Source organism: Sorex fumeus, unplaced genomic scaffold (assembly GCF_029834395.1).
Source record: "Sorex fumeus unplaced genomic scaffold, SorFum_2.1 ptg000095l, whole genome shotgun sequence".
In the NCBI taxonomy this organism is placed as follows: domain Eukaryota; kingdom Metazoa; phylum Chordata; class Mammalia; order Eulipotyphla; family Soricidae; genus Sorex; species Sorex fumeus.
In genome coordinates, this window is record NW_026606152.1 from 3,199,808 (window position 1) to 3,333,011 (window position 133,204).

General features: G+C 54.0%; 2 protein-coding genes across 5 annotated transcripts; both read left to right on the forward strand.

The window, feature by feature from the left end:
* The first annotated feature begins 2,723 nt into the window (after positions 1-2,723).
* On the forward strand, positions 2,724-113,522 carry HTT (huntingtin). Of its 3 annotated transcripts, XM_056132659.1 has the most exons (67): positions 2,724-3,065; positions 24,615-24,698; positions 34,516-34,636; positions 38,965-39,024; positions 39,347-39,426; positions 42,190-42,328; positions 43,836-43,977; positions 44,218-44,396; positions 45,778-45,982; positions 46,559-46,606; positions 49,335-49,415; positions 51,345-51,706; positions 54,339-54,438; positions 54,645-54,763; positions 56,248-56,359; positions 56,528-56,665; positions 57,425-57,583; positions 57,669-57,766; positions 58,775-58,914; positions 59,989-60,052; positions 60,234-60,334; positions 61,918-62,064; positions 64,695-64,815; positions 66,494-66,570; positions 68,012-68,163; positions 68,805-69,007; positions 70,042-70,168; positions 71,293-71,420; positions 72,811-72,921; positions 74,138-74,215; positions 74,378-74,601; positions 76,456-76,534; positions 76,624-76,785; positions 78,187-78,242; positions 79,422-79,570; positions 81,315-81,451; positions 81,853-81,969; positions 82,422-82,544; positions 82,626-82,861; positions 83,530-83,672; positions 86,118-86,325; positions 90,136-90,277; positions 94,791-94,970; positions 95,050-95,226; positions 95,523-95,599; positions 96,499-96,637; positions 97,296-97,418; positions 98,431-98,644; positions 98,914-99,059; positions 99,817-99,994; positions 100,890-100,979; positions 102,880-103,067; positions 103,452-103,578; positions 103,764-103,864; positions 105,304-105,458; positions 105,649-105,788; positions 106,347-106,429; positions 107,138-107,268; positions 107,370-107,499; positions 109,153-109,308; positions 110,384-110,574; positions 110,669-110,783; positions 110,859-111,072; positions 111,216-111,321; positions 111,778-111,940; positions 112,020-112,180; positions 112,775-113,522. In XM_056132659.1, exons 1-67 carry the CDS (start codon positions 2,860-2,862, stop codon positions 112,986-112,988), a joined length of 9,357 nt encoding a protein of 3,118 aa, XP_055988634.1. In that variant the 5' UTR covers positions 2,724-2,859; the 3' UTR covers positions 112,989-113,522. The 3 variants fall into 3 exon arrangements, with proteins under 3 accessions (XP_055988634.1, XP_055988635.1, XP_055988636.1); XM_056132660.1 differs by lacking the exon at positions 46,559-46,606; XM_056132661.1 differs by lacking the exons at positions 46,559-46,606; positions 49,335-49,415.
* Positions 113,523-115,608: 2,086 nt separating this feature from the next.
* On the forward strand, positions 115,609-119,725 carry MSANTD1 (Myb/SANT DNA binding domain containing 1). Of its 2 annotated transcripts, none has more exons than XM_056133012.1 (4): positions 115,609-115,628; positions 117,125-117,389; positions 118,790-119,062; positions 119,449-119,725. In XM_056133012.1, exons 1-4 carry the CDS (start codon positions 115,613-115,615, stop codon positions 119,687-119,689), a joined length of 795 nt encoding a protein of 264 aa, XP_055988987.1. In that variant the 5' UTR covers positions 115,609-115,612; the 3' UTR covers positions 119,690-119,725. The 2 variants fall into 2 exon arrangements, with proteins under 2 accessions (XP_055988987.1, XP_055988988.1); XM_056133013.1 differs by having other exon boundaries at positions 118,859-119,062.
* Positions 119,726-133,204: the final 13,479 nt, after the last annotated feature.

Genomic DNA, 133,204 nt, shown 5'->3' on the forward strand with positions numbered 1-133,204 from the left:
TAGGAGTGACCCCTTTGCAAAGATTCAGGAGTAGTCCTTGAGCACTGCTGGTGTGACCAAACAAAATAATAAGTACAAGGGGGCTGAAGAGGTCCCATGAGTAATGCTGTGGAGCTACTCCTCAAGCACCAGGCTGGTAGTAACCTCTAAGTATTGCTGAATGTACCCAGCTTCCCCCCAAATCACTCCAAAACAAAAATGACATCATGGTCTCCAGATAGCTCATCAGTAGAGCGCCTGACTTGCAAGGGTGAGACCACTGGGGCCTGTGAGTACAATCCCTGGCACAACACCAACCACCACAGATAAAGTGTGCAAGTACTGCCAACATACATACTACCACAGAACGACAGAAACAACAGCTACACTGAAGGGAAGGGGGAAATGTGTGTGTGTGTGTGTGTGTGTGTGTGTGTGTGTGTGTGTGTGTGTGTGTATGGAAGGGGGAAATGGCTGGGACATGGATATATGGATACAGAGTATAGCAAGGAAGGCACTTGCCTTGCATAGGCTAACTTGAGTTTGATCCCCAGCAATATGTACAGTCCCCTGAGTTCAGCCAGGAGTGATCCCTAAGCACAGAACCAGAACTTAGCCCTAAGCACCTCCAGGGGTACCCACAAAACAAAGTGTTTATTTATTTATAATATTATTATTATTATTGCTTTTTGGGTCACACCGAGCAATGCTCAGGGGTTATTCCTGGCTTTGCACTCAGGAATTACTCCTGGCGGTGCTTGGGGGACCATATGGGATGCCGGGGATCAAACCCGGGTTTGCCATGTGCAAGGCAAATGCCCTACCCGCTGTGCTATCGCTCTGGCCCCAAAACAAAGTGTTTTAAAGTACCTCATTAGGACTGAAAATGTGGCTTAAGTCGTAGAGCACATAGCTGGCATGTATGAGACCCTGTTTGATCATTGGCACCACATGCCATAGCTGCCAGTTCAGCAGTGCTGGGTATGGTTCGAGTGACCTGGGAGCATTAGTCAGAGTGATACATATATATATATATATATATATATATATATATATATATATATATGGGGCTGGAGCAATAGCACAGCGGTAGGGCATTTGCTTTGTGCGCAGCCAGCCCGGCCGAGCCGGGTTCAATTCCTCCACCCCTCTCGGAGAGCCTGGCAAGCTACTGAGAGTATCTCGCCCGCACGGCAAAGCCTGGCAAGCTACCCGTGAAGTATTCGATATGCCAAACACAGTAACAAGTCTCACAATGGAGACGTTCCTGGACCTACTCAAGCAAATCGATGAACAATGGGAGGACAGTGCTACAGTGCTCTCTCTCTCTCTCTCTCTTTTTCTCTCTCTCTCTATATATATATCTCCAGGGCCAGAGGGATGGTACCGTGGGTAAGGCACTTGGCTTGCATGCAACTGACCAAGTTTGATCTGTGGTACCACATATGGTTCCCCAGGTACAACTAGGAGTAATACTGAGCACTACCAAGGTGTGGCTCAACCCCCTCCTCCCCAGTTACATAAAAATTTAGTCGTTGTAAAGCTTAATCTTAGGAAATTCAGTAATTAAATGAACCATCCAGTAAACCCTAAGGGAGATGTTAAAGATCATCTTTCATAGATCATCTTTCATAGAATTTGGCCCTTGACCAAATTCAACACCCATTTTTTTTTAAACAATAAGGGCTTTTAAACTTTTTTGTTTTGGGGACCACATCTGGCAGTGCTCAGGGCTTCTCCTCCTTTTGTGTATTAGCTGGGGAGTCACTGCATCTGGCTCTGTGCTTGGAGGGACCCTGCAGACGCAGAGGTGGAGGGGTCACCTCTTTTTCCCAATTGCATCTGTCCCTCTGAACAGGCGACTGCGAAACAAGACCGCCGGGAGGCTGGCGGATGCGCCCCTGGTCCGGCTGAGCCGGTCCCCTCCCTGCCCTCAAGGAGCCAGCCACCCTTGACACCTCGGGGGCCTCACTGCAGGGCAAGCTGAGCCACAGCTCCGCCCGGGTGCCCCGAGGCAAACAGCTGCCCTGGCGGAGCACCTGGACCCGAGGCACTCGGAGGGCGCCACTTGCCCGGTTTCCAGGCCTTGGGGCTCAAGCCGGTCCTCTGACAGGCCGTGACCACCACTGCCGCGGAGGACGGGGACGCTTCTGTCCCTGGCGTCTTCCTCCCGGACCTCCTCTCCAGTGGGGCTTCTCCTCGGCGACGCGTTCCTCAGGCACCGTTTTCCCGAGGAGCGCCCCTCCAGGCGTCGCCTCGCCCGCTACGCCCCGCTACGCCCCGCCCACCGCCGCCTGGAAGCCCCCGCCCCTCCGCCAGGCCCCGCCCCGGCGCCGCGCCCCCGCCGCGCCCTCGCCCCGCCTGAACGCCGCCGCCTCAGCCGCCGAGGCGGCTCCGGGAGGCGGCCACTCACGCGGACGACACTGTCTGTCAGTCATTCTCCCGGCCCCGCCCCCTCCGCCAGGCCCCGCCCCAGCGCCCCGCCTGAACGCCGCCGCCTCAGCCGCCGAGGTGGCTCCGGGAGGCGGCCACTCACGCGGACGACACTGTCTGTCAGTCATTCTCCCGGCCCCGCCCCCTCCGCCAGGCCCCGCCCCAGCGCCCCGCCTGAACGCCGCCGCCTCAGCCGCCGAGGTGGCTCCGGGAGGCGGCCACTCACGCGGCGACGTTGTCTGTCAGTCATTCTCCCGGCCCCGCCCCCTCGACTGAGCGTCGCAGGCGCACGGCCGCGGAGGCTGCCGGGACGGGTCCAAGATGGCCGGGTGCCTGCGGTCCGCTCCCGTCAGCGGCCCCGAGTCCCATTCATTGCCCCGTTGCTGAGAGGGGTCGCGCGCCGGTCCGAGGACTCCGGGCGCTGCCCCCGTGGGCCGGGAAGGCGCCATGGCGACCCTGGAAAAGCTGATGAAGGCCTTCGAGTCCCTCAAGTCGTTCCAGCAGCAGCAGCAGCCGCCGCCGCCGCCGTCTCAGCTGCCTCAGCCGCCGCCGCAGGCGCAGCCGCCGCCGCCTCAGCCGCAGCCGCCGCCGCCGCCGCCGCCGCCGCCGCAGCCGCAGGGCCCGGCCGGGGCCGACGAGCCGCTGCACCGACCGTGAGTGCGCGCGGGCCGCCCTGTCCCGTGGGAGGCCGCGGGCCGGCGGTGACATCACGCCGGGCGCGGGGACGGACGGGCGCAGGGGTGTCGGCGGGGCCGCCTCGACTCGGCCGCGGCGTTCCGGACGCAGCCCAGTTTCCGCGCGCGCCCCGAGACTGCGGGGGCAGTGTTGGCTCATGCGAGGACGGAGCTGGCCAGTTAGGTCCCGTCTCAGAGCTCGGGCACCTGTTGCGGCCGAGGGGGCGGGCAGACCCTCCCGTTTGCCTCGTCTCTGCAGCAGGCAGTTCCGAGTCCCGGCTCACCCCGGCACGCCCGCGCCGCTGCCGCCGAGGGCTCTTCCCGCCCGGAATCGATCCAAAACTTTGATCTCTGCCTCTTGCTGCTCTGGCAGAACCCGAGTTGCTTGTGTACAGAGTCAGGGTACCAGGGGCGTTCCTTTCTACAGCCAGCTTTGATAAAGTAGGTCTTTCCTCTTAACTTACTTGAAGGTAACGCGTGAGCCGCTTGTTTGCACCTTATTTCTGTGTGATACATTAACATGTTAACAAAGGCCAGAATTAGAGAAGGGCAAGAATTCCACTTTCTTTTCGTTTCTTTCTTCCTGGTCCGTTTCAGGCAAGTATTATAGTGCATCTTCTTCTTCGCGTGTATCCTTCCCGATAGCATCCAGACCTGTTTTAAGATTTTAGAATTGAAACCGAAGTCTTTCTTTGTTTTTTTCTTGGGGCCACACCTTACTGTGCTCAGGGCATACCCCTGGCCCAATGCTCAAGGATCACTCCTAGTGGGACGGTATGGAGTGCCAGGGATCAAACCTGGCGTCACCGCACACTAGGCAAGTCCCCGACCTGCTATCCTATCTTTCTGGCCCCCCAAAGCAAGTATTTCTGTTTAGTAATTTTGAACGGCTCTCAATGTGTGGAAATCAGCGGAAGTAGCTTAATCATTAGTAGTTTAAATAAAATGCATGGATCTCAGACTTGCTGTTGAGAAGACGGGTATGTATGAATCGAGAGTCACACACTCTGCTCGAAAGTTTGGATGTCAGCTTTTCTGTTCAGATGCTTCAGCAGGAAGACCTGTTCTGCAGAGTAAGGTTGGTCAAAGGCAGGGTAGAAGGGATCTGTTCTATTTCTGTGTCCCTGCTCACTGTTTGTGGAGGTGTAGTGTCACAGCCATGCTTGGGCTTTGCTCGATGCATCTTGGTCCCTGCTTTCAGCACAGATGCATGGTTCTGTCTGGGACTCACGTCATCTCTGCAAGGCTGACTTGCCTGGGAGTGGCAGAATTTGGGAGCGTCCTAATAGTAAATTACAAGGCCCCTGACACTTGTCACAGACACTTTCTCATCCTCCTTCAGATTCCTGTCAGCTTGTTCATTCCTCAGTGCGTATTCCTGAATGTCCCTGCGTGTCAGTCACTTCCGGGTGCGGTGTTAGAGCAGTGAACAGATGAAGTGCTGCCCTTTCGAAGCCTTCGTTGAATATCCAGCAGACACCCCCAGGGCTGGCAACAGCTTGTTGGGTGGTACTGCACACAGGCACGGAGCTGGGACTGCATGTCTGGGCTCTGTGTGGTGTGGTTATGGATGTTCCAGATTGGGTGTCCAGGGAAGGACTTTGAAGAGAGACCAGGAGATAGAGCTGTCAGTGTGGGTGGCCCAGGAGCTCTTGGGCAGGTGAACTGGTCAGAGCCCCCTGCTGGAGGGCTCGTCTGGATGCCTGGCTGGGCATTCTCAGTAGGAGGGGAGCGCCTCACCAGCCCCCCAGGGAATCCTTGTCAGGAAATGAAGACAGGCCTCAGGCAGCTCTGAGAACGGTAGGCACTGGAGGGTCTGGTCCAAGGAGGGCAGAATTGCAGCCTGCTCCATGGACATAGACAGGGCCATGGGCAGGAGCGGAAAGCAGAAGGATCTGTGGAGACCTGTGGAGATCCAGTGCGCAGGAAGGGGGCGCCTGTCCAGATGCTGGCAGTGTGGTGAGAGAACTGACTGAGATTTATGTATTTGCTGATTTTGGACCTCACCCCGTATTGCTTATTCCTGGCTTTGAGCTCAGGGATCACTCTTGGGAGGCCTCTGGGGAACTGTCTAGGGTGCTAGGGAACAACCTCAGGTCAGCTGCACGATTCCTGTACTATCTCTCTGGCCTGTGACTGAATTTGGTTTTTATTTTGGGCCACACCCGGTGCTACTCAGGGCTTATCCCTGGCTTTGTGCTCAGGGAAACCATCTCAGGTGCCAGGGATCTAACCAGGTTGGTCACGGTGCAAGGCAAGCACCCTACGCACTATACTGACTCTTTAGACGCCCCTCCCCCATAGTGAATGAGGAGTTTTGATTTTTTGTGGGGCAGTTTGTTTTTGTTTGGGGAGCCACACTAGACTGTGCTGAGTTATAAAGTAGAACCAACAAGGTTTGCTATCTCTGTCTTAACAGTTTAGGGACACCTGGTACAGGATTCAGTTTTGAGAAATCCAGAAAACAAACCCCGTTGCAGTATCTTAAACAGGTAACAGTGAAAGTAAATGGGTTGTTAAAAATTAGCATTTGAAAAAATTAGTAAGTTTATCCATAACATTTCTTACACTTAGTTCGCAAACCCTTGCTTAGTTATTTGCCTTTTTAGTCTTGAATTGCAACAGTTCTTCAATTATTTGGAGGTAAAGGTAAAGGCCCTCCTGTTGATCATCGATTTGCTCGAGCGGGCCCAGTAACGTCTCCATTGGAGACTTTGTTGTTACTGTGTCTGGCATATTGAATACTCTCGGTAGCTTGCCGGGCTCTCCGAGAGGGGCGGAGGAATCGAACTCGGGTCGGCCATGTTGGCTGTGTGCAAGGCAAATGCCCTACCGCTGTGCTATCGCTCCATGGAATATCTAGCTTATCAGATATGGCTTGTGGTTTCTCTTCCCTTGCTGATGTCCAAACATGCCGGTTTGGTTGCTATACTTTGGTGATTCTGCTTTACTTCATATCTAAGAAACTGTTGCCTGGTTCTCCATCACAAGGATTAATTATTCCTATGTTTTCTTTTCTTTTGTTTTTGGGCAATGCTGGCTGTGCCCAGAATTTACTCCTGACTCAGGGATCACTCCTGGTAGTGCTCGGGAGACCGTATGGGGTGTAAGGGATCGAACCCAGGCCAGCTGTGTGCAAGGCAGAGCTCTATCTTCTCTAGTATTCCACCGGCTCCTCTTATACTTTCTTTTAAGAGTTGTGAAGGATTTCCCCACCTCTTTTTTTCAGGGGTTGTGGGGGACTCTGTATGATACCTGGAATCAAATCTAGGCCTGATGGTTCAATGACCAAGTCTGAAGATGTGGTCCTTCTTAGGCTGGGTAGTGCTAGGGACTACCAGAGCCACTCCTGATGGTGCTGGGGGGATGGGACATCTAGATGAAGCCACAGTCCTACCTCTGTGCTAGCTCCTTGGTCCCTTGGGTTAACTTTTTATATTCTTTTTCTTTTGCCTCTGAAAAATCTAGTTGTCTAGTTCTCCCCAAAGGAATTATCTTGACATCCTGTTGAAATGTAATTGCACATAAATGTGTGGATTCCCCCCCCACCCCCGCTCTCTCCCTCTTTCTCTCTCTCTCTAGCACTCCCCCCTCCCTCTCAGACCATACTCAGCAATGATCAGGGCTTACTCCCAGCTCTGCACTTGGTGTGGAGCTGAGGTGACTATTTGGGGTCCCAGGGATTGAACACTTGTTGGCCTTGTGCAAGACAGATAACCTACCTGTTGTATTATCGTTCCAGCCCCCAAAAGTATGGATTTCTTTATTCCATTCATCTCCGTGTGTATTCTTCATTAGTATCAGACAGTCTTGATCACTGTAGTTTTGTATCTTAATTTTAAATAATCAAATTTGAGGTCTCCAATGTCTTCTCCTTTCCTCTCCTCCCCTCCCTTCCACTCCCCTTCCCTCCCCTCCTCTCCTCCCTTCTCCTGTCCTCTCCTGTCTTCTATACCTGGTGGTACTCGGGGCTTACTCTTAGCTCTGCACTCAGAAATCACTCCTGGTAGGGCTTAGAGGGCCCTATGGGGTTCCAGGGACCAGATCTGGGTTGAACATAGGCAAAGCAGACTTTATCCCTGTATACTATCTTTTTTGCTCCAATTTTTGTCCCTTTTCGGTGTTGTTTGGCTGTCTGGGGCTTCTTGTGTTTCTGTATGAAGCATGAATTCATTATTAGTTCACATTAGTTCACATAGTTGACCCGTCCCATGTGGTCACGTGAGCACTACCAGGAATGATCTCCTAAGTGCAGAGCCAGGAGTAACCCTGAACACTCTAGGTGTGGACCTCCCACTGCCCCCCCCCCAAAAAAAAAAAGAATGTGGCCCCTGAGCTCAGCCAGAGGACACTCCTGAAGACAGATTCAGGAACCATGGGTATGACCAAACGTGATCCAGTCGCACATCCCTGCAGCCGGGAGCACTGCCCAGTGAGGCCCAGGTAATTTCTTTCTCTGCAGGCACTGAGCCACACAGTTTCCTTGGGGCCTCATAGCTTGGCTGGGCTGCCAAAAGTTTCTGGGAGTGATCTCTTGGGTTCCTGAGCAGTTGGTAGGTCTCCTTCCCTCCCCCACATCGGAACCTTCTTAGCTGCAGTCTGACGCAACTAATGGCAGCCTGTAGTTTATCCTGCCCTGGGCTGAAATCTGATGGGATTGTAAAGGGAGCATACACAGGGAGTGGGTGCACTTGGCTCTGCTGCTTCCCTGGCACCCAGAGTGAGCCCTCAGCAGCACACTGAAACCAGAATAAGTAGATGAAAATGGTGGGACCACGGTGGGAAAGCCTTTCAGTTGCTTTTTTATTTTTTTTAATTATTGCTAGTTAAAAAAGTCTTCAAGTTCTATTTTTTGTTTTTGGGCCACATCTGCAATGCTAAGGGGTGTTATTTCTGGCTCTGCGTCCAGGAATTAGTCCTAGTGATGCTCAGAGGACCATAGGGGATGCCAGAGATCAGGCCTGGGGGTGAGATGTACAAGGCAAATGCCCTACCCGCTGTACTATCACTCCAACCCAAAGTTATGTTTAAATAGCATGTATGAAAAACAAAGCTTACTTTTTGTATTTTCAAAGGAAAATACCAGGTTTTGTCTTCCCTGGTTTGTGAACACACACAAGCGTTTAGAGGTGTTCTTTTTGTTTGCTTGTGAGCAGTACTGGGGATCTGTTGCATTTCTCATCACTTAGCACTGTGTGACAAACATTGTTCCAAGCAGCCTATGTCATTCCTGGGGGTGCTGGGAGCACTCTGTGAGTGTCTGTGTTGGCCAGACAAAGGTCCTCCCACTCAACTCTGCGGGCCTCTGTTGGAGTCTCTGCATTCAGGGTCCCACCCCCTTACTCCAGTCCCCAGAGTCAGTTAGCAATACACCAGCACCCTTGGAACAGATGGATCCACATGTATTCTTGTTTTAATAATAAGAAAAAGTGAAACAGTATGAGAATTACAAGGGCATTTAATGGTGTGTTTGGTGGAGTTATTTCAGTGTTGGGCTGTGTTAGAGACAACACTAAGCCTTAGGTCTGGGGGCAGCAGAAAGGGCTCAGTGGCCCGGCACCTGCCTGACACTGCAGGGAACCTCAGTACCACTGGTGCAGCATCTAAAAAAGTATCGTCTGACCATTGTTTTGATAGCATTTGTGAGAAGCATAGAATCTGTTAAACCTTGCCCCGCCCAGTCTCTAAATCAGAATCTACATTTAGCAAGTTCTGCAGAACTTGATTCTATGTAACTTTAGTTTTTAATTTGGGGCTGGTGGGGTCATACCTATATGCTAGTCCAGGAAAATGTTACTCCTGGCGGTGCTCAGGGAACCATAATGTTATGGGTGCTGAGGTGCTGATGGGTGCCAGGGTCAGCCACATGCAAGGCAAGTGCCTTACCTACATCTGTGCACACTTAACAGTGTGAGTCACTCCGCTGCCGACCACAGGCCCTAGCCTGGTGCTCAGAGACACCATCAGCATTTGGTCTTGAAGACTTAGGTTCCCAGCATATGTGCAGGGGCAGCTGAGGCCAGAGAATCCTGGGTCCTTCTGCACTGAGCATTCGTGCAGGTGGAGAGGAAGTTGGAAGATTAGTCAGTAGGGACAAGCCTCTTTGATTGGGGCTCAGGGCCAAGTTGATTGGAGCAGGTGATCTGAAGGGCCCCTTTCAGCAAGGGCCTGCTGCATGTTCTGGGCGCAAGCCTCACAGTGATGACACACGGAGATTAGACACAGGACACAGGATAAGGGAAGGGGACAGCAGGAAGTGCTCTGAGAAATGATCTTGAGCAGAGTTGGGGAGCACATCACGTGACTCCAGGGGCAGAGAGGGCTTGGCAGAGGCCACAAGGCAGGAGTGCTTCCTGGTGTGAGGGATTGTACAGAGCTAGTGTTTAGAGCAATACAAAAGGCAACACAAAAGGCAGAAATAGGAGAGAAGGTCAGAGAGGCAGAAAACACTCAGGAAGCCTTTAGAACCCATAGAAGGCTCTCATATTGTACTCTAGCCAGATGCATGCTGTCGTGTTACAACAAATGGTCCAATTTATGGGTTCGCATGCATATGTGTGTGGTTTGGTGGTTTTGGGGCCACACTGAGCAATGCTCAGTACTTATTCTTGTCTCTGAACTCAGGAATTGAATCCTGGTAGGTCGGATGCAAGGCAAGCACCTTACCCACCGCACTGTCATTCTGACCCAGTGATTTTTTTTTTCTTTTTTGGGGTCATACCTGGCAATGCTCAGGGGTTACTCCTGGTTCTGCACTCAGGAATTACTCCTGGCGGTGCTCAGAGAACCATATGGGATGCTGGGGATCAGACCCGGGTCTGCCGCATGCAAGGCAAATGGCCTACCCACTGTGATTTTTTTTTTCAAGAGCACATTGTTAACATTCAGTTTGGCACAGATGAAACCAGGTCACTCAGTCATTGCTGGTGGGAATATAAAATGATAGATACTCTGGAATACATATTAGCCTTTTGTTTTGTTTTTCTTTCTTTTTTTTTTTTTTTGTAGAACTGAACATATGTTTTGTTACCTTATGAGTCAGTTGTGGCACCCCTAAGCATTTATTCCAGTTAAATGAACATTAGGTTCCTTTTAGCCCCAACTGGAAATTGTTTAGCGGTCCCTCAACAGGTGAATGCTTTAAGCAGTATCAGGGAATTTTCTCCTGGTACCTGGGAGGGAATCATGCTGGGGAAAGCCCCAGTCCCCAGAGGTTCTGTTCGGTGGGCCTCTTTACCTAACCTCATTGAAATGACAGTTTCTGGTGTTGGAGCTGTGGGGAGGGCATTTGCCTCGAATGCAGCTGACCTGGGTTCAATCTCCTGCATCCCATATGGTCCTCAGAGCCCGCCAAGAGAGATGTGAGCGTTGAGCCTAGAGTGTAGCATGGCCAGGTGTGCCCCCCCCCCCCCCCCAAAAAAAAGAGGGGAGTAAAGAAATGAGTTTTAGGAATGGAGATTAGTTGCTGATTGCCAAGATTGGGATACGGTAGTAAATGTCTGGTACCAGACCAGAGTAGCTGGTAGCGTTGAGAAGGTCAGAATCTGGATCTCCTTGGAGGAAAATCAAACAACATTTATAAACTTTGTTTTTGGGGTTTTTGGCCATACCCTGTGGTGCTCAGAGTTTATTCCTGGCTCATGCTACTTACAGCAGTGCTTGGGAGCTGGATAGTATACTGAGTGGAACTCAGGCTTTTGTGCATGCAAGTCCTGTGCTCCACTACTGGAACCACATCTGCAACCCTTCTCCTTCCATCCTTGTTAGCCTTGTATGTTGAGAGAGACTTGATTTCTCTGAGCTGCAGTGTTCGTGACTGTAAGATGGGGATCAGAGCATTAGCAGTATGTGAGGATGGAACCCCGTTTCCCCAATTTTACTGCTGACATTATAGATACTTTTCATGGATTCATGTCACTCAATGTAAGCTATATGAGAACAGTCCCTTTTTTTTTTTTTTTTCAAATAATGTAGGCCGTCTCCCAAAGAGGAATCGAAAGAACTATGCTTGGAGTATCACACTTCACTCAAATGAGAGAAAGAATCCGGAGTTCTGACCTTCGTCGACAGTCAAGAATCAGGGACGCTGTCTCATTTGCCAAGGCGTTGAAAATCAGATGGGCTGGATAGATAATGAGATTTGGAGACGACCACTGGACTAGAGCCACTACCGATTGGATTCCATGGGACGTCAAAAGATCACATGGCCGCCCACCAACAAGATGGTCAGACTTCTTCGTCAAGACCCTGAACGATCGGTTTAGGCTCTTTGTCTTCCTAGAATGAGCAGATGCCATTGGGCTACACTAGCACGTGATGGGGATGAATGGAGACGTTACTGGCGCCCGCTCGAGCAAATCGATGAGTAACAGGATGTCAAGTGATCAAGTGAAATAATGTAGGAGTACTGCTGTTTGTTCAGCCATTGATTAAGCTGATTGAATTGAGCATGAACTCCACATTACTTTTTTATTTCATTGTATCACCCTAAGTCAGAGTTACAAAGCTTTCATGTTTGAGATTCAGCCTATAGTGATGGAAGACCCATCCCTCCACCAGTGCACACTTTCCACCACTGATGGCTCCAGTGTGTCCCCCCCGCCCAATCCTTGTCGTCACCCTGCCTCTATGGCAGACAATCTCCCCAATACTCTCTCTTTAATTTTGGGCATTATGTTTTGCTTGAATTTTCCCACCACTGTTCAAGCCTATGTGCCAGGGGCAGGCGCTAGATTATTTTCCATTTTTAGTATCATGAGAATTTGCTTGGCCATGATTGTAAATGTAAATTTCTAGATTGTAAATGGTTGGGTTCCAGAGACATCTCTGTATGGTACTAATCCATTTTGGGATTTAATTGGGAGTCTCTGGGCCAGGGCTATTGGTACTCTAAGATGGCGCCCAGAGGAAAATTGTGGGCATGACAGTCTTCTGTGTGGGCAGGGACCCAGGGAGGGACAGACCAAGCCCTCTGCCTCATGTGGCCTGGAGATTTAGTCCTAGAACCTGCATACCGAGGGCCTTGCTTGTAGAAGCTCTTGGTCACTGGGATTCCATCTGGAGTAGGTGGGGAGACTGCACCTGCATCTGGGGTGCCCTGGTGATATCGGCCCGGTATGGGGCCCAGAGAGATCTCTGGCACTGTTGTGTCTTCTGGGATCGCTGCTGTGTCTTTGGGCCAGGGCTGTTGGTGAGCGAAGATGGCGCCCGGAGGCAAATTGTGGGTGTGACAGCCAGTCTGCTGGGCAGACAGGGACCTGGGAAGGGCAGCCCAGGTCCTCTGCTGCCATGCGATCCACAGGTTTAGTCCTGGAACCCGCATACCTAGGGCCTTGCTTGTGGAAGCTCTTGTTCACTGGGATTCCATCTGGAGTAGGTGGGGGGGGGGGACTGCACCTGCTCCATCTGGGGTGCCCTGGTGATATTGGCTCAGTATGGGTCCTGGGGAGATCTCTGGCGCTGTGGTGTCTTCCAGGACTTGCCTCTGTGTCTCTGAGCCAGGGCTGTTGGTGCGCTAAGATTCACATTACAAAATTTTCAGCAGATTATAGAGATGGTGAAGTCAGACTGGGTATGGCGGTGATTTTGTATTGTGGAAGCAAGTGGCTGCTGGGGACTCTGCTTGGGTGGGCACAGGCCAGCCTGCTCCCTCCAATTTACTTTGGTCTGTTCAGCTATGCATAGGTCCAAGCTTAACTGCGGCTTTTGATCTCTTTCGAGATTTATTTAGGGGTCTCTGAAGCAAAGCCAGAAGTAGAGCTCACAGGGTGGCCCTGGAGTTGGTTCATGGGGGTGACTGCCAGTGCTTCCATGTGTATTGGGAAGTGGGGGGGGTGTAGCCCATCCCACCTCTGAGAAAGCCATGAGCTTGTATAGCTGAGCCAGAGGTGGTTTGTGGGTGTGGCTCCCACATACCTAACTTTTGGCTGATTAATTTCTTGGTAAACTTGGTCCCAAGTTGTTGGGGTCTGGCTAAAGGAACAGCAGCAATTTTGCGGTATCAGGAAGCCTGATGGCACCATCACGCTTCTGATGCACTCGCCCGGCAGGTACAGGTGTTGGTGGCACCATACCCCCTTTTTTTGTTGTATTTTCTGTTGAATACAAAATATCAAGCTCATCTTCAGTTCTCAATTACGTTCATTGAATTATTGGAACTATAACCTAGTTTTTTAAACAAAATACTTACTAAAATTTTGCTTTTGTTTTTCAAGACAGATTCCCCCCACCCCCGTCAGCTTCATGCTTTAGAAGCTTCTTAATTTCTTTCCTTCTCATAATTATAAAATATCACTTGATCACTTGACATCCCATTACTCATCTATTTGCTTGAGTGGGTGCCAGTAACGTCTCCATTCGTCTCTGTCGCGTGCTAGTGTAGCCCAGTGGTGTCTGCTCATTCCAGGAACATGAAGAGCCTCAAACCAGTCGTTCAGGGTCTTGACAAAGAAATCTGACCATCTCGTAGGTAGGCAGCCACGTGATCTTTTTACATCCCGTGGAATCCAATCGGTAATGGCTCTAGTCCAGTGGTTTTCTCCAAATCTCATTACGTGTCCAGCCCATCTGATTTTCGACACCTTGGCAAACGAGACAGCATCCCTGATTTTTGATCGTCAACAAAGGTCAGAACTCCGGATTCTTTCACTTGAGTGAAGCGTGATACTTCAAGCATAGCTCTTTTGATTTCTCTTTGGGAGACCCGAATAGTGTTCTCATTCTGTTTTCGTAGGGCCCAGTTCTGTGAGGCATATGTTAATGCAGGAAGAACAGTGGAATCGAAGAGATGTGCCCGGCGCCGGAGGTTCTTCATCCTCTTAGCTATTTCTTTGGCTCTCTTGAAGGTGTTCCAAGCCGCTTTCTTCCTCCTGCACAACTCAGGTACCAGGTCATTCATCATCTTGACTTCTCAACCTAGGTACACATAACTGTTGCATTCGGAGATGTTCATTCTGTTGAGAGCGAATGGAACGTCAGGAATGACACCGTTTCTCATAAACATTGTCTTTGTGAGATTCAGCTGGAGTCCTGCCTTTCCACACTCATGGTCGAAGTCAGCCAGCATTTGTGCTGCTTGGCTAAGTGTTTGGTGTTATTAGAACGATGTCATCAGTGAAGTGGAGGTGATGTAGTTGCCAACCGTTTATCTTCACTCCCATTCCTTCCCATCCCAGTCATCGCATGACATTCTTGAGGGTGGCACTGAAGAGTTTCGGTGAAATGGTATCACCCTGCCGAACCCCTCTCTTGACATGGATGATCACTTCCTTGTAGAATGGTGAGATCCTGGTAGTGAATCTGTAATACAGCTCATGGAGGATCCTGATGTATTGAGTTTGAACGCCCTGTTTGGCGAGGGCTTCGATGACAACTTCAGTCTCAACAGAATCAAAGGCCTTCTTTAAATCAATGAATGTTAGATAGAGCGGCATCTTGAACTCCCGAGAAACCTCAATGAGTTTGGTTATTGTGTGGATATGGTCGATTATGCTGAATCCTTTTCGGAACCCGGCTTGCTCACATGGCTATTCTTCATCTAGTGTTCTGCCAGTCCTATTTAGGATGACTTGAATGAGCAGCTTGTAGACGACAGACAACAGGCAGATTGGGCAAGTTGCCAATGTTGTGGATGTCTCCCTTCTTATACAGTAGTACAGTTCTGGTTTTCCATTGGGACAGAACCTTGCATTCAGATAGGTAGCGTGTGAAGAGCCAAGCCAGTGTATTGATGAGTACTGACAGCAGGTTCTTCAGGTGTTCAGGTCTGACCGTGTCTGGGCTGAGTGCTGTTTGCTTCTTTACCAACGAAATGGCGTGTTGGATTTCGGAAGGGAGAACGTTGGGAACAACATATCCATCCTGCGGGATTGGGTGTGTGGGCAAGTGGACATGGTTATCGAAGAGATCCGAGTAGAAGTCATGGATAATCTTCTCCATTGCCCTTCTGGAAGATGTGATAGATCCATCAGGACGTCAGAGGGCACTCATCTTGGTCTTGTAGTTGGCAAAGGACAGGCGGGCATTGTGAATGCTATTCCCAGCTTCTGCCGCATCTGCCACCACTGCTGCTCTTCTCTCTTTGAGATCTTCTTTATCGCTTCTCTGCACTGCTTTGTGAGCTCGGACGTTCGCTTGCAGTTACCTGAGGCTTGCACCAAGCCACGTTGGCAAATGAGCCCAAGAGTTTTCTTTTTTTTTCTTTTTTATTTATTTATTTATTTATTTATTTATTGAATCACCGTGGGAAAGGATACAAAGCTTTCAGGTTTAGGTCTCAGTCATGCAAATATCAAACACATTTCCCTTTACCAATACTTATTTTTTACCATGAAGAACCCCAATAAAACCCCACCCCTCACCCCTCCCAGTCCCTGTGGGGCAGATGAATTCTAGTTAACACTCTATCTGCTTTGATTAGATTCATTGTTTCAATAAAAGATAAGATTCACCACTATTATTTAGAGTTTACCCCCCCCCCAAATCAGACAAACTGAAAAAGCATTGTGAAGTGATTTGCTTTCTACAGCTGGGTTCAAGAATTAAATGTTGGTTTTGGATTTCTGCTATTTTACCTATTGACCCTGGAAGTATTTCTACTGAAAGTCAGATAGTTAAGAAATTGGTTTCTGTGCTCTGGAGTCGTGACCGTGCTGGAGAGCCGCTAGTGGGGGGCAACTGGTGGCCTCGGTAGGGCGTGAAGGGCGGACCGAAACGCCCCCCTTCCCATGAGGTTTTAGTCGCCCCCACTCCCCCGGCTCATACCTGCTGTCCACAAGGCTCCCATGCGGCCGCCATCTTTCTTTCCAGAGAGGAGAAGGCGACTGGGGCAACACCCTTTCCCCTCCGGAGAGACATGATGGCCTGGATTAACGCATAGTCCGTTCACTTTTCTGCTCCAAGCTGCCGGGTTCTGCATTAAGTCCTTGTGCTTCTGGGGCCGTGGCCGTGCTGGAGAGCCGCTCGCCGGGGGGCAACTGGTGACCTCGGTAGGGCGTGAAGGACGGACCGGAACGCCCCCCTTCCCATGAGGTTTTAGTCGCCCCCACACCCCCGGCTCATACCTGCTGTCCACAAGGCTCCCATGTGGCCGCCATCTTTCTTTCCAGAGGGAGGAGGGCGGAAGGGACCAACACCCTTTCCCCTCCGGGCAGACAGATGGCCTGGATTAACGCATAGTCCTTTCACTTTTCTGCTCCAAGCTGCTGGGTTCTGCATTAAGTCCTTGTGCTTCTGGGGCTGTGGCCGTGCTGGAGAGCCGCTCATGGGGGGCAACTGGTGACCTCGGTAGGGCGTGAAGGACGGACTGGAACGCCCCCCTTCCCATGAGGTTTTAGTCACCCCCACACCCCTGGCTCATACCTGCTGTCTACAAGGCTCCCATGTGGCCGCCATCTTTCTTTCCAGAGGGAGGAGGGCGGAAGGGACCAACACCCTTTCCCCTCCGGGCAGACATGATGGCCTGGATTAACGCATAGTCCTTTCACTTTTCTGCTCCAAGCTGCTGGGTTCTGCATTAAGTCCTTGTGCTTCTGGGGCTGTGGCCGTGCTGGAGAGCCACTCATGGGGGGCAACTGGTGACCTCAGTAGGGCGTGAAGGACGGACTGGAACGCCCCCCCCCCTCCCATGAGATTTTAGTCGCCCCCACACCCCCGGCTCATACCTGCTGTCCACAAGGCTCCCATGCGGCCGCCATCCTTCTTTCCAGAGAAGAGAGGGCGAATGGGGCAACACCCTTTCCCCTCCAGCAGACTTGATGGCCTGAATTAACGCATAGTCCGTTCACTTTTCTGCTCCAAGCTGCTGGGTTCTGCATTAAATCCTTGTGTTTCTGGGGCTGTGGCTGTGCTGGAGAGCCGCTCGTGGGGGGCAACTGGTGGCCTCGGTAGGGCGTGAAGGACGGACCGGAACGCCCCCCTTCCCATGAGGTTTTAGTCGCCCCCACACCCCCGGCTCATACCTGCTGTCCACAAGGCCCCCATGCGGCCACCATCCTTCTTTCCAGAGAAGAGAGGGCGAATGGGGCAACACCCTTTCCCCTCTGGGCAGACATGATGGCCTGGATCAACGCATAGCCCGTTCACTTTTCTGCTCCAAGCTGCTGGGTTATGCATTAAGTCCTTGTGTTTCTGGGCTGTGGCCGTGCTCCAAACTTAACTATGATTTTCAGAGAGAAACGTTGGGTGGTTTACTTCCCATGGTTCACTTTGTATATAGAGAGAGTCCTAGTTCCCGCATACTCGAGCTGTGCTTGTAGAGGCTTCTGGTCACCGGGGTTCCATCTGGGGGAGGCGGGATGCAGTACCTACACCATCTGGGACTTCCGGTGATCTCGGCTCTTTTTGGAACCTGTTTTTTTTTTTTCCCCTTCGGGATCTGTGGATCCCGCCCTCCATGTAGTCCTTCTCTTCGGCTGAATGCTTTAAAGATGGCGCTGGGGGGCGGGCTGTGGGCGTGACTTCTGGAATCTGAGGTTACCTGGGAGTTGTAGTCCCGGCAGATTTGAGGAAAAGTCCTAGTTCCCGCATACTCAAACTGTGCTTGTAGAGGCTTCTGGTCACCGGGGTTCCATCTGGGGGAGGCGGGATGCGGTACCTGCCCCATCTGGGACTTCCCGGTGATCTCGGCTCTTTTTGGAACCTGTTTTTTTTTTTTCCTTCGGGATCTGTGGATCCCGCCCTCCATGTAGTCCTTCTCTTCGGCTGAATCCCAAGAGTTTTCGAAGACAGGCGTCTCTTTTTTTTTTTTCAGGAAAGACTTTTTATTTATTTATTTATTTATTGAATCACTGTGGGAAAAGTTAAAAGCTTTCAGGTTTAAGTCTTGGTCATGCAATCATCAAACACATTTCCCTTCACCAGTACTTATTTTTCACCACCAAAAACCCCAATATACGCCCTCCCCCCATCCTCCCAATACCTGTGAGGCAGATGAATTCTAGTTAACACTCTATCTACTTTGATTAGATTCATTGTTTTGACAAAAGATGCACCATTATTATTTAGAGTTTGCACCCCAAAATCAGACCTGCTGAAAAGGCATTGTGAAATAATTTGTTTTCTACAGCTGGTTACAAGAACCAAATGATGCCGCGTAATTTTTGATTTCTGATATTTTACTTATTAAGCCTGGAAGTATTTCTGCCGAGAGTCAGATAATTATAAGATTGGTTTCTGTGTCTCTGGAGCCATGGCGGTGCCAGAGAGCCACTCGTGGGGGGCAATTCGTGACCTCGTGACCTCGGTAGGGCGTGAAGGATGAACTGGGAACGTCCCCCTTCCCGTGAGGTTTCAGTTGCCCCGTCATGACCGGCTCATACCTGGCTGTCCAAAAAGCTCCGAGGCAGGACAGGCGTCTTTTTGTGACTATCTCTCCCTCGGCGTTCCTCACATAGTCATGGAGGTGCTGAACCAGTCGATCATATTCTTCCTCAATGTTGTCAACGACAGCATCTTCCCATGTTGCCGCAATAGTACCAAAGAGCTCCCAGTTGGTGTTCATTCTGGGATTTCTATTCTTAAACTTTGCACCCCTTTCTCCCTGCTCCATGAAGTAGAATTTTGCACGAAGGAGACAGTGGTTTGATCCCGTTTGGAATTTTGGGACAACAGCGACATTGGTCAGGCAAAATCGTTGATTGAATATGATGTGGTCAATTTTGTTGTGGAACCGTCTACCAGAAGACTCCCATGTCCAACGTTACCATGGATGGTCTTGGTCGACATGATGAACTCTCTCACCCTGTTCATTCCATTCTAGGCTATGGGTCCCGATGTGGAGTTCTTTGGCTGATCTTCTGGTCCTATCTTGACATTAAAATCACCAAAAATTATCTTGTAGAATTTGTGGTCTTCTTTATAGAATTTCTCCAGCTCCATGTAGAACTTCTCAGTTTCTCTTTCATCATAATTGGATGTTGGTGCATAGACAACGAAGATAGAAACTGCCGGCAGTGAGCCACATCTATTCAAGTGTAATCGTCCAATTCGGGCATTCAAATGAATCAGTGCTCATCGCCAAGTTCGTGTTGACAAGGACACCGACACCACCGAAGAACAGTTCTTCTCCAGTGTCGAAAACAGCGTGATTTGATTGATGCCTTCTCGTCTCAGTCAGACCAATGATGTTGTACCTGATCTTTCATGCTTGTTCCATCAGGTCCTTGATGGATGCATCCGATGCCAGCATACGTGCATTGAAAGTACAGACAGCCATTTTTGTTCTTCTTCGTTTTGGCAGCCCAGTTCGGCCTTGAGATTTTTTTAGCCTCTCCTTCCTCATCCGTCTTAATGCTGCTGTATTGGTGTCTCTTTCAGGGTCAGGGGAATGAGACCCATTGTATTTACTGGTTTTGGCATATCAAATACACCATGGATAGCTTGCCAGACTCTGTCATATCACGACGACGACCATCCTGTTATTCGTCGATTGCCTCGAGCAGGCCCCAGTAACGTCTCCTTCGTCCTAGCTCTGAGATTTTAAAAGAAGTATCATATTCAAGGCTCTTTCAGAGTTAGGAGAATGAGACCCATCATTGTTACTGGTATTTGGCATATTGGATATGCCACGAGGCTCTGCCATGTCGGCGGGATATTCTCAGTAGCTTGCCAGGCTCTCTGAGAGGGATAGAGGCTTTTAGGGCGGCCTCTAATCGCCCTTACAGGTGTTACCATGGTTCAAATCATATTTGAACCCCATCAAATATGGTAGTGCGGTAATCTTGGAAGATGGGCATTAAGTATCGTATGATGTGTCACCTATAAAATATATCTCATGTATAATATCATGAAAAGTATATAAAATTGTGACTACCATCCAGTCAGGAAGTAGAGTTTGGTATCATCCCAGAAACTCCTCAATTGAGTGTTTCTTCCTGATTAGTCTCCCTGTTCTCTAGCGATGATCTTCAGTGTTGTTTTATATGCCTTAATTGGGTTTGGGTGAGGGGGCACTACTGGCACTGCTTAGGGTTTATCATGGCTCTGTGCTCAGGAATCAGTCTTGGTGGTGCTTCTGGGACCCTGTGATGTTCCAGGGGGATCAAACTGAGGTTGGCTAAGTGTAAGGCAAGCTCCTTGACCCCTGTGCTCTCTCTGACCCCAATTGCCACCATTTCCTACGGTCAGGTTTCCAGCATCTGCTTCCAAGGGGGCTTATAGAGTCGTTGGGTTTCTGGGCCACCCATGTGGTTGAGCAGCTCCCGTGGATTCCTCTTGTGGGTCCTGATTATGGTGTTTTGCCCATTTTCCCCCCATTTGTCTTTGTATTTATACAGTTTAGCTGACATGTCAGTGTCAGCCAGAGATTCTTGTTTCTTTTCTCTTAAGATGTGAGTGGTGGTGAAAACTCATTTGTTACTTAGACATTTGGATGGTGTAGTTTTAAATACCTTGGATCATTATAGTTCTAGTCTGAAATTCTATGGAGGGGTGTGTGTGTGTGTGTGTGTGTGTGTGTGTGTGTTTGTAGGTGACCATTTTCCCATAATTTCCACACCTATTTTTCTGCTTTTCATGTAGAACAAATCTTTGATATATCCATTAATTGGTCATATTAAATTCCATGGGGGAATGCATTGTCACTTTCTGAAACGTGAATTTATGTGTCAGACAGCAGAAGAAAGACGACATTTCAAGCTGGGATTGAGTAGGCAGTGGACCTGCAGGTGTGGCCATGACAGCCAGCCTTCGGCCTGGGGGCTTTTGACTTGAGAGGGAGGTATGAGGGCGCCGAGCTAAGGGCCTGCTGCTCTGTGGGGTTGGAGCCTTGTGCTGGAGCTAGTGGCTTCCTAGATTCACTCATCCTGTTGGCACTGTCATGATTCTCAGTGGGAAATGCTGGGAGGATAAGGATTCCTTTCAAGCTTTCTGTTATTTTTGCTTAAGATCTGTGTGTTATCTGAGAGAGCGTTTGGTCCCCATACTTTAAGGGGAGTTATTCTCCAGTATGAGAACAGAAGGAGACATTTTGGGTAAGATTTCTATTTCATTTGCCTCACGTGGCTGTATTTCTCATGGCTCTACATGCAAGGTCACTCCTGGTGATACTTGGGGAACCATATGAGATGCTGGGGATTGAACCTGGATCGGACATGTGCAGGGTTAAAGCCCTACCCACTGTACTATCTCTCCGGCCCCTACCTGCATTTTTAGTTGATATTTTGGTGTGAGCCTGTATTGCACATGACTTCAGCTATGTTAGAAGTAACAGTGGGCTTAAGAAAAACCACAGGGCCAGGAGGTAGGATGCAGTGAGTTGGACCTGGGGGCTTTGGACTAGAGAGGGAGGTGTGAGGGCGGCCTAACCGCACTAGACCTGGGTTCCATCTCCAGCACCACATGGCCCCCAGGCATCACCAGCTACAGCCATGGAGGCCCCGAGTCCTGCTAGTGTGGCCCTGGTAGTCCTTGGCAAGTGGCATCTCAGGGCCTGATCAGTTGGCCAGTTTCACCTGAAGTTGCCCTGGGCTCCCTGAGCACTGCTTGGAAAAGCCCCCTACGTAATCCCCTTCCCCCAAAGGAAAAAAAATATGGGAGACCAGATCGATAGTATAGAGGAGAGGGTGTTTGCTTTGCCTGTGGCCAACCTGGGTTCAATCTCCCATGTCCCATATGGTCCCCTGAGCACCACTAGGTGTAATTTCCAAGTACAGAGCCAGGAGTAACCCCAGAGCATTACTGAGTGTGACCCAAAGAGGGCAAAAAAAAAAAAAAAAAAGAAAGAAAGAAAATGGAACAAAATCAGAGGATTTTGGTTGGAATAAGGTTTTTAGGGCTGGAGTGATAGTGTTGTGGGAAGGGCATTTTGCCTCAGCCAACCTGGGTTCCATTCCTGGCATTCCATATGGTTCCCCAAGCATTGCCAGGAATAATTACTGAGTGCAGAGCCAGGAGGTAAAAATAACCAATAAATTAAATAAAAACTTTCATGCTTCTCACGGGCTGGAGTGATAGCACAGCAGGTAAGGTGTTTGCCTTGTACGTAGCCATCCCGGGTTCAATTCTGCCGCCCCTCTCAGAGAGCCGGGAAAGCTATCGAGAGTATCTTGCCCTCACGGCAAAACCTGACAAGAAGTCTCACAGTTTGTTGTGAGACGTTACCGGTGCCCGCTCAAGCAAATCGATGAACAACGGGAGGACAGTGCTACAGTGCTACAATGCTTCTCACACAGAATGGGCACTTATTATTTACTCTGTATTTTCTTTTTTTTTTAAATTTAATTTAAAAAAATTTTTTTTTATTTTTTATTAGTGAATCACCGTGAGGTTCAGTTACAGACTTACAAACTTTCGTGCTTGTGTTTCAGTCATACAGTGCTCGAGTACTAATCCCTCCACCGGTACCCATTCTCCACCACCAATGATCCCAATATCCCTCCCCCCCATCCCCCCATCCCAACCCGCCTCTGTGGCAGGGCATTCCCTTTTGTTCTCTCTCTCCTTTTGGGTGTTGTGGTTTGCAGTAGAGGTATTGAGTGGCCATCATGTTCAATCTATAGTCTATTTTCAGCATGCATCTCCCATCCCAAGCGGGTCCTCCAACCACACTTTACTTACTCTGTGTATTTTCACACTGAGACCAGCAGCCACTGCCTGCCTGTACCATTTTATGATTCAGGAGTTTTTTTTGACTTTTGCTTGCTTTTTGAACCACATCTGGCATGCTCAGAGGTTACTCTTGGCTCTGCACTTAGGAATTATTTCTGACGGGCTCAGGGAACCATATGGGATCTCTGGGATCGAACCGGGTCAGCCACAAGGTAGACGTGCACCCTACCCACAGTACTATTGCTCTGGTCTCCCGATTCTGGAACTTTTAACTTTTAACTGAGTGTGGAAAGGACTAAAATTTAAATATAATAGGGTAGATTTCTTTTTCTTCTAAAGGGCCTACATGGATAAAAAGTAATTGTGTCTGAGGGAAGAGGAAAAGCTTAGTCATGTGACTTCTTCACCTATGATGGACTTTGTCCTTGTTTGGATCAAGATTCCTTTAGAAATAGTAAGAACCATTGGCACTCTGCTGTGAGCTTGTGGGTGACTGAGAAATAGAGCTGGGGGAGTGCAGGACATTTCCCAGCGAGTTCCAGAACTAGGGATTGTGCCATTGTTCTTTTTGGGGGGTTGTGGTAGGCGGTACACAGCTAGTGGTTCCTGGACTCGTTCCTGGTGTCCCTGGTGTCCTGATGGTGCTGGGGATTGACCTGGGCACAAGGCAAGCAAGCGCCTTCTTTTTTTCTGGCCCACAGCTGGCGATGCTTAGGAGTCACTCCTGGCTGTGCACTCAGGAATCACTCCCAGCAGTGCTCAGGCGACCATATGGGATGCCAGGGTTTGAACCCAGGTCGGCCGTGTGCAAGCAAATGCCCTACCTGCTGTACTATCTCTCTGGTCCTTTAAAACTATGCTTTTATCTTCTTTTTGTTTTGGGGCTACACCTGGTGATTGCTCAGGGGATACTTCTTAGTGTGACCTCAGGAATCACGCTTGGTGGTGCTGAGGGACCATATGTGGTGCCGAGGATCAAAACCAGCATGCACAGCAAATGCCCTAGCCACTGTACTGTCTCTGTGGCCCTCTACTTTTATTTTATATCTTGGAACTCAGAATAAAGTGATTGCCACTTAGCTTCTGAATTCTGCTTGTGAGACTAAGGAACTTTGGCACTGGTTTGAATATGTTTAGCCTGGAGGTCAGATGCCTAAATAGTTTCCTGTGTTATTTTGGTTAATCTTGTTTGTTAGCAGAGAGACAAAGTTTCCCCTTTTTTAAAAAACATTCGTATTTTTAGTGTATCAGTGGAGGTAAGAATGGCTACCAACCTCTGCTTATGGTGTGCATAGTGCTGCTCCTCCACCACCCCCAGCAGGATGAAGACCCTCCTCCACTGTCCTGCTGTCACGTCCAGGCCACCTTTTCCTCCCCCTCCCAGCCAACCCCCAATTTTTATTTATTTTATTTTTTGGTACTTTTGGTGATGCTCAGGAGTTACTCCTGGCTCTGTGCTTAGGAATTACTCCTGGTGGTGCTTGAGGGACCATATGGGGTGCCGGGGATTGGCTGCATGCAAGACCTTACCACTGTATTATCTCTCCAATGCTCAATTTTTATTTTATTGCTATTATTTTCTCTTAGGGTCTTGGGGTCACACCTGAAGTAGGTGCTTCGGGACTACTCTTGGAAGTACTTGGGGGTCCCTGTGGAGCAGGGGATGGAACCCAAGTCCCTGCATGCTAAGTACATGCGCCAGTGCTCCAGCCCTTTGAGCCACCCCCAGCCTGGGCAAGTCCTCATGTGCCTTTATAAAAGGAAAGGAAGGTGTGTTGACAGCATCACTGAGCTTTTCTTAGCAGCAGTGAGTTTGGGGAGCCCTTGGTTGAGTTGTACTTTGTCTCTCGGGCCTAATGCCATTCAGGCCCCCACACAAAGTGTAAGGGATTATCACAGTAGTGAATGAATGAATGAAGTGCAGAAGAAATGGACTGGACAGTTGAACATGTGTTTACACCTTGTCTTTTTTTTCTCTTTTAGAAAGAAAGAACTCTTGGCCACCAAGAAAGACCGTGTGAATCACTGTCTGACAATCTGTGAAAACATAGTAGCGCAGTCTCTCAGGTAATTTGAATTTTCTAAAGCAGCTTTGAATCTTCTATGAAAAGAATATATTTTCAGTCTCAGTGGGTTACAATATTCTCTGTCCCTTGTCCTAAAACCTTTAGAAAAATCCAAAAGGAAATAGTCATTCCCCCTGCTTATGAAGCAAGGCTGTGCAGAGTAGTATTTCTATGTACATTAGATGAGTGGTATAATAGCACCCCAAGTTGTAGTACCCGAGTTTGATCCCTAGCACCCCCTGTTTGGTCCCCTGAGATCTTCAGGCATGATCCCTGAGCACAGAGCCAGGAGTCAGCCCTGGGCACTGCTGGGTGTGGCCCCCCAAAAAAGAGTAGCATAATAGTCTTAACAGTCTTAACCATGATGGTAACTGCGCAGCAGGTTTTTATTTAATCAGTATTCTTGGTAACTGATTATTTAAAATGATCCTTTGTTTGATATTTGTATATTTCTTGCAGTCATTGATAGGAGACTGTCCTATTGGTCCTGCTGTTTCTCTTCTTCTCTTTTCTTTGTCTTGATTTGGGGCTCCGTCCGGCAATGCTCAGAGCTTACTCTTCGTGGGATCTGGGGACAATATGGTGTGCTAGGGAACCAAAGCTGGATTGATAGCGTGCATGGCAAGCAGCCCTCCCTGCTGTACTATCTTTCCGGCCCTCTTACGCCTTTTTGGCTTTTCCTGGGTAGTTTGCTGGCTCCTAGGAAAGGGCCGCCACTCTCGGGCTGCTACCTGCTCTCTCCGTCTGGGATTAGAGGTCGAGGCGGGAGCCTAGAGCTGACTCCCTTGCAGAACTGGCAGCACTTTCCTTTGTGACTTCTTTGCTAATTGTCTTGTTCGCTTTTCTTTTTTGTGTTATTTTGGGGTGGGGGGGCCCACAGCCAGCTGTGCTCAGGGTTTACTCCTGGTTCAGTGCTGCGGAGTTCGGTGGTAGTGCTGGCAAGCTGGAGTCAGCCCAAAGCAAGTTCTTGTCCACTGTCCTTCTCCGGCCCCTCTGCTTTTGGCAGCTATCTTGTTATTCGCTCTTCCTAGTGCCATGAATGGGAAATAGTTTAGACTTCCTTCTGACAGATGGTCCTGTGATTTCTGGCTTCTGTTGCTCACTGGGTTTGTGACACAGTATTTCTCTCCTTCTCTTTCCCAATGAATAAGGAATTGGCATGTTGCTGCTGGAAGCTGGAGACTGCCTAAAAATCTATTAGAAAAGGCTCTGAGGCTAACAGTCTTGACCTTAATACTGACAGAACCTGGTTATTCATTTACTTTTACTGTCCCCTGCGTTTGTGCTTTAGACTGGCACTGTGACTTCACATACTGTATTTCACTTGAGCTCACGTAACCGTTTGTGAAGTACCAGGACAAGTTTCTGTTTCTGTCTGATTTGTAGACCTGTTGTGGGAGCAGTAGGAAAGAACAAATGAGAGTGTTGGAAATGAAAATATAAAAGTTCCAAGTTAGGTGCTGTTGTAGAACACTGTTAAAAGTGGGAGGAGTTAAGTTCTAGCCCAGCTCCTAAGAAGCTGGCAGGTTCAGCTAAGTTGGACTCATTTGAGCCTCCATTGCCTCATTCCTGAGGTGGAGACCCATTGTAGTGACAAGGGGCCCCCACAGGCATCCAAGGGCAATCTCACGAGCTCCTACCTCTGTGGGTGGCTGTGGGAGCTGCCACCGCTCTGTGGTCACTCCTCTACTCCACCAGCTCCTTCTCAGAGACAGTCTTTTCACCGAGCAGAGAGATCTCTTCAGTGTGAGCGCTTCATGTTTAGACTTACTATGTTTCGTGAAGATTCCCAGTGCAGTTGATGGAGTTGGCTTAGATCCACATACTAGTAAAGGAAGTTGAGGTATTGTAAGATGATTGATTTGTGGTTCAGCTTTCCATTTTAAATCAAAATAATTTCACATTAGTGTATCTCTTCTGTTTTGGGGAGTAATGCTGGTAGTCATTAGATCTCTCTGAGAGGAACATTTGTTCACTTAGCAATTTTATGGGTCCAGAGAAGTCACCCATGGTTTCCTCAGAATAGAGAACAAGTTTGTATTAAGGGACATGTGTGCTTTTGACATGTGTGCTTTTGATGTTCAAACATTCTGCAGCTTCGCAGCCACCACAGAGCGTCTTAGTACTGTCTGCCACTGTCCATACTTGGCAGGAACTTACAGCTATAGAGCTGAAGTAAATCTTTTCTGTGCACATAATGTTTTAGAAAATCTTGGTAGCTGAGATTTGCCTCAACCTCTTTTCTTTGGTTTGTTCCTATAGTTTCTATGACACTGACCTTGAGTCCAGCGGGTCATTTCATTGGCAGCTCATGTGAAGTCTTGTGAGGCTTCCCCTTTATGGTGACTCTTAGCCTCCTTCTGTTCTCTAAGCTACTGGTTTCTAAGACCACCCTTAAAATGTTGACAGCCCTTAACGTCATCTGGAAAAGTTGTCCAAGATGCACAGGTGGCTCTTCCCTGTATCCATGTGCAGCTGCTTCCATCTGCTTGGAGTTGGGGGCTTGATTTTGTTGTTGTTGTTTTTAGTGCTAACAGGGGTTTGAGGAGAGATTAGGCCACACCCAGCAATGCTCAGGGACAGTTCTTGGGTGAGCGCTCAAGGGTCGCTCCCGGGAACCATATGTGGTGCCAGGAATCAAACTGGGGTTGGCCATACGCAAGGCAAGCACCTTATTCCCTGTACTATCTCTTGCTCTTGTTTTCGTTTAAAAATTTATTTTTACTGTAATTTAGGTAACGTGGTTACAACAGTGTTGACATGTGTGCTTTTGATGTTCAAACATTCTGCAGCTTCGCAGCCACCACGGAACGTCCTAGTACTGTCTGCCACTGTCCTTGTGTCACTTCCAGTCTGTCTTTGCCTTTGGATATTTGTTTTTAGCAAGTATTGTTTTGGGAATACCTTGAACCCTCATAGGTAAGAATAACTGCAGAAATTCATAGATTTTCCTAGATTTTGGCTTAAATCAGTTAGAAAATAGAATGGTTTAAGATTTAATTCATTGAGGTATTGCACTGTGGGCTGGAGCAATAGCACAGCGGTAGGGCGTTTGCCTTGCACGCAGCCAACATGGCCGACCCGAGTTCAATTCCTCTGCCCCTCTCGGAGAGCCCGGCAAGCTACCGAGAGTATCTCGCCCGCACGGCAGAGCCTGGCTAGCTCCCCGTGACGTATTCGATATGCCAGACACAGTAACAACAAAGTCTCCAATGGAGACCTTACTGGGCCCGCTCAAGCAAATCGATGAGCAACGGGAGGGCCTTTACCTTTACCTTTACCTTTTATTGCACTGTGGCACTGTCCTCCCGTTGTTCACCGATTTGCTCGAGCGGGCCCAGTAATGTCTCCATTGTGAGACTTGTTACTGTGTTTGGCATATCGAATACATCAACAGGTAGCTTGCCAGGCTTTGCTGTGTGGGCGAGATATTCTCGGTAGCTTGCAGGGCTCTCCAAAAGGGGCGGAGGAATCGAACTCAAGTCAGCCGTGTCGGCCACATTCAAGGCAAATGCCCTGCCCGCTGTGCATGGAGGTATTAGATTATAAAATTCCCTGGAATCAATAACATGAACATGTGCAAGTATGAAGACTCTTACTTTCATGATAGACATATAAACTACTTTCCTTTCTTTTTCATCAAACTTGTTTGAGAAAACAGTTTTCCAGATTATGAAGCTTGAATTCTCCAAATCAATTCATAATTTTTTTTTTCTTTTTGGGTCACACCCGGCGATGCACAGGGGTTACTCCTGGTTCATGCACTCAGGTATTACTCCTGGCAGTGCTCCGGGGAACGATATGGAATGCTGGGAATCGAACCGACCCAGTTGGCCGCGTGCAAGGCAAACGCCCTACCCACTGTGCCATCGCTCCAGCCCCTCAGTTCATAAATTTAACATGATATTCATCATGATTATACTAAAGCTATTTTTGTTTATTCACTTGTTTGCTTTTGGGCCAAACCTGACAGTGCTCTGGGGTAGCTCCTGACTCTGCACTCTGGAATTACTCTTGGCAGTGCTCCAGGGACCATAGGATGCTGGGGATTGAACCCAGGTAGGCAACCCAGGTAGGCATTTTGCAAGGCAAATTCCCTACTCATTATACTCTCCCTCCCAGCCCTAGAGCTATTTTTGAACTGTAAGAATAAGTAATATAAGGGTTGCAAAGAATATCTGAAACCATCAATAATCTGGTAAAAATATGTTAATGGACATTAAAATAGCAGTTAGTTAGTACAGTGGGTAAGGTCCTTACTTTGCAGGCAGCCGATTCAGCTTCAATATCCAACGCCCCACCTGGTCCCTCAGCACTGCCAGGAGTGATTCCTAAGCACAAAATAAATCTGAGCACAACTGAATGTGGCCCCTCCCGCACCCCCAAGATACATGTATATATAGAGCACCAGAGAGCGCGAGCGAGCATTTAGGCATTTAAGGAGATTTAGAAGCCATTGGTAATATGGTAAAAGTACGTTTAAAAGCACACTTAAATACATTAAAATAGCAGTCAGACATTTCAAGTGTACCAGAATAGAAACTGAGTTTATGTGTATGAATTTGTAGTAAAGATGACATTCTGAAGTGAAACGGTGGTTTTCAGTGAATCAACTGACTATTCGGATGCGTGTTTTGTCTGTCTCATAATCACAGTAGGAGTAAGTAGGTTAAATAGCAAAAATGAAATTACTCTTTTATATTTGTTTTTTGTTTGGGGTCCACACCTGGGTGATGCTCAAGGGTTATTCCTGGCAGATGCTGGGGATCGAATTCCAGTCAGCTGTTTACAAGGCAAGTGCCCTACCTGCTGTGCTGCCTCTCTAGCCACCTCCCCCCCAAATGAAATCGTTCTTATGAAAAGAACAGTTCAGTGTTGGACTGAGGGAAAACAAACCATGTGATAGAAAACTAGCTATGACTGTGACATGGTTTGTGTGTCAGCATACACCAAAACCCAGAAGTGAGTGCTGATAGCCTGTAGATCTGCCAGAGTGTGAAGAATCTGCTGGTTTTGTCTATTTTCATTTATTGGTTTTTGGGCCATACATAGTGGTGCTCAGGACCTACACCTGGCTCTGTGCTCAGGGTTCGCTCTTGGCGGAGCTTGGAGGAACAGAATATGGGGTGCTGGGGATTGAATCCGGGTCAGCTGAGCTCATGGCTAGTGTCTTGCCTGCTATACTAGGGCTCCAGCTCAAGATGGCCGTTTCACGGTGACAGGTGTGATATAGCCCAGTGGGCAGGATGTCCTAGAAGCATTTGCTCCCTTGTACTGTGCCTCAGAAAGCACATGAAGTGCTTGAAAAATGGAAGTAGGCTCACCAGCAAGAGCTGGGGATTTCCACTGCCTCCGTCACTCCAAATGTGCACTTAGAAGTCGTCCATAACACTCCCGATCATGTGGCCAGCCTCTCAGGGATACGCCATCACAAGCAGCAAAGACTCACCTCTTAAGTGCTCACTGTTCATTTGCCACAAGGACTCAAAGCTAGGCTACCAGGCACATCCCGGAATGGAAGAGCACTCAAATCCTAGATTATCTCATCTCATGGAATTCCTTGGTCCCTGTCACAGAAAGCAGGTCTGGACGTTTGTATCTGAGAGAAAAACACATCAAAGTGACCCATGGGCAAAGAAGTCAGGATGGAAATTTGGAAGTATTTTGAGTTCGTTAAAAATAAAAATTTCAGAACTTATTGTATTCTGCTATTATACATTAAGGGCCATTTACAGCCTTAAACTCTTACAAGAAAAGAGGAAATCTTGAATTGAGGACCTTAACTTTCACACCAGGAAACTTGCAAAAGAACAGTGCACGAGTCTTAAATGCCTCTTAAGAATGAGCAAAATAGGACTGGAGCCAGAGTGCAGTGACGAGGTTGCTTACCCTGCACGTGACCAACCGGGTTTGATCTCTGGCACCCCGTCTGGTCCCATCAGCCCACCAGGAGTGATCCCTGAGTGTAAAAATCCCACACACGCAGGCCTTGAAGCTTTGTAAACCCCTCTTGGGCTGTGTAGACCCCTCACGTGTGTGGGAATTGCACGTGAAAGAATGTTCGCGGGCTCCCCGGGCATCTTTCTCTCACCGCCCGTGTTTGGTGCTCTCGAGCCGCTTCTCCACCGGGGTGGCTGTTGCCTTGGACAGACGAAGGAAGAACGAGAGCCAAGCTCGTTGCTGATTAGCTGCTGTTTATTCAGTCTCTCCCTGCTCTCTCCAACCCTCTCTCTCTCTCTAACTGCACAATTCTTTCTTCCTGCTCTATCCTCTCCTCTATCTCTCTGCTCTCTCTCCCTTTCTTCTCTCCTTCTCCTTCAATCAATCAATCCCTCAGTCCACCCAACAATCCAACCCAACCTTCAGTTCATTTAACCATCAATCCAACTACCCCTTTCTCCCTGCAGCTGCTCTTTTAATCCTCTCACCACGCCTCCCCAACCACACCTCACCACCCCATGGGAAGCGTGATCAAAAATGTTTTTCCAGACCACCTGCAGCCTACAAGGGCAGAACCGCCCTTAAGGGGTTTCTCCTCTCCTTAGACCTGCAACTTAATTAGCATATTTAATTCTCCTTCCTGGGCTGGAGTGATAGCACAGCGGGTAAGGGCGGTTCCCTTCCATGCAGCCAACATGGTCCACCCGAGTTCGAATCCTCTGCCCCTCTCAGGAATACCGAGAGTATCTCACCTGCACAGCAAAGCCTGGCAAGCTACCCGTGACATATTCTATATGCCAAACACAGTAACGAGTCTCACAGTGTTACTGGGCCCGCTCGAGCAAATCGATGAACAATGGGAGGACAGTGACAATTCTCCTTCCTAATATTTATCATTCTATATGAACACAGTATTGGATACTTTTAGGCTTGTAGGGTGACTCTCCAGGGGACATCTTACCACAGACTCAGACCATAATGCTCAGGCTGGATCAATCATTCCTAATCTCAGCAGGGTCCAAATCTAGTTACTACTTTTGGATCATGACAGAATTTGTTCATGACCAAACTCTTATAGTTAAGCATTAGGGCACTTTGGCCAGTCCCATTTCGATGCCAGGGTAGCTCGTAGCTCACCGCTTGCCATGCATCCAGTTCCTCGTTGGGACCCTGCTTTTGGGGATCTAGGAAGTAAGGGCAACTGAAGCTCAAGTAGAGAGAGTAGATGTCCAGGAGGTATATTATCTGGAGTCAATCAACTCCCAAGCCACAGGCTTGTCTTTTTAACTGTCTTTCTGTATCCATACAAAAAGCAGTTGCTCTGAAATAGCTAACCATGCAGAGGACATTAAGGAGAAGAGAAAATGTTTACAAGTCAAAGTCTGATCAGGAGACAAAGGTAATTGACAGGTTGGAGGGCAGTCAACAAACACAAGTTCCCAGCGGCCAGGGAGGAAGGGCAAACCAACGTTATCCCACACTTGAGCACGACAGACCCAGAAGTAAGTAAGCCCTGAGCATCACTGGGTGTGACCCAAAAACCCAAAAATAATCATAATGATAAGAGTAGAGGTTGGTATAATGAAAGGCTTTCATTTTAAGAAAGTAGAGAAAATCAGACCATAGCCAGGTTCTTTGGAAACATCAGCAGGCCTGGAAAAAAAAAAAAACAGGGATGAAAGAGTAAAGTCAGATTCCTAGGATCTGGCACCCAGGAGTGGCAGCAGTAAGGTGCCTATAGCTAGCACAGGCATAAAGGAGTCTATGGTAACTCCCCACAAAGTATAAAAACTTGGTGAAATGCACAAGTAAACTGTCAGGGTGGATCGCCAGGGCGTATGCTTTGCAGGCACTGACCCTGATTTGAACTCTGGTACCATATGACCCTCTACACTTGCCAGTGTGGCCATACCGTGCCTGTGGATCCTCATGCCAACTGCTGCCCTGGTCGGTCGTTTTTCTCTTGGAGTGGGCTCCAGACTGCTTGGGAGGCCCTCTGAAAGGAAAAGTTAACAAGTATCTGGGAGATCATCTTTCGCAAGAAGAAATATGTGACTCGATTAGCCTCAGGTCAATTTTGTTAAAACTTATTTGGCTTAGTTATCAGAGGTCATTTATTCCTTTTGAGGACTTTAGCATTGCTTATTTACCTATGAGTTTTAGAAAGTTCAAATCCACAAAGAATTTTGATGAAAATATTGTCTGAATTAAGATGTGTCATAAAACACACTAATTTCATAGTGATTACATGTTGAAATAATATTTTGAAGCTGTTGCTTTAAATGAAATCCAGGATTTCTCTGTCGTTTGAGAAGATTGGGACAGCAGAGCTCCTTTTTCCTGCAACCCGTCCTGCTGATGCCCTGATCCCGGCTGGACTGGCCTGAAGCTCTCACGTGTCTCTTGTTTCTGGCTGGTCTATGTCCGTCACTCAGTGTGCTTCTCTTGCTGTTGATAGGGCCAGGACTCCTCGGACACGACTGTGAGTGGGACACTGCAGCTGGTGAATGGCAGCCTTGTTAGGAGTGTGGTGCTCCCTGGTGCAGGGGCGTTGGCTTTGGTTGTGTGGCCACTCAGCTTCTCTCTTTCTCCGCTGAACTGCGCCGCTTGGGTCAGGCTCTCAAATGCACAAATGTACAGGCTCGCTCCTTCAAGCCTGTGTTCTCCCTTGAACACGTATCTTGCTTGTTTGTCTGTTTCGTTGTTTGCTTATTTCCATTCTGGAGAAGCCCATGTTCTCTCTTAAATACGTGTCCCCTCCTTCTCTCCTCTCACGTCTTTCTACCTTGTTGCATAAAAACTACCTTGCCTCACTGGGGAAAGAAAAAAAAAAAACATTATCTACAGATGTTACCGAAACTGCAGTCTCTTTGAGTCTGTGATGGAGAAGACCCCTAGCCTGAGTACCATCAGACTGAATCTAGTGAAATATGGTTCTCCCGGGGAGCATTTTGGACACAAAATTAGAAGTGACTGCTTAGAGGGGCCATACTGATGGGGACTGATGGTTCCGAGGATATTCGGTGGGTGTGTGCGTGTGGCAGGGGGTGCCAGGCAGTGCTGAGGGGACATGCAGTCCTACAGATGGAACTTGGGGCCTCTGCATGCTAGGATATACTGCAGCGTCCTGTCCCTTTTTTAATTTCTTTTTCCCCCAGTTTTTATTGTGGCACCATAATTAACACTGTCAGTGACAACAATTCTGTCTGTGCCCCATGCCCACCACCAGAATGTCAGCTTCCTCCCAGTGACCCAGGTTCCCACCCATTTTTCCCTCCCCAGCTTTGGTTCCAAGAATACTGTAGCTGGAGACGGCTGGCCGGGCTGGGGAGCCAGGTCAAGTGGGAGAGCCCAGGGCCCACCCCTGGCACTGCCTTTCCCAGCCTCTACCCAGCACTCCCAGGTGTGACCCCTGTAAGAAAATAACAAAACCGAAAACTGAAAAATCACATCTGGGCAGAGAGCAGATGGCAGTGTGGGGGCTTAAGTCTCTAAGTCCGATTATTGTTTATTTTCCCCTCCCACTCAGCAGTGCCCAGCGAGTGTCTCCTGGGAGGGCTGTGGGGCGGACCCTTTGTGGTGCTGGGGATTGAGCTGGGCTTGCCTGTGTTCAAGGACAATCTGGTAGGACAGCCCAAGTCACAGGAAGCCTGAGAAGGCAGCGCAGAGCCCCTCTGCCCCACATCGTTGCCCTGAGCATTTGTGTGGGATTTCTTCGCAGCTGTGAACCAACAGTGCAGCGCCATGAGCCTCCACTCCCAGCAGCACCCGATATCTGCTCTAGGACTCACGGATTCTGAACACTTCTGTTCACTTTGTCTTCATGTCTTTTGGGAATCTTCTGTGCTGTGATTTTTTTTTTTTCTCCTTTCACTTAGAAATTCTCCAGAATTCCAGAAACTCCTGGGCATCGCCATGGAGCTTTTCCTGCTGTGCAGTGATGACGCCGAGTCTGATGTGAGGATGGTGGCTGACGAGTGTCTCAACAAGGTCATCAAGGTCAGGCCCTCCCTCCCTGCTCTGTGGCAGCTGTCTAGGACCTCGTTGTGATGATGGGACCGCACTATTGGTGGCAGTGCTTGTTGGAATTCACACGCTCTGCCATGTGCTTTGGGGATCCAAACAGCAGTGCCTCTGGGCTGGCACTGGACATCATGCCCCAAGGCCAGCGGTCCTCATGGGGCAGTCTGGCTCCCAACTCCGGGGATCAGAGAGGAGGAGTAGAGCCCCTGGGGATGTCTGCACGGTTATGCTTGTGCAGGAGTTGAATCAGGAACCCAGCTGTCTGCCCCTGTGCACTGATGGTGTTTGCCCGGTGCTCTCAGGAAGATGTCACCGCAGGCGCCAGCTTTGGTTTGGACATAAGAATCTGAAGGGCAGCAGAACTCTGGAAAGTGGTAGGTGAGAAGGGATCCTCTCTGGTCACCATTTCCTGCCACTAAGACCAGATCAGAGGATGAAGATTTGTTTCTTTTTGTATTTGGACCACTCCCTGGTTCTGTGTTCAGGGATCACTCCTGGCTGTGCTCAAGGATCCTATGTGGTGCGTGGTGCTGGGGCTTGAACCTGGGTTAGGCACTGTGAGGAAAGTGCCCGCCCCGCGCCACTGTACTCCTTCTTTGGCCCCAAGTGGGTGGAGATACAACATGTGCAGCTAGGGGGTATGGTGCCGCCAGCAGGTCAATCTGTACCTGTGAGGCGAGTGCATCAGCAGCCTGATGGCGCCTTCAGACTTCCAGATACCCCAAAATTGCTGCTGTGCCTTTGGCCAGACCCCAAAAACTTGGGGCAAAGTTTACCAAGAAAGTAAACGACCAAAAGTTAGGTATGTGGGAAATACACCCACAAACCACCTCTGGCTTAGCTATATAATTGGAGGCAAGGCCTCTTTGGTTCCTGATTGAACTGCTTAATGGACATGATCCCAGAGACTCAGAAACGAATCTCAGAACCCAGTGACTTTAGGTAGAAATGTGTCTGGTCTCTGCAGTAGGCTACCGGTGCTGGGCCAATCCAGGTGGGAATAGGTTTCGTGCCTTGGCCTGTTCCCCCTGGCGGCCCAGTGGCCGCCATCCGTCTGATGCCACTGGATAGTCACATTTGGGCCCCCAGTGACGAGACACACAGGGCCTCACGGGATGGGGGTGGAGCCGGGCTTGTCCTCCCCACCCCAACGAGACCCCAAGTCATCACCCACGAATAGCCTCTCTGGCTCCTGATCAAGCTGCTTAACGGCCATGATCCCAGAGACTCAGAAACAAATCTCAAAACCCAGTGGCTTTTGGCAGAAATGCATCCGGACTCCACAGTACGTTACTGTCGCCGGGCCACCCCAGGGAGGAAAGGGTGTTGTCCCTCCGCCTGCTCCCTCTTGGCGACTTGGTGGCTGTCATCCTCCAGAGGCCATTGGACAGTCAGGCTTGGGCCCGCAGTGACGAAACTTGTTGGGCCTCACGGGATGGGGGTGGAGTAAGCCGGGCCTGTCCTCCCCACCCCAACGAGACCCCAAGTCATCGCCCACGAACGGCCTCTCTGGCTCCTCAACAAGCTGCTCAATGGCCATGATCCCAGAGACTCAGGAGCAGATCTCGAAACCCAGTGGCTTTTGGCAGAAATTCCTCCAGATTTAAGTGTTAAAATTTCGGAATTTCAAAACCACATGGCCCTACTGCAGCCACGCGACATCATATGTTATTCATAACCAGCAATAGAACACAAATTGTCTATTGTTGCCTTTTCAGCAGATCTGAGTGTTGGGGTAAAATCTCAAATAATGGTGGGTCTGGTGTCAAAATAGTGAATGTGATCAAAGTAGAGAGAGAGTAATGTGGAAATCATCTGCCCCACAGGCAGGGGGAGGGTGTGGGATGGGGGTATACTGGGATTTTTGATGGTGGAGAATGGGCACTGGTGAAGGTACGGCACTGGTGAAGGTACGGGTGTTTCATTGTATGACTGAGACTTAGACCCAAAAGCTTTGTAACTGCTCTCATGGTGATTCAATAAATAAAATTATAAAAAATGGTAAAGGGGCTGGAGTGATAGCACAGCGGTAGGGCGTTCGCCTTACAAGCGGCCAACATGGCCGACCCAAGTTCAATTCCTCCGCCCCTCTCGGAGAGCCCGGCAAGCTACCGAGAGTATTCGATATGCCAAACACAGTAACAACAAAGTCTCCAATGGAGACGTTACTGGGCCCACTCGAGCAAATCAACGATCAACGGGAGGGCCTTTACCTTTACCTTTACCTTATAAAAAATGGGAAAAAAAAAGTAAGGTGGAGTTCATGCACAATTCAATCAGCTAATCAGTGGCTGAATAAATAGCAGTACTCCTACAAAAAAAAAAAAAAAAACAAAACAAAAACCGTGCAGCTAGTCAGCGAGTGGACTCAGGGTGACATGTTTGAGAGCTGGGCGATCCCGGGAAAGGGTCATGGGGACGCAGGGTGGAGGGGGCCAGAAGGACCCCCTGAGTAGGCCGCCCTCCCTGTTGCCCTCTGCTCGCCGTATTTCTGTGCCTTAGGACAGACAGCTCTTTGCTTTGGAAACCTAGCAGCAGTCTCCTGTTGTGGCCTTTTAGTGAGTTGGCCAGAGGTCCGCTGACCTGGTGTCCATCTGCGCAGGGACTCTGCCACAGGGGTTCCAGACCATGCTTGAGGAGGAGTGTGCCCATTTCTTTCTCTGCGGGGTCTTTTTTGTTGGGCCTTTCAAGTTTCTCACTTTGACTCTTGGCCTTGAGTGCCGCCTGAAGCCTAGACCTGCTTGACAGGACACGCACCAGCACCTTAGCCCTCCGTGGGCCAAGTCTGTGGATGAGCCAGGAGCTTCATTGTCATTGCCTGTGACATCAGGCTCTGAAAGGCAAAGCCCTTCTTTGGGGTCTCTCAGGCTCTTTCTCTGAAAAGCAGTTGGTTTATATGGCTTGAGAAAACCTGTATCCAGAAAGTCCTTTGTCCTTGGCAGAGACAGCCCAGGTGCAGGGGACAGAGTGGGTGGGGAGAGCAGGTGGGCTGGGTGCTTTGTTCCCCACTCTCAACTCCCCTTGGCCCACCGAGGACTGTACCTACTTCTCTGGGACATTGTGGAGCACCAGCTGCACCATGAAGGTCGAAGGTGGGCGTGGACATGATGTGGTACCCTCCTGGCCCCTTCCCAAGTGGCAGTGCTCTGGTCTACCCCCCTTCCCTGGGTCTCAGAGATAGGCTTGTGAGCTTGTCGCCAGTCCTGCTGCTGCTTGACTTCTTGGGGAACAGTGTTGTGGCGAGCTTTGCTTTCGTGCCCCCCTACCTGTATACACCCCCAGCCCTGTAGCTGGTCAGCCCTGTTCTTGCCGAGTGTTGGATGAGTTTGCACCTTTTGCCATGGATATGGGTTATTTTCAGGGACTGCTTTCAAGTGTTCTCAGGAGGCCTGAGGATTCTGCTGTTGATCCTCCAGGGCTGCACCTGGGGAGTTGGGGCCCCTGCATTTTGATGGGCAATTGCTGTTTTATTTTGTGTCTGTGTATGAGTTTAGTTCGTACCCAGTGGGGCTTTTCATTGTAATCAGTATCATTATCACCCTGTTGTTCATCGATTTGCTCAAGTGGGCACCAGTAACGTCTCCATTCATCCCTGTCACGTGCCAGTGTAGCCCGATGTTATACTGGGGGCTCTTTCAGGGTCAGGGGAATGAGGACCATCATTGTTACTGTTTTTGGCATATCGAGTATGCCACGGGTAGCTTGCCAGGCTCCGTAGTGCAGGCGGGATACTCTCAGTAGCTTGCCGGGCTCCCTAAGAGGGTTGGAGGCTTTTGGGGCAGCCTCTAATCTCCTTTACAGGTGTTCCCAGTCAGGTATATATGTGGGCAGGATACTCTCAATAGCCTGCTGGGTTCTCTTGAGAGTGAGAACTAGAAAATAAGAGGTCATTGTAATATCTATGACAATCTCTTTTTTTAAAAAAAGTTTTTTTAGGCAGACCTGGTGTGCTTGTGCATAGGGCTGCTTCCTACTACTTTGCTAGGGGTTATTGCTGGTGCTGCTGTGGGGACCTTACGATGCTGGGCATCAGACTGGGCCCCCTGCCTGTAGAGCCTGTGTTCAGCATGTTGCCCACCCTCTCCAGCTCCCCTGTGTAATATGAGACAATAACCCATACAGGGTTTATTCTGTAACTTTCAGTTACAGAAACATCAGTTTCTTCTATCTCAATAAACAAGTTCTTAATATAGTTTATATTTTACTTTAATCCCCAATTGCAATGTTAGTTGCTTCTTTGAACTTTCTGCAGAACTGTGGGTGAAGAGGTGTTCTGTGAGCTAATCTCCGGGCTTTGGTTGTAGGCCCTGATGGACTCCAACCTCCCACGGCTGCAGCTCGAACTCTACAAGGAAATAAAGAAGGTAGGTTTGAGTGCCCGCAGAAACGGGGCTCTTCACAGGTCTCGGCTTCCCTTTCCCGAAAGTGCTGTCAACTGAGGCCTGCCTTGGTTTGCTTTTCTGCACGAGCTTCTTTTCAGTCTTGGATTAGATGAGAATTTTAGGTGATCTTTATTTTTTATAGCTTTATCATTAAGCCCACTAGGCCTTGATGTTGCTAAAAAGCTTACACATTTAAGTGCTTTTCTCTTAAAAACAGAGACAGTGAGCACAGCTTTTGTTTGTGGGCATTTCCTTGGTGACCAGTACTGTTACTGAACTCTAAAATCTACTCATTAACCCTCAGAACGGTGCATCTCGAAGCCTGCGTGCGGCCCTGTGGAGGTTTGCTGAGCTGGCACACCTGGTCCGGCCCCAGAAATGCAGGTGGGTCATACATGAGGGATGGTGAGGGAACACTAGGGATCCTTTGTCTCAGCTAAGATGTCACTGCTTCAGAGGGTTTCCCTGGCCTCTCCTACTGAGGTCACCTGCCTTGTCCTACAGATTGATATGGTACAGTTGATTTTTCCAGCACTTACTCTCAGAAACGTTCTCCCATTAGCATCAGCACAAGGTTTGTTGTCCCTGCTTTCTTCTGCCCCCACTCCCACCCCAAAACACAAACAAGTGCTCTTCACTGCCCCCTGCAGCACCAGGAGTGGTATCTGGACCAGGAACTGCTGAGATGCTCAAGCAGCCGGAGGTTGAGCACTGGCCTCTTTGTGGCTGCTGTGAGAGTCCAGGAGATGCCTTGTCTGTTTCATGGGGATCTTGGGGCCACAGATGGCACAGGGGTGTAGGTACTTGCCTGGCCTGTGGCAGACCCTGGTTTGATCCTTGGCACCTCCTTTGGTCCCACGACACCACCAGGAGTGATCCCTAAGCACAGACCAGGAGTAAGCTCTGAGCATCTTCATTGTTGCTTCCAAAGCAAGTGGGGATCTTAAACCATGGCTAAGGTTTCCATGTGTTGACATTGCTCAATCTCATGATGGAAAAATGAAACCAGGTCTAATTTTTGTCACATCCTTCCCTCTCTCACATTTGCAGCATGTCCCTGAGGACATAGCCAAAGCCCTCACTTATCGGAGACAGTGCTTCATTCCAGAGATGCTCAGAACCTTTTTTATGTGGACCACACCCGTTGGCACTCTGTGGGCGGTGGCTGGCAGCCCTGGGGCTGGGGTCGGGCTGTGCACATGCCAGGCACCTACTGTGCCACTTGGGCTCTCTTCCCTGTTTGACTCTCCATGACTGCACACACAGCTCACTGGAGAGGTTCTTGTTTTTCTTGTTTTGTTTTTGTTTGGGGGCCAGACCTGGTGGTGTTCAAGGCTTATTTCTTCTCTGTACTCAGTAATCTCTCCTGATCGAACCCGGATCAGCCTCGTGCAAATGCCCTCCCTGCTGTCCTGTCGCTCCAGTGTCCAAGATTGCTGCTGTTAAGTGGACTCTCATTAGTTCCGGGTATCTAGCATGGCTCAGTATTTGCGTTTACTGTGACAGGGTTGGGCTGGAGCGATAGCACAGCGGGTAGGGCATTTGGCTTGCACGCAGTCAACACAACCCAGGTTTGATTCCTCTGCCCCTCTCGGAGAGCCCAACAAGCTACCGAGAGTATCTCACCCGCACGGCAAAGCCTGGCAAGCTCCCCATGATGTATTTGATATGCCAAACACAGTAGTAACAAGTCTCACAATTTGTTATGAAACGTTACTAGTGCCCACTCAAGCAAATCGAGAAACAACGGGAGGACTGTGCTACAGTACTACAGTGACAGGGTCACCACACGTCCGTGGACATCCAGGACTTTTATCTGTGTGGGGCTGACTGGGTCAGGCACACCTGATGGCACTCCTAGTCTGCCTCTGGCTGCTTGTTTCTGTGATTCGGGGGCTTGAGCCCAAGTGTCTGTTGCAGAACATCTGCTGCAGCCGGCGAAGCCATGTCCCCAGCCCCAAATCTTTCTATAGTCTTTGTTTTACTGTCCTTATTTTGATTAGTCTGTTGTATTTCTGAAGCAACAGTGTGACCTTAAAAACATGAGCAATGGCATGAAGGGCTGGGGTGTGTACTTTCCACAGGGGCTCCCCAGGTCCCTTCCCCTGCATTCCTGCTGGTCTGATCACTGCTGGCACGGTGTGGTTCCTCCCCACAGAAACACATTACAAAATGCGATTGGAGGCCTGTGATTGAGGCCTGTGATCGATGCTTCCTAAGTGTGAGGAGACTCTATGGGGATCCCAAATCAAAGCCTTCAGTCCCTCCACTGTTTCCCAGAGCCACGCTGCTCAAATCCACGCTCCTTACCCTGGAGCCTGTGCTCCAGCAGTGCTGTCATCTGGTGCCCTCATTGTCTCTGAGGTTCGATCTCCCTCTCTAAGAGGTGAGCCCTTTCCCCTCTCTTTGAGATGAGATGCCACCGTGGCCTCCTCAGCTGCTTGGTTGTCACCTGCTTGCACCTCTGTCAGGCGGCTGAGAGCACCAGTTACACTGCATTGGCATGGGAATGTGCCAACTGGGTTCAGGCCTTGCATAGGGGCAGGTGTACCCCACAGAGGCTTCAAAGGCCTTCATTTCCTTTGAACAAACTATTATAATGCTTTTTTTTTTTTTTTTTTTTTGCTTTTTGGGTCATGCCGGTGATGCTCAGGGGTTACTCCTGGCTTTGCACCCAGGAATCACTCCTGGCGGTGCTCAGGGGACCACATGGGATGCTGGAATTAAACCCAGGTTGGCCCCGTGCAAGGCAACACCCTACCCGCTGTGCTTTCACTCCAGCCCCTATAATGCTCCTTCTTAAAACTACATTTTTTTTAAATTTATTTTTTAAATTATAGTTGAGGTAACACTGTTGCAAATAGTGTTTTATTCTTCCTTCTTTTGTTAAAATTATGTTTTCTTGTCTTATCACTTTCCAGTGTAAAATTTGACTGTTATATTGAAAGTAATTTTTTTCCGGTCTGCTCGGTCCCTTGAGCAGAGGACTGTCCTTTGATCTGTCTCCTGTCCCTTAGTGGAGGCTTGCAGCATGGTTCAGTGCACTGTGCAGGAAACACAGCTTTTCCGTACCAGGTACAAATGAGTCGCTCACGTTGCGCCTTGGTGTTGCTGGAAGAATGACTCCTGTTCCTTTCCCACATGCAGGCCGTACCTGGTCAACCTCTTGCCTTGTCTGACTCACACAAGCAAGAGGCCCGAGGAATCTGTTCAGGAAACCTTGGCTGCCGCCATACCCAAGATCATGGCTTCCTTTGGCAATTTTGCGAACGACAATGAAATTAAGGTACGATTGTTGCCTGAGTCGCACAGTTGTGGTTGGGGAGTTAGGAGCTTTGGTCACACAGTCATTTGGGAACGTTTGTTCTTTCTGGAGGTGATAGTAATACCATATTGCATTATTTTCAGGTATAAAGACTCAGTATTTCTTTGTTTTGCTTTTGGGGCCATGTCTCGCAGTTCTGGCTTGGTACTCAGGGGTCATTCCTGGCAGGGCTTGGGGACCCTGGGGGCTTCTAGGGATCGAGAGCGGGTCTTGTTTGCAGGGCTGTTGCCTTACCTGTGTACTATTGCTCCGGTATGGAGATTCATTATTTCTGTACATTGTGACAGTCACCAGCATGAGTCTCATTACCATCCACCTCCAGACCTACTTACATGTTTTTCCCGTTGTGCTGAAGACCTTGATCCACTTCTTGTTCTGTTGCACTGCATAGTTCATAGGAGAATCTGTGACATTCTTTGGTGGTCCCGCGGGGCCTCCATAGAGCGGGGCTCCCAGTGTACTGCTTTTCCCTGGCCAGCTCTGGGACTGCACGACCAAGTTCAGCTGCTCAGTGTCACCTTGCAGCCACCCGGTTTTTGACTTCTGTTCCCCTGTGCCCCAGCCTCCAACTTGGAGGCTGACTTTATTGTGGGGTGCGGAGCTTGTGGCCCCATCACTCGTTGCCCCCAGCTTTGCCTACCCTTTGCAGTGCTGGAGGTTCCCATGGTGTTACCACCCGGAGCCCGCTCCTCCAGGCTGTCCAGAAACAGAAGACACTGGGAGTGCGTCCTCTCACATGACTTTGTTGCAGGTTTCCAGTCCTCGAGGAAGCGCTGAGTCTTGCTCGGGTTGTCCTGGGTGCCTTTCTCCTCACCGCACTGTAGGTGCTTTTCTTTCCTCAGGTCTTAGTTTCCCTGATGTCACTCTTGGACCCAGTCTTCAGGTGCTGTGGGTGACCCAGCATGTGCGAGTGGAGGCCGTGAGAGGCCCCTTTGCAGTTTTCCATGGGACTGTGCAGGCACAGCGGGGCTTCCTGTGGCACCGTCACTTGGTCTCCCAGGATCTCGGAGGCTGGCGTCATGTGCAGTGACACCGTGAAACTACTCTGATCACAGGTTGTTGAACGGAGCTGGAGTTAGCACCATAGCAAATTTCTGGTCACCAAAATGTGACCAAACTTCTAAGAAAGGCCCCAGACATGTCTCATGTGAAACCATCATTTGTCTTCATTGTTTAGTTCCAACCTGCTGATTCTAGATCCAGGTCAGCTGGCAGGTCAGGGTGAAAGGGCATAGGTGGGAAGCAGGGTGCTCTCTGGGGGAGAGGGAGGATGCAGACTGCTCTGGACAGCTGTGGGCTTGGGGTGGCGCCTGATGAGTTCACCCTCTGCTCAGCCAGGTGCCTCCGTTCAGCTTCGGGAAAGCCTGTTGGCAGCTGTGGCTCTGCAGGGATTTGGCGGGATTTATTTAATGAAGGATGATGGGCTCCCACGCCTCCAGCCTACATGTGTTGAATTTTGCTTCCACAGGTTTTGTTGAAAGCTTTCATCGCGAACCTTCGCGCCAGCTCCCCGACTGTCCGGCGCACCGCAGCTGGCGCCGCCGTGAGCATCTGCCAGCACTCCCGGAGGACACAGTATTTCTACAGCTGGCTGCTCAGCGTGCTCCTGGGTAAGGGGGCCCAGATGTGACCCCTCCCTGAACCTGCCCTCCATGCAGCAGATGGCACAGGGCCCCCACCTGGTCTGGCTGAACCTGCTGCAGGGCGGCAGAGGGGCCATTCCCACGCGTGATCCCCGTCGTGGGCATTCTGATAAGCCCTTCAGGGCTCTGTGGACCAGGCCCAAGGGGGCCGCGCCTGGTGCTCGCGGTGTATTGGCCGCAGATGCTGGGACAGTACTTCTGTTACAGGCTTACTTGTTCCTGTCGAGGACGGACATTCCACACTCCTCATTCTTGGGGTGCTGCTCACACTGAGGTATTTGGTGCCCCTGCTGCAACAGCAGGTCAAGGACACCAGCCTGAAAGGCAGCTTTGGGGTGACACGGAAGGAAATGGAGGTCTCGCCCTCGACAGAGCAGCTTGTCCAGGTAGGAGCCATGGGTGCCTTGCAGGTGGTGGACAGGCAGCTCCTCCCTTGGGGAAAGGTGGCAGGGCTGTCTGGAACCCAGTTGTGTGTCCTACATGTCAGGAACTTGGGCGTAACATGAGAGAAGAGGTTCCCCAAGCGTCCCCCCAGGCCCTGACTGGGGACATTGATGCTCTCTGACCCATTCATCGGTTGTGAGCACCGCCCATGGGTCACCCAGTCTGTTTCCGCGGCAGGTGCTATGCTAACCTAGTGCCGTCTGTCCCTGTGGCATGCGAGGAGGGTTGGCCCTGTGTGATCCCAGTACAAGAACCTGTGTGGCTTCTGCTGTGGGTTGGAACCTGGGACTCTTCCCGGCCCTTGGAGCCCTGAATCCCTCTCAGCACTGCCCGCAGGGTCTGTAGTGGCCTCTGCTGGCTGCCGTGGCCACTCTTTGCTTCTGTGAGGACACGGGTGACGGGTTCTGTGGGAGAGTCGGGGGGCTCACGGAGTGTGAGCAGCAGGACACTGCAGATGAATTTCAGAGCGTGGGAAGCGTGTGGGGCTGGGGATTGGCAGGCTCTGACCCTTGAACTCTCCCCCCGTGAGGAGACTGTGATTACAGACATTGTTTATCTTTCTATTTTCCTTCTGGTACACCAGGGCCTGTGGCAGTCCATGTGGCGTCAATATGTGTGGTGGCCCTAGCGTGTGACCTGTGCCCCGGTTAATTTAATTTTAGGGCTCCAAAGGAAATGAAATGCAGTTTAAAAATTCAGCCTTGGGGGGGGCCAAAGCAATAGTACCCTGTGTAGAGCACTTGCCTTGCACACTGCCAGCCCGGGTTCAACCCCTGACTGGTATATTCCCTTAAGCCCTGCCAGGAGAAAGCCCTGAGCATCTCCAGGTGTGGCCCTCAAACAAAAAATTTAGACTCAACACTAGGCTAAGCACTTAAGACTTAAATAATTACATCATGGTAAGTGGATGTTAGTAGCAAAGTATGCTGGTGCTCCTGGGATGATGGGGTGGGGAGGGGATGGGGTACAGATACCCTGTGAGTAATAGAGTCAGACACTTGCAATGGAGGACTGAGGTGCACCTTTTTTTTTTTTTTAAATTCTGGGCCTCCCACTGCGGGAGGCCCCTACCTCTCTCTGGGGCTACTCCAGGTGCGCTTGGTCCTAATGATGCAGAGCTGCTCCAGTGGGGCCACCCCGGTGGTCACTCGGGCTTCCAAGGGCTGCACCTTCCTTTTCAGGAGTTTTCCTGATGAGGCGAGTCTGGGAATCTAGAAACCACCTGGATCCTGGTTGCACCTGGTTGGGTTGATGAGGGCATTTTTGGAGCGGCTTTAAGGCCCCTCCAGGCATGTGATGGGGCTCTGGGCTCTCTGCCACCAGGTGTACGAGTTGACCCTGCACTACACTCAGCACCAGGACCACAACGTTGTCACCGGGGCGCTAGAGCTCCTGCAGCAGCTCCTGCGCACCCCCCCTCCAGAGCTGCTGCTGGCCCTGACCACAGCCGGTGGTGGGGGGCAGCTGGCGGGTACCAAAGATGAGCCAGGTGGCCGGAGTCGGAGTGGGAGTATCGTGGAGCTGATCGGTGAGCAGTGGGGCCAGGGTGAGGGCGGGAATACAGGGAGGGGGATCAAGTCTTTCTCCCGGGGACCCCAGCCTCTCTCAGTCTCTGCACCCAGGGACATGGCATCACCCCTGAAACTGGACCTGAGGGGGGTCCCAGCTTTCTCTCAGGCACGCTTAGGCTCCCGACTTTGTACACAGCGGGTGCAGTTGCCCAGCAGGCTCCAGCAGGCTGCCCCTCATGCCAGCCCTGGGCAGGTAACTGCCACAGAAGCTGGTCTCCAGTCATTGTCCATCACGGAAATGTGTATTTGATTACGAGTTAACAGATACCCCAAGGTTCTGGTCTTCCTAATTTGGCTTTAAAATATACTTTATTGGAGCTCGTAAACCTCTTTGGATGTTTCAGACCTTAGCTTCAGGACCTGTTTAGGCTGGGGCTCTTGATTTTTTTTCCTAGTGCAGGCTGGTGCCCAGCACTGCCTGTGGAAATAAACCCACTTAGCCTTGAGGATTTTAAACTTAAATTGCACTCTTTGAATTGCTTCTCAATTGTATCAGCTATCGCCTCACTGTCATGTCCTCTATGATTTTACAGCTGGAGGGGGGTCTTCCTGCAGCCCCGTGCTTCCCAGAAAGCAAAAAGGTGATTATCTGAGAAATCCAAGTCTTCCTGTTGAATCTCGCTGCTTTTCCTGTTTCTGTAAAGCAGGGTGGGAACATCTGGCAGGCCGTGAAGGCCCCTGAACCACATTCTCTGGCCCCGGTGCCTGACATCAGCTGCCTCGGCCTCTCTGCCTGTATTGTATGACCTGAGGAGAGCGTTACACAGCAGATGGCCCTTGGCAGATCAGAGGTTCCCCCCCCTCCCCGCCCTGCTCTTCAGCACCTGACTTCAGCAGAGTGATGGTTATCACAGATGTTTTAGCCTGGTAACCAGGCCTGGATTCTGTCCCTAGCACTGCACAGTACCCTGAATATCACAGCAGGGATGATCTCTGAGTGCCACTGGGTGCAACACCCCATTCCCTGACAAAACAGCTTCCTTTGTATCAGAACTGGTTGGCCGTAAATTTCATGTACTTTGAGTCTGGGGCCAGGCGGGCTTGCTTCAGGCTCACTAACCTTCTGTTCCCTTGCTACCCTTCAGTCGGGCGCTCTGCGGAGGGCCTGGAGAGAACTCGAAGCTGGTCAGCTGCACTCTGGCCACAGACACTGCCCACAGGCACTGAGTGTAGAAGGTCACTTAATTTCCAGTGCTCTTCATTACTTGTTTAGTTGATTATTCTTTTCATTTGGACCATTTTCCAACCATACTTGATTTTGTACCTGCCAAAGGTTATGACAATTAATTACTTATATTAAATCAGTGTTTCTGGTTTTGTTACGTATTATGTTACTTGCTTTTTTCCAGCCTTAAAAGATCACTGTCATAGGTAGGGTGCTTGCTTCGCATTTGGCCAGCCCGGATTCAGTCCTTGGCAACCCATATGGTCCCCTGAGCCCCACCAGGAGTGATCCCTGAGTGCAGAGAGAAGTCAGCTTTGAGCACCTCCAGACATAGCCCATTAAAAAAAAAAATTTTTTTTAAGTCACTGTCATTGTGAAGTCTAAAAGGAGCTCTCGTGTGGGTGATGAGTGCCTTGTTACTGCTGGAACTGATTGGCATCTTCATGGAAAGTGCTTGAGTTCAGTCAGGCACGATTTTATAGAACTTGGAATCAGTCTTGTTGAGTCTCACAGCGAGATAGGAACGTGTGGGCCTATGTTGGTCGATGCTTACAGGTTCTTAAGTGTTTTAAGGACTGTTAATATTGACTAGAGAGACTCAGGCTCAGTAAGAAACAAATGGTTACTGAGAAGTGGGAGAGGAACCCCCATATTGAGAGGAACTTAGCACAGGACTAAATCCAAGTTCCCAGGAGTGTCCCTTGCCACCTGCCACCTTGCCCTTCTGTGTAGCTCTGATGTAGGCTGGTGGGGCTGTCACTCCTCAGAAACTTACAGGGGTGTTTTAGAACTCAGTTGACCACTTGCCTCGGGATAGCCAGTTATATTTTGGCCTCCTCTGTGGTGTTCCAAGGCCTGGCACATAATCAATCCTTCCTCAGTTTCAAGGAAATTACAAAATGTTAGAATATGTTACAGTAACGGCTAAATTGGAGCCTCTCTCATCGGTTGACCAGGGGAAACTGAGGTTTCATCTTCTGGGATCCTGGCAGAATTCTGAGATTGCTGGGAAGGCAGAGTTCTGGAAAAGCTGGTGTTTCTGTCCTTCATTGAATTTGGGAGCTCTGCAGGCCTCTGCTAACCTCCTCAGAACCCTGTTCTTGTCCTCCTCTAAGAGCCTGCTCCTAGGGCTGACAGGCACTGCACCATCAGAGACTGCTTCCTGACTGGATTTTGCAGCTCCCACAAACCACTCCTCTTCCTGGGCACCCTGCTCTTCAGCTGTGAGCTGGGTTTGCTTTGTTGACTGGCCCTGCTGTCTATTCCTCCTTGTCTTCCTCCTCCTCCCCCTCCCCTTCCCCTGCCCCCACCCCCCATTTCTTCTGTTTTTTGCCTTTAATGTCACTTCCACATTGATTGATGAAAGTTACCACACCTGTTATATACTGTGAAGAGTGGTGACATTAAAATTAGAAATTGGAAATCCTCAATAAGGATTTTGAGTGTCATTTATCTAAAATGTAAAAATAGCAATTTAGTGAGTACATTTAAATCAGAGTAAGAGTTCTTTTTAAAAAAATCAAAATAACTGGAAAGCTATGAACTATAAAAATATATTTTCAGAATTTTACAAAAGATGAGTTCTCGGGGCTGGAGAGATAGCACAGCGGGCAGGGCATTTGCCTTGCACACGGCCGATCCGGGTTCAATTCCCAGCATCCCATATGTTCCCCTGACAATCACCAGGAGTAACTCCTGAGTGCAGAGCCAGGAGTAACCTCTGTGCATCACCAGGTGTGACCCAAAAAGGAAAAAAAAAAAAAGATGAGCTCTTTTCAAATTCTATCATGCTTGAGTCTTACAGGCAACCAGAGTACCAATAAATTAAAGGGTAATAAAGTAAAAGTGACCTTTGATATAAAAGCTTTATATAGAAATTCTGATACACCATTTGGAAAGAGGGTAATGCAGTTGATTGTAGGCATTTTTTACCATCTTAAAGATTAAATACTCATATAAATTATTTGACATTAACAGTAACCTAGATTAATAAATATTTATCGTTCTAGTTGCTTCTAAGTTGTTTTCCTCAGGGAGTTATTGATTCTAATAGTCCTCTCAGGTAATAGTCCTCTGTGTTAAGCACTCCAGCTCTCATGGGACTCCCGTGACGTGGACTGAGCGCGCTCTTGCCTCTTCCCCAGGGTCGATGCTGTTGGGAGAAGCAGCTGCCTTGGAGGATGACACGGAGCCAAGGTCAGAGGGCAGCAGCCCAGCCTTCACAGGTAGCTCTCAGCCGCGGGTCCCCTCCCTCCTCCACTGCACCTGCACCGGGGTGACCTGAAAGTTGTGGCAAATGCTAGAGAACTCGTCTTCTGTGATGTTTCTTCTGTTTCACTTTTTTTTGGAGGGAGGGGCTCCTAAACAGTGCTCAGAGGGCCTGGTGTGCTGAGGTGACTAGCCACAGTACCTCCCACAGTGCTTGGGAGGAGGTGTTTGTGGGGTTGTGGATTTGACTCAGAGCTTTGACAGGCAAGGCATGGGCCCCAGCCTGTGTGCCATCTCCCGGCTTTTTCCTACTGATCTGAAAGGCCAGTCTTCCATGGTTTGGGTTGCTTTAAAGTTGGACATTTTTGCTTTTATTTTCTTGGGTTTTTTTTCCCCCCACACCAGACAGTGCTCATGGATCATTCCTGCAGTGCTTGGCGATCATGCGGTGCCAGGAGTCAACCTGGGTCCCCTACATGCATTGTGCATTTTGTCTCTTGAACTATCCCTGGCCCTAAAATTAAGTTTATTCTCTCCAAGGATGAGTCATTTTCTTTCTGGGTTGTGGGTGCAAGCATCTTCTGAATAGGATGGGTTTTGAGGGACAGAATGGAATCAAGCTTCAGAGATAATTCACATGGAATCTACACTTGTCTGTAGATAGCTCTCAGATTTGATTCTTCATCTTAGAGAGGATGAGCAGTGATAAAAATACTAATAATTTTATTAAATAAGAGTGTTCCTGAGAGGTATGATCCTGTCCAAAAGTTATTTGTAGATGACCAAACATAAGGGCACAGGATGTGGAAAGGAAAAGTCTAAATAATTTCAGTGGTGGTTAATTATGTAATTTACAACTAGAAAAATTTTCTGAGTAGAAAACGAAAAAGATAAAAACAATTAAAGGGCAAAACTTCTGTTAATATTTATTTAGAGAGGAGGTGACTAGGAAACTAGGTAATGGTCCATGCATAGGACAGTAGGTTGGTAATTTAATTAATTTAATTTTGTTTTGGAGCCATACCAGGGAACACTCAGGGGTTGCTCCTGGCTCTGCACTCAGGGATCACTCCTGGCAGTGCTCAGGGGACCACATGGGATGTCAGGGATCAAACCTGGATCAGCTGAGGCAAGCACCCTACTTGCTGTACTGTCTCTCAGCTTCAAGTAGGTCTGCTTTAGAGGTTTTTTTTTTCTTTTTCTTTTTTATCATTTGTTTTCAGGCCTCACCAGACAGTGCTAGGTTACTCCCATCTCAAGTGTCTCTTTGGCAGTGCTCAGGGGACCGCGTGTGCTGGCACTCATACCAGGCCTTTGCATACCAGGCTTGGACTCAGCCCATTGAACTGTCATCTCTCTGGCCTGTTTTTGTTGTTGTTGGGTTTTTGCGGGGAGGGAATGGGAAGGTTGGCTACAGCTTGTGGTGCTCAGTGTTTAGCCTTGGCCCTGCACTAGGAATCAATCCTAGAGGGGTTGTTATGGGAGACCAGGGGTCGAACCTGGCTTGGCTATGTGAAAGACAAATCCCCTTCCACTGTACTGCCATTCCACCGCTGACTGTGGCCTGCTTTAGGGGTCTTGACCAAAGTCTTGAAGGAGTGACCAGTCCACAGGAGCCTCATACCTGCGTAGACACGGACTTTCATGGCTGCTCCCCTTGGAGCGCAGTGACAGTCCGTGGGCTGCTCCAGGTGAGGCTGGAAGCGATGTGCCTTGGGCCTTCTTTAGCTTCGCAGTCATACCCCACTGAGACAGCGGCGCAGTTGAAAGAACCAGAAATGGCCCTTCTGGTCATGCTGGAAGGACACACCGCTCTCTGCCATTTGAAGTGTCATTCACTCTGCGGTCAGAGCGTTGGTGAGGGTGATTAAGGACTGGGGGTTGCAGATACTTGATTTCCTGGGCCTGCTTTTCTGGCCTTTGAAGGATGGTGTCTCTGTCTTCAGCCTCGGTCAAGGGTGAGATCGGTGGTGAGCTGGCAGCCTCTTCTGGCCTCTCCACGCCGGGCTCGGCCAACTCGACCGCGGACTCGGCGGCACACGACATCATCACCGAGCAGCCCCGATCACAGCACACACTGCAGCCCGACACAGTGGAACTGAGCAGCTGCGACCTAACCAGCGCGGCCACCGACGGGGATGAGGAGGACATCCTGAGCCCCAGCTCCAGCCAGATCAGTGCCGTGCCGTCTGACCCCGCCACGGACCTGAACGATGGCACGCAGGCCTCCTCACCCATCAGCGACAGCTCCCAGACAACCACCGAGGGGCCTGATTCAGCTGTGACCCCTTCAGACAGTTCCGAAATTGTGAGTACAGTTCTGGGGTGTGGAGGGGGCTGGGCCTGTGCTTGTGGGTTCGTCCTCTCTCCTGCCGTGCGCCCACTGGAGTCCTCTCCTGAGTACGCCGGACACATGTTGTGACCCCTGTGAAATGGTGTGCACTTCAGACTGTCAGAGCACTTCAGGCACTCTGCGGGACGTGTTACTGTGGCCGTGGACGTAGTCATGAACACAGATACTCTGCAGCATCTCATAATTCCTCACCTTCCCAAAGCTTGGACTGGGTTTGAGCCTGGGTTTAATTTACCTCGGATTGCAGCACTAGTGAGCAGGAGGCAGTTCAAGGATGGACCTCGCCAGAACATTAGAGAAGGGGCATTGCTAGTCTCACACCCGATTATTAGCTGACCGCTCTGCTGCTGTTGGAGAGCAGGGCTGGGGCTTTTCCACACAAAGGAACTGGAAGCTTTCAAGTACAGCCAGAGGTGACGCCTGCTTTGGGTCCCTTTGAGTTGGTGGCTCCTCTGAGCAGCTCTGAATCCTGTTGAAGGACAGGATGTCACTGGTGTAGGGGGTAGGGTCTTCAGGAGGGTGGGAGTGGGGTGCCAAGCAGATGATTTCTGGACAGTTGTTAGAAACAGGACCAAAGGACTCTGGGAAGTTGTCCCCCATCTTGGGTGTTTGGTAGAGGTCTGTACAGCTGCAGTGTCTGTGGGTGTGACTGGAACCAGCCTGTGTCCATTGACTTGACCCATCCTCCACTCTTCACTCTTGAGCCTCTGAGAGAATGTGGCCCCTACCCCCCTGGGTATTCATGGTTCAGGTCTACTGATAGGGACCCAGGAGCCTCTTTGTAAGGGACCTTCTGTTTCTGACCTGGGTACTGGACACCAGTTTTCTCCTGCCCTTCCTCCGCTGCTGGTTTGTCCTGATAGACAGTCGGGGCCTGGAAGTACCAGGAGCCAGCAGCCCACACTGCTGGGGAAGCACGTGCTGTCACCCAGCTCCAAGTCCCTCAGCCACGTCCCCTACAGGGTGCTCCCCACAGTGCTGTCCTCCTTTCTACTCCAGGTACCTTGTCCAACCATTGATTGGCTGAACTAATAACTGGGCCCCTGCAGGGTTGGAGCAGTAACACAGTAGGGAGGGTGTTTGCCTGGCGTATGACCAACCTGAGTTCACTCCCTGGCATCTCATATGGTCCCCCTGAGCCCTGCCAGACTGATTCCTGAGCAGAGTCAGGAGTAACACCTGAGCACCACAGGGCGTGGCCCCAAAAAAGGAAAAAGAAAGGCAGCTGTAATGGCCCATAGATCATTCTGCAGGCTGGACACAGGATCAATTGCATATCATTTAAGATCACTGCCCATGTGAGCTGAGTTATAGAGCTGGGGTCACCAGATTGCTTCTGTCAAGGACCGGATAGTAAATCTCACTGGTTTGGGGACTCTCGCCTCCGTCACGGCTGCCTACCTCTGCTGTTGTGGCAGTAAAACTCTGGAGACAGATGAGCATGACTGTGTTTCAGGAAAATGTGATTTGCAAAAGCAGTTTGGGTGCCAGGTTTGCCCAGGGTCGCCCAGGACCCCTTTGGTAGAGGGCGAGCAGGTAGTGGGGGGCAGTTCTCTCACCCTCAGTAAACAAGTGATCGGCCTGACTGCATAAGTGCCACAGAGAAGAGTGTGGAGAGTTCTCAAGTGGGGTTCTGCGGAAGGCTCCAGCCCTGCCACTGCTAGGCATGGTCTAGACCGTTTGGCTCCCACTGCTGCAGTTTCTGCATCCGCAGACCCAGAGTGGGGACTGTGCTTGTTTGGGAGATGGCAGTGGTTTTCTTCCTGTCTGGGGTGATGTGGAAGGTCATTGAGGCCTCTCATGCCAGCCTGTGCTTATATTTGTGCCATATGTGGCGGTGCTTGGGGTCACTTCTAAGAGTGCTAGGGACCATGTGGTGTCGAACTTATTCCCCCTTCATCATACTCACTGCTTGCCAAGCTTGTGCTTCTGCCCACCGAGCCATCTCTCAGCTCTCTCAACTGTCTGGAGGGTACAGGAAGTCTTTTTTTCATTTTTCTTTTTTAATCATATAACATGATTTTTTAAGTTGGATTTAGAACCTTAAAAAAGAATTAATTTAAATAATTCTGGTCATCAATCCACTTTTCAGGTTAATTCAATTTTTAGTGTGTGTAAAAATTCTGCAATGTAGAATCACAAGCCAAGTATGTATAGGACTAAACTTATTAACTATGCCCTAAATGTAGCCAGTTTGTCTTAGCAGTTAGTACATAGCCATTAAGGTTTTGCCTGGGTTATTTTTGCCTCATTTCTAATTCACTGTAAAATTTGCATTGAGGGGAGAGAGAAGATAGAGAATTTCCTGCTTGGAATTCCTTTGGCATTGTTCACTCTCCGGCCTTCTTTGGGAGGTAGGGGCACAGCCTGTAGTGCTCGGCGGCTGTGCGATGCTGGGATGGAACTAGCCCTTGCACATGTTCCGGCCCATGCAGCATCTCCCAGTCCGGCTCCTCAGCTCCAGGAGCGCCGAGAGAGCCATGGGCTGGCTCCTGGAGATATGTGTGGGCTTGGTCCCAGAGGTGGCTGCCCCTGTCCAGCAGGAAGCTTGTCTCCTCAACTTTCTTCTTCCCCCTTGACCCTTCAGGTCTTAGATGGTGTGGACAGTCAGCACTCGGGGATCGGCCAGCCCGAGGATGAGGACATTTCCGACGAGGCTTCAGACGCCTTCAGAAGCTCCTCCCTCGGTATGTGCCATTGGTGCTGTCCTGAGAGCTGTCTGTGCCCCTAGCATCTGAGTTTTGCTCGTTTCCTGGAGGAGACCTTCTGAGATTTTTTTTCTGAGCTGTCAGTAGTAAATGGCTGTGCTTGGTCTTGGTCAAATCCTGGGCTCGAGTTGACATCAGACTGATTGTGCTTCTGCGGGCCTTCCTGGGCCTCGGTGTGTCCTCAGCCCTGCAGCAGGCGCACTTGCTGGAGCGCGTGGGCCACAGCAGACAGCCGTCCGATGGCAGCGTGGAGCGCCTTGCACTGAGAGAGGATGCTGTGGAGCCCAGCGAGCTTGAGAACAAGGTGAGCATTTCAGGCCAGACGCCAGCAGCTCTGAGCCAGGGGATGGGGTGTCACCATGCAGCCTTCAGCCTGCCCGCCACTCCCTGGTGGCGGTCTCCGAGCCACGCTGTCTGTCTCCCAGTGCTCCCTGGGGTTTCCCAGCAGATTTCTCCCTGTCTTACTGGACTTTTTTTCTGCTAGTCAGGCACCACCTTGCACCTGTGGGTTGTTTCTGTATTGAACTGATGTGGTTGTCAGAGTAAATCTGGGGCTTCATGTTTGTTCTGATCTGTTCGTCTGTAGCCGCTGTCCACTCAGGGGCATCAAACCCCTTCTTGTTGTTTCGCAGCTCTCATCCCCATCCTGTCATTCATTCTCTTCCCAAACTAGAACGTCCCCCCGCAACCCCTCAGCCTTGGAACCACTTTCCTCCTTCTTATCCGCTTGTTTGCTCCCTCGGGACTGCATATGGGCGAGGGGGCACTCGGGGCTTGGTCTTCCAGATGGCTTATCTCCCCTGCCTTACGTTCAGGCTTCACGTGTGTTGTAACAGGGCTGCTCCTGGAGGATGGGCCACACTTAGGGACCCGGGCTCTGTTGCTGTCAGTGATGAATGACGGAGCTTTGAGCAGCTGTGCAGACACACACCCCTTAAGTACCTTGACTTCTGGACTTGGGTGTTTATCTGTGTGTGGAGTCACGGGACCCTGGGATAATTCTGTTCTCACTTAGGGGTTTTTAGGAAAGATAACCTGCATCTATGGCTGCATTGTTTTACATCCAGGTCTGCCAGATCCCGCACACACTAGTTCCCTCAGGTCTAGGACACTTGCTGTCCTGCTTGGCATCAGGGACCTCTCATGAGGGCAGCATGCACATTTCTCTAAAGTCAGTCACATCACTGCTTGTCGACCAGTGCCTTCCTTGGAGAAGTGTCTGATCAAGTCTTTGCCTGTTTAGGTGTTTTGGTTGAAGAGGTGGACATTCAACTTTTTTCTTTTTCTTTTTTTTTTTTTTTTTTGCTTTTTGGGTCACACCCAACCGATGCTCAGGGGTTACTCCTGGCTCTGCACTCAGGAATCACTCCTGGCAGTGCTTGGGGGACCATATGGAATGCTGGGAATTGAACTCGGGTCGGCCGCGTGCAAGGCAAACGCCCTCCTTGCTGTGCTATTGCTCCAGCCCCTCAACTGTTTTTCAGAATGTCTCTGAGTTGGTTGCCTTTGTCCGAAGAATGTCCTGTCTTTCCAGCCAAGTTTAAATTCCCTGAAAATAGAAGGGATGTCCAGAAGGCATCTGCTCCTCTCCTCATCCTGCTGGCTGTGGCCTCTCCCAACTTTCTTCCCAGCAGGGCTGGACCTCAAGCCCCCCTCGCCCCAGCCCTGCTCTGACCACTCTTCTGCAGGCACAGCGCTACATGGCCTCTGCTCCAGAACTGTTTCTTGAATGAGCAGTGAAAGGTAGGTGCAGTTCTGTGGTGATGGCAGCATGATTTTCTGTTCTAGCCCTGCCGGATCAAAGGTGACATAGGACACTCTGCGGATGATGACTCTGCTCCTCTTATCCACTGTGTTCGCCTTTTGTCTGCATCATTTTTGCTGACAGGGGAGAAGAACGGTACGGCGAGAGCTGTGTTCTGAGTTGCGGGGCGGGGGCGGGGGGGGGGTGCCGGCCACCCAGCATGGCTGCGTGGATGCTCACTGACTGGCCGGACAGGGCACAAGGGTGTGGAGGAGCCGGGGGAGCATGGCTTGAGCCACAGTTGAGTGAGAGATCTCTTTGCAGTCCTGGTTCCTGACAGGGACGTACGGGTCAGCGTGAAAGCTCTGGCGCTCAGCTGCGTGGGAGCAGCCGTAGCCCTGCACCCGGAAGCTTTCTTCAGCAAACTTTACAGAGTTCCTTTGGACCCCATGGAATATCCTGGTAGGTTGCAAGCTCCCCTCACGGTCCTCACTTTAAGTCATTGTTGTGACAGCAGCTTCAAGCCACCCAGGTTATGTTTGTCTCAGAGCAGTACATTTCTCCCTTTATCTTTGGCACTTGGGCAGAGGTGTTGTTCTCCATGAAACCCAAATGCTGGGTATAGGGTGAGGGCTCAGAAGGCTAGTGTGCCTGCCTTGCACCCCACCAGTGCATTGTTCCTAAGCACTGCTGAGTGTGGCCCCAAACCAAAACCCATACTGATGATTTTAGCTTATGTTTACTTTAGGTGTGATAGTGTTTATTTTGGTTCTTTAGTTTTGTGTTTTGGGCCATAACCTGACAGTGTTCTGGGCTTCCTCCTGGCTCTGCACTCAGACTTGGGATTCCATATGGGGTGCCAGGGATTAAACTCAGGTTGACTACATGCAAGGCAAGTACCCTACCTGCTGTACTGTATCTCTTGTACCCACTTCATGCTAAAAATTTCTTTAAACCAAAACTGGAACTTTGGTATTTGTCCAATAACCAGGAGTTATAATCCCAAAAACGTGTTTTGTTCAGGTGCTGTAGGGATATGATGGATGAAAGACAACACACACACACACACACACACACACACACACACACACCTGCTCGCCATACCTTTTATCGCTTGTGGTTTTCACAGTTGAGTCTTCTAGATTGGGGCCGCCGCCTCCCCTTTCCTTGTTAGGAAGTTGGTGGTAGGCCTAGCTGAGTGGCTGGGATTGGTCTCCACAGAGGAGCAGTACGTGTCTGACATCCTGAACTACATCAACCACGGAGACCCACAGGTCCGAGGAGCCACAGCCCTCCTCTGCGGGACCCTCATCTGCTCCGTCCTCAGCAGTTCCCGCTTCCACGTGGGACATTGGATGGGCAACATCCGAGCTCTGACAGGTACTACAGCTGTTCTGTGTGTCCTCCGAAATACTCATCCCAGGTTCAGTTGCATGATGGTGTCTGTTCTTCCTCCTCTACTCAGGAAACACTTTTTCTCTGGTGGACTGCATTCCTTTGCTGCAGAAAACGCTGAAGGATGAATCTTCTGTAACCTGCAAGTTGGCTTGTACAGCTGTACGGGTGAGCAAAATCTCATGCAGTGTTTCTTCTTCTTTTTTTTTTTTTTTTTTTTTTGCTTTTTGGGTCACACCCAGTGATGCACATGGGGTTTCTCCTGGTTCATGCACCCAGAAATTACTCTTGCCAAGCTCAGGGGACAATATGGGATGCTGGAAGTCGAACCCGGTTTGGGCCTCGTGCAAGGCAAATGCCCTACCTGCTGTGCTATCACTCCAGCCCCATCGTGCGGTGTTTCTGATGAGTGGGAATGTTGGCGTGCTTGCTGTTCACGTCAGAACTTACTAGGATTGGAAGCTGTGGCTGAGAATGAATACCCCCACTCCACCTTTAGAAGACTTTGCTGAGAATGCTATGAGAAGCTGTCCCATAGACGTAACTCTTGGTTTTGGGGTGGTGGGAGTCAGCGGGAGCCACCTCTCCCTCTGTTACGGAGTCACCTCAGTCCTTCTATGGGCACTGTTTGACTTCATTTCAGAACTATGTCAGCTGGTTCAGAGACAGGGCAGAATCAAACCAGCACCTGCCACTGTCAGATGTCTAGGATCCTTCCCTGTGGAACATTCTGGGACCTGGCCAGAACCAGTCCCTGTGAAACACATCTCCCTGGAAGTGCGTGTTATAGTTTCCTAGTCAGATTTCACTGGCTTTGTCCTCTCGGAGCAGACATGTTTGATGTTTGGCCAGTCCGCTTCTGGAACCTGCTCCCCATGTGGAATCACCGCCTGTGTCTCAGGATACAGCCGGAGCATGCCCAGGAGCCCTTGGCACATGGCTATCTGAGCCTGAGCTGGGGCTCACGGTCCTCATCCTACCCAAAGCAATGGTCAGCGGTGTTCCTGAAGTTGCTCAAATCCCAGGAACAGGCTGCGGGGATTTGGGGGCAGATAGGGGCACATGCGTGCTCTTAGGCATGCAGTGGTGCCTGTTACTCATGCTTCTGTGACCTGGCACGGATAAGAGGAGAGAGCATGCAGGTGCCGGGGCTCACTCCTTTGCCCTGCCTTGCAGCACTGCATCATGAGTCTGTGCAGCAGCAGCTACAGTGCACTGGGGCTGCAGTTGCTCACCGATGTGCTAAGCCTGAGGAACAGCTCCTACTGGCTGGTGCGGACGGAGCTCCTGGAGACCCTGGCAGAGATAGACTTCCGGTGAGTGCGTCCAAAGGACACGGGACGGAAGTTGCATGCTGTGGGAATCTGAGCCGATGCTCATCCTCTCCTCAAGGGGCCCCTAGCCTTGGATATCTTTTGTTTGCTTTTGTTATGTTGGGGGGCCACACCTTGCTGTGCTCAGGGCTTACTCCTGACTCTGCACTCAGGGATCACTCCTGGTAGGCTCTAGGGACCCTGTGGGGTGCCAGGGATCGAGCCTGGATCAGCTGCATGCCAGGCAGACACTCTACCCACTGTGTGTACTGTGGCTCCAGCCCCAAGGCCTTGGATTCATCAGTATAGTGTGAGTGTGTTTATGGGCAGGACCAGTCTTCTCCCACAGTGCTGCTGGTGGGTGCTGCCATTTGAGGGTTCCACTCTGGGCTGCACGAGCTCGAAAGCTCACTGGGGCCTTGGTGCACTCTTCGGGTTTTTGATTTTTTTTTAATGTTGTTTCTTGTTATTTTGTTTTGGTGCTATACCCAGGAGTGCACAGGGCTGACCCCTAACTCTGCTTAGGGATCACTCCCGGTTGGCCCTTGGACTGTATAGCTCCAAGGGTTATATTGGAGCTATACAGGCAGGATATGGGACCCATCTCTCTGGCTCCAGTTTTCATTTTCTAAGAATCAGTTTTGTTTTTTCTGTGAACCCTTTTTTTGTTGCGGGAAAGTCCTCTTATCTGGGTTCCAAAGTCCTCAGTGTAGAGCACAGACACGGGGAGCTGCCTGTGGCTTATTTCCTTTCTTCCTTGGAACAGGCCCAGAATTGGGGCCAGAGCTCACTCATGAGACAGGCACTGACCGGAGGCAGCCCCTCCCTGCTCCTTTCCACCCTCAGGGGCAGGCTTTGGGGCATGTGAGGGTAGGAAGGGTGGCGGTTGGTTTGGAAGGAGGTATTGCTGGCCGTGCATCTAGAGCAGGAACAGTGTGGAAGTTCTCCCATGGGAAAAGGTGCGGGTTTTCCCACCCGGCCCTGCCACCCCACAGTGGCCAGACCTTTCAGGAGGCGGCCAGTGGGCAGTGATTGAGTAACTACATTGTTACACCCTGCAATATCTTCTTGAGCCAGGTTGGTGAGCTTTCTGGAGGCCAAAGCAGACAGCTTACACCGCGGAGCACATCATTACACCGGGGTAAGCAGCTGGGGCGCCTTTGGATAGCATCAGAGTTTCTCCAAGTATAGGTGGTTCCACTTGTTTCCATCCTGAGAGTTGTGATTGCATGTGGTACACGTCAGGAAGCTTGGCTTTCCATGGTAGGGGCTCTAAATGGAATCCAATACAAAGGTTCTCTCTCTTGTATGTCCTCTCTCAGCTTTTAAAACTTCAGGAACGAGTGCTCACTAATGTTGTCATCTATTTGCTCGGGGACGAAGACCCCAGGGTCCGGCATGTTGCTGCAGCTTCGTTAGCGAGGTAAGTTACTAAACATTTGCTCTCTTCCTTCACTGTTTCTCTTGGTTTAAGTAATGACTAGACAGAGAGAAACTCTCTGAGCGCGCTTTCTCCAGCTCCTAAGCTTTCAAAACAGAAACAATTCCTTGCTTCCCGCGTCTGGCTGTCAGCTTCCTGTTGTGAATGTGGCGCCTTCATTCCCGAAAGTCTGGAATCAAGGGCAGGATGTGGCTCAGAGCACTGAGCATGTGCCTGGCATCTGGCATGTACATGAGGCCTTCAATCCCTGACTGCCAGCTCCAGCTCTGCTCAGAGGTCATGCTGGCTCTTACTGGTGGCTGTGGCCTCCACAGTAGTGGCAGTAACAGGACAGGCAGGGACATGGAGACTAGCATTCAGGGGAAGAGCACAGGCGCATCTACTGTGTTGCTTCCGTCCAAGCTTCTGCGTCATGATGGGGAGCTGGATTATAATCCAGCCATTCCATCTCATTTGTTCCGTGTCTTCCTGTTATCAAATCTTCATTAGGAGAAGGAACTTTACCAGTGACCCTTATCACTGTTTGATTGCAGTTCATTTTTACATGAATATTATTCTGTTGATTGTTTCCTTTGTTTTAGAAAAGGCATAATGCCCCAAGAGTATTATACATAAATTTTTAAGTAAATATTTTTCCTTTAGAATAAATTCTTGGATGTTAAGTTGTTGAGCCAAGATATTTTTATTAAAAAAATAAAATTCTAGGGCCTGGAGCAATAGCACAGCGGGAAGGGCATTTGCCTTGCACGCAGCCGACCTAGGTCCGATTTCCAGCATCCCATATGGTCCCCCGAGCACCGCCAGGAGTAATTCCTGAGTGCATGAACCAGGAGTAACTCCTGTGCATTGCCAGGAGTGACCCAAAAAGAAAAAAAAAAGAAAAGAAAATTCTAGGGCTGGGGAGATAGTACAGCAGGGATCTTGCCTTGTGCTCAGCCAACCCAGCCTCGATCCTCAGCATCCCTGAGCCCCAACAGGTGTGACCCCAAAACCAAAAATAAATAAAATTAAAATTTTGAGTACTTTCTGTAAGTATAGTGTACACACCTTTCCTTCCACCCTATTTTAAAACAAATTACTTTTAGTAAACTTACACGGTTTACTACAAATGTAATCATCACCGCAATCTCTCCTTTGATCATTTCCATCTTGGGTGAGAGCAATAGTAGAGTGGGTAGGGCATTTGCCTTACATGTGGCCGACTTGGGTTCGATTCCCAGCATCCCATATGATCCCCTGAGCACCGCCAGGACTAATTCCTGAGTGCAAAGCCAGGAGTAACCCTTGTGCATCTCCAGGTATAATCCAAAAAAAAAAAAAAAAACATTTCCATCTCTCCAAAGATCCTTTTTAATTCATAGTTGCCACCTCCCTCCCAGGCCATTCTCTGAGTGCAAATAGACAGAAGGTGCTTCTCTGACTCAGCCTATCAGGAGGGGCTTATGTCAGAGCCTGCCAATCCCAGCAGGGCCCCTCCAGGGATATGAGTCTAGGGGCCGTGGTGCAGGGTGAGAGTCTCAGGGCACTGTTGTGTGCTATCTTAACCACCCTTCCTCTTGTGCTAGGCTTGTCCCAAAGCTGTTTTATAAGTGTGACCAAGGACAAGCTGACCCCGTGGTGGCCGTGGCCCGGGACCAGAGCAGCGTTTACCTGAAGCTGCTCATGCATGAGACGCAGCCACCCTGCCACTTCTCCGTCAGCACCATCACCAGGTACAGCTCCTACCCCATTGCAGCTCTTTCTCAGGTGCCACCCCGCCACATACCCGCATCATCGTGGTACGTGTGCTAGATGTGCCACACTGACGCTGTCTCTCAGCTATGACTTGAGGGAGAACAGGGCTGTGTCGTGTCCTCAGTGGAGTTGTGCGGCTTCGGGGACCTGCACATGCTTTGGCCCACATTGATTATGGGATACTCTTCGTGGGTCCAGAGGGCTGCGCTTGCATATCCCTTCTCATGTCACGCAGCCACATGGAGCAGAGTGATTCCAACGAGATACTGGGACTGTGAGGTAGGACCGCAGTTAGGATGCACACTCTGGGTGCAGCCCAGGAAGTCCCCCCCACACACACATACACACACACTGCTGGGGAGTCTCCAGTGTTGCTGGTGCTGCATCCTTGGGCCCTTGTATCGAACCTCCAGTCTGCCTGGCTGAGATTCACTGCTGGGGCCCCTGACCTGGACATTGCTTGGGAGCTCCTTTATCTTCCCTGTAAAGAGGAAGTGTCTTAATGAAGTTACCATCTTTAAAATTCTCACAAGCAAGAAGGCTACAGAGGCTACAAAAATTTCTTAAATATTATTTCAAAAGTCAGTTTTGTGTGCCAAAACTGATTTTCAAAATAATCATGCTTTGAATTAATTCAAGGTCCTGAGTTTGCCCCCTGGCACCACGTGACTCACAGGTCTCCCTGGGTAGGGCCCTATTGGCCCCTTCCACTGTTACCAGACACTGACCCTTCAGGCTTATATCCCAGGGTTGACTATTACTGGAAATGACCCTTAGACCCTCACCATCTGTGTACAGTGGGGCAGAGGGGTGGGGTTGGAGGATATCAAATTTTTTATATATGTACATTTTTATACATTATATATATAATGCATATTTTGGGTCACACCTAGTGATGCTCTGGGGTTACTCCTGGCTCTGTGCTCAGGAATTACTCCTGGTGGGGCTCAGTGAACCCATATGAGGTGTTGCGGATCAAACCCAGGGTCAGCCTCATGCAAGGCAAGCGCTCTACCCGTTGTACTGTCTTTATGGCCCTGGTTCCTTTTTTTTTTTTTTTGGTTTTTGGTTTTTGGGTCACACCCGGCAATGCTCAGGGGTTACTCCTGGCTCATGCACTCAGGAATTGCTCCTGGCGGTGCTCAGGGGACCATATGGGGTGCTGGGAATCGAACCTGTATTGACCATGTTGGCTGCGTGCAAGGCAAACGCCCTACCCGCTGTGCTATCGCTCCAGGCCCCCCCCCCCCCCCCCGTTCCATTTTAAAAATCAGTAGTACAAGGGCTAGAGCGATAGCACAGCGGGTAGGGCGTTTGCCTTGCACGCAGCCAACATGGCCGACACAGGTTCAATTCCCAGCATCCCATATGATCCCCCAAACACCGCCAGGAGCAATTCCTGAGTGCATGAGCCTGGAGTAACTCCTGAGCATCGCCGGGTGTGACCCAAAAAGCCAAAAAAAAAAAAAATCAGTAGTACAGTGGATAGGGTGTTTGCCTTGCATGCAGATGACCCAGGTTCAATCTCCAGTACTTCATGTGGTCTCCTGAGCCCACCAGCAGTGAGCCCTGAGTGCAGAGCCAGAGTAAGCCCTGAGGACCGCTGATGTTGCCCCCAAAGAACAACTCAGACTCAATGATTTCTAAACTGAAACATTTGCTTGGTGTCTTTGTTCTGAGTTTGTACTGAACTTACAAACTTGTAAATTCCTTATTCCCAAATGGGACTTCCTTGAATATAAAGGCTGCTTTAAAAGCACACTGAATACTTGTTTCTTGGCTGCCTAAATGTTTTCTTCTCAGAGAATTCCCATTGTTAAACCATGAAATTGTATTTTCTGTTGGCTGAAAGATCGGGAAAATACACCTTGAAGATAAGCAGAAGCACCGTAAGCATTTGTTCAGAAAACTGACCACTCATTTTATTGCAGTTGTGGATATCATTCCCGAAAATGATTGGGTGCTAGCAGAGAGTGATTTATATTGCATTAAAATTGGCTACTAACAACTGCTTTACAAATTTTCCCAGTTCTAAACTTAGGCTGACCCCAGGCCTCCTGCTCAGTTTATTTTTTTTCTTTCAGGGAAAACCCTGATACCCACTGGTGGCTTCATTTGCAGCTCAGCTCTTTGAGCGGTTCTGTAGAAGATTGAAATGTTCACTTCTCTTTGGCTATAGAGTGCTGAGGGGTAGAAAGGCAGCCGCCGAACCTGAGCTCTCCCGTGCCCGTGGGAACTTGGGTGTCACCATGGGGAGCCTGCCTTGAAGGAAGAAGGCAGGTCGGAGGAGAAGGCAGAAGGAGCTTTCGGCACTTGTGGCATCAAGATTGTCAGTGGGTGTCTTGGGATCCTGGAAAGATCACAGGCCAGGCTGAGAGCATTGCTTCATGCTCGGGGCAGGATCAGGCAGATTGGGAGACCAAAGGGGACTCTTGGGCCATTTTTACACAAGGACCATGTCACTTGTCTTAGTCTCTCCATAAGTGATAGGGAAGAGCACATAAGCTTCTTGTAGCCACTTCTAATACTTAACTTTGAAATGGCATATTAGTCTTGAAACTATTGTAATTGTTAATAGTGGATTTTGAGTCTCGTATTTTCTTATTAGAATATATAGAGGCTATAACTTACTGCCCAGCATCACTGATGTCACCATGGAAAACAACCTTTCGCGAGTGATCGCTGCTGTGTCTCGTGGACTGATCACCTCCACCACTCGCGCTCTCACAGTAAGTCTGTCTCAGCACCTGAAGGCGCTGCAGAGCAGTAACACTGGGGGCTTGTTACTAAGGAACTGCTTCAGTGGACAGTCTGGGTCTGGTCAGCGACTGCTTTTTCCTGATGGCTAAAGGAATGAGTCTGTGCTCACCGTAGACATTCAGGAACACAGGAGGACATGGAAATGGAACAACAGCATGGACTCAGTGACCCTGGGGTACACAGTAAGATGAAACCAGAATGCCTACTAGCAGTCTTGTATGATATCTGTATCCTTGATGCTGAAATTGGAAAATCACAAGTCCAAGTCTGGAAAAACACATGTCCGAGAAACCTGGAATATTTGAATGCTAATTCTGGCTGAATTCTCTTCATGGGTATAAATTCTTCCCCTGTCAGTTGTAGGCTATGGAGAACTTCAAATGGTTTCATGAGTGACCTAGATTTTCATATTTAATGATAAAAGGGGCAGTACGAACCTATTTTAGTTCCTAGAGCTTAGTTATAAAAGATATTTACACACTTAGCGTGTCAGTCCGAGAATGGCCAAGATGGGGTGCAGGAGTGCCTCAGCGGCGGGCAACTCCCTCGGAGGGGTGATCTCCAACTATGACCCTAGCCTCCCAACCAAATAAGCGGACCCCTTTCCCTGTCCTCCAAGAAGCAGAGGCAACGAAGGAGTAGGAAGAGGGGAAAATAGTAATATTACAAACACCTATTCCCAAGATGAATATTAAGATTTTGGATGGTTTTGTTTTCTTCCATATTTTTCAGATACATTTTCTATGATGACCAAGTTTAATTCTTATAATCGGAAAAATAGAATTTAAAAATTTTTTTTGTTTGTATTTTGGGCCATACCTGGCGATTCTGCGCTCAGGGATTGCTCCTGTCAGTGCTTAGGGCAACCACTGGGATGCCAGGGATCGAACCCAGGTTGGCTGCATCCAAGGCAAGCGCTCTACCCGCTGTACTATCACTGGCCCCAGAAAAATAGAATTTTGTATAGAAATATTATTGTCTGGTTAAACCTTATCATTAATTTTATCTAATAAGAAAAATGCCCCAGATAACCAGATCACTTCTTAGAGAACCCTCCCACCAGCCCACTGTAAAAAGACAAACCAAAACCCAGTTCAAAGAGATGGTACAAGGGCTCAGGTACATACATTGCATATGCCGACCCTGGTTTAATGCCTGACCCATTGGTCCCCTAAGTTGCTGGGTATGGCCCTAGAGGGACCCCTCAAAATCAGAGAAGGGACTTGTGTTGCGGGCGACTCTGTTGGGGTCAGCAGCCTTCTGCAGGCATGTGCGCATTCTAGACTCTGCTCTGGCCTCGCCAGTTCACTCAGGCCACTGGGAACCTGGTTGCGTGTAACGCGCCCAGCACTGCTCACCCAGCAAGCTCCTGTCTTTGCGGGTGCTCTGGGAGATGTGCAGAGCTCAGCAGGTACTGGGCTGGAGGAGCTGCTCACTGCTAGCCTCGCCAGCTGCAGTGGACCATGTTAGGACCTGAATTTCAGTTGCCTGCCCCATCCTGCAAGGTGACTGTCTGTCCCGTGGTCACGGACAACTTGCCGGGAGAAGCTGTTGGCATTGCTCAGCTTAGTGCTCTCTGCAGACGGGAGGAAGGCAGGAGGGAAAACCTCTTTGTGTAGGTGTGACCTTGCTCCTCTTTCTCCTCAGTTTGGATGCTGTGAAGCTTTGTGTCTCCTTTCAACGGCCTTTCCTGTTTGTATTTGGAGCTTGGGCTGGCACTGTGGGTATGTATTTTCCTTTGCAGATGGTTGTCCACCATTCCATGATGCGAACATGATTTTTGAAGTCCTTTTTCACTCTGTCAAGTCTGGATATTTTGGAAAATCTCTGCTAGCCGGAGTTCTGTGCTCTGCCCTGTTGTGCGGAGAAAATAACGCTCGGCACCTGTTGGGAAAGAACATGTTCGTCATAACTGTCATGAAAGTCACATACTTAGCCAGTAGCGTTGTAGAGAATTTGAGGGGAGATATGTGAATTTCCTTAAGAGTATTCATACATGCTAGCAAAATACTTTCTTTTTTCTTTTTTGGCCATACCTAGTGGTGTTTACTCAGGGCTTACTCCTGGCTCTGTGCTTGGGGATCATTCCTGGTGGGGTTTAGGGGACCATATATGGTACTGGGGATCAAACTCATGATGGCTGTGTGCAAGGCAATCACTGTACTGTCTCTCTAGTCCCGCAAAATACATTTTACTCCTTTTTTTGTGGTATCAGTGGTCCAACCCAAGGCCTCACATATGCGAGGCAAGTGCTTTGCTGCCAAGATGGTTTATGGCACTCACAAAACTTCTCCTTGCTGGATTCTTCACTGCTTTTGGGAATCAAATCTCAAGGTGGGGGCTAGAGACATACTACAGCAGTACGTGCTGGTCTTCTTTGTTGCTGACCTGGATTCGATCCTTGGCGCTGCATATGGGTCCCCAAGCCCTTCCAGAAGTGCAGAGTGATGAGAAAGTGCTGCCCATTTTTGGTGTGACCCTAAAACAAAGACCTCAGCACATTTTTTCATTTGAAATCCAGCGTGAGCCACAGTATTTGCTTGGGGACTGCTGTGCTGTGCCAGCTCTTTGCTCGGAGGGGCCTTCCTTGCTCACCCGCCCTTGAGCTTCGGCCCCATTAGGGACAGAGTTGTCCACATGTGTGCCCTTTGCTGAGGAGGATTTGGCAGCTCACCTGCCCCTTGGGGAGTTGATTGGCAGTTTTTCTGTGAGATCTTGGAGTCCCTGATTTAGACTCGTGTTTTTCCTTTTTCCATCTGTGGCCTCCTTCCGACCTTGTTCTTTTGTCACAGCGCCCACCCTCCCCATCCTTTGGTTGGCCCCTGGTCTCATGCTGTGGTCCCCTATATGGTGCCTCCTTGTGCCATCCTGGGAGGTGAGAAGTGCCCTCTAGAGATATCTCTCCTCCACTAGCCAACACTTCCTGGGTGGTCACAACAGTTCAGGCGTCTTTGCCATTGGAATAAAGGCATGAAGGTGAAGGAAGCAGCTGAATAAGCAGTTGGATGCTCCTATACGCTAGATTCCACTTCTCCAGAGGCCGGTACAGAGCCGTGTGGTGCCAGCAAGAGGGGCACTAGCAGGGCCAATCCTCCAGCACCTGCAGGCAGTGCAGGCCGCTTGCTGGCAGACTCTCCTGTGCCTGACTTGCCCATTTGCCTGCAGAGTACCCCCGCTGAGTGCCACTGATGAGTCCCGCAAGAGCTGCACGGTGGGGATGGCCGCCATGGTGCTCACCTTGCTCTCGTCCGCCTGGTTCCCGCTTGACCTGTCCGCCCACCAGGATGCCCTCATTTTGACAGGCAACTTGCTTGCAGGTACTGGTTTGAGTCACCAGGGGGCACTCAGCTGCTCACTCTTGACGGCCCTTCGCGGGGTACTGTGGTGAGGGGAGCTGGAGCCCACCCATCCCCCGTCAGTTTCAGAGGTCACCGGCCTTCAGCAGTGTGCGGAGTCTGTGTCCAGTGTCCCAGCCTGGCACCACAGGGGTAGCTCAGGATGGTGGTGACTGCTTTCCTTTGGGGCTGAGGTGGCTAACAGGGCAGCTCCGACACCTGCTCACATAGAAGGGTGGTGACAGTGGGAACCAGCTAGGCCAGTAGACTGTGGCGGGGGGCGGTGGTGTCGATCCCGCAGGTGCTGTGGACTCTGGGAAAGGGACTGCCATGGGGCTCGGTGCTTGTGGGAAGGGAGGCGAGAGATATATAGAGCTGGTGCTGTCGCTGAGGCCAGAGGTGGAGATCATCTGAACCGAGATGACGGAGCTGGTGTTGAGGGGGAGAGACACATTGAAGGAGAATGCAGGAGGCAGACCGGGCAGGCCTTGGTCCACGCTGGGCCGGGAAGGACCCTCCTGTTGAATTGGATCAGAGCATGGCATGTCTAGAGCTGCCCGCATTCTGCATCCGGGCCTGCCCAAATTCTCCCACACCTGCTGATGCGGGTGCCTCTCTCGCAGCCAGTGCCCCCAAGTCTCTCAGAAGTTCTTGGAACTCTGAAGAAGAGGCCACCCCAGCAGCCACCAAGCAGGAGGAGGTGTGGCCCGCGCTGGGGGACCGGAGCCTGGTGCCGATGGTGGAGCAGCTCTTCTCCCATCTGCTGAAGGTCATCAACATCTGTGCACACGTCCTGGATGACGTGACTCCTGGGCCTGCTCTCAAGGTACCTTTTTCAGGGCGTCTGCCTAGACTTCCTGCAAACACCTGCCGACTCGTCACTCTGAGCGTACCACTTGTCACTTAATACCACAGTTGACGCTCACCAGGACTGCCTGCCTCACATCCCTTTTCGCTCTGGCTCTGCGCCTTTACCGAGAGCTGAGAGCTGGCACTCGGGCCTGGAGCCTTGCAGCTCTCTCTCCTGGTGCATGGACGGGGTCCAGCTCAATGAAATGAGCCTCTTGAGCTCCCTTGTACTGACCTGATTTTTCCTCCTTGCCCGGCCTTCTGTCAAGGCCCTTCATCTTGGTGAGTCCCGTCTCCCGGTCTGTGGCCTGCATCCCCACTCGGGGCCTCCTGCTGCTCTTGGGCCCTGCACCTGCCTATCCGACCTTAGCTGCTGCTCCCACACCAGCTCCTCCTGCCAGGACCAGCCTTTGGGCCTCCTGGCCCCGGCCCCGGTCCTGCATACCCGCCCACGTGCACACTCAGCAATGCTTCTCCTGCCCTGGTGTCATGGTTTCTATTACCCTCTCCGCCTTCCTCCTGCAGCGAGTGGTCTGCTCCTGATTCTTCCCCTCTTCCCACTTAGCCTAGTTCTAGGCCAGGTGCACCTCAAGCCCTCCGTTTTGCCTCTGTACCTGCAGCCCTCGCCCCCAACACCGGCGTCTCCTGGCTGCTCAGGGTCGGGAGAGTTCTGGGCAGCACTGGGTTCCGCAGCCCTGGCCTTGCCACCTCGGTGCACGCTGCCCCTGTGTGGACTCCAGCTCCCTCTCACACAGTTTGGGCTGGAGGCCCCTCTTCATCGCTTGGTCTGGCCGCCCCTCGCAGGAGTCTTTGGAGGACCTGGTTCCTGTAGTGTCCTGGCTTCTTGCCACTGGGGGGATTTCTCCAGCCCCCTCTCCCTGTGCTCCATACCCCATGGTTGATTGTCAGGGGGTAAAGGTTGGTGTATGTGCTGTGTCAGTGTGTGTGGGGATGCGGAGCACGAAGGCCCCAGCACCGGCACTTCCTCAGGCTATCTGGGTTCTCTTATAGGCAGCCTTGCCGTCCCTGACAAACCCGCCCTCGCTGAGTCCGATCCGGCGGAAGGGGAAGGAGAAAGAGCCCGGGGAGCAGGCCTCGGCGCCACTGAGCCCTAAGAAAGGCAGTGAGGCCAGTCCAGGTATGGGGCTAGAGGTGGGGACTCTCCTGCCACTCAGCACAGGAAGCGTTCTGTTCGGGCTGAGTCTAGGCATAGGACTGACCAGACACGCCCTGTGGTCAGTCTGCCCAAGCCGAGCATGCGTGAAACTTGAGTGGGACAGCTGCTCAATGTCTGGCGCCGCTTCCCAGCCCAGTGTCAGAGCATGTTTATGGCTTCCCTCTAATTATTTAACATTCAAATGGGATTTGGGGTGACCAGGGTCCACCATCTGGGGTGTGGAGTCACTGAACTAGACAAGCTGACCAAAAAGACAGTAGCTCACGGCTTTGCTTGGTTTCATTTTACTGATTGAACATTTATTTTACTGTTTGTTTTACTGATTGTACTTGTATGTATTAGTTTCTCCTAACTTCTAACTACTTTGACAAACTGGCAGGCTACCGAATGTAACCTGCCCACATGGCAGAGTCTGGCAAACTCCCCGTGGCGTACCCAATATGCCAAATACCAGTAACAATGATGGGTCTCATTCTCCTAAAGAGCCTTGAATATAATCTCAGGGTTAGGATGAAGGAGACGTTACTGGGGCCTGTTCGAGGCAATCGACGAATAACAGGATGATCTGTGATCTGTGATCTGTGAACTTTTAACTAACCAGAAGAAAATTTGATTTGTTTTACTAGACACTATTTTTTCTTTTCTGTGTCATACCCAGGAATGTGCACAGTTATTCCTAGTTCTGCACTCACGAACTACTGTCAGTGCTTGGGAGACTGTGGGATGCCAGGGATTAAACCTAGGTCGGCGGTGTGCAAGGCAAACTCCCTACCCACTACCCACTATACTATAGCTCCAGTCCCACTAGACCTCTTTTAAAAATCATTGTTGCCAGTAATTTTTTTTTTTTTGGCTTTTTGGGTCACACCTGGCAATGCACAGGGGTTACTCCTGGCTCTGCACTCAGGAATTACCCCTGGCGGTGCTCAGGGGACCATATGGGATGCTGGGAATCAAAACCAGGTTGTCCGCGTGCAAGGCAAACGCCCTACTCACTGTGCTATTGCTCCAGCCCCAGTAATTTAAATGTGGAAGGTTTTTGCTTTTGATCTAATTACTTACTTTGTGTGTTTGTGTTTTTAAAGCCTCTCGACAGTCTGATACTTCAGGGCCAGTGACAGCCAACAAATCCTCCTCTCTGGGAAGTTTCTACCACCTTCCTTCCTACCTCAAACTGCACGATGTCCTCAAGGCCACTCACGCCAACTACAAGGTACTGCTGCTTCCCCAAGCACATGCCTGCTGCAGCGGCCCCGTGTCCTTATGCACCACACTGTCCATGCCTCTCACTATCTCCCAGTCCTTGCCACTAGCCTTTCAGCTTGTTCCCAGTTGCCTCTGTCACACATTGTGATCATTGTCATGGCCATGTGAGGTGTCCAACACGGTTATGGTGTGCCAGAAGGACACGATTTTGTGTGCCTCAGGGATGCCAGAGCAGAGCCCATGGGACTGGGGAGCAGTGCTGGGGGTGAGTTCCTGCCTTCGGGGGGCTCTATTGGCGGTCAGCCTGGGCTCCCCGTACCTGCCATGTGCTCTGGCCACCACACAAGACTGGACACAGCTAGGCCACAGGAAAGGAAGTGAGCCTGTGGTGGTCCCCTGTGTCCCTCTCTCCACAGCAGCCCGGAGCTGCCCTGGCCTCTGCCAGACACAGTGGACAGTGGCTGCTGAAACTCTTAAGACGCACACAGCAAGCAGAGGGTGTATATTTTCCCTGTCTCCCCACTCTCCTATCCCTTTGCCTAGAAAGCCTTTTCTCTTTTGCCTTGGCAGCAACGCACAGTTCACCGAGCACATCTGAGATACTGCGGCATCTCCCCAGGGTCTCCACAGCTTTCCCGTCCCTCAGCCGCTGGTCTCTATCCATTTTACAGGGGACTTCTGTGGTCTGAGTACCCTTTCCATCTGGTCCCCGAGGTAGTTGGTATATTCAGCTGCATCCTTCAGTGTCTCAGATGCTAGTGAAGACAGATGTGATGTTTTGTTGTAGGCAGACTAAAGCCCCCAGGAATCCTTCTGTGCCTACAGTGGGATGCATCATTTTAGTCTGGATGTGCTACTTATCAAATGCTGGGTATCAAAAGCCTTTGCAGATTTTCTCTCATGCTAGAAGGTTAAGGGTGATCTCTTCCAAATTTCAGTATAGCTTGGAAGATGTCTTAGGGAAAAAAACAGGTTTTTGTGAGGTTTTTTTTTTTTTTTTTTTTGGTGGGGGGGGGACTGGGGATAACTTTATTTTGGAGCCATCCCCTGTGGTGCTCAGGACTTACTCCTGTCTCAGTACTCAGGGATCATTCCACACAGAGCTCAGGGGATCATATGGGGTGCCAGGGATCGAACTGGGCCAGCCACATGCAAGGCAAACAGCCCTCACTGCCCTATCTCTCTGTCCCCAGAAAGAAACCAGTTTTTATCTAGCTATCTGAGTCATTTCTTTGCCAGGCTATTTTTCCTGTTTTAGACCCAAATTTACCCTTCCTCCCCGTCCAGCGGTGGACGTGTGGGAATGGCTCATGGTACTGTGTCCCAGCAGACAGTACACGTTCTTGCTGCAGACCAGGGTATGGCACACCACAGGCTCTGTCTTCCCTCCATGCCAGGTCACCTTGGATCTGCAGAACAGCTCTGAGAAGTTTGGGGGCTTTCTGCGCTCTGCCCTGGATGTTCTCGCTCAGATCCTCGAGTTGGCAACTCTGCAGGACATTGGGAAGGTTTGTAGCACTGTTCTTGCTGAATCATAGCTAGCAACCGTGGTCTACACCCTAGACCTCTGAGGTACAGTCCTGCATGGGCACATGAGAAGCTTCTGGAGATGCACCCCAGCTTCTAGCATTGGCACTGTAGGGAGTCAGCCCTCTGACTCTGCTTTTGTTTAGGGACCACACCAGATGATTCTCTGGGCTCACTCTTGGCGCTGCGCTCCTGGCAGGTTCAGGGGACCATGTGGAGTGCCAGGGATCAAATCCAGGCTGTCCTTGTGCTTGCTATCCTATCGCTCCGGCCCAGCATTGGAGTTTTTAATTTTAACTTCATTATGACGGAAGCAGTGTGGTGTACAGTGGTGATTGACACGTTTCTTTTTCTGACGACAAAGCGTCCAGTTTTTGACTGACACCTGCAGAGCCATGCAGCCCTGCTCCACTGTCCTGTTTTGCTACTGCTCTGCCATCTGATTGTCATCTCCCTCCAGGCTGAGGTGGAGGGAAGTGCTCTCTTCCCTGGCCCAGTGCCAGACCCTTGGGGCTTCCATCTCTTGGGCATGGTGCCCTGGAGCTGTGCTCTTCCCTCCGGTGGCAGCAGGTTACAGTTTGGGCAGGGGTGGTTGGAATGACTGTCTGAATCCTGTGCTTGGGAAAGTTCTGGACTTTGTGCCTTGGATGTTCTCAGAGGCTGCCGCCACCTCCTCCCACTCCCGGTGCCTGCACATGGCTGCATGGCTTGGTGGCATGGTCAGGACCCTGGTGCCCTCTCAAGCTGCTTGGGCGTGCCCTGTGCATTGAGGCTGAGCTGAGTGAGTTGGGGATTTTGGTGTCTGGGGCATGAAGTTGAGAGAGTGCCGGAAGAACAGACATGAGGGACATAATCGGTCTGCTGGGCTTTTGACTGAGCTGGCCGAGGTAGCGTGTGGTGCCGAGCCCTCCAACAGTGGTCGCGGGTGCTTCCTTGCTCTTCATAGCCCCACAGCGTCACAGCGGGACAGGAGGATGGTCATGTGCTTGTTGGGCGGGCTGCTCAAAGGCACCCCTTTGTCGTAAAATGTTGTGCCTCTGTGGGACTGATTGCAAGACGGGACTCAGCAGACCTGAGTGTGTTCCCCAACATGCCCTGCACCAGGACACATTGGAAGTGCGCCCCATGTGACCTGCTGGAGCGCCCCCTCTGACTTTGACGCCTGTGATCGGAATTTCCTGTTGTCTTTTCCCACAGTGTGTCGAAGAGATCCTGGGGTATCTGAAATCCTGCTTCAGTCGAGAGCCCACCATGGCGACTGTCTGTGTCCAGCAAGTGAGACCCAGCTCTGAGTGCTGCGTGCTGCCATCTGATGGGGCGTGCGGCGTGGCTGTCCCGTCATGATGGCATCCAATTAGCAAGGGAGGGTTTGGGAGTGGTCCAAGTGTTGCTTGCATTGCCAGGTTAGTGCAGATGCTGTCTCTTCTCGCCTTCTAGCTGTTAAAGACTCTTTTTGGAACGAACTTGGCCTCCCAGTTTGATGGCTTGTCCTCCAACCCCAGCAAGTGTCAAGGCCAAGCCCAGCGTCTGGGCTCCTCCAGCGTGAGGCCGGGCTTGTACCACTACTGCTTCATGGCTCCCTACACCCACTTCACCCAGGCCTTGGCCGACGCAAGCCTGAGGAACATGGTGCAGGCCGAGCAGGACCACGACCCCGCAGGGTAAGGTCTGTGCCTGGCGAGAGAGCAAGTGTGGATTGACTTGTAAATGGGAGAGAAAATCAGCCTGCAGCCTGCTGTGCTCAGAGAACCCCAGGAAGTCAGGCTGCCACTAGGTGCCAGAGGCTCACATGGCCCTGCCTGAGGGGAGGGGAGCACAGCTGCTCAGACACCCGGGTGTGATGGGGGGTGGGAATGTCCTGGCCGAAGCCAGGCTTGACATCTTGTGAGATAGACAATGAGAGATAATATCTCAAGTGTGAAGTTAGGTCTGGGACATCTTCTTTGTGACATAGTGACAGATATGTCTGGCCAATAATGTCCCAGACCTGAGGTTAGGCCAGTGACAACTTGCTGGTTGTGACCTGCTTTTGGCAGAGATCACTGAGGTGAAGTGGGCTCTGCAGGCCCCACATACTGGTGCTTGGGGAACATGAAGGCAAAGAGTCCCAGGTAGCTTTCCTGTGCTTTGTCACTTCCATCTAAAAGTCCCCTCATGAAAGTGGCTGATTTGGGTGCCTAGCAGATGCATTGTTCTTTTGTTTTTTGTTTGTGTTGTGGCCACACCCGGCAATGTTCAGGGATCACTCTTGAAGGTTCAGGGGACCATGTGAAATGCCAGGGATCAAACCCAGATTGCCACATGCAAGGCAAGTGCCCTACCCGATGGATGGTCTCCAGCCCCAGCGGAGGCATGTTTTGGTTGATTTGCTTTTCGCTCCACACCCGAGAGTATGCAGGTCTTACTCTTGACTGGGCCTGGGGGACTTTTGCTCCTGCCCTGGAGTTTCTGAAGCCACCATGAGTACCAGCAGGTATTATTTACCCCTGAGAAATCACAGTAGAATTTATTGCTTTCCCTACTATACACGAAGTGATATCAAGCTGGAGCAATAGCACAGCAGGTCGGGTGTTTGCCTTGCATGCGGCTGACCCGGGTTTGATTCCTCCCACCCACACGGCAGAGCCTGGCCAGCTCTCCGTGGCGTATTCGATATGCCAAAGTAACAAGTATGTAACAAGTCTCATAATGGAGACATTACTGGTGCCCACTCAAGCAAATCGATGAACAACAGAAGGACACGAGGTGCTACACGAAGTGATCAAAACAGCTTCCACAAATAAAGGGCAGGGTGCTGGAAAGATAGTCCAGCTATTCCAGCCTCGCACGCGGCAGGCCCGCCTTCCATCCTGCACCATACATGGTCCCCTGAGCTCTGCCAGGTGTGATGCCTGAGCACAGAGCCAGAAAGAAGTAATGTGGGGTGTGACCCAAACACAAAAAGTATGTGTGTGTGTGTGTGTGTGTGTATACACATATATAAATACGTACATATATGTGTGTGTAATATACGTATGTATATATGCATGCATATATATGCATATGTACACACAAACAGGGAGAGGGAGAGAGAAGCAGGAGCTAACGGAATACCCATCTGAGCCTCGTTGTATATCCAAATTTCAGGAATCTGTCTTCTGAAGTATTTAACTTAGTCGTATGAGGTGGACGTAAAAAAATTGGTGTGTTTGATACCATCGTTTAATTCTTATCTCTTAAGACCAGCGAGTCACTGGTGAAGTATTTTTTAAAGGAAAGTAAACAATGCTAAGTTGCTGAATCCATATACGGGTGAAGACAGGGCTGAGCAGGGACAGCTGTTAGAGCAAGTGCCATGTGTGGAACAGTTCTAGGGCCACCACTCAGCTGGAAGTTCTCATAGTCCGCCCCGAGAGGAGCAGCTGTTGCTCTCGTGCGTGTCTGTGTTACTCGGCAGCCGTGCCCTGCTCTCTGCTCACAGCTCATGTGGCCTAGAGTGGGCGTGGTGCTTCACCCACCTGTGTTCTGCCCCTTAGCTGGTTTGATGTACTCCAGAAAGTGTCTACCCAGTTAAAGAGTAACCTCACGAGTGTCGCGAAGAACCGCACAGATAAGGTAAGTATGAGGTGAAGCGTGGTGCGGGTGGGCGCCTGTGCGGGGCCTGACAGGGCGTTGGTGGAAGATCCGTCTCCTTTGTCTCCCAGAATGCTATTCACAGCCACATCCGCCTGTTCGAGCCGCTTGTCATCAAAGCTCTGAAGCAGTATACCACCACCACATCCGTGCAGCTGCAGAGGCAGGTTTTGGATCTGCTGGCACAGCTGGTTCAGTTGAGGGTCAATTACTGTCTCCTGGACTCTGATCAGGTTTGTCACCCACTGCACACGGGTCTAATGTACCCAGGGTTCCTTGGACCCACGGAAACTGCAGCACGCTGGCTCAGCCCCAGCATGTGTCGTCTGCAGAGCCCTTTATGCCTCACTCATGCCCGCTGCTCACACAGTGAGGTGATACTGAAGCTAAGCTAAGATCTGTCTTTTGGGGGCCCTCCAGAGGTTTGGAATAGATGAGTGGTTGTGATTCAGTTTTTCACTTTCTTCTAGACAAGGATTTAGCTATAGATACAGGGTCTGTAACCCAGGAGAAGTGAGGGGATTTGGGCAGGGCACTAAGGGACGAGCTCCTTTCAATCAAGGGCACTGCTGTGGCCACAGTTGCACTCTGCCCTTCCTGCTATGGTTGTCAGGAGAAATTTGAGCAGAGGAAAGGGGCGCTTTGTTTCTTCCCCAGGCGCGGGTGCGTGGCAAACAGTGTGTCTGAGAAGGAGGTAGGGGCCCCAGCCTGCACCTAGCTGCACCCCTCTGCTCAGACAGATGTGCCGTTAGGTCAGCACCAACCCATTGGCCTCGGGCCTTCTCCCTCACAGACTCAGCTCACTGATTCCCTCTGGCCTCCAAAATCTCCCTGTGACTGCCAGGTGCTGAGAGAATCCACTTCCACAGCTTTCCTGTGCCAGGCTATGTGGATGCTGAGCTGGTACAGAACTGCTTCTGGTTCTGAATCCGGCTCTAGCTGCAGCCCTCCAGCCGCTCCCATGTTGAGATTTCCCGGGGCCTTTCTCCCTGGCCACCACCCCGCGTTGATTCTGATACACTTGTGCCACTTGGTACAGTGCAGGCTTGTAGGGCCAAGATTGCTCCCTGAAGCAGGCAGGCAGATGGCGCTGACTGGCACTGCTCCTCCTGCTGAACTCCTGAAGGGGGCAGCGATGGGCAGGCAGACCGCTCCAGTATCTTGGTGCCAGCCGGTTCTGTTGAGTTCCATGGACGGATTGAGAAGCACCCACCTGCGCCCCTCAGAAGGGTTGGAGAATGCCCGCTGTCTCCTGGAACCCATTCTTGACTTTTCTAAGGGGGAACCTTAGTGTTCAGAAAATGTTTGTTTTGTTTTTGGCTTGGAGCCACACCTGGTCATGCTTCAGGTTCTTCGTGGCTCGATGCTCAGGCGTTGCTCCCCACAGTGCACAAGGTACCATGTGCAGGGTCAGAAATGGGTCCTCTCGCATGCTAAGCACACTCACCAATCCCAGCCCCCCGCCCAAGTGTTCCCGGGTTCCCAGGGTGTCCTGCAGCCCTGTGGTCTGGTGTGAGGGCACACTGTTGTGGGCACAGATCACTGCCAGGAAGTGTGTCCACATGTCTGCAGAGAGGCCGACCAGAGCCTTCCCTCATTCTCATGGTGGCTATGTGGTCTCCTTCTGCCCACAGGTGTTTATCGGATTTGTGCTGAAGCAGTTTGAATACATCGAAGTAGGCCAGTTCAGGTAAGCAGCCGTCAGGCATTTTCTGTTCTCCTTTGTAATTTGAAGTGATTCTGGTAGCCTTCACTTCCAAGAATGGTAGGCATGCTGGCTCGTTCCAGTGAGATTTCTCATGGAAATCTCATTGACATGCTGTGCATTTTGTTTCTGGAAATTAAACAAGCACCCAAAGACTGTGTGGGAAGTGGCACTGCGGTGCGCCAGTGTGTGAGAGGTGTCAACTGGGATTTCTCATTAGCACTTTTGGGCTTGGGGAGGGGTTTTTTTTTGTGTGTTTTCTTGGGGTGTCACCAGTGGCGCTTAGAGATTACTTCTGGCTCTGTGCTCAGGGATCACTCTTGGCGGGCTCTGGGGATGAAATGGATGCCAAGGGTGGAACCTGGGTCAGCTCTCTGCAAGGCAGTGGCCCTCCCTGCTGTACTGTTGTCCTGGCCCCAAGCACTAAGTTTTTAGAAGAGGGAATAAATGGAGAACACTCCTGACAGTGCTTTTTCGGGCAGTGCTCTGGGGATCAGGCAGTGCTGGGATGTACCCGGGCTCCTTCGGGCAGTGCTGCCCTCCAGCCTTGGAGCCCTCCCTTTCACGGGCATCTTAGACAAAGAGCTTCTTGCTGTGGCTGCCTTTCAGAAAGACCGTTCTGGCCCCGCCGCTTCCCTTCACTGCAGCTTTACAGTTGCCCGCAGTGCAATTCTAGCACATCTCCCCCGGTGGTGTCTAATCATGCAAAAGTGGAACTACCTAATAAATAAAGGGCCAGGTGATAATGCAGCAGGTGGGGTGCTGGCCTTGCACGCGGCTAATCCAGTTTCCCTCCCCAGCACCCCATATGTCCCCAGAGCCTTCCAGGAGTGGGTCCTGAGTACTGCCAGGTATGGCCCCAAGACCCAGTAATGAGACACAAAGGCAGATGCAGATTGTTCCGGGTCACAGGATCCGGAGACCTGACTTCTCCTTAGTACCAGCTGTCGTGACCTTGCGACCCGACCTGCGGGCGTGGTGGCCTTTCGAGGCTTGGTCTTGGGGCCTACAGGTCAGGGCCAGAGGGAAGGCTGAGGCTCAGCCTGTGGGCACAGGGCCTGTGGCACCCTGGTACCAGTGTGTGCGCCGGTGCTAATTTTACATGTTTCTGCTGATTCGTATCTTAAACTTAAGAAGGATCTAAATGACTGTTTTTGTTTCCAGGGAATCAGAGGCAATTATTCCGAACATATTTTTCTTCCTGGTGTTACTGTCTTACGAACGCTATCATTCCAAGCAGATCATTGGAATTCCCAAAATCATTCAGCTCTGTGATGGCATCATGGCCAGTGGGAGGAAGGCCGTGACTCACGGTAACAGGACCATCTCTCGCTCCCTAGCAAGCTCTTGGGACCCCAGCCTCCAGCCATGCCAGCACCCACCCTGCGTACACACACGTCAGTGTGTGGCCAGGTCGTGTGGCTGCATGAGTGTAGAGACGCGGGTGTGGCGAGGAGAGGGTGCCCTGACTCTGAGGAGCCTGTAGTCTGTTTAGGTAGAGATGAGAAAGTGGACACCCACCCAATGGCTAGCACCCTACACGGTCTCTCTATCCAAAACACAGACTTGAAACAAGTCCTGAGAAGTGAGTTTGGTGTATACCCGGGCTGCTGGTGGCTTGTCGTGGCGCTCTGGCACGTTGAGGACCTCTGCTCAGACAGACCTCTCCCACCCGCCCTGGTGACACTGCCGTGGGTTTGCAGAGAGAGCCGGAAACCTTTCAGTTGGAGACATAATTAAGCCTTTTTCGATTGGTCCACTCTGGCACCACTGTGAGGACTTTATAAGGCTCGAACTTCAGACCTTGGCATAGCCCAGAGTTGAGGTGGGCGCAGAGCAGCTCCAGCTCTGTGCATCGTGCAGGCGTGGCACCGAGGGAAAGAGTCACCTTGGCAGGCTGCTGAGGGTCTTGCCTCAGCGCCAGGCCACATCCCTCCTCCATAGCCTCTGCACTCCCCTGCACCAGGAGTCTGGCGTGAGGGATGGATGGGTGCCAGAGCCAGCAGTGCTCAGGGCAGGCGCTAGCTAGCCCTCTCTCTGCTCCATCCCCCCAGTCCCACTCCACTATCTTCAGTGGGGGAATTTGGCTGCGGAGGAGCTGGCATTGTGTGCGTGCACTACCTGGGGGGTGTGAGGCACCAGGAATAAATGTCTGTCCCTCTGCAGGACTGTCACACTGCGGCAAGTGCCTGTGTGTCTGCACCACTGTTGAGCATGCGTGTTGCTGCGGTGCGTGCCTGTGTGCCCGTGTCACTGAGTGTGTCCCTGCGAAGAGGGCCCGTGTGCCGTGTTGCTGCTGAGCGCCTGTCACTGTGGCGAGTGTCTGTGCCACTGCGACGAATATCTGTGTGCCTGTGCCAATGCCGAGTGTGCATGTCACAGCAGCAAGCGCCCAGGTGCCTGCGTCAGTACCTGTGTGTGTCACTGTGGGGAGAGAGGTGCCTGTCAGTTATGCAGTGGCATGTCAGCTGCCCCTCCCCACACAGGTGTTTTCTTAGCTTTTTTTGGGGCTGTTCAAGAATCTGCCCTTGTAAGTTGGAATGAAGCCAAGACTTGGGGACCCAACTATAGAGCATGTCATTGTCAGCACCCCACTTTGGGCATTACACAGCCCAGCTCTGGTGATGAGGAGCATTTGTCGCCTTTTAGTAAACCTTGAGTTGGTTCCCATGATAGTAGAAAGTGGCGCTTTGTTCGTTGGATCTGAGTTTTGCGTTTGTTTCTGCTAGACCTCTAGTGTTAAATCAGCCCGTAGGAAGAAGCTCTGGTTTCCCTTTCCAGTTTGAGCTTGCCCAGAACGCTCCTTTGGTGGTATAATGATGCTTTCTTATAGCCCTCCATGCCCTGAAAGTGCAGCGTGGCTGACCCACATGTTCCTTGTGCATGGTATGGGTGACCCCACACACATGTCCCTCATATGTGCGATACAGACAGCCCACATGTCTCTCATGCATATTGTGGATTGGGGCTTTTGTTCCCTGAAACTGTTTGGGGCAGGAAGCATCCTCCCGGGGCTGTTGTCCTTGTCTGCCTTTAAAGTGCCCGCTGTCCCCACAGCCATCCCAGCCCTGCAGCCCATCGTCCACGACCTGTTTGTGTTGAGAGGAACCAATAAGGCCGATGCGGGGAAAGAGCTGGAAACGCAGAAGGAGGTGGTGGTGTCCATGCTGCTGAGACTTATCCAGTACCACCAGGTCAGCCAGCGCCTGGGGCTGTTGGGGAGGCTGCCGACGAGACGGACGGGCCATGTGCTCAGGGACTGCGCTGGCACCCTCGCTTCCAGGGAGGGACCACAGCATTGCTCAGATGGTTGAATCCTAAAGAATGAATATTTCGAATTCTCAAATCTAAAGCCCGTTCAGGGCTATGCTTATTTCCTACTCTTCTCTGTTGTGGGGCCACACCTGGCAGTGCCTCGAGACCCCGGGGCCAAGCACCCCGCATAGGCGCAAGGCTGCAGAGGCCGGCTTTGGGGCGGTCAGAGGCCAGGGACCCACACAGGAACAGCAGCTCGCAGCCCTGCCCCGGGTCAGCTTCTGTCCTCAGCACTCGCACGCCCTGGGCATTCACACGCCCTGCACTGTCCCCTCTGCAGGTGGTGGAGATGTTCATCCTTGTCCTGCAGCAGTGCCACAAGGAGAATGAGGACAAGTGGAAACGCCTGTCTCGGCAGGTTGCCGACGTCGTCCTCCCTATGCTGGCCAGGCAACAGGTGTGTGTGCGTGCAGAGGGGGAGGGAAGCAGATGGACCAGCGCGAGGGCCCCACTGAGCAGGGCAGCAGGCCTGGCCCAGACAGCAGCAGGAGAAATGAACGGGGCACCGCATGGCGCTAGCTGGGCCAGTGGTGCTGCTCTGGACTCTCCAGGCTGCGCAAAGAGGGGTAGGCTGTTCCACCTTCCACCGCTGCTGCCACCATCCCTGGGGACCCCAACCCCCAGCCGGTGAGGCCCAGCCACAGGCAGTCAGTGCCTGGACACTGTGTGCTCAGCGCTCATGGCCACTGGGTCAGGGCTGGCCTCCAGGGTCGTTGCTAAGGGTTGACCCCGGGGGGTTCTCAGACATGCTGGTGAGGTGGGGGCCCATGTCTTCCCCCCTGTGACGCCCAGTGGGGTATGGGTGCTGGCCCAGCCGGCGCCAGAAACATGTTGCTGTGGCTCTCACAGATGCACATCGACTCCCACGAAGCCCTGGGCGTGGTGAACACGCTCTTCGAGATCCTGGCCCCTGCCTCCCTCCGGCCCGTGGACATGCTCCTGCGCAGCATGTTCGTCACCCCCAACACCATGGTGAGCAGCGGGGCAGAGGGCAGGGTGAGCGCCAGGACTAGGGGCACGCCTGTGCAGCAGCTCCTCCTCTCTCCCTCGCAGGCCTCCGTGAGCACGGTCCAGCTGTGGATCTCCGGTATCCTGGCCATTCTGAGGGTCCTCATCTCCCAGTCAACAGAAGACATTGTTCTTTCTCGGATCCAGGAGCTTGCTCTATCTCCCTACTTCATCTCCTGCCAAATAATCAATAGGTTACGAGATGGTGACAGAAGCCCGACACCGGAAGAGCACAGCGAAGGGAAACAGACTAAGATGCTGCCAGAAGAAACGTTTTCTCGGTATGTTCTGTGCCCCCAGGGAGCTGTCTAGAGGAAGTCTCTGCTAGACTTAACGCCAAGAGCTAGTGTAGCCAGTTTGAGTTCTTGCTGGGTACGACTTCCGGACCCCTGAGTAATGGCAGGGTGGTCTGGGGACTCCCCAGCACTGTGGGAGCTGAGCAGCACCTTATCTTCAGGCCAAGTGTAGCTGGGTGCCCGTCACCCCAGACCCCCTCAAACACCATGTAGGAGTCCAAGAGAAACGTGAGGAGCTGGAGGAGCCGAGAGTCCCTGAGGCGGGTGCCCTGCCCCTTTCTGGTCCCTGCAGGACCTCAGTGCCACAGATACTCCATGTCTGCATGCCTTCTCGGGCTGTGGTATGTGCGGGCTCTGTGAACGCTTGTGGTGCTCGCAGTTAGTGCTCCCTGAAATGTAGCCCCTGCCCTAGTGGGCAGCAGAGGCTCCAGATCGCGTGCTAAAGTAGAGAACTTGCCGGTGTGGCTTTGTGGCTTCAGTGGCGCAGGCGGCTGTAGTGATGCTTCGCCTCCCTGCCCCGGCACAATCACTTCCGCCCTGTCTCTTTGCCCACGGCCCTTAGAAAGGGGTCTGCTCACCACCACATCGTGTGAGGAATGGGACGGGGAGGCTCACCTGCTCTCTCTTCCCTGCCGCCCGCCGCCCGCCTGCAGGTTCCTGCTGCAGTTGGTCGGCATCCTCCTGGAGGACATCGGCACGAAGCGGCTGAGAGTGGAAATGAGCGAACAGCAGCACACGTTCTACTGCCAGGAGCTGGGCACACTGCTCATGTGTCTCATCCACATCTTCAAGTCAGGTAGGGCACCACCAGCGCTGGGCGCTCTCTCTGCTTCCCGCTGGGCCGGACCAAGCCTGCAAGCCCACGAGCATGTGTTTGCTGAGAGGTAGAGGAGGAGGAGGGCACCCAGGACTGCAGAAAAGCTCCACACTGGCTGAGGCCTGAGTCACACAGCCCAGAAGGAGGTCTTTGCAAGCGCCCGCACCAGATTCTCGTTAGCACAACGCCTGCCTCCTCTTCACCACCCCGCAGGACGGGGCACTAAGGGCAGCAGAGCCCTGGCTCGGCTCTTGCCTTGCTGGGTCTTAGGGAAAAGTCTCACGTGGGCAGGACAGAAAGCTGCATCCGGAGGCGCCACCCAAGGGCGAGGGCGCAAGTGGAGTTGGTGGGCGTACCGGGAGGTCCCGCTGGGGGTCGGTCACCAGCCACGGCCGCTGAGACCTGTCTCTTCTCTGGGGGCCAGCGTGCACCTGGGCAGGTGGGGAGTGGCGGGGGCACTCATCCGCTCCTGGGGTACCCAGGCTCAACCGTGTTTTTGGGGGCTGGGCAGTGGGGGACCTGGAGGGTGAGGGGCTGGGCATGCGGGAGGGCTCATACTTCCCTTGGGCTGCTGGACCCGCCCCTGTTCTGCAGATGAGGAGGCCTGCAGAACGTAGGCCTTTGCGTGCCACCGCTGGGCATGCCTGCAAGAGGATGTGCCGTCTGCACCTCATCTCCCACGCTCACACTCGAGCCTGCAGTGCTCACTCAGCCTTATTCCCTTCTCACAAACATCGGTGGGGGGACATCTTCACGGGCTCCCGGGGGCTGTCGTGCACGCCCTCCGTCCTCATGACTGACCAAGGAAGGAAAGATTTTCCCGCCATACTTAGTTCTGATGAGCTTTGAAGGCCGCACCCCTCACCCCTGGGCATGCTCGCTGCCATGCTTGTACCTTAGACATTGTGCCCTCAGCCAGCTGTGCTGTGTGTAGGCATGTATGCTCTTACCCCAATCTGTCTTTGACTGCATTTACTAGAAGCACACCAGGGGGCAGTGACACACTGGCTTGGGTGTGAGTTGGAATTGAAGAAACGGCCTTGCACATCCCTCCTCCCCCCACACACTCATACACACCTTCCTGCCCCAGATGGGCCTGCACCCTCCCCCTCCCCCCCCACACACACATACCCTACTGCCCATGTTAGGCCTGCACACACAAACACACACACACACTCTCTCTCTCACTCTCTCTCACTCTCTCTCTCTCTCTCCCCCACCCCCCCCATGCTGGGGCTGCACTCCCCTCCCTCCCCCACCCACATACACCCTCCCGCCCCTGTTGAGGCCGTACTCCGGCCCACACACTCCCCCCTCCCCCACCACCCACACCCCACCACCACCACTCATGCTTAGGCTATGCTCACCCCACACACACACACACACACACACACACACACAAACACACACATACACACACCTGCTTACCACTCACACCCTCTGCCTGCAGGGGATAGGGGCAGGGCTTCTCAAGGGGCACTGGGCCCAGGAGCCACGGTGTGCAGCCCTGCAGAGCCAGACTTTGATCTTGCATCTGGCATCAAGGTCGGGCATGCAGGAGCATTGGCACATTGTGTGCACTTCTCTGCTGGCTCTGGCAGTGCCTGAGAGACCCACAAGGGCTGCCCCATTGCCCGTCACCTACTCGGTGCTTTTCTGGGGCAGCTGCTGTTTTCACCCCATTCCCAGACAGCCCCAAGCCTGTCCCACATGCTATACAGGAGCTTCCGGAGCTGCATGTTACCTTCCACATCCTGGGTCCCAGGGACAGTGCCAGAGGGTGGCATTTGGAGCAGCCTGTAGTGTTGTGGCCGGCTCTGCCCCTCTCCGTTTCTGGCTAGGATATGTTGAATGTATAGTGGGAATCACTGACTTCCTGCAGTGAAGCCAGGGTGAGGTGAGGGCGCTAGCTGTGTGGAGCGGGGGCCGGGTGGAGGGGCTAGAATAGCCATTAGTTCATGGGCTGTTCCAGACGGGGGTGGGGCCCCTCCGCGGACACTGGCTGCAGCTCTTCATGCCGGGCCTCATGCCCACCTCCCTCTGATGAAACTGTGCCTGCTCGCACTGTGCGGGAGGCTCTCGGGACTCTGAAGCACCCAAGGCGGCCAGTAGGCAGGGGCAGGAGTATGCAGACGCTTGTTCCTGGCCACCCCAGGACGCAGCAGAGAAGAGAAGGCTGGCGGGCAGGACGGGGGTTAAGGGTTTGATCCCCAACTCCACACAGGGTCCCCCACGCTCCACCAGGAATGATCCCTAACTGCGGAGGCAGGAGTAAAGCCCCGAGCACCGCTGGGTATTGCCCAGAAACCAAAAGAAAACAAAAGCAAAGGGAAGGCAGATGTGTTCTGTGGCTCCGGCTGCAGAGCAGTATGCGGCAGGCAGCTGCCAGCATCCCCCAATCAGGTCTCCTTGCTTTGTTTCTAGGAATGTTCCGGAGGATCACGGCTGCCGCCACACGCCTCTTCACAGCCGAGGCCACTGATGGCAGCTTCTATGGACTGGAGAGCCTGAAGGCGCGTGTGCGCTCCATGGCGCCCACACACCCAGCGCTGGTGCTGCTGTGGTGCCAGGTGCTGCTGCTCGTCAGCCACACGGACTACCGCTGGTGGGCGGAGGTGCAGCAGACCCCCAAGTACGACCCCACATACGGGCCGGGGGCGGGGAGGGCCAGCACAGCAACTCCCGTTCCTGGCGCACCCTGGGAGGTTCTGCTGTGGGCACTTTCCTTCCCGGACTCCACACTGCACCCTGGACACCCGCCATGTGGTCCTGCCACGTCCCCTGCTGGGGCCGGTTCTCCAGTCGCTCCAGACCCACGCATGTCGCAATGCCTTAACTTCGTTACCAGTTGAATATGGTTCTGGTTATTCTTAGACCATGAGGGAATTACTAATGACATTTCTAAGCTTTGTGTGATTTTTTTGGTTTTATTTTTATCATTCAGAAGGCTTATGAAGTGTCTGACCGGGGTGGCCTCTCCTTGCAGTGTTGTCAGTCTTGGCCCTCGTGTCCAGGCTCTTCTTGCCCAGCATTCACACCTGTGTGGAGGGAGCAGCCTTGATGGCCCGGACCTCAGGGTGGCCTTCCTGGAAGGCGTGGGAGCCAGCAGGGGAGCGGGCTCAAGGAGCAGGCACGGCCTGTGAGGCCGAGGTCCCAGGTGACCAGGCCGTCAGGAAAAGTCTGGCCATGAGCTTTGGGCTCAGGGGCGCTGGCACTGTTTTCACCCTCGACTGCTTGGTGCTCCGTGAAGTGCTGTGTGCTAAGGGCCTTCGGGAGCCTGCCCTGCCGGTGAGCACTGTCCACCTGGCCCTCACCCAGAGTCTCTTCAAGGCCCATCGCCTCTCTAGCCTCAGGCGCCTGTGCAGGACTGCTGCAGCGGCCGAGCACCTCTTCTGTCTTTCAAGGGAGTGGGGGACAGATGGACCTTGAGAGGGTCCCTCTGTCACCCAGTTCTCCCTTCTGCTGCTCCTCCTCCCGCCCCCCCCCCCCCCCGCACTCCTTCTCCCTGAAGTTCCTCTTTCTTCCCCCTTCCTGTAGTACCTCCCTCCCTCTCCTGCAGCTCCTCCTCCCTCTCTCTTCAACTTCTTTCTCTTCCTCCTGCCACTTGTCCCTCCTCCATGTAACTCCTCCTTCCTCTCTGTAGCTCTCCCTTCTCCCCTTCCTGTAGCTCCTTCCTTCTCTCTTCCCTTCAGCTGCTTCTTTCCCTCCCTGCCACTCCTCCTCTCCCTCCCTGCAGTTCCTCTCTCCTCCCCCTCCCTGCAGCTCAGCTCCCCCTCCTCCCTGGAGCTCTTCCTTCTTCCTCCCTGCAGTTTCTCCCTCTCTTCCCTACCCTTCCTGCCACCTCTTCTAGCTCCTCCTGCTCCCCCTTCTCTTTCTCCTTGCTGCTCCTCCTTTCTCCTCTTCCTTTCTTCTTTCCTCCCCGACTTCTCCTCTCAGCAGGTAGCCAGCCAGCCTGACTAGGGATTCAGGAGGTCCTGGGAGCTCACTTCAGTCTGAACAGGAACAGGCAGACTCACCCCTTCTCTGGGGAACACACCCCAGTTCTGCAGAGCCACTGGCTCCTTGGTTAAGAGCCAAGAGCACAGCTGGGCTCTGGGTCTGGGGTGCAGCAGCTGGAGGAAAGAGCAGGGTTAGGATTGGGGGTTCTGGGTGTCAGCTCTGCAGAACCTGCTATCTCTCTTGTCAGATGAATTCTCCTTGGTATGTGCAGAGCGCATGGTTGTGAGCACAGCAGGGAACTGAGGCTGGCCAAGACTGTCCCTCGCTGCTCGCTGGGTTACTCTGTCAGCTTCTGTGCTGTGTTGAAAGTTTCCAAAGTGAAATGGGGCAGCAGAGGTGGGGGAAGAGGCTCTGGGAGATGCTGAGAAGCAGAGGCTTGCGGTGGGGAGGGGTGGGGGTTGGGAGGGAGCGCAACGCCCTGTGCCCGGTTCCTGACAGCAGTGGTGTCCTCAGCTCGACTCGCGTGACTGTCGATTCATGGCAGTTCCAAATTGGACTGCCAGCTTCCCGCTTTCTCTCTGTTGTTAGGGAAGCCCATCTGTTCTTGGTTGGTGATTCCTTCTTCCAGGAAGCCTTCCTGATTTGGCCCTGTAGACTTACTGCACCCCAGCAGGTAGCCAAGCTGCCACTGACAGCTATTTGTCTGCCTCACACTCTGGGTCACAGTACTGTTGTGTTCCCAGTCCTGAGTTCTCCTCAGTGTGAGAGGAGCTCATGCTGGGCCGCTAGACTCTCTTCCACATGGACGCTCAAGCCTCCCAGAGCCTTTCATCAGAGTGCACTGCCTCACGGGGGCACCTAGGACGCCCACTTCCAACCTTGGCCAATCAGGTCATTCCTGAGCCCGGCACAGGTGCTGGGTAGGAGAGCTTGAGCACGCCCTTTCTCCGTGTATTTTTGGCGCAAACTTCTCCAGAGGCATTATTAGACTCAAGGAAAGGATCTATTTCATGACGAGTTTGTCTCTCCATTATCCAGCTGTCACCAGAGTAGTGATTTTCCTCGTTTTAGTAGCCAGACATCTATAGTGAAATGTCATCTTTCTGTTGTCCTTGGTTTTTCTATTCTTTTCCTAGTTTGTTTGTAATTTTCATTAATATTCTTTATTTTTTATTAATATTTTCTAGTTATTAATAATACACTCGGGAATTAATCCTGGGGGTGCTCGGGGTATCATACGGAATGCTGGGGATCGAACCCTGGTCTGCTGCATGCGAGGCAAACGCCTGCCCCGATATATATAATCTCTCTAGTCCCCCCTTCTTTTTTTCACTCTCTTTTGGCTTTGGTTTTTGGGTCAATCTTTGGCAGTGCTCAGTACTTATTCCTGACTCTGTGTCCTGGGATCACTCCTGGTGGGGCTTGGGGGACCATCTAGGGTGCTGGAGATTGAACCTGGGTGGGCCACATGTAAGACAAGCACCTTACCTGCTGTATTAATCGCTTTGCATGACTCACTCCCTTCTTATTAATGATTTGTTCTCCCCCACCCCTTAGGGTGGGGATCAGATCCAGGCATGCACCTGCCCATCATTTTCCTCTTTATAGCATTTTATATTTTTCTAGTCTGAAGTAATTATTGGATACTACGACCTATCTGTATTAAATTCCATAAAGATAAAAGGGAGATCTAGGAGAACAGGCCCTTCAGGGCATCAAGCTCCTCGCAGTTAGAAGGATGGGCACCGTGGCATATCGGAGACCCGTTGAAATTGGATCTCGCTCTTGAAGAGGGGTCGCTGGGAGTACTGGCAGGCACCCGTGATGGTTTGCAGGCCCCGCGGTGGCCCAGGCAGGGAGGAGGCACCACTTTCCCTGGTAGCCCACTGTAGACCTTGACACCTGTCTGAGTTCAGGCGCTCCTGCTGGATCAGATGTTCTCATACAGTGTTGTTGTGCGGAAAGATGCACCCTCAGCCAGCAAACAGTGACATGGAGGCAGAATGGCTCCTGTGGCCCTTTGTTCATTAGGTGCAGGCCAGCTGTATCTCTGCCAGTCACCGATGGCATTTCTAAAGCCGTTTCCTCTTGGGCACTGTAACCCTGAGGTAGTTAGGGGAGCACAACCATCGCCTTGGAAGCATCTCCACGGGCACAACCAAAGACAAGGTGCACATCTGCCAGCTGGGAGGTGACCCTGTGGTCAGTGCTGTGACCAGACTTAAAGCTTTAGGGATCTCTCTCCTGAGGGAAAGCAGGGTGGGCACAGGGCTCTGGCGGCAGCTGGCACCTCACATGGGGGCCCCCTGAAAGAAACATGCACTTCGCCACTGTCCCCTGAGCCCGCCAGGCGGGGAAAAAGCCAGGCCCCTCGCTGTGACTCACATGCGCTTGGTCCCAGTGCAGGAATGGAGGACCAGGAATAACTAACACGCCTGCCAGCGCCAGTTCACGGATCCCCAAGCATCCCAGAAATGGTGTCCATGCGCTCTTTTCCTTCTAGAAGGCGCAGTCTGTCCAGCACGAAGACACTCAGTCCGCAGCTGTCCGGAGACGAGGAGGATTCTGACTCTGCAGCCAGGCTGGGCATGTGCAACCGGGAGATTGTGCGGAGAGGCGCGCTTATCCTCTTCTGTGATTATGTCGTGAGTGTCCACGTGATGTGTGGAGGGGCTGGCATCCCCGGAGACCCACGTCTCAAAACGGGCACAGCCATTCCCATCGGTGGCATGGTCGTCCCACACGCCTGCTGCTTCCAAGCGTTGGGAGGGCTGCCTCAGTTGAGCGCTTGGCGCTGACAAAGGGGCCCACGTGGCCAAGGTGAAGGGCTTTGCGACTCACTGCTGGTTTGAGTACGGTTGTCTTTTCCTTTTGTTTTTTTCCAATTAACATTTTAAGCTGTTTTTTTCAAGTCCTGGGATTTACTTTTCATGTTACTCACTCCAATACCACACCCGTTACCACCAGCAGCCACGCTTCCCCCACCCCCATGTACGTCCAAACCATTTTTGGTTTGGTTTCTGGACCGTACCCAGTGGTGCTTAGGAACTATTCCCAGCTCAGTGCTCAGAGTAGCACCTAGCAGTACTTGGGGGACCCTCATGTGCTAGGGATCAGACAGGCAAAACAAGTTTTCAACCCATAATTAGTAAGTATTCTTAGGGGCTACGTTTCCTAGTACTTGGGGAGCTGTGCAGTACCAGGGATCAGACTCAGGGCTTGGTACAAGCTAGGCATGTGTTCCGCCATCCAGGTCTTTCTGGCCCCAAAGCCCATTCTTCTCAAACAAACAAGTAAAACTTTTTTTGCAGGGTTTTATTTTATTTTATTTTATTTTTGCTTTTTGGGTCATGCCCGGCAATGCACAGGGGTTCCTCCTGCCTCTACACTCAGGTGCCTCTTACTCCTGGCGTTGCTCAGGGGACCATATGGGATGCTGGGAATCAAACCTGGTGGGCCACGTGCAAGGCAGATGCCCTCCCACTGTACTATCACTCCAGCACTCGGGGTTTTGTTTTGTTTTTGTTTGGGGGCCACACCCAGTGGTACTTAGAGCTTCTGACTCTCTGCTCAGAGATCACTCCTGGCAGTTTTGCAGTTTTTGAGCGTAAAACTTTCTGACCGTAAAATTTCCATGTTTTAACCTAAAAATTTTACTGAAGTCATGTAGATTTTTTTAAAAAGTAAGAAAGTCTCCTATAATTCTGTTTTTCAAAGGTAACTTTCAAAAGGATTCAGCTATGGGTTTTTTCCCTAATGTAGAAAGTGGGCCACACAACGCCCAGGGTTGGATCCCTGGCACCATCTGACTTCTTAAGCACCACCAGGTGTAGCCTGGCTGGCCCCCAGCACTACTGTGAAGGCCTTCACTCCCCACCCCCAAATTCAGGCATAAACACTTGCGTTTTGTTTGTTTGCTTTTGAACCCAACCATGTACTCAGGGCTTATTTCTGGCTCTGTGCTCTGGGATTACTCCTGACCGTGCTCAGGGGTCTGTATGGGGTGTGGAGTCGACCTGGGTGGACCACATGTGAGGCAAGCTCCCTGCCCGCTGTCCTAGCTCTCCAGCCCCAGTACATGCAGTTTTCCGGGCTGCCTGGGATGCAGCATAGTGGTAGAACAGTGGCATGTATGAAGTCCTAGGTTTGATCCCTGGCACTGCAAGAACAGAAGCTGCTATAACTTGATGAAAATACACACATTTCTGTGCTACAAATATGGTCTCGGAGACATAACTCAGGTAGCAAAACATTACTAAACCATTTTTTTCCAGCGTTTTGCTATATTATTCCAGTTCCCATGTTTTGCTATATTATTCCAATTTTATTATTGTTAGTTGACAACATATATATTTTTGCTTTTTGGGTCATACCCGGCAATGCACAGGGGTTACTCCTGGCTTTGCACTCAGGAATTACTCCTGGCTATGGGGGAACCATATGGGATGCTGAGAATCGAACCCAGGTCGGCCGCATGCAAGGCAAACACCCTATCCACTGTACTATCACTCCAGTCCTCATATTTTTTATATTTGTTATATACTTAGCATCAGACTTCTTTACTTGAACCAAATGTGATGTTTCTGTTGTGATAGCAACTTCACTGTCACTGTCCTCCAGTTGTTCATCGATTTGCTCTAGTGGCCCAGTAATGTCTCCATTGTGAGACTTTGTTGTTACTGTGTTTGGCACATTGAACACGTCACGGGTAGCTTGCCAGGCTTTGCCATGCGGACGAGATACTCTCGGTAGCTTGCCAGACTCTCCGAGAGGGCCAGAGGAATCGAACTCGGGTCGGCCATATTGGCTGCGTGCAAGGCAAACGCCCTACCCGCTGTGTTATTGCTCCAGCCCAATAGCAACTTACTAAATTTGTGACCTCACGTTCCTTTTATTTTTTAAATTAAAGCATTATGAGATACACAAGTTAAAAAGTTGCTCATGGTTGTGTTTCAGAACATTATATTCTAAAACCCATCCTTTCACTAATGTACATTTCCTGCCACCAGTGTCCTCATATTCTCCCCCATCAACCTCTGCCTATGTGGCAGGCACTTCTCCCCCCCCCCCCCCCCCCGCCCCGTCTCCCCATACCCGCCCCCTTTTAGACAATGGTTTGCAGTACTATTACCGAAAGGTTATCACATATGTCACTTTACTTTCAGCGCTCAATTCTTGTCCAGAGTGATCATTTCCAGGGGCTGGAGCTATAGCACAGCAGGTAGGGCATTTGCCTTGCATGTGGCCGACCCAGGTTCGATTCCCAGCTCCCATATGGTCCCCTGAGCACCACCAGGAGTAATTCGTGAGTGAAGAGCCAGGAGTAACCCCTGTGCATCGCCGGGTGTACCCAAAAAGCAAAAAAAAAAAAAAGTGATTATTTCCAGTATAAGTACCGCGCGCTAACCGATTGCGCCACTGGAGCTCCATTTCCAGTATCTTTGTCATAGAGGTCCCTTCTCTGTCCTGACTGCCCTCCGCCACAACTTGTGTCAGCTTCCTATTACGGACCAGTGCTCCTGGCCCTCGTTTCTACTGTCTGAGGTATTATGCTCATATTATGTTTTTTATATCTCACAAATGAGTGTGATGGTTGTCTCTGTCCCTCTCCTTTGGCCTCCTTTCTCAGCTTGTCCATCCATGTCGTGATTTTGTTTTCCCTAAGCAGTCTCACATTCTTGATACTGAAATAGTTTTTGGGTCTGGAGCAGTAGTATATCAGGCCCCTTTCCTCGAATGTCATCAAGCAGCGTTGAGTCCCTGGCACCTCACACGGTCCCTTGAATCAGGAGTGATCGCTGGTGCAGAGTCGGGTATGGCCCAAAAACCAAAAAGGAAAATAAACTAGTTTTACTATCTAATTTTATGTTTAGTAAATTACTATTTAATATTGATTTTCATATATACGTAGAGAAAAGTTTTATGTTTTATCTTATTTTGGTTTTGAGCATAATCAGCAGAGATCAGGGATCAGTCAGGGTGCTGGGGATTAACCTGGATCGGCTTCGTGCAAGGCAGTCCTTTTTTTTTTGTTTTTTTTGGGTCACACCTGGCAATGCTCAGGGGTTACTCCTGGCTTTGCACTCAGGAAATCACTCCTGGCAGTGCGCAGGGGACCATATGGGATGCTGGGAATTGATCCCGGGTTGGCCACGTGCAAGGCAAACGCCCTACCCGCTGTGCTATCACTCCAGCCCCCAAGACAGTCCTTTTAATTACCACAATTTATCTCTCCAGCGTGTGTGTGTGTGTGTGTGTGAGAGAGAGAGAGAGAGAGAGAGAGAGTGAGAGTTGAGAGAGAGAGAGAGTTGAGAGTGTGTGTTTTATAGGGGTCATTCCCAGTGGTGGTCTTCAGGGGGCCATGTGGTACCAGAGTTTGAATTCAGGGCCTCCCGTGTGATGGATGTGTGCTGTCCCACTGCCTCCTTTGCTGATTTTATACATTCATATTCTCCATTTACCCCGTGTGGAGAATATTCTTCAAGAACCAGGTGCCAGAGGAGCAGTCATGTTTTGCAGTTTCTGCTTGAGAGTCATGTGAATGAATGCAACAGGTATTTTTTGAATGAACATTTAATGTTTTCTTTTTTGGCCACACCTGGCAGTGCTCAGGGCTTACTCCTGGCTCTACACTCAGGAATTACTCCTGGCAGTGCTCAGGAACCATCTGGGATGCTGGGGATCGAACCTAGGTCCGATGTGCAAGGCAAATACCCTCCCCGCTATCCTGTCACTCCAGCCCCATATTTTCTTTCCTGACTCCTGTGAGACAGCTTCCTTCATTCTAACCTATCCCCGTTTTTGGTTCAAAGCTTCTCCCACTGCGATGGTGAAGGGAATCTTGCTTCTGACTGGCCTGGCCCCGAGTGGCCCCTGTGTGCTAGGCTGCAGCCTTCAGGGCTGCCCTGCCCAGATGGGCCTTGGCTGGTATCCAGTGACCCCCCTCTAGTTTGGGCGAGGCTTGGAGCCAGCTGCTGTGGCCTATTTCCCACTGGAGGAAGACTTTAAGTAGCCTCAGCCACAGTGCGGGCGGAGGCGGTACTGCGGAGCCCAGGTGTGCGGCCAAGCTGTTTCAGTGAGGACAGGAGTTGGGCTTTGGCTTTTGGTCCAGCCCCTGCCTGTGGCCTTCACCCGAATGAGCCCTGACTCTCCCCTCAGTGTCAGAACCTGCATGACTCTGAGCACTTGACGTGGCTCATCGTGAACCACATCCAGGACCTGATCAGCCTGTCCCACGAGCCGCCCGTGCAGGACTTCATCAGCGCCGTCCATCGCAACTCTGCCGCCAGTGGCCTCTTCATCCAGGCCATCCAGTCTCGCTGTGACAACCTGTCAGCTGTGAGTCCCCCCACCGGGTGTGGGAGAGCTGAACCCGCAGGCCACTGCCTGCTCTCACCCTCCCATCCCGCCCCATCAGCCCGCCACCCTGAAGAAGACGCTGCAGTGCCTAGAGGGGATCCACCTGAGCCAGTCGGGTGCCGTGCTCACGCTCTACGTGGACAAGCTGCTGAGCACCCCGCTCCGCGTGCTGGCTCGCATGGTCGACACCTTGGCTTGTCGCCGGGTCGAAATGCTCCTGGCTGCCAATTTACAGGTACCGGAAGCCCTTTGCAACTGGTGCGGAAGGCGCGGCAGGACCAGGGGTCAGAGCAGTAGGACACTGGGCGCTTACCTCGCACACGGCCGACCCAGGGTCATTCCCCGGCACTCATAGGTCCCTCGAGACCCAGCAGGAGTGACTCCTGAGCACAGAGCCAGGAGTAATCTCTGAGCATTGCCGAGTCCAGCTCCCTGGCGGGCCCCCTTTCGAATGGAGAGATGCAGGCCTGCCTGGGGTGGGAAGGTGTATGCGTGTGCCAGCTCCCACTCTCTTCCCACTTGTCCCTGCAGAGCAGCGCAGCCCAGCTGCCAGCAGAGGAGCTGCGCCGCATCCAGGAGCACCTTCAGAGCAGCGGGCTGGCTCAGAGGTAAGCCTGCAGGCAGCCCAGAGGCAGTCTCCGTACCCCCTACAGTAGCAGTATGCTGCCGCCATGTCACCCACACACCAGGCACATCCTTTTCTTGAGCATGAGCGAGCCAGCCGGGAAGATGTTACCCAGTGTTTGGCAGACAAGAACTAACTGAGTCTCGTTCAGATTTGGTCTCCTCACGGCTATTCATCACCCGGTTATGTTTTCGGCACCTTTAGCAGCCTGTGGCGGCAATCCTGCCTGCTCACACATGAGTCTATTTCTGGCACTGCGGACTAAATTCAGAGACATCTCACCTGACTTCCCGGGTGGGTGGACTGTGGGAAAGAGAACGTCGGCGGTGCGTGGTGGCCTTTCAGAGCTGTGTTGCTGGCGACGGGCGGGTGTGACACAGTGGGTGGAGGGTGCTGGACTGGCGGCTGGAGTTTCGCTCTCAAGCAGATGGTGGGAGGTCGAGCTGTTATTTTTGACCCTAGACTTAGTATTCCACCCAGATGGGGAAGATTTGAAATATCTTGTGCCAGTTGAGGTAATCCTTACACGGAATGAGCATAATGTGTCTCATTGGGAAATTAACTTGGAGGTCTGTGCATTTGGACGATCTGCTCTGCATCTTTGTAATGTGTGTGTCCATCGTCTATCTGTCTGTCTGTCGAGCCCAGGCTCACAGACTGCTCCTCTTCTGGGCTCAGCCCTGGTGTCGGTGTCAGCTCTTAGTCTGGTCTGGGATTTGGGGACCACCTTCATCGGCATCACTGTGGCGGTTCCGGCAGACGGGCCTAAGCATGAGTGTGGGGGAACGAGGTGCTGAGGGAGTTTCCATACCTTGCTTCTGGCTCTGGGCTGCACCCATCAATCCTCGGAGGCAGCATGCTGAGCGCTTCACCTCCCTGCAGACACCAGCGGCTCTACTCCCTGCTGGACAGGCTCCGCCTCACCTCCGCCCCCGGCTCCCGTGGCCCCACGCCTCCGCTCATGTCCCACCCGCTGGACGGGGATGGGCCCCTGGCACTGGAAACAATAAATCCAGACAAGGTCAGTGTCATCTGTCTGCCGTGACATACAAGGTCCCCGTCCTTTATGAGCAAGACCCAAGTGTGTGTAGGGCACAAATGAGGGTGACACACGGGGGTTCCCTCTCCTGCATGGGGCCCTGAGAGTGCTGGGAACGACTCGGTGACGCCTAGGCTCCCCTGTCTATGCTGGCAGTGGAAAAGATCACCCCTTGCAGCTCAGCCCCAGACATTGGCACAGTAGGGCGTTAGGTGAGAGGGCAAGCGCGGCTGGGAGTTGAGTAGAGCAGGGGCGGACTGTAGCCCCCCCGCCCCCAGTCCTGACCTTGAGCACCTGGTCATGTGGTCCCGGGCCTAGCCCTTGCCCGTGCGCAGCTGCCTGCTGCCCTTGCTTCCACCCCCAGAGTCCCTTTGCCAGGCTCCCAGAGTAGCACTCAAGAGTCGAGTGGAAACGGAAGCCAGGGTGGAGCTCTGGGAGCAGGAGACTCCTGCATGCCACCGAAAGAAGGCAGAGCAGGGGACAGAGGGCATCTGCTGCCTTCAGGACATGGGTAGAGACAGACTGAAGACAGCAGCGTTTCTGGCGACCAGGGCACCGATCGGGGCAGTGGGTGGAAGCCTCAGCAGTGGCACCCCTGGAGTGTTCTGCCCGCCGGTCCCTTACCACCATCTCTTCCCAGGATTGGTACATCCATCTGGTTCAATCCCAGTGCTGGACCAGGTCCGATTCTGCCCTGCTGGAAGGGGCAGAGCTGGTGAATCACATCCCTGCTGGGGACATGAATGCGTTCATGATGGACCCGGTAGGTGTGTGTGCTGGTGGTATCTGCTTCTGCCTTTAACCAAAGCCGCAGGGCCAGGGAGCTGGCTTAGCCATCAGGGTGCCTGAGGACTAAGAGGGCCCTGAACAGTGCCGGAGCAGCCCGGGGGATCCCCAGGGCTGCAGGGCACAAGCAGCACCACATCCTGATATTGAACTACCAGCCGTGAGCACTGCTCAGGAGCCCCCCATCCCCAAAATCCAAATAAAATTAGTAGCCCAACTTAGGACAGAGAAGGAATCATGATAGGTGGGAATGATTACTCTGGTCAAGAACTGGGTGCTGAAAGGAGGTAAGGTGATATGCATGATACCCTTTCAGTAGCAGTATTGCAAACCATACTGCCGGAAAACGAGGGAAGGAGAGAGGGTAGAAGAGGAGAACAGAGACAGAGAGATTGGGAGAGAGAGGAGAGAGGTTTCTGCGTAGTAGAGGCATACTGAGGGATGAGGGATATGGGTGGGAGGGAAACTGGGGACATTGGTGGCTGGGAATGTACAGCACTGAAGGAATAGTGTTGTGTTGTGTTGTGTGACAAACCCAGCCATGAACACTTTGTTCGTGACACGTTAAGACACGTTCATGAACGTATCTTAAGGTGATTCAGTTTAAAAATAAATGAGTAGCTCAGACTGGGTAGATGGTGCCAGGAGCTGAGGACATCCCAGGCCCAGGGCACTGAGGGGAGCCACCCTCAAGCCCCACCAGTGTGCCGCCTCAAAAGATGGCAGCCCCCAGAGAGAGGCACCCTCCCCCGGCTTTGCTCCAGGAGACCATTCCTCGGTGACACCACTCTCCTGCCTGGCACCCAGTGCAGCCAGTGCTCGGGGCCATGCAGTGTTCAGGTGGAGCTCAGGTCCCCTCATCCATAGGCATGCACCTCACTTGTGCTCTGGTAACCGCGTCACCTCAAAGGCCTTGGCGTTCGGCTGTCTGTTGGGTTTTCTTACCCCGTTTAAACCTGATTGTTGTTGACTCTAATGCCCTGATTCAGGAGTTCAACCTCAGCCTGCTCGCCCCCTGCCTAGGCCTGGGCCTGCGTGAAATTTCTGGGGGCCAGAAGAGCCCCCTGTTTGAAGCAGCTCGAATGGTGACTCTGGACCGTGTGGCCAGCATGGTTCAGCAGCTTCCTGCTGTCCACCAAGTTTTCCAGCCATTCCTGCCTGCGGAGCCCACTGCTTACTGGAACAAATTAGACGACCTGTTTGGTAATTAGAGGAAAATTATTGTGTGCGGGCCACACCCCTGCTGTGCCCTGGGGGTTCTGGGATGTGCCAGTGTGCTGCTCGGGAGGTAGCCTGCTGGGGACTAAAGCTCAGCCTTCTGTGCTCTGCCACCGCCAAGCCCCTTTAGAGTCCGTGTCAGCAGAGCCCTGAGCGACGCTGGGGTTGCTGGACTGCCAGGGCCGCTGTGGACATGTGTCCCTGGGGGTCTCAGTGGCAAGTCAGTCCATCTGCCCACAAGTATCTTGTTGCAGGGGATGCCGCGCTCTACTGTTCCCTGACCACTCTGGCACGCGCACTGGCTCAGTACCTGCTGGCCACTTCCAAGCTGCCTAGCCGTTTGCACCTTCCCCCAGAGAAGGAGGGTGACACCGTGAAGTTTGTGGTGATGGTGCTGGAGGTAGGCGCGGTTGCCACACACATGTGTATCTTTCCTGGATTCTAAGACCCCCTTGGGCTAAAGTGTTCTCAGGGAGGGCCCGAGTGAGAGTACAGCCCATAGGGTACTTGCCTCGCACTTAGCCGACACAAGTTGTATCTCCAGCACCCCATATGGTCCCCTGAGCCACCAGAATGATTGCTGAGCACAGAGCCAGGAGTCAGCTCTGATCACCACCGGGTGTGGCCCTAAAACGAAGCAAAGTATTTTCAGGGAGAAAAGCACCACAGATATAATTTGGATCTAATTGAGCTACTTGGAAAAGGAGAAACGTTACTCCGTTTTTCGTTGGGCAGAAAGCCTGAGCATTGCAACCTTTTCCACAAGTGTGTCCTCCCAGTGCACTGTCTTGTGCTCTGACCCGAATCTGAGAGATGGTCCAGCCCAGTGCTCAGGACCAACGAGCACCCACTTCCAGGCCCGCCCGAGAGGTTCAGTGGCGGGGTAAGGCAAAAACAGGGACACATATGTGCCCAGTGCCAGCAGAATTCTCTGCACTCATGAACCTGCTACTTGCAGAACACCCCTCCTGTCCAGTGCCCCCCACCTGAGGCCAAGTACTGTATTCATCCACCTGCTTTGCCCCAGGAAGGGGCAGTTGAGGCTGACTCAGAGCCCCTGGGGGCTCCTAGTGCAGAAGGAGGAGCAGTGGGATGAGGGTGGGCTGGTGGCCCAGCAGATCTCCCTAGGAGCCCCTGTCGCCTGACCTTCCCCGCAGGCACTGGCCTGGCAGTTGGTGCACGAGCACATCCCGCTGAGCCTGGACTTGCAGGCTGGCCTGGACTGCTGCTGCCTGGCCCTGCAGCTGCCTGGCCTATGGAGTTTGGTCTCCTCTCCGGACATGGTCACCCACGCCTGTTCCCTCATCCACTGCGTCCGCTGCCTCCTGGAAGCCAGTGAGTCCTCGCCAGATGGGCCTCTCTCCCTCATCCTGGCGTCTGCACTAGAATTCGACTTGAGCTTGCTTGTGTGCACATTTTTTCTAGATTATACTGTTCCAAGCGGTAGTACAGCAGGGAAGGCGCTTGCTTATATGCAGCCAGCCCAGGTTCAGTTCCCACCACCCCCTAAGGCCCCTGAGCCCCACCTGGAGTGAACCCTGAGCCAGGAGTAAGCCAAAGGGGAAAAACCAAAGGGGAAACCAAAGGGGAAAAAAGTATTTCTAGCTTGAAGTCCCTCTGGCTTAAGTATCAAATATCAGTATCAGTCCTCATTCTAGTGACTGATACTTGTTTCAGCCCTGAGTGACGGTGACCGAGTCCAGTTCTATTCACTGCCTTCTGCAGTGTCCGAGGGCTGCTGTCTGTCTTGCACTGTGATACTAACACTGTCAAGTGACTTCTGGGGACAATGTCCTCAACAAGAGGCACGAGCCATGGGATTTAAATTGCACATTATAGATCACATGTTCAAGAGTGTTTTGAAGTTTTTTGTTTCTGAATTAAACATTATAGGGTGATGGTTAAAGTTTCATTGTTTAAATTGTTTGCATCTGTGCATTTGTGGCAACTTGAAAACCGAGACTCAAGTGATTTTTCAGAGTCCTCCTTCTGGTGGGTGGGGGTGTTTTTAGCTGCAGTGCATCACCAGGCGTCCAGGAGAGGTCCTGGGGCTGAGTTGGCCCACGGCAAGCGGCAGATGCAGAGTCCGGCTTCTCAAGGCAGGCGGGCCAAGCTCGGGCCCCTCCTCGGGCCCTGTCCAGAAGCAGCGCTCCGGGAATCTAGACCCAGGGTGCCACTTGAGAGGAACGGTGGCGGGCTTGGAAAGCTCTTTGTTCTGTCTGTGCCCTAGTTGTGGTTCAGCCTGGAGATCAGCTGCTGAGTCCCGAGAGGACTGACATTCCACAGACTGCCAGAAACGAAGTCGGTTCAAATGCGCAGAGTAAGTCTCAGCCCCCGGTGGTCCTTGCCTCGCTTGGGTTGTGCTTTGTTCCAGAGAGTCTGAGCATGGCGAATGTGGACCCAAGAGCCAAGGTCACGGACGCTGCGTGAGGCTCGGCCCTGGGGGGTTTGGCATGGTCTGAGCCCCACTCGCGCCATGTGTGGCTTCTTGGCACGCACAGCCCTGCTCTGCTGACTTGTACCCAGTGGGCTTCTTCCTGGGGGCCGCTGTCCTGCTGTCCACCATCACAGGTGCCCGGGGGCGTCCTCGGGTCCTTGCTCTTGGGCCCCTGTGCCGCGCAGTGTGAGAGAGAGGGGCTGTGTGCAGATGCAGCCAGCTTGCCCGGCCAGAGTTTCAAGGAGAAATCCCTGCTCTTTCGACCGAAGGGGACACCCGGGCTGAGTGCAGGCTTCTGCAGGAGGCTGGGTGGTTCCCTGGCTTCCCTGGCACTGCCTGGTCTCCCAAGAATGGCTGGGTACCATCCCCGAGCAGACCTCTCAGAGTCAGTGAGCACTTGTGTAACCCCAAACATAAAACACAAACTAGTCATCTCTGGCATTGCCCAAATAAAAGAGGAAATGAAAATCCCTTCAGCCACCCATTTGAACCCGCTCAACACGGAACACAAGTGAGTCTTCAGCGCTTGCTTCTCGCTCGGCTCCTTTACAAAACATCTAGCCATGGATTCCATGGGTGCCTGGGGGTCAGGTTCCGGCACCCCACTCCTTACTGAGGATGGGTCTGGCGGAGGCCCAGCTGGACATCCTCAGCTGTCTGGAGGGCACTGACTGGCTCGTATGTGTCCAGCACTGAGAAGCACTGCCGCTTCAGAGCACGGACCTGTGGGCCTGGGTCTTCATGCTGCTCGGCGGGTCCTGCTGCACACCGCGTCTGCTGCTTTTCTCTCCCAACTCAGTGCTGCGGAGCTGCCCAGAGGCAGCCAGTCTTGCAATAGCCCAGCCCCTTCCGGGGGACCCCATGTCCATGGCCTCATGGTTTCAGGATTCTGATTGCTTCCTGAGCCCTGCTCCCCGCTCTCTGCCTCTCGGTTTCAAACTGAGAGGGTGGTCAGAGGAGCTTCATCTGCTGCTCACCCCTAACAGCAGGCACCAGGCGTGCTCAGAGGTGCAGCCACTTAGTCACAGGTCACTTTCTTTGCCTGGTCAAGTCGGGCCTCACACAGAGAGCGGGGCCCCTGCCTATAGGTATATGGCTTATAACTCAGCTCACTCTAGATGCTTCAACTTGTCCTGGCCAGAGCAGAAGCTGGGTTTTGGTTTTTGGTTTTTTTAACAATGACTTCACTAGGATGACAAGCTTTGCAAGATTGTCCCGTAAATGTCATTAAAATGGACAGATTCTCTTGGCATGGGGCTTGATTCCTTAAATTGGGTCAGAAATCCTGGGGCCCGAGAGATACTGTTGCAGGTAAGGCGCTTGCCTTGCACACAGCTAATATGGTCTGTCCCTGGCACCCCATACAGGGTCCCCCAAGCCCCTCCAGGAGTGATCCCTGAGCAGAGAGCAGAAGTGAGCCCTGCACACCACCAGGGGTGACTCGATAAACATACTCACAGATGCCAAAGTCCTGTTAGGAGCTGCCTGGTTTTGAGTCTCACAGGCCATGGATAAAGTCCTTGCATGACCCTAAACATTGCCCCTTCGATCAGCGCTGCCTGGCACCCACGCCCACCACCACCACAGTGACAGGATGCAGCTTGTATGCTAGACCTGCTCTGCAGGGCCCTCTCAAAGCCCCAGCCTCGGGAACTCACAGGGTTCTCCCTGCACCGCTGCCACCACACGGCAGGAATGGTGTGCCAGGGCACGGGCAGCCAGAGTGGTGGGGGCAGAGGGTGCCGGGTTACTCAGGCCACACTTGACTATGCTGTTTGCCTAGCCCCTGAGTACGTGGCCACGGCCTGTGTGATGGTGGCAGAAATGGTGGAGTCCCTGCCGTCGGTGCTAGCCCTGGGCCATCAGAGGAGCAGTGGTGTGCCGGCCTTCCTCACACCCGTGCTCAGGAACATCGTGGTCAGCCTGGCGCGCTTGCCCCTCGTCAACAGCTACACACGTGTGCCCCCACTGGTGAGAAGACAGAACCTGAGGCTTCCCTGGGCCGGGGCCCCGGGAGGTTCCGGGTTTGGAGTCGGTAGCTGCCTCCTGCTGGTGGCCAGAGTGCCGGTGTGTGGCCTCGAGCTCCGAAACAGGCTCCTGTCCCATGAGGTGCCCGCGTGTAGCTTTGGGGCCCAGGTGGTTGCTCAAAGGCAGGGTAGGGCAGGGGCCCTCCCGTGGGCATTTTCCCTGGCTTGTGTACAGGCCTGCCTTGGCAGGTCCGCTCCCTGGAGGAGAGATTTGGGCACAGGCGGCGCCACTCCCTGCCCACGGCGGGGTGAGGAGGGCCACTGGGGTCACCTCGGGCACCGGCTTACTCAGCCCCGGGAGCTCACAGCCTTTCTGTCATGCCCTCAGGTGTGGAAGCTCGGCTGGTCACCGAGACCAGGCGGGGACTTTGGCACAGTGTACCCTGAGATCCCTGTGGAATTCCTGCAGGAGAAGGAAGTCCTCAAGGGCTTCATCTACCGCATCAACACACTAGGTAGCCTCCCCCTCCTGCCTGGGCCACCCAGCCCTGCCCCTTCCCAGGTTGAGCCTCTGCACCAGCTGAAGGCAGTCTCGCGGCCACGTCCAGCACTGCCTGTCTAAGGGCTGCAGGGCCACTGTCATGGTCCAGCGCCCTATCTGGAGAGTGGACCCTCTCTCACCAGGCGTTGGCTTTCCTAGGGTGGACCAGCCGGACACAGTTCGAGGAGACGTGGGCCACCCTTCTTGGAGTGCTGGTGACGCAGCCACTCGTGCTGGAGCAGGAGGAAAGCCCACCGGAAGTAAGACATGGGTGCTGGAACTGAGACTCCCCATGCTGAGTCGGCCAGGGCCCCTCCTCATTCCCAGCCTGGCCCTTCTCAGCACCCCGGATGAGAAACTCAGGTCTAGCCCCGACTTGGTGACCCACTGCCCCACTGCAAAAAACTTCACTTGGTGCCCCTAGAAAACTTAGCTTCTTTAAGAACCAAGTGTTCCCCAACATCTCTGAGGCTGCTACTCCTGGATTGTTCCGGCACCCCCCCCCCCAAAAAAAAGGAGTGCTCACCCACTTGGAAAACTGGTATAGCCTATGCTGTCAAGCACAAGATTTGTAGTTTTTCTACTTGTGACCCAGTGTAGCCCAAGAAACTTTTATGCATCGAAGTGGGTGTACAAGGCTGGAGAGGGTTTGGTGGACTGGCCCATCTCGCATGCAGGAGACCCACGTTCAGTCCCCAGCACTGGAGGGTCTCTTTGCAGTGCCAGGAGCGACCCCTGAGCCCAAAGCAGGAAGTAGCCCATGAGCATCACCAGGTGCAAAGTGGGGGGAAAAAAACCTTTATCAATTTGGGGGCCCAGGAGATGACTCTGTGGCCTGGCACCACATGATTCCATGAGCACTACCAGGAATGACCCCTAAGGCCCCTAGCCAGGAGTAGGTCCTGAGAACCACCTGGTGTGTCCCAGAATATAATGAAAATAAAGTATATACACATCACATATTTATAGAAAATAAGTCAGATATTTTGAAATAAATTTTTTATGACACCTTCCAGGGTCAGAATAGTTTAAGAAATGAGGTTCTAGGGCTAAAGTGGTAGTTCAATAGGTAGGGCATTTGCCTTCCGTGCAGCCAACCTGGGCTTGAAACCTGGTCCTCCGAGGCCACCAGGAGTGATCCCTGAGTACAGAGCCAGGAGAAAGCCCTGATCACAGCTGTGTGTGACTCAGCACACGCAAAGAGAACAGCAGGTAGGGCTCTTGTCTTGCATGTGGACCATATGGGTTCCCCAAGCACTGCCAGGAGTGAGTCCTGAGCACAGCCATGTGTGGTCCAAAAACCAGTAAAGAACAAACTGTCCTCGAGCAGCGACTGGCATGTGTTCGCCAGAGCACCTGATCCAGAAGGCAAGCAGGACTCCTGGGAAGAGAGCCTTGAGCTCTGTGCTGAGCAAGCTCGCTGCAGTCCGGCATCCATGCCTCCGGACTCTTACAGGAATGTGACGTACTGGGAGGTCTCTGAGCATGCCTCAGAGTGAGCACAGCTCGAGGGACACAGTCCTGCATCCTGCCTTAGTTTGGGCAGCGCAGAGTTTGCGGGCAGCCTGGCCCATGTGGCCCTTCCTCAGGTGGGCGAGTGCGGGGGGGCTGCCAGGAGAGGGTGTGCTTACTGCCCTCCCTGCAGGCACTTCTGTGTGCCGGTGCTGCTTGTGACCTGGTATTGTTTGGGCTCGTGCAGGAGGACACAGAGAGGACCCAGATCAATGTCCTGGCTGTGCAGGCCATCAGCTCCCTGGTGCTGAGCGCCATGACTGTACCCGTGGCCGGCAACCCTGCCATGAGCTGCTTGGAGCAGCAGCCGCGGAGCAAGCCCCTCAAAGCCCTGGACACCAGGTTTGCTGTGGCCCGGCAGGGGAAGGGGACAAGCCCGAGGCACCCAGTGGGTAGGCTGGCAACCAGAGGGCTCTTCCTGGCCCAGGGAGACCCCCAGTCACCCATGCCCCCAAGCCAAGCAGGAAGTTCCCAGAGGTCAACCTCCTTTGAGGGAAACAGAGTATTCTTGAACCTTTGTTCTGGGTTTCAGGTTTGGGAGAAAGCTGAGCATCATCCGAGGAATCATAGAGCAAGAAATTCAGGCAATGGTTTCAAAGAGAGAGAACATCGCCACCCATCACCTGTACCAGACGTGGGATCCTGTACCTTCCCTGTCTGCAGCCACTACAGGTGCCTCTGCAGAGCGGCCCTCGCCGGACCCAGACCACAGTGCTGAGCCCATCTTTCCCATGACAGCACTGGCAGTCTGAGAGCCAGGCCCCCAGTGTGACCTCTGCCCTGGCCGCCCACTGTGTTGCCAGTTGCCCTGTTCCTTCCCGTGTGCAAGTCAGCACCCAGCCCAGCACAGGCCTGGGTCCAGAGGTTAAAGCACTGGCCTTACATGCTGCTGACTCCAGTTTGATGCACCAAATGATGTCAGAAATGACCCAGAGCACAGAGTCAGGAGTAAGCTCTGAGCGTTGCTGGGATGGCCCCAAGACAAAACCAAAGCGGGGGGAGTTCTATTGCACTTAGTGTTTATTGATTAAGTTGTTTTAGACCAGAACGTTTGGGGTTGGTAGGTTTTGAGGAGTCATCAGCCCCCATAGGATAGACATCTAGATGGTTCTCCATGGAAGTGCTCCTGTGTTTGCACACATTCTGGGTTCTGCAGAGGGCAGTGAGGAGAAGCTCTGAGGGATGATGTTTGGCACCAGCCACCGACACTGGCACTGCCGCCCCTTACAGGTGCCCTCATCAGCCACGACAAGCTGCTGCTGCAGACCAATCCTGAGCGGGAGCTGGGCGACATGAGCTACCAGCTGGGCCAGGTGAGTCGTGCAGGGAGCAAGAGCTGTGTGTCGGGAAGGAGCTGCCTGACTCCCTGACACAGCGCCACCCTTTAGCTTCTGCTCCTCCACTGTTTCACTGGAGACAAAGCCATGCATTGGCCCCTCAGGGTTCTGTGGCTTTCACAGTCAGACCCGCACTGCATGTTCCGCTCTATTCCTCCTCCCCACACAGTGGCCTCTGTAGGCACATGACACCCCATTCTTTTGCCCTCTGTGGAGAACTGACCATCTCGTGTCAGCCTGGGTGGCCCTGGGATTTGCCAAGGCTAGGAGGCCGGAGGTAAGAAGCCGGCGGGCCGCTCCTCTGCACTGGGAGTGCCGGCTGGCCGCCACCCCCACCCCCGCCAAGGTCACATTGAGGGTTCCTAGGGGGCTGCCACTGCATCTGGGAGGCACGTGGGCTAAGGACTCAGCACCTCTGTGGGGAGGTGCCTCTCACAGGACATGTCCCTACTTGTCCCTATGAGGGGTGGTGCCACAGTGGCTCTAGTTCCTCCCCATGCTCCAGAGCACTCACGCCACCCCGTCTGCTTTGGGGACACTTGCTTAGATAATTACAGAAAGGGGATTCACCCCGAGTCCAGTTTTGAACAGGAATCTGTTCTGGATCATTGCCAGAAGGCCCTGCTCGGGGGCTGCTGTGTGTCTGGGCCGGGCCGCACAGGCTGACTGTGTCTTGTCTCCAAGGTGTCCATCCATTCCATGTGGCTGGGGAACAACATCACGCCCCTGCGAGCGGAGGAGTGGGGTGACGACGAGGAGGAGGAGGCAGACACGCCCGCACCAGTCTCGCCGCCCACATCCCCAGTGAATTCCAGGTTCCACCGCCTTCTCTCCCCGCATCCACCCTGCTCCGCTCTTGCTTGTCTGGGTCCTCTTGAAGTGACCCTCTTAGGGGTTCCCCTCTCACCCCCTGCAGGAAGCACCGGGCTGGAGTGGATATCCACTCCTGTTCACAGTTCCTGCTGGAGTTGTACAGTCGCTGGATCCTGCCCTCCAGTTCAGCCAGAAAGACGCCTGTCATCCTCATCAGCGAAGTGGTGCGATCCGTAAGTGCCCTTTCTTCTGGGGGTCCTGGTCGCCACTGTGTGCCCGTGGGTTGGCACACTCACAAAGGCACGCGGGCACGTAGCGACAGGGCTCAGTTAGAAGGGAGCTGTTGATGTGGGTTCTCCTTTCTCTGGCCCAGGTAGGCATGACTGTCCCTGCCCTTGGAGTAGGCACAGCACTCCCCACAGGCGGAGCAGGCAGCCCTGAGCGGGCACCTGCATGACTGAGAACACAGGGCCCCATGGGCCCTGTCTCTGGACTTTCTCCTGGCCACGTTGACAGCACAAGAGAAACCAGAGCAGCTTTGGGCTCTGCGCCTCTGCTCTCCGGCAAGCGACTTCGCCTCAGGCTGCTTCTCTCTTCCCCATGGTGCTGCTTTCTGGCTTCCACTGGTATTTCTCAGAGCACTGGGAGGTTTGTCAGTGTTTCATGTCAGGACCGCTGGAGATTGGGGTTACCTTTCTTTTACTTTTGTTTGGGAGTCACCCCCAGTGATACTCAGGGATCAGGCCTGTCACTCCTGGCAAGACTGGGGGACCATATGGGGTGCTGGGGATTGAACCCAGTCAGTCGCGTGTGAAGCAAGTGCCCTACCTGCTGTCCTAGTCTCCAGCCCTGGCATTTTAAATGCCAAGTCGCCACCTTCAAAGTGAACGGGTCACAGGCCTTGTTAATAAACTGAGGCCATATTTAACTAGGTTGCTGCTTTGTCTATTGGATAAGGGCGGTTGGCTGGAGACAGTACAGGGGGAGGAAGCTTTCACAGAGGCCCAGGTTCGATCCCCCCGGTCCCCACCAGGAGTAATCCCTGAGCATAGCCCAGCGTGGTCAAAAGGAAAGAGTGATGACAGGCTTGGTGTGTGGGTCTGTTGCCAGCCTCACTCAATAAAATAGTATAGTGATAACAATTTAGAAAATAACTCCTCGGAAACTTTTGTTTGGGGGCAGAGTGCCTCCCAAGCAGTGCTCATGCCCGGCTCCAGTGTGGGTGTGCAGTGCAAGGGGGTGCCCGGACAGTGAAGTAGGAGAGCTCAGGCCTCACACTCTGTGGCCACGGAATGTAAATGGCGCCCCAAGCTGGCTCTGTTGGCTCCACCACCTGCCACAGGAGCAGCATATCGGGGTCCTTATAAAACTCTGTTTTCTGGTGGGGGTTTCCCGAGCAGTGCTCTGGAGGCCACTACCTTCTGGGCCCACGTAGATGGGGAGGACGGCAGCCCCCTACTACCCCCCAAGCTGGGGCCTCTCCCTGGTGGGAAAGAAGCTGTCTGGGAGGGAGGTGCAGGGAGCCCCTGGCGAAGTGTTGATTTCTGAGACAACAATAGCTTAAGTCTCCAGCGTCTGTCCCCGGGCTTCTGTGCACCCCACCCCTTCGCTACAGGGAGGCTGCCTTGAACAATAGCAGATGCGAGCAGGGGACTATAGCGGAGATCCCACACAGGCGGCACCCTGACCCCCTCTGGGTGCCTCTGGGTGGGGATTCTTGGCGAGAGGGTGGGGCCTATTTTCTTCACTGCCTCCCTGGACCGAGTCAGAGTGGCCTAGAGGGGTGCAGCACATGCCTTCTATGCTCCAGGCACCCCAGAAAGGAGAAACAACCTCTTGGTGGTCCTGATGGCGTGACGCCCCTCCCTGTCCTGATGTATTCCCAGCTCCTTGTGGTGTCGGACTTGTTCACGGAGCGCAGCCAGTTTGAGATGATGTATGTGACCCTGATGGAACTGCGGAGAGCACACCCCGCTGAGGATGAGATCCTGCTTCAATACCTGGTGCCCGCCACCTGCAAGGCGGCTGCTGTCCTTGGCATGGTGAGCGGTACCCCACCTGTCCAGCCGGCCCTGACTTCCCCTCTGCTCTGACTGCGGCAGACTGTCCCCAAGCCACAGCCTAGAACAGGTCCCTCGCCACTCTCCTGGATGGCCTTGAGCCCTGTGCTACCATCCACAGGACCTTGAGGTCACACCATCTGGGAGCCATCGCCACAGAAGGGGCTTTTCTTCTCATTGTCCTTCAGCATTGCCTCGGCCGCATCCTCCAGCTGTCAAGGGAGCCTGTTTGAAGGCCCAAGCAGGCTGTGTCATGCAGGGCCAGCCCCGGGGTCCTGTCTACACCGGCCCCTTGCAGAGTCCCTCCTCTTTCCTAAATTCAGCGCACCCCTCCTTGGGCAGGAGTCATCGCCATGTGCACATAGGCACTGCTGGGGAGGGGCACAGAGCCCTGGGCCAGTCTGCAACATATGTACATGTCGCATCTCTGCTCACAGATACACAGGGCCGGAGCTATAGGACAGCAGGGAGAGTGTTTAACTTGAACGCGACCGACCTAGGTTCGATCCCTGGAACCCATAGGGTCTCCTGAGCACCGCCAGGAGTGATTCCTGGGCACAGAACCAGGAAAAGCCCTGAGCATCACTGGGTGCCCCCCTCCCCCAAAAAACAACAACAAAAGCAGGTGCCTATACATGCGCACATACAGTCACATAATTACACACGCAGACACGCAGGCGTGCACACGCACACAGGTATGGGCACACGCAGACGAGCACGTGTGTGCACATACAGACCCACAAACACCAGCATGCATGAACACACAGACACAGGCGTGCATACACACCCCGAGTGAGCCTCCACGAGCAGCTCTTCCAGGGACAGACCCCACATGGGTTCTTCTAGCCCCGTCTCAGGTCCAGGAGGAGGAGACTCGGGGTGTGACTCTCAGGCTTCTGCTGGGAGGTAGCTCCCAGGGCACAGGCTCAGCCAGCCCACACGCCTGCCAGGCCCCAATAGGCATGTGAGGCGGTGCAGACAGCTGTGGTGGTGTTGGTGTTGGTGTGTGTGTGTGTGCGCGCGCATGCAATAAGCCCCACCCGTGCATGCGCCCCAGGACAAGGCTGTGGCCGAGCCTGTGAGCCGGCTGCTGGAGAGCGCGCTGCGGAGCAGCCACCTGCCCAGCAAGATTGGGGCCCTGCATGGCGTCCTCTACGTGCTGGAGTGTGACCTGCTGGACGACACTGCCAAGCAGCTCATCCCGGTTGTCAGCGACTACGTTCTCTCCAATCTCAAGGCCGTGGCCCAGTAAGTGGCCCCGGGTGCGGGGCTGGAGCAGGGGTGGGCATGGGCTGGCTCACCACTGCGGGCGCCTCAGCCACACTGTGTCCTTGGCCTCCAGCTGCGTGAACGTCCACAGCCAGCAGCACGTGCTGGTGACCTGTGCCACCGCCTTCTACCTGATCGAGAACTACCCTCTGGATGTGGGGCCCGAGTTCTCAGCATCCATCATACAGGTGAGTGCCAGGGCCCTCTTGCCGCGGGCCTGCTGGTCAGGGCTGTGCCACCATGGGCCCTCTCCTCCCGTCCAGATGTGTGGGGTGATGCTGTCGGCCAGTGAGGAGGCCACCCCGTCCATCGTCTACCACTGCGTGCTGCGGGGCCTGGAGCGCCTCCTGCTGTCCGAGCAGCTCTCCCGGCTGGACTCTGAGTCCCTGGTGAAGCTGAGCGTGGACAGAATCAACGTGCACAGCCCACACCGCGCCCTGGCGGCCCTGGGCCTGATGCTCACCTGCATGTACACAGGTGAGCGCAGCTGGGGCTGGCCAGGGTGCCCCAGGCCTCCCGTCACTCCCAGGGCATTCTAGAGCCCGCAGCAGGGTGACAGGGCATCACTGCCCCGTCCGGGCTGGGGACAGTCATTTAGCAGTGCTGACACTGTGTTCCAGGAAAGGAGAAGATAAGCCCCGGCAGGGCCCCTGAGCCCAGCCCAGCTTCCCCGGACAGCGAGTCAGTGATCGTGGCCATGGAGCGTGTTTCCGTGCTCTTCGACAGGTAGGAGACAGGCGCTCCTGCCACGACGGCAAGTTGCCCAAGACCTTTGGGGGTGCGGGACTCACATGAACGCCGTACCCTCCACTCTGAGGGGCTCCATGCAGGCCTCTGTCTCTGTGGGCCCTTTCCTGTGGCCCTCCCTGCTCCGTGCCGTGGGTCATGTACAAAGCCAGGACCTCGCCACCAGAGATGGGCGGTAGCTGGCAGAGGCCTGCAGACAGACTAGGTACTCAAGGGGGGGAGGTGCAGGCAGGGGCTTAGGCCCCTGAAATGCTGCTTGACAGGCAGCAGCAGCGTCCGGGCAGGTCGAATGGGACTGTCGCCATGGGGCAGGACCAGGGCCGGCAGGGCGAAGCCAGGAGCTGAGCACAGGGACAGGCTCAGCCTCCTGGGCCCAGCCGCAGGTTCAGCGTTGTCCTGCCGCTCTGTCCGCCCCTGACAGTGTTGTCTCCACAGGATCCGGAAGGGCTTTCCCTGTGAGGCCCGTGTGGCAGCGCGGATCCTGCCCCAGTTTCTCGACGACTTCTTCCCACCCCAGGACGTGATGAATAAAGTCATCGGGGAGTTTCTGTCCAACCAGCAGCCGTACCCACAGTTCATGGCCACTGTTGTGTACAAGGTGCGGCTGCAGCTCCTCCCCTCCCGGGGTAACCCACTCTTTCCAACACCCCACTGAGGCTGCCTCCGCCCCCTCTCAGGTCTTCCAGACGCTGCACAACACAGGCCAGTCATCCATGGTGCGGGACTGGGTCATGCTGTCGCTGTCCAATTTCACGCAGAGGACCCCAGTGGCCATGGCTGTGTGGAGTCTCTCCTGCTTCTTCATCAGCGCCTCGACCAGCCCGTGGGTGTCAGCCATGTATCCTTCCTGCCACCGCCTTCCCTGGGCCTGTCCCCACGGGCCAGGCTTTGCTCCTGTGCAGGCCGAAGCCCTCAGAGCGAAGAGCAGGGTCACAGGTTTCGGGAGTGGGCGCTGGAGGGGCAGCTCCCAAGGCTGCCTGCCCCTGAGCTCCAGCACAGCTGCTTTGCATTATCCTTTGTCCTGCCCGCCTCTTGCTGAGGATCCAGTTCCCACCCCCTGAGGCGGGCTGCCAAGAGGGGTGCATCCCCTAGACAGACCACAGAGCCTCCAGGCCAACGTCTGTCCTGGCACCAGGCCCGCCTTGCCCAGCGAGTCTGGGTGGGTGGGACTGAGGGAGGACCATGGTTCTGCCCTCAGTCGGCGGGAGCAGGGCCAGCAGGACGGCAGCTGTCAGCGCCGTGCGCCAGGGAGCCAGGCCAGGTAAGTGCCGCCCACAGGAGCCCAGCAGCGCCCCGTGTACACCAGGGGGACGAGCGACCCTGGGGGCAGCACGAGGCCGCAGCCGCCGGCAGATGAGACGGGTGGCGAGCAGTCCGGAGAGCCTGCATGGGCAGGACATTTCCCGCAGGTGCCGCCTTAACTCGCCCCCAGCCTCCCGCATGTGGTCAGCAGGATGGGCAAGCTGGAGCAAGTGGACATTAACCTCTTCTGCCTGGTGGCCACGGACTTCTACAGGCAGCAGATAGAGGAGGAACTGGACCGCCGGGCCTTTCAGTCGGTGTTTGAGGTGGTGGCGGCACCCGGGAACCCGTACCAGCGCCTGCTCACGTGCTTGCGGAACCTGCACGAGGGCGCCGCGTGCTAAGCACCCACCGGGGCGCAGGACGAATCCGCCCGCCACCAGCCGGTGCACCCACCTCGGCACCTGGGGCCACAGCGCCGGGGCGGATGAGCAGCAAGTCTTCCCCTTCCTGCTAGAGCTCATGTCCCGCCAGGCGCCCCTAACCTGCGTCTGGGACGCAGCACCCCACGCTTGGGGGGAGCCAGCAGCCCCCCTGTCCGCCTGGCCCAGAGAGCACTGCCTGTAGCTCCCCGAGAGGCTCCGGAAGCCAGGGGGCGGGGCGGGGCGGGCACTCGGGTGGGTTGCTGCCCGTGCGCCAAGGGATGCGGAGCCGGGTGGCTGAAACCAGATGCCCAGCCTCCTGCTTCCCTTTCTCTGTTCTCTTCTCAGGATTTAAACTTTAATGATATCAGTAAAGAGATTAATTTTAAGGTACCTCTCGACGCCGTCTAAGTGTGTGTCGCGAGGCCTGTGTTGCATGCGACAGTGCCATTCCCCTCTGCAGGGCTCACCGTGGTACTCTGGAGCTTGTCCAGAGGGCTCCTTTTTTATGTGCTCACATCCACTAGGCTGAGAGGGCACTCGGGTCCCCTCTCTGGGCCCCACGGAGCTAGTGCAGCTCAGCTGAGGTTCGCAGGGACACAGGCCTGGTGCTGCCAGTGTGCTGGGGTCCTGCCCTCCTTGCCTGCTCTCTGCTACAGCCCTCCTGATCAGGAGCGGGGCTTGGTGTTTGGGCTCTGTTGGAGAACTTTCCAGTCTCACGGCCCCCTGGGCCTTCATTGACTGCGGAGCCTCCTCCCTGTGTGAGTCGGGGGAGGGGCTCCCCATGTGAGCCGCTGGGCTCAGATGCCAAGTGCAGGGCCCCCTGCAGGCCACCTGGCCAGCTTTACTGCCTACTGACTGCTGCGAGCCGCTGGTGGGTGGGTGGGTGGGTGCTATCTCGAGTGCGGCCTGCAGAGGGCGCTGAGGTGTCAGCTACCCTTGTGGCTTCACGCCTGAACCGGCACTGGCCTTTCTGGCCTTTTCAATCATGGGGGGTGGGGGTTGGTCCACCTGCTCCCCTAGAGGGCCAGCCGTTTGTGCAGAGCAGCCTGCCCAAGCCTTTCTGCCCCTCACCAGCCCTCTGCAAGGGGTGCTGTAGCCAAGTCCCCCGGGGCTCCCCGCTGTAACCCATGCGGTTCCTCTGCCCCCTAGCGGTCTGCAGAGGGAGGGAGCCACCGAGGCCCGAGCCCCCGGGCCATGCCAAGTCAGCGGGCTGTGAACCGGCGTGCAGCCTCCCGAGCCCTGTTGCCGTTTGCCCCACTGTCGCCCACAAGCATGCTCCCCTGCAGGAAGGACGAAGTGCAGTCACCTCCAGAGAAAACGCGACACCCCAAAGCCCTCTGAGCCCTCATGGCGGGGGCATGTGCTGGACAGCATGGAATCTGTTTCCTTGTACATGGTGCCGCTGTGGGCCTGTGCCAGGATGGGACTGGGGGCAGCCGATGGCAGGACTGCCATCTTTGGGACTTACCCAGGGCGGGAACCGCAAAAGGTAGGTCCCTGCAGGGGCCTGGGAGGACCGGGGCCTTTTGCGCTGTCAGTCACTTGAATGCAGGGGAGCTGGCGTGCTGTCACACAGGGCACGAGGGTCTGGGCTCTGGCTTCCGCTGCACCCAGGACTGGGCAGCCGGGCTGTGATGGGCACTCCCGGAGCCCCATGGGGAGTGGGGACCGTGACTGTGGTCCCACCCACAGGCTGCTGCCAACATTGTACAACTGAATTAAAGGCAAAACCAACGTGCTGCGTGTGAGACTTGCTTTGGCGCCGGGGCATGTGGCTGCGTCACCGGGCTCTGCCTTCGTGTCCGCGTGCACCTGGGAAGAGGGGTCCACAGGGGCAGGGGTGCTCCCAGGGGGTGCACGCGACCGGCCAGCATCTTCCCCATTGCTGCTGTCTAGCCTCCGACCCACGCAGTGGGGTGCAACAGCGCCCTGCCTTCCTGGCCAGACACAAGCGCTGCCCAGCAAAGGGGCATCACCCCTCGCTCTGGGGGCTCCTTAGAGCTCAGTGCTCAGTGCTGTGGTAGCCATGGGTGCTGCTTTCCACACCTCAGACACCTGGCCGTGACCCCTCTCTCACTGGCCACCCGCCCTTCCCAGCGAGGCGGGGTCAGGGTCACCCGTGGACGGTGCTCCCGGCCAGTGCTGGTGCTCCCCATGGTGCCTTGCTTGAGGTTTACTCCACCTCTCCAAACTGGGTCCCGGGCAGCCAAGCCCCCCCCCATCCTAGTGGCAAGCCAAACCCTCAGCACAGCTGCCCTCCTCTGTGCCCATGCTTGTCCCCACCTGTCCCCTGCACCTCCAGTGTGCTCAGCACTAGTGCTCAGCAGAGGGTGGGGCCCCGTTTTCTCCGGAAGTTTGGCTTTCTCCAGGGCCCACCACCCACCCTCGCCCTTCACAGTCCCCGAGGCCTCCTGCCGTTTCCACCTTCCACCGGCACTGCACTCCCCATCCGTCAGGAGGCCCTGCCCCCAGGGCCAGGAAGGGTTGTGCAGGGCCTGATCCCAGCTGCAGGACCACCCCCAGGGCACTGGACTGCAGCGAAGGCCTGACTGCCTTCTCCCCGCAGGTGCCGCTCAAGCTGCCAACAGACCGAGCCCCCCGCCATGCAGCTGTGCCAAGGTACTAAGGAGCCCAGGCTGGGGGGCTGCTTCCCACCTCACTCCCCTGCTGCCCCCTCTGCCAACACCAAGTGGTCTCTCCCGGGCACCAGGCCAGGCACGGTGACCCCTGACCTCAAGGGAAAGGGGCTCCTACAGGGAGCGACAGCAGGGCCTGTCCCCAGGTTGCCCACTGCTGCCCTGGCACACACCTCTCCTCTCTCAAAGCCCAGACCACCCACTCGGGTCCCATGGAGGCTTTCGGCCTGCACTGGGATCCCCCTTTTCAGAGTTCACAGCCCTGGCAGACCCTGAGAGACCTAAGGTACAGTGACCCCCCCAGGCCCGCCACAGTCCAGACACCATGCTAGGGGGCAATTCCCTCGATTCAAAGGTTCTCCCTGCCCTGAACCCGCAGGTCTGCCGCGAAGCAAGGGACAGGCCTGGCTGCTGGTCTGTAGATGGAGTCCCCAGCCCACCCCAGCAGCCTTCTAGGCCAGTTAGGGTTGGGGCTCCCTGCGCCCAGCTGTGGCGATCCCTGAGGACAGCGCTCCCCTCTTGTCCCATGCATGATATCCCTACCCAGACCGCAGCCAGAGGGGTAAGCACCAGCCCAGCGTCTTGAGGGGAAGAGGCCGGGGACCCAACAGGGATGGCAGACTCGAAGGAGGGGCTTTAAGAACAAATAGGAGTTTGACAGTCTGAGGGATGTTAGGGTGGTTCCCAGAAAAGTGGGGGCTCCCTGAGCCTGGACCCCCTTTGTCAGCGTGAAGGAGACCCCACCTGATCCGCCCACTGCTGCCCAGCTGCCCAGCACGCCCACCTCAGCAGGGCAGGGCAGTGACAGGCCAGGCCGTGCTGGGGTCACACGGGCAAGTGACAGGACAGGACGTCCTCTGGGGCCTTGGGGGGATCCGCTCGGTGCCTCCCCGGCTCATCTGCCGCACCCCATCCAGGTGTTCTCTGTGCTCTGCCTTCTGGCCTGCTGCTGCTCTGTCCTTTCCTCTGTCCATCCATTCTGCCTGCCCCATGTCCTGTTGTTGCTCTTTCCTGCCTGGCCTCCGTCCCTCTGCCAGTTTCCTTTCTGTCCTCTGCCTCTTCTCTGACCAGGGCCTCACATCCTCCCTCCCTCTGTCCTGCTTCTGGCTTCAGCCCAGCTGCCCCCTACGTCCACGCCACTGGGCTCTCCCGGGGCACTGCGGGGAGGCTGGCCCGGAGGCCCCTGGTCTCCGGATGAGTGGGGCGTGGCCTGGCCTGGCCCTGGGCGGGAGTATTGATGGCCCGTCAGGGCAGCCTGATTCCTGTGCTTTCAGTTAAAAGGTTTCTGTTGTTGGAGCTTATGCAGTTGCTCTGTTGCTATGGAAACATGACATCAAAATGACGTTTCCCGTTTAAAAGCTTTTAACTAAATTCCTGCCTGTCAGATGTAGGCCCCATTTTGAGCGCCGAGCTGTCTTCCAGGAGCGGCTCGCCCCTAGCGGGGGCCAGGCACACCCCCTAAGCACTTGTACCCCACAGGTGCCTCCGGTATGGCTGCGGCCGAGGTGCCCGGCTACCTGGTGTCTCCCCAGGCGGAGAAGCACCGGCGGGCGCGCAACTGGACGGATGCAGAGATGCGCGGCCTCATGCTGGTCTGGGAGGAGTTCTTCGAGGAGCTGAAGCAGACCAAGCGCAACGCACGCGTCTACGAGAAGATGGCCAGCAAGCTGCTGGAGATGACGGGTGAGCGGCGGCTGGGAGAGGAGATCAAGATCAAGATCACCAACATGACCTTCCAGTACAGGTGGGTCCACCGCGCACTGGGACTGAGCCGGGTCACACACCCAAGCCTGCCTGGGGTCCCAGCCTGCTACTGCATCCGCCTCAGCAGCATCCCTGGTGGCCCCAGCCTGGCTGCTGGGTCAAACCCAACTGGGACTCTTAAGGGAAAGCTCCCGGGGTAGGAGCCAGCGTTGGCACTGCTGGACCACACTTCTGGCGCAGCAGGCCTGTCACAGTGCCAACAGGGTCACGGACGGGTCAAGGTCACTGGTAGGTCAAGGTCACCATACTGTCAGGGTCACAGGCAGGGACGGACCGAGTCGTGGGAGGAGCAAGCAGGAGCTAGGCCATGTGGGCGGCAGCTGCAAGGATGAAGTGACCTGGACAGCTGGGCAGGTTTGTCCCAGTGCCCCACTCCCTCGGGTCCCGGGCTGTGAGCAGGTCATCAAGAAGGCAGCAGAGGGGACGCAGGCCTCATGAACAGGCACTGGAGCCCGCCTTGTCGGCACCAAGTTGCCCAGTGCCCTGGAGGAGCAGCAGCCGTGTCTGTGCCACCAGGGTCATGGGCCATACCAGGAGCAGGCGCAGAGCCAGAATGTGGCTCGTGTCGGGTCTGGGGGCCCAGATACCAGGCGCCCGCCCGCCGCTACCTCCAGCTGCTGGCCGGCTCAGGATTCGTGGGCTAGGATCGGTGTCTGCTCGGCTATTTATTATTCATCTCAAGCGTCTCCAGGGCCCAGCGGAGAGCTCCTGTTGCACGCGAGGAGGCCCCTCAGCAGCAGGCTCCGTGCTGGGTGCTCCGGCCCCCGATTGGTGTCTTGGGACCACTCCTCAGGTTCCTGTGCTGGGGGAGGGGCTTCCACACATCCCACAGGCGTGCACTCCGAAAGGTCTGCGGGTCCTGCATGGCAGCACCCCAGGCTGAGGCAGCGCCCCGGGAGCCGTGGGGCCAAGGGCCAAGAGCCTCATCTTCGCACTCCCTCACCTCCCCGGGCTCTGCCAGGCCTGCCCGCAGAGAGAGTGTGCAGCTGCACTGAGTCGGGCCTGCTGCTCAGACCCAGGCCACATCGTAAGGGCACACGCTGCACTTGGCCCAGCACCTTCCTTAAATCCACCTGCATGGCAGCAGCTGCCTCTGAGCTCTCGGCTTTACCGATGTGAGGGCGGAAGGCTCAGAAAGGGTGACTAACAAAGGTCACACAGCAAAGTGGTGGCAACAGTGAGGCCTGCGATTCTCTGCTAAGGCAGGCCGAGATTCCACCTGAGCCAGGCCCAGCGTCGCCCCTCCGCTGGGTTCTCGGCTTCTCAGTCCTATGCCCCTGGGTCCTGGAGGTCTCTTGTTGGTCGGGGCAGTGCCTGCGGCGCCACACAGCACCAGGGCCCAGCCCCCCGTGGCAGTTTCTCTGGCACGTCTCATTTCAGGAAGTTAAAGTGCATGGCAGACAGCGAGTCCGTCCCGCCCGACTGGCCCTATTACCTCGCCATCGACAGGATCCTGGCCAAGGTGCCTGAGTCCTATGACGGTAAACTGGCTGACAGCCAGCAGCCCGGGCCCTCCACATCCCAGACCGAGGCCTCCCTGTCACCCTCCGCCAAATCCACCCCTGTGTACGTGCCATACAAGCAGTGCTCATACGAGGGCCGCTGCCAGGACGCCGGCTCCGACTCCTCCAGCTCACTCTCCCTCAAGTTCAGGTCTGCGGCGGCCCCCCATGCCACCCCGCTCCCTCCTGCCCCCTTCCCACTCCTCCATTCCTCCGTCCCCTTCATGCTCTGTCCTCTTTCCCTCCTTCCTCTCCCCTTCCGCCCTCCTTTCTTCCGTCCTCCTCCCTCCCCTTCCCCTTGACTTCCTCTTCCTTTCTTCCTCCCTTCCCTCTTCATCCTTCCTTCCTCCCTCCTCCCTGCTCCCTTTCCCCCTTCTCTCTTCCTTCTGGGCCCCCTCTGTCCCCCTTCCCCGCTCTTCCCTCCTTCCGCGCCCCACACCCCGCACCGCACAGCACAGCGCTGGCGGGGCATCTCGCGGTTCAGCGGGCGGCGTTCCCAGCGTGGCCACGATCCCCACGCGGTGCCCGTGCTTGCAGGTCGGATGAGCGGCTGCTGAAGAAGCGCAAGGCGCCAGGCTGCCCCCTGCAGAGGAAGAAGCTGCGGGTGCTGGAGGCCATGCTGGACGAGCAGCGCAAGCTCAGCCGTGCAGTGGAGGAGACGTGCCGTGAGGTGCGCCGCGTGCTGGATCAGCAGAACCTGCTGCAGGTGCAGAGCCTCCAGCTGCAGGAGCGCATGATGAGCCTGCTGGAGCGCATCATCGCCAAGTCCAGCGCGTGAGCGGCCTGGAGCACGACAGCACCAGGCCCAGTGCTCCCGAGCGTGTCAGCGCCTAGTCCAGTGCGTGAGTGGCCCAGAGCACGTCAGCGCCAGGCCCAGCGCCTCGGAGCACGTCAGCGCCAGGCCGAGCCCCCTGGAGCACATCAGCACCAGGCCGAGCCTCCCCAGAGCGCATCAGCACCAGGCCCAGTACTGTGGCCACCCTGGGCTAGACTAGGGGCTCTCGTAGTCCCACTCCCAACATCTGACCAGGCCCCAGACCTGTGCCAGGCCATTCCCCCATGAGAACATTCTAGAATCCACTCTCTGGTATAATCACTCTCCACGATACTTGAAGATGGCTTTTGATATTAAATGTGTAATTTTGCATCACTGCCTCGATCACAGTGCACTCACACTGGCTGGGAGCAGGCACCAGGTGCCAGTCCCCCACATGTGGGTCTGGTGCACTGGGGCAGGGGAAGCTTGGCAGCCAGGATGAAGTCACAGAGAGGACCCCATTGTTGTACTCACTTCTGCTGCAACTGTCACCTTGAAATCACCTGGCCCCTGAGCTGCGCTTGTGCTGGGGGCCGTGGGCTGAGTGCCGTGGATCGGGTGCAGTGGCTGTGTTCACTGACTGGATGCAGTGGGCTAGGTACAGTAGGCTGGGTGCAAAGGGCTGGGGCTGCTGGGTGCAGTGGCCAGTTTCCCGGGCTGGGTGTGACTGAAATCACACTCAGGTGGGCACTTGCCCTTTTCTGTGCCTAAGTGTTCCCACCCGGGCCAGCTCCCTGGACCCGAGAGGGGGCAGTGACATGCCCAGCTCCTGCACCATCTGCCACAGTGGAGAGCTTGGAAGTGTCTTGTCAGGGATTTGAGGAACTGGCATGGAGAGTTCCCATGTCAGATCCCAGAGCTCCCCAAGATGCCAGGCTTGACCCTGCGCGTGTGGCCCTGAGGAGGTTCAAGCCCCAGGGCCAGGGTTAGGTTCCAGTAATGGAGCCTCAGAAGGGGCTGAGCTGCAGGTGCCCCAGCCTTGCCTGTGCCCACTCACCCCCTCTCAGGAGAAGCCCGTGCCCTCCGTCTAGCCCTACAGTCGGGTCCAGCCCCGCACATGCTCACTCAGCCCTGGCAAGTACAGCGCTGTGTCCAGACCCAGAAGTTTCTGCATTTCCAGAAGACCAAATACTCAAGGTCGAGTCCCAGGAAGCATCAGCAGTCTGCCAGGCAGAGTAAAGAAGCTCCCACCCCACCCCCAGGGCCAAGGGGCTCGCTTAGAATCTAACCCGCCACCCCTCCCCAGAGCTCAGGGATGAAATGGCACCCTCTATTTAAGGCATCAGCTGTGCTCTTGAAACGGGAGGCTTTTGTGGGTTTTGAAGTGGATGAAATCGTGGCTGGGCCTGGGCCATGTGGACAGACCCACAAAAGACACACATGATCAGTCACAAGAGCAGCATGGCCAGGCTGAGGGGACACGCTGACTCCTCATGAAACAGAAAGCCCCAGTTCTTTCTTGTTCTTCTTCATTTTTTTTTCCTGGCTTTTTGGGCCACACCCGGCAGTGCACAGCTGACTTCTGGCTCTGTGCTCAGTGATAACTCCTGGTGGATTCAGGGCCATATAGGTTGCTGGGTCTTGAGCCTGGGTTGGCCATGTGCAAGGTAAGTGCCCTCCCCACCATGCTACCGCTCTGGCCCCCAGGGGAGCCCGTTCCTCCTGCAGCCCCAGAGGGCTCTGAGCCACGTTTTATGGTCACATGCAGATGCTGCCGCTGTGAGCACCGACTTGTGACTGACTCAATGGACAATCGCATGAAAACTCAACTCCCAAGCACAGCAGGGGGCATCTGCATATCAGCACCTCCCAAATTATGGCGACCCCCCTTAAACTGAGGGTCTTGGGGACAAGCAGGACCCCACCTTATGTGGCCATGGAACTCAGCCTGTGGCTGTGCCTTCCAGGCTGTTGAGAAAGGGGAGTTGGCCTGGACCCCAGACTTATACTTCCACCGGTAGGTCTGTGCCACCCTCCAGCATTGCAGGCTAGGCACCAGCTGGCCCCACGGTTCCTCCATGCAGCTCAGGGTCTGCCCCCCAAGAGCCCAGCACGGAGGCCCCATGGGTTTAACAGACTGCTGGGCCCTTCGTGCTTGGCCCCCTCGAAGCTCAAGACTCCCCAGCTCCCGCACCATACGTCCTAAGATCCAGCTCTGGTGGCCAGTGGGCAGCTGTAAGGGTTTGCCACAGAGAAGCTCTCAGCTATCTTAATTGGGACAAGGCGCCCATCTGTCACCAGTCTCTCATGCCCACAGCCAGGCCCACTAAGGACTGTACCACCAGAAAGTTGGGGTGCTGGGATCCCAGACAGCCCTGTGCTGGGGACCACTGGGAACACGTGAAGCAGGAACAGCCCGGGGAGGGGTGTCTAGAGGCCGCCGGGAGGCTTGGGGACTGGCAGCCGAGGCCCGTGCTGCAGGCTGGCAGGGTCTGAAGGAGACCCTGGTGCTCTCTGTGGGGGGTCAGAGACCGGAAGGAGGGAGCTGCACCTCCCTGGTGCGCTGGCCCTGAGGTTGCTGAGGGCAGGGCTTAATATGGCTCCGAGCTGCAGGGGCAGCATGAAGACATCTCTGGGCACACAGGGGGCCCTGCCAACCCCTCCTGCAGCCGCCGCCTCATTCCCTCCCAGAATCCCAGCTCAGAGGTATCTCGTAGCTTCCCAAGTCTTCCTGACTGAACCTGTCCATGTGGGGTGGCAGGGGCCCCTGGCCTTATCTCGTCTTGGCCCATAGCCCAGGAGTCTGGAGTGGCCCAGCAGGGGACAGGTCCCAGAGCTTGGCTAAGTAGCCTTGCGAGCTGGCATTTAGATTCCAGTCATGGGCCTGACCCTGCCCCACTTTCCAGAACGCTGCCTTTTCCTGGTCAGAGAACTTTCCAGAAACTTTCCAAGTCCTACTCAGAACAGCACAGCTCCCGGGTGCCAGCTGGCGTCTCCTGTAATTATCCTTAAATTACAGGGACAATTTTAATTTCACAATAATTAGAAATATCCACTGCTGCTCATGCCTTCGAAACTAATGGAATTTTAATGGGCAGCTGCTTAGGTTATGGCCAAGAATAGCAATTTTCCCAGCATCTGAAGCCAGGAGCCCAGAGCACTTCCTGAAGAGCAGAGATGGGGTGAGTGTGTTGGGGAGCAGGGCTGGGGGGTGGGGGCGGGAAGCTGTGGCAGGAGAGTTGGAGGTAAGCACTGTCCCTCCCAGACCTGGGAGCCCAAGTCCTTTATTTCCCCTGAGCAGCTGCCAAAATGCAGGTGGAGTGTGAGCTCCGCAGCCCGCCCCTGAGCGCCCTCTCTTGCATCTGGGGTCTGCGGGGTCCACACAGCCTTGCAGAGCTTCTGGGTCTGTCAGGGCTATGTGGCCCACGAAAACCAGAGCCTCGCCTTTATTTCTTTTTGGTGGCCAGACCTGCTGGAGCAGCTCGTGCCCTTGAAACCCTCACCCCAGAACAGCAGGTCTTTCTTTGACGAGTCCGGGCCCGGCCTCCGCCTTGCTTCTTTCCCAGAACTCCTTGGCACTTTCCTGTGGCATTTCCATATTTGTTCTAAAATTAGCTTGTCCATTTGGAATAAAGAGAAGAGCCTGCCGAGGGCCATAGAGGGGCCAAGCGCACGCACCGGCTTGTGTGCTCTGGGATAAGCCTCCTCAGAGCAGGGGCACTTGGCTAAGGCTCTGATATCACTTCCCCTGGGGCATAGGTTCTTGGTGTCCCTGGGTTTCTGAGGACGTCTGTGTGCCAGTGTGGCTTCCTTCTTTTTTGAGACTGGAGAGGGTCTCGGAGGGCTGAAGCACGGGCTTTGCAGTCAGGAGCCCAGCAGGAATAACCCGGGAATGTGGCTGGGACGCCCTCAAAACAAGAAACGGAGGAAACACTGTTCACTTTGCCCCTGCTATGTGATGTGTAGGTGACATTCCTTTCAGAAGGTCCTTGGGTCATGCCAGCATTTCCCCAAGGCTGCCCCTGGCACTGCGCTTGGCGAGCCAGCTGTGCCAGGCTTTAACACTGGGCCTCCTGCATAGAAAGTGGCACCCCTAAATTTAGGGAGATGGTTTGGGCCACACCAGTGTTTAGGGCTCACTCCTGGCTCTGTGCCCAGGGATCGTTGCTGGCAGGGCTCGAGGGACCATACAGGGTGTGGGGATCGAGCCCAGTTGGCCCCTTGGATAGTGCTTAACTGCTTAATCCCCATGCTATCTCTCCAGCCCTCCCTAAATTTTTATCTTTTGGAGTATCAAGCACCCAGAAGGAAACAAGCAGAGTAGCCTGATAACCAGGACGGTATGGGCCTTCCACACCCCACTCTTCCCACACATCCCCGTCTTCCCCCCGCCCCAGTTCTTGGCATTCTGGCTGCTGTTCAGACTTCCTGTTTTCTTCTATGGAGTTTTTGGGGGTTTTCAGAAGTTTTTTGTTTTCTGTCAACCAGCAGAAGTGTTGCAGTAAGGGCCTTTAGGCTGGCTCTTTGCTTGCTGAGTCGGGGGCTCTTGGTGCTGGGAGCTAGGTGCTCCATTTCTCACTGTCTCACCAAGTGAAACCCTCCAGTGTCAGGAAGATCACCGTTAGATCTTCCTTCCTTTGGAGTTGCCTATGTTTCTTTCCCAGCTTCTTCATGCAGAGGTCAGACATCTTTTCTATAGAAACATTTCAGGGGTGCCCCCCAGCACCCCCAGGGCCATACCTGGTGATGTGGAGACCACGTGAAGCCTGGAATTGAACCAACCCAATTCCGGTGCACCCTCAGGTTCACCCTCACTGCGGTTCTGTGCCCCACTCTTTGGTTATGAAGCGGAAAAAAGGCACCTCTGGCAGGGCTCAGGAGACCCAACATGGCATCAGGCAAGTGCCCAGCCCCACCGCCACTCTCTTCGGGTGGTTTTCCACAGTGTTTTCTCCTTTTCACTTCCGGTCTGCCGCGTTGTTTTTCTAATCGTGCTGGGGATTAACCTGGATCTCAAACTCAGTGCCCCTGAGGTCATGTCTCTGGATGGAAAGTATTCGGTTTAGTAGGATAGAAGAGCCGCTTCTCTTCTGTCCTTGTTTTGGTTTGGGGGTTTCTCCTTGACTCCGGCCTGACAGCCAGAGAGGGTCTGGAGAGCCCTGGGCGCTGAGCTCAGGCTGCATGATCCCTGGCACCTCAGGAGCCTTCCAGAACGGCCGGGTGCTACTGAAACGCAAAGCAGCAAAGAATCCACCCCCTCGCCTCCACCCTCGTGAACTCGGTGCCAGCTCCTGGCCCTGCTTCCCTAACGGCTTTACCCCTCCTGTGCCCACTATGAATGTGGGTGCTCGGGGGCAGGGGCAGGGGCAGTATGGTGCTGGGGGATCACTGGACTTCAGGGGGGCTCACCATGTGCCCCCCTGGGAAGCCCCTGGAAGCTACTGGTGGCGTCGGGGATCGGAGCAGAGCTGCAGGGACCTGGCGGGCCTGGCGGTCGCACCGGAGCCCCCACTGCGAAGCAGGCGTGTCACTCTAATTTGAGTTGGAGATAATCTGATCCACTACTTACTCAGACCATTTTTCATTCACCTTTAAGGGGCTCCCAGTTGAGCGGACTGGACAGAGCCACGGCCTTGCTTGTCCTTCCCGTGCCCTTTACCCGCTGGGTTTGTGTGGCTCTGCTCACTTCACCGGGAGTCTCCTTGCTGGGGCCCGAGCCCAGCTGCTGCTTCACCACGTGCATCGGCATCGTCCTGAATCTCCGTCCCTCCCCTCAGGCTCCCACCCGGTTATCAGTTATCGTTCCCTCCGAAGCCTGCACACACAGGAACCGTCGCATTTCGTGTCTGCTCCTTCCAGTGACGGATCATCTGAGGCTTTTACGGCTTGAGGTTGAGTCTTCTCTTGATTCAGGGTCAGATTTTCTGCTCCTTGTCTGTTTTATTCCCCTCTGAGTGCTCAGATGCTGCTCTCAGTTGTGCTAAGAGGACATTCCTAGGGGTGCTCCAGGAGCATGTGGTACAGGGGATCAAGCCAGGGTCTCACCACATAAAGTCTGTGCCCTCCTTCCGCGCGCATTGACTGGGCACTGCATGGCTGTGGGGTATGTCTGCCACTTCTGTCTGCTCTTGCACGTCTCTCCACGCTTGCAGTGCCCCGCATCCCCATACCACGGGGATGGAGCAGGCTCGCGGGTCACAACTCCCGTCTCCTCCTCACTGTTAGGGGAGCTTGCAATGCTGGGGACCAGACCCCAAACCCCGCGTGCAAAGCTGGTCCTCAGCCCCTGTCACCTCCCTCCCTCTCTGTCACTCCAGACTGGATGGCGACCAGTAGGGACTTTCACCCAGTCAGGCGCTTTCTGTGTAGGTTCTGTGAGGGAGACCCCAAGTAGGGGACACGAGGCTGGGTGGGATCCTGAAAGAGATCTTAAAAGAGCTGGTCTTGCTGGGGTCCACTTCACTCCGGGAAAGCTCGTGAGCACTGCACTCCTCTTCTCGCCTCACCACCCATTCCACCTTTGCTCCTTCGACATGCCCAGGTCGCAAGTTTCCCACGCTCTACCCCCTGTGTCTGTGGGTGACGGTTCCGAGGCTCCCAAGGTGAGCAGAGCTTTGCCCCCCCCCCCCAGCCCCCATTTCTCTTCACGCACGTGCTCCTCAGCCTGGATTCCCCCGCGTGGCGATCATTCGTGTCCGACTTGCGGGGGTCTGAGTGCTTTGGAGGGTGGCCCGGTCGGGAGCGGGGTCCGGGCTGGAGGGGCCGTCCCACAAGCTCGGGTTGCGGAAGCGGGAGCACACTGAGACGTGAGGTGTGGGACCAAGAATCCCCAGCCCCCCGGGTGTCGCTGCCTGAGAAGGGGGAACAGGGATGGCCACTGACGCTCATACTCACGAGTAAATTCATAGAGTCTCATTAGCTCCTTGCCATCAAAAATTGCAGTAGGCAACAAAAATAGCATTTTGGCAGCAAATGGAAGGGAGCGGGACTGAAAGCAGTCGCCATCTCAAGGTTATTTTCTGTCATTTCAGATTTGACTGAAGAGACTGAATAAATTGATTAATGTTTTGGTATTTCAAAAATAATCTCTGAGCGAAGGAAATCTGGAGGAAACACCCAAGACGTTGCCTGAGCTCAGCCTGAAGAGCTGGGCTGCTATGGCAGAGCAGAGGTTTCTGTGGGGAACGAGGCCGCTGGTAGTCCCGAAGCACCAGCACTTGCTTTGAAAGATGCGACAGGGGCTAAAGCACTTGTCTTGCACACACCCAATCAGGGTTCGATCCCTGGCACCACACTTGTCCCCTGAGCCCTGCTAGGAGTGAGCCCTGAGTAAGCCCTGAGCACTGCCAAGTGAGATCCTAAAACAAACAAAAAAAGAATGTTTTTGACAATGTCAGTAGTTCCTGCCTCCACAGAGAAAAGTTTCTCCAGATTGAAAGTACCACACACACTATGTGCCCATCTGAATGATAATGACATGACTACAGATCTTGCCAGTGAATGCAGGAGGAGTTATTCTGGGAACAAGTATCACTTCTGGTCATTCTCCACAAACAGTTCCCGCCTTCCCCTTCCTCAGCACGCCCTAGACGGCAGCACCTCAAGAAGCCTGCGGACAGCTGCTGGCACCCCACAATGGGAACTTACAACCCAATCAGAAACTGATGGAGGGGGATGGGGCCCCCACAGCCCCCGCACCTTGGTTCTTGTGTCTCCCCACGAATGATATCATGGCAAAATGGACGTATTTAAAGCCACGTTTATTTACAGGTGGGGGAAGCCAGTGGGGGATGCCAACACCCAAAGGGTGTTGATTTAAGGAAGAGAGAAAGGAGCGAAGGGCTCTCTGTAGGCCCTTCTGACCCAGGCACCCTCACCCTCCCATCCCCCACCGCCCCCCAGACACCTGTGCTGCACCCTCGTCTTCCCATGCCCCGCTGCCCCCCAGACACCCGCGCTCTGAGCCCTTGCCCTCCCGTCCCCCACCACCCACCCACGCTGCACCCTCCACAAATTGTCCTGGCGCCCACGGGTCATCAAAGGGGTTCAATGCTCCTGCCTCAGCTAGAGCTCGCTCCTGGTCAGAGGACCTGCGTCCACTGACAGACGGCCATGCCTGCGTCCAGGCAGATGTTCCCTGCTCACTGGGCAGAAGCGAGAGTGCCAGGGTCAAGGGGCCCTCACCGTGCAGCTGATGGTGCCCCATTTCCCGACACTCGGACTTCGCTATGGTGTTTGGTCTTGGGGGCCACACTTTGGTTGCTTGGGTGCTCCAGCACTTCACACCTGCAGCTCAGAGGGTCCAGACCTCGCCCATGGCCTCCACGCCAAGCTGCGTGCCTGGGTCAGGGGGCAGAGAGCCAGGGGAAGCAGCTGGAGTGTGGAGGGGATGGGGGCACCTGTACCTCTCTGCCCCTCAACAACCCCCGGGAACGCCTGATCGGCGACAGTACGGGGAAGGCTGGCCTGAGGCCCAAGCTGGTGCGGGGAGGTGGAGGGGAACAGGAACATGCAGCGATGGGAAAGCAGAGACGCTCCAGCCGGCCACCACTTGATCTTCCTGGGGCCCTGGGAGCAGTGAGGAGGGTCAGATGAGGGCATGGTCCAGGAGTGCCAGTAACCCCAGCCCAGCCGGATTCAGGAACACAGGTGAGCCCCCCACTGCGTGCTTGGCTGAGAACTGCGGGGGCACCAGTGCATCCACCTGTCTCCAACCTGACCCCCAAACAGCGCTGTGGGGATGCTCTGGGGCCCAGAAAACTTGTTGGGGGCGTCAGGCCTTGGGCCAGAGCACCCACCTCGGACAGGACTGCCCCCTACCGGGCTGTGTGCCCAGTCCCTGTGCTCAGGTGACAGCTTCTGTCCCTCTGTCATCCCCCCACAGCTTGGAGAGACCCTGCAGGACCACAAGAGGGGGGGTGTTCCTTCCACCCCTCATTGTCCTGCGCATGCCTGACACGAGGTGCTCGGGGGAGCTGGACAGCGGTGAGCAGCAGGCAGGGAGGGGTGCCCTGAGCTAAACTCCAGGCTGATCAGGGACCCTCCCAGGGCAGGAGCAAGAAGGGGCCCCATCGTGGGAAGCCATCAGTTGGGATTGGAGGTGGGGGGCTACTGTCCCCAGGGGGCCCTCAAGGATCCTGAGGGTGTCAAGAAGTGGCAAGTTGGGGAGGGGTTGTGTGGTGGGGTCACTGGGTTCTCAAGGCCTAATGCTGGAGTCTATCCCCAGGAGAAGGAGCCAGGAGGTGGCTCAGGGCCCACCAGTGGCCTGGCAGAGCCGAGTACTCGCTACTCTTGGGCAGAAGGGCAGCGGCAAGCCTCCTTGGCCCGCCGGGCTATGGGTGTGGGCAAGGGGCAGCTGCCGGAGGCGCTGTGCATGGATGTGCCTTAAGGACCAACTGGTCCGTCAAGCAGGCCTCTGTTTCCCCTTTCCATCGCTTTTCCAGTGGGACTTCCCCCCGTGGTAGGCTCTCCCTGCAAAGCCGAGCACGCGGGGGGTCCCAGGCCCTAAATTGGGGGTGGGGGGGTAAGAGGCAGGAGGCTGCCCCGAGCTGCAGAGCTCAGGCCTAATTTCGTCCGCCTGAAGCGCAGGAAAGGCGGGGGCTTCCTGGACGGCCCCTGCGCTCACGGGGCTGAAGGCAGGAAACGGTGCAGAAGAAAGGCCGAGGAGGAAGCCGAGGATCGGAGTGGACGCCCAGTACGGGAGCCTGGGGCGTCGCGAGGCTGGGCTGGCCCTGCGCTCCGGGAACAGTCCCTGTCCATCGTCCCCCTGGGAGCAGCGTGGGGGTATGCGTCCGGAAGAGCACCGAGGGCCGCGGGAGACGGGAGTCGGGGGACGGCGGGGCACGAGGATCAGCAGAGTTCCGGCCAGCACCCACACACTCATCCAGCCGAGCTGGACCCGCGCCTCCTCGCCACCAGCGGAAGTCCCGCCCCTGCCGTGGGCCCCATCCCCAGATCCACCCCGCGGGCTCCGCCCCCGGTTCGACCCTCCGGCCTCTGCGGGCTCCTTTCCCCTGCAAGGCCCCGCCCCCAGTCCTGCCGGGGACTCGCCCAAGTCCCGCCCGCCCACCCTCCGGGCGCCACAGCCGGTCTCCCGAAGTCGGCGTCCTCACCGCCGGCCGTCCGGGGCCGCTCTTCGCCCCTCCCGGGCCATGCCCCCGCCGCAATGCCCCGCCCCCACCCGCCCCGTCCCGTTAGGCCCCGCCCCCGCTCACTGGGCCCCGCCCCTCCGGCCCGCCACGCCCCCTGGAGGCCCCGCCCCGTCCCGGGCGCGGCGCTGGGGGGACCCGAGGAGCAGCCGGGTAGGTGTCGCGGGCCGGCAGCGCGGTCCTTTCTTCTCGGTCGCGCGCCCCTCTCCGCGGCCCGGACGCCCACCCCGCCAGCACGGCCGAGGGGCCCGGGACGGCCGAGGCGCGCGGCCCTCTGGCCCACGCTTCCCCGGCGCGGGCGCCGCCTCCTTTGTTCCCGTCCCGGCTCTCGGGCGGACGGAGCCCGCGCGGGCCGGGGTCGCGTCCCCGGGCACGAGGGCCCGCCGGCCCCTGGGTTGTTCGTGGGCGTTTGGCGGGATCGCTTTGTGTGCCGGGCCGTTTCCCTGGCTCCCGCGCGCCGCCGCCCGGTTGCGGGTGCGCACAGGACCGGCAGTGTGCGTGTCCACAGACAGACGGCGTGGCCCAGAGTTCTGGCGGGACAGCGGCCCCGGAGTCGTGGGGTGTAGACCGAGGGCCAGGGTGCGGGTGTGGACAGAGGACCCCACATTGGCCGCCTGGCCGCTGACCCGCCTGTGCCTCAGTTTCCCGCGGGGGTGGTTCCCACAGTCCCGTGCGTGACGCGTGAGGCCTGGGGGGCCTGCGCAGGGCATGCGTGTCCTGGGGCGGAGGGTCCGGAGTGGGCCTGGGGTCCCTGCCTTGGCCTAGATTCAGTCATCGCCTCCCACAGGCTGGAGAGCTGGGTGGCCAGTGGCCAGTGGCTCCGCAGCAGGGACGCGCTGCACAAGGTGCCATCCTGACTTGAGGAACACCCTTGGGATACCTGCGAGTGAAGGGGCCGCTGGGGTGGCCTGGAAGCGCTGGACAGGACGCTGGGCTCTGGCTACAGGCCTGTCGCTGTGCTGCCCGGTGGCAGAGAAGGTGGCAGAGAGGCGCGGTGTGGTGAAGCAGGTCGGGAGGTGCCCGGCAGCGGGGGAGTGGGGGCGTGGGCCGCGGGGTGGGCTGTGACCGACTGGGGCGTGGACCCGCAGGTGTGAACTGGGCCTGCTTGGGGTGGTGGCCGGGCGCTGCGCTCACTGGGCAGGAGCAGATGGAGCTGGGGACCCGGGCCGGCAGGGACGCCGAACGCCGTCTCCCGTCGGGCGCCTGAGGGGCTGCTCGCGGGGGCAGGCGGCGTCACCCGGCGCTCCCGGCTCAGGCCGTGCCGCGCGTCGGGAGCCGCCCGTGTGGCGAGACGCGGCGGCTTTATAGGGCGGGGCGGGGCCCGCGGGCGCCGCCCATTGGAGGAGCGCGGAGCCGGGGCCCCGGGCGGCTCCTCATTGGCGGGCTTCCTGTTGGGGTCGCGGCTGAACGGGCGTTTTCGCACTAGAGGGAGATGGGCGTGCGGCTGCTGGGGGCTCTGGCCGGCCTTGGCTCTCGCCGTCGTGTTCTCTCTCTCTCTCTCTCTCTCTCTCTCTCTCTCTCTCTCTCTCTCTCTCTCTCTCTCTCTCTCTCTCTCCCCCCCCCCCTCCCTCTCTCTCCTTTTCTTTCAGAGAGAGCGCGCAGACCCTGACCGGACCTGGACCCGTGCACGGGGTGGCGGGTGGGGGGCGTCAGGGCTGCAGGCAGCGCGCCCTGGGGCTGGGCCGGGCAGGGCTCGGCCGCTTTCCTTGCGCTCCTGCCTTTTCCTGTGGCTTTGGGGTTCGCCCTGTGCAGCTGGAGCCGGGGCGTCAGGCGCCTCCAGGGGTCCATCGTGACTGAGCACAGTGGCTGCTCCCGGCCAGCTGGGGCGCCTCCGCCGTCCCCACACAGGCAGGAGTCTAGGAGTGGCAGTGAGCAGCCCGGCAAGGGACCGCACCCCGCTCTCCTCCAACCCAGCAGCCTACTGAGGGATCTCAGCAGGAGAAACTTGTGCTGTGTCCCTGGGTTACGGGGCGGGAAGGGGGCTGTAGGGACGTCCAAGGTTGGCTGGCACGCTCCTGGCATGGGCTGCCGTGTTCTCAGTCCAGTCCAGTAGTGGTTAGAGTGAAGGTGATAGCTGGGGTGGGTATCTTGGTCAGCTCCCCTTCCTTAGGAGGGACCCATCTGCTCCCTGACACTCAGCTCTAAGCAGGTGTGGGGGTTGTTGGCCCAACTCGGTCCTCTCGCCGTTCTGGTTCTGGGCTGAAGGCCACAGGAGGAGCGAGTAGAGGAACGGCCAAGCTCAGAGGCTGGGATGGTCAAGCCCTTCCCTGGGCATCGCTTGGCTCAGCTTCACCTGAAATCAGAAACAGCCATGCGGCCCCCAGGGCTCCCTTCTCGCAACCAGGCTGTGTGGTACCTGTGTGGCTGGCGCTGGGCCCAGAGGAGGCAGAGGGCTCCCTAGCCCGCCTGCTGCGACTGTGCCCACCCCCTCAGGAGCCGGCTCCAGTTTCTGCAGGCCTGAGCGGATGCGAGGGCTGCACCCCCTCTCGAGGCTCCCTTTCAGCGTCGGCTCAGCTTCTGTGCTTCCCTCGCCCTGTGCCCTGTGCCCTGCTCTAGGACTGTGGCCCCGATCTGCCAGCCCCCTGACGGTTTGGCTTGCTGGGAACATTCTGGGCTGAAGGCTGAGAGTCTCCAGGGCTGCTGATGGTGAACCGGTCCCACCATTCAGAGCTTCACTGTGCCAGGCCGACGGGGTCTGGCTGGCAGGTGCTTGTCCATGGGCCGGGTGGGGGCCTCCCTTCCTTTGCAGCCTGAGCCAGGCCCGGGATGGCGGAGGCTGAAGCCAGTGCTGGGCTTCCTGCACTCCGCTGGATCTTCTTGCCCTGTAGCTGTGTCTCCAAGTTGCTCTGCGGTGGCAAGAGGCCATGTGTACCAGCTCTGACCCCCCCCACACCCCCCCCACCACAGCCAGATCCCACAGGTTGGGATGGTCTTCAGGGAGCTGTGTGCCTGTGGGGTCTGGTGCCGCAGACCGTGCCCCCCTCCCGAACACTGGAACCCACTCCCTGACTGAAATGTCACAGCCTCAGGGACTGACATTTACAGGAAACCCACACAGAAAACCGGGTACCCTGGGCTTCCGCTGGGCTCTCAGCTTCCCACGCACTCCAGGGCAGCCAAAGGTTGGTGAGCCCAGCCTTTCCGGACACCCTCTGTCTGTCTGTCCATCTCTCCTGTCTCTGTCCGTTCAGCTTGTCCGTCTGTGTGCTGCTGGTGTGCTGAGGTGAGAAGGGGGCTCAGAGTCCCCAGAACTGTGCTGTGGGCTGAGTCCTGCCGCTCTGCCTGCCCAGGGCCACTGGCTGGGCCGAGCCGTAGACTCCTCCTTTGCTCAAGTGGCACATCGTGCTGGGCTGGGGGTGGGGGCCCGTGGCAGGCGCACGTCTCTGCT

Bases quoted from the DNA above. Each gene is read 5' to 3' on its own strand.
- HTT (XM_056132659.1), top strand. From the start codon at position 2,860: ATGGCGACCCTGGAAAAGCTGATGAAGGCCTTCGAGTCCCTCAAGTCG. The intron at 51,707-54,338 runs GTGAGTACAGTT...TTGACCCTTCAG, and splicing joins CTTCAGACAGTTCCGAAATT to GTCTTAGATGGTGTGGACAG. The intron at 96,638-97,295 runs GTCAGTGTCATC...ATCTCTTCCCAG, and splicing joins AAACAATAAATCCAGACAAG to GATTGGTACATCCATCTGGT.
- MSANTD1 (XM_056133012.1), top strand. The intron at 117,390-118,789 runs GTGGGTCCACCG...GTCTCATTTCAG, and splicing joins AACATGACCTTCCAGTACAG to GAAGTTAAAGTGCATGGCAG. The intron at 119,063-119,448 runs GTCTGCGGCGGC...CCGTGCTTGCAG, and splicing joins TCACTCTCCCTCAAGTTCAG to GTCGGATGAGCGGCTGCTGA.